Below are 144,179 nucleotides of genomic sequence, written 5' to 3'. Positions count from 1 at the left end.
TCTGGAATAAAACATTGGGTTTAATTTCAAACACCTAAGTATGATAGTAAGGAAACAAAAAAAGTTTAAAAACAGGGTTAGAGCCGTAACGTTGTAAATTCCAAAATTGTGCAAGTGCATAAAAGTGTAAATGCCAAAAACAATTGCAATCATAAAATTAATGTTTCTATAGCTGCAAAACAGTTTTGAATACCAAAAACTTACATTTAAATTATTAAACACAATTTACAAATTCAATATTAATTTTAACATTAAAAACTGGTAATAATCTAGTAGTGGCTGCTTCCTGGCTTCAACAATGTTGGGCCCACAGTTTTGGTACTTGAACTGGGCTGTAATCTTTATCAATTGTAATATAATTATGATAAATAAAGGAAAATATAAACAATAAGGTATTAATTTGATGTAATAACAGTGGCGTGCCATGACATTTGATGATAGGGAAGCTGTGTTTCTGTAAGAAGCCAACTTCCAGGGGCAATCAGTTAATTGCGCGTCAGTGATGACCTAGGGTCCATTCGTACGTGCGTGGTGGCAGAAGAGACGTATCTGACAAAAACCGACAAAAAAAGAAACATAAAATAAACATATACTATGTACAAAATAGTTTGCTTTAGGACAATCAGCCGTTCGGACATCCTGAGCGTCGATGTGGTCTTTGATGATCGATCAAAGGTGGTCCCGGGACAGTGGCGTTGACAAGTCTGTAGGGCACAGAGAAACCTACCTCTGTTGGCGTCGGGGACACGGTCTAAGTCCAAAGTGGCACGGGTTACAGGTTGGCACAACAGGCGAAAAACTGTTTTTTTATTTTTTCTGCGCGTTGACACACGGCGTTTTGGTTATTCGAAACATTAACCGAGTGCCAGGTGTCCTCGATTGTCAGAGATTATATCAATCTCCGTTCTTTCTTTCATCCATTTTGATTGGTCGTTCTCCCTCAATCACGCATCCCTATTGGTTGGTCCCTGGTTACTAAATGTAACGAGACTCTTACCTGGAGCCGGAGAAAGTCAAAATAGAAGATGAATTCGATCTTCCACCGATCATAGGACGACTTCCTTCCGCGATTTATGATTTCTGCCTGGCAGTTTGATATAAACAATGGGTGTCCGACTACAAACGACTTTTACCTATGTTTTTTTTAAACTAATAAATTTTTCTCTAAATTAATTACTTCATCATAAAGTCGCTGGTCGTCGACTCCATCAACGTATTCGAAAGCTTTTTTTCTATCGAAAGCAATGCTAGCGACCATGATTTTTCCTCCGACCGAGTGTTCCTGGCCAATGTATGAATTTACTCCGTGGTCGAAAAACTGCACTCAACAGACCCACCAGCAGATGGTACCGTAAATATTAATGATATTAAATCATATAATTCTTTTAGTATGTCTTTGTTTGGATCGACATTGATTATAGTATGTTTTATGTCTAAGAGTTACTTGTCAATATAGTCGGGACACGAATATAAATATTGCAATTCGCTGCGTAATTTAGATAAATCAAAAAATTTCCCATAAAATTTACTTAATTTAAAGAATTAAAACACTTAGAAAATTTGTTTTTCGTAATATTAAAATTATTAACATCTAAAAGTGATAAAAATTCTAAAGATTTTATGTCAATATAATTACAGTATAATTAAAAAAAAAATTATAATCAAATATAACTTTGCAAAAAAAGTACATAAAAATAACATTGAATACTCTTTACTTTTTAAATCTTAAACAATTCACTTAGTCAGATAGCTCCCTGCCAGTGGCTAAGGGATAGAATCGTTGGAAGCGTTACACGTGTGTAACTTCTACCAGCTAAACCGGGTGAGGTTGGTGCTCTGTAAAGCGCATGCGCCAATGCCCTCTGGCTGCTTTACACCATTCAGTTATTCTCGTCGTGAAAGCTGTCTCGTAAGCGTTTCCATTCCGCCACTGATATTCGAATATACAATGGTAATCTTATCGTTTTTTTCACATGTAGTATAGAAATTTGTAATAAGATACATAATGCAGTTATAATAAAATATTAATTTTAATTAATTCAAAGTACATTAAAATAAGAAACTTTATATTTTAGAAACTACAAGGGAAGGTGGAAGCGGCGCTTCCACCGCTTCCAATGACGGCACGCCACTGTGTAATAAAAGTTAAAATGTATTTAAAAACTTCAAATTTAAAAGATTAATGGAAGTCCAAATATCATTTTAAAATATCAAATAATAAGGTGATACAGGTTAACTATTAATAAACTGGCATTTTATTAGCAATATTTATTATCCGGTTCTCTGCATAAAAAACTCACTGCGTTACAAATTGGAATAACAAAATGATGTAAATGTAAACAGTAACATTTTATGCGCCAAAAGTCACGTGGCTTGCACTTTGTAACTTAAAATGTTATGGCTTGCACATAAATTCATCTTCAAAATATAGCCACTTAGAGCGCCACTATCGCCACAATATTTTTTTTGTAGGAAAAAACATTGCATTTAAAACTCATTTCTTCAATAAAACATATTTTGATAAAAATGGCATTTACAACCTTATGGCATTGCACACTTCAAGTATTAATGAATTACTATGAATTAAATTTTATTCTCTACATTTAATATCAGAATTATTCAATTAAATTCAACTTTATCTAATTCTTACTTGTTGAAGACGGTATTTAACCAACCCCATAATTTTCTGGCTTCAACATTTCTATTTTTACTCTGAAGAAGTTGAATGGCATTCTTTTGGAAGTTTATCTAAAGAAATATTAAATATTGATTTTTAAAATTTAAATACAATACAGAATATTTATAACATTATCTTTTAATTATAAATAAATATGAAAATAATTAACAAAAAATTAATAAGTCAATTCTTTTGAAAAGATCATATATTAAAAATTTCAAATTTTCTAATGCCATATGAAAGCATTAGAAATGTTCATATCTTTTGTATTTATATTATTCCAAGAAAGTATTCTAAAATTAAAGGTTAAACAGTTAGGTAATATAAAATAACATAAGTTTATATATTTACACTAAATGTATATTACAGCATATCAAATCAATCAAGAAAATGACCGACATAAAACAAAATTAAGGATACATATGTGATATCAGATGCAAAAAGGATATAACAAAAAAACAATTTTGAGATATTGATGCTGCAAGTCTGCACTTGTATTTGATAAAACGTGTGAAGTTTCTCATTTTGCAGATAGACTAAAATCTTAGACCTTTTCCAAAAAAATTTTTAAAGATGGAAATATAAATGCTCTTAAAAAACTATGTATGTAGGGTGGAATTAGAAGAATAAGATAAATTGGGTTTATCTGATAAATATCAACTAATAGAAGAGGATTACTATGGGGAATCAAATGCAAATAATGCAACAGCTGTAGGAGATGCTTTAGGAACCTTTCAAAAACAATCAAATCAATTTAAGAAAAATCAAGTCCTCTGAATCGCCAAACAGGTAAGTTTTGGAGAATGCATCTTGTAATAGGTCCTATCTGGACCAGTGGTTTCTTAGTCTTCTATATGTCTAATCTACAATGCCAATACAACGTGGATTAATTTATTGCTATATTTATATTATGATTATGAAGATTCAATATGTTACAACTTTGGCATTATTATAATCATCCTCATTTGATTCCCACAGCCACACAGTAATATTTGTGGAGGCTGCTTGTCTATTTCCTATTAGTACTGCAGTGATGAAGTATATTAATTAAACCAAAGTGCAATAGAATATATCAACTGATGTATATCTCGACATATTCAAGTATTACATCAATAGTTTGAGGAGGAGGGGATTAATTTGTTTCTGATGATTGTCGATAATGAGGGAAGAGGGGCGAGTCCTTAATAACGTAAGATTGCATCTGTTGTTTATTTTTGTCATTTAATCATCACAAAAGTGTCTGAAAGTAATTCTTGTATATTTATAAATGGTTTTAACTTCTGGCCTAATATAATCAGGGAAAGGGGATGCCTTGATTTCTGATGACTGGTGGTGATGGAGGAGGAGAGACTGAAAAAAGGCAAATTTTTGTTGATATAATACTAGAACAGCCCTTGAGTTCGACATTGGATAGTAGTATTATGTACTAATATAGTTTACAAGTATTATTTGATACTTGATGATGCTTAAGTGGGGCTTGAGCTGCTAGGCTATTCAGCCCCGGCAACCAAGTTGTACACACTAGTAGCAATAATACTTAGAAAAACAGTCAATACAATGACATCTCTGAATGAAATGGCTGAGACCTTATCAGAGCTATAGACCATACCCATAGGAACAGAAAAGTCAAAGGATCCACACCTCTATGTATCACCCTTTGTGAGATACGGCCCCACAAAATCAGCCTACTTCCAGGTCACAAGCAATCAGGAATTGCATCACTCTACTAAGACTATCACATTTAACTATTTAGCCCACGTGACTATGCCAGTTTTGAGTAGCCTACTTGGCTATTTGTGGAGTACTTGATTTTGTATAGTTATACAGGGTATGAGACTTGGCCCCAAAAGGGCACTGAGATGCAAATGATAGCAAGCACCGAAGCACACAACTATAGAGCTAGTGGAACTGAGTTGAGCACCACCTGTACGCAGACAAAGAAAATTGCTTCGGGAAAACACGTGCGTCTTTGGATTGGATATGTACTGAAAACACGGTGCTTGTTTTCTTCCTGTGATAATGATCCACAGGTTTCTCCCACACAAAACTTCAAAAAATAACTGTTGTGTAGTCAGTTGTAGTGTTACCAATATCACTGCACAGCCAGGTTCAAAAGTTAACCAGTAATGTGTGATAGTATTTTTTTTAAAATCGATATTAATATCGATAATACGACATACGTACGTACAGAATCAACACATTAAGTCAAAATAATCTACAGTCACTTCTTGAGTTACGACCACCTTGACTTACGAATTACATATTTTAAAAATGTATCAATTTTTTTATAGTTTTCATTAAATATACATCATATACATATATATCTTGCAATTGTTTGCGTCATCTTTAGTTTCGTCTGCAGTTAGTTACCCTTTGCGTGTGCTTGTATGAGATAGCTAACTGTTTTGTTGTTAAGTACAGTCACTTCTCGACTTACGACCATTTCGATTTACGTCCGAAGTTGCGGAACCGAACCCCGTTGTAAGTCGAGAAATGATTGTATTGACTAATGCAGGCATTACTTTGACCATAAACTGCTGAATGCATCTATACTGGTATATTATACATTATTTTTAAATATATACTTATAAATAATATATAAATATATAATTTATCAAATTTCTATTTATTAAAATATATATAGTGTTACATATAGCATATAAAATTCATACAGGATAAATTCATATATTGCAAGAATGCTATTATTCCTGAACAAGAATCAAATGAACAAAATGTTGAAACAAAAGTAATGAACATGAAGTACTAAACTTTAAAATTATCACATTGAAAAATCACTGGTAAGATCATCATCATCAGAATCTTCCATACTAGAATGTTTTTGTATGGTTGAAGCAGATGATGGTTTCCAAGTGTAACATTTATCATTGTTGCTTTTAAGTAGCTCCTTTGCTAATAACAGTGTTTCACAGGAATCAGTAAAAACTCGATTTTGTAGTTTAGTTTTTATTAGATTTAATTGCAAAAAAACATACGCTCAACTGCTGCACTCGAATGAGGAAGCAATAAAAACGTCTATTTACTGCCAAAGTAAAGTAAAAAAATATAGAAATACAGCACATATAGAATAAAAATGAATGTTTTGAAAGGTACTAAATTGAAAGGAAAGATATTAGAATTTCATGAATGGTACTGGGAAAATGGTGTTGGGTATCTTGGTACTGGAACAAGTACAAAAGTACTAGGTGGAACGACACTGGTGCTGCCTTTGTAGCCCCAATTCTGTTACCCGGCATCGTAGCTAGAGGCGCCTCAATCTAGTTTCGCCACTCCTTCCACTAGCTCTATATGCGAAGCATCAGTCAAGGCAAGCAATAGCAAGCCTAGACCAACACAGAGTATGGAGAATAGGCAATATACCAGTTCACAGAAAAAACTGATCTTTAGAGGTGAATATCTCGCAAAGGGTCACTCATATAGGTACAATTTCATCGACTCCTTTGCTCGTACGAGGGTCTATAACTCTAGGGTTGACAAATTCCTCATTCAGAGTTTACATCTTACTGTGAGAGATCATGTAATCATCAATACGGTATAAGGAACTATTTCACTAGTGCAGTACTTGCATCTGTCTGATTACGTTAAGTTGTGGTAATGTAGAAATTGATTAGTTAGGAGGGTATTAGTCTACAAGCATTATTTGTATATTTGTATTGTATCAGCTAGTTGGGCATGAGTTTCTAGGCTATATTACACCTTGGTATAGTGTGACATAACTGTCATGTAATAGTAGTTGTATGCACTTATGATGGTCATTATGCAAGGAATAATGTCTTCCAGGAGGTCTTTTAAGGGTAAGTGGGCATGGAGAAAACTAAGAAAACTCCACATAGCCAGCCCATCTGGCCAAGGTGCGAACCCAGAACTGAACTCCCAGTGTTCGAGAAACGGGACCACTTGGCCACTGGTGGACCTACAAGCATTTTTATTGTAGTCAATAGGAGTGACCTCTGAATATTTCTGTTTGCAGTAAATTCATGGATAATTTTATCCATTAAAATGAACTTACGTTTAAAATAAAAATTGCTTTACGTGGCTTGCGACAATGTTTACGTAATATCTTTTATTTTCAACATTTTCTTCGTTGAATCAAAAATAAATTTCATTTTGGTTTTCACTATTTAAAAATGGCGGTAGCGTTAATCTCGATCTGGCGTTATCCTCATTCCCATTTCGCGGCCATATTCCTATGGATGCGTAAAATCGAGAACTCGAGCGTCACGTGGATTAGAATCTTACCGAAAAATTCCTTAATAGAAACGGAATCGAGTTAAAATTTATGAACTTGCCAGTTTTCCTACAGATCGAATCATATCCGACGTCCTCTAAAAAAACAGAAAAGTTCGTCGCAGAAATTGACGCCCTCTTACGGAAGGATACGATAATGGAACCGTGATCAAATTAAAGTGTGCATCGTGTTTTATTTTCGTATATTTTGCGTAATAATTAAATTAACTAGCAGCGAATACATAACGGTTAGTTGTAAAATTCCCGTGAATCTTACAATATTAGTGCCTGAGAAGTGAATAGATACGATACTTAGTGCATTCCACATTTATTTTACATAAATCTCACATATATACAGAACAGGGTCTAACAAAGAAAGAGGTCACTGCCCTCGGTTACAGAGTTTATATATCGGGCGTCTCGCCCTCGGGCGCAGCGCTCGACGCGCCCTTTACATGTCGTAGTAAGACACGACATGACATCCCTTCCCTCCTAGAAAGATACATAATCTTTCCAATATTTCGGAGGTTCTCTCATGCGTGGCTGACGGTCCTCTCTGGGGTTGCTGGTAGGTGCACATAAACTCTGTTCCATTTCGTCTGGAACTTGCTCTTCCACGTCCGACTTGTCATTGGGAGAAGACTCTTCGTTTGTCGGTTTGAGTGTAGCTTCCTCTGGGAAACGTGGTCGAATTTGGTCTGTATGTCGCTTAATCATCTGACCATCCTCTGTACGGGCCGCATAAGTGACATTTCCTCTCACCTCCGTGATGTCAGCTGGGGTCCAGTTCTCGGCGGAATTGAAGCTTCGAACATAAACTGGATCACCCACTCGGAAGGCTCGATTTGGAGATATCATTTCCCCTTTCTCCCTGTTGCCTTCTTTCGTTGAGGGATAGCAATTATCTATGCAAGTCCGCAACTTCCGCCCCATCAGCAGTTCAGCTGGACTCACTCCCGTTGCCGACGACGGTGTCACATGCTGTGATATTAGCATTCTCGCTAACTTCAATCTTATGTCAGCTCCTTTCATTTTCTTCAGAGTCTGCTTTGTAAATTGCACCATCCTCTCCGCTTGTCCGTTAGACGATGGATGAAAGGGTGCCGTAGTGATATGTTGAATACCGTTGTTATTAAGAAAATTGCGAAACTCGCAAGATGTAAAGGCAGTGCCGTTATCTGATACGATCACTGTTGGTATTCCGTGCGTGGCGAACAGTTTCCGCAACACTTTAATCACTCCATTTGCAGATGTCGACGGCACTATATCCACTTCCAACCACTTGGACCTGGCATCCACCACTATGAAAAATATTTTGCCCTGAAAGGGGCCGGCAAAATCTATGTGGAGCCTATTCCACGGAGCTTCCTCCGGTTCCCAAGCGGACATTGTTTTGGGAGGGTTACGTTGGACTGCTTGACAGCTCGCACATGACCTAACTAATTTCTCAATGTCGCTGTCCAGGCCTGGCCACCAGATGTAACTCCTAGCCAGTGCCTTCATCTTAACAATACCCGGGTGTGCGACGTGCAACATATTGAGACATATTTTCCGTTGATGGGGAGGAATTACGATACGACTTCCCCATAGCAAACATCCTTTATGGATTGACAGTTCTACACTTCTGTTTTCGAATGGTTGAAAAAGGCCTGAAGTTTTCTGCTTGGGCCAGCCATTCACAACCCAAGTCTTCACCCTAGATAAGATTGGGTCTTTATCTGTTGCTAGAGCTATTTTTCTAGCTGACAGAGATGGACACTCCATGACGTCTATAAGGAAGATGTCTCTCTCGTTCTGTTGCTGCTCTAGGACTTCGGCCACCGGAAGACGACTCAACGCGTCCGCGTTTTGTATAGATTTTCCTTGTCTGTAGACGAGTGTGTAGTCATATGCTGACAGGAGGTTATTCCATCGGAGCATCCGGGGTGAAATGATGCTTGGAGTCGGTCTGGATGACGATAGTAAGGCAAGAAGAGGTTTGTGATCGGTCTGTATTTCCACTTGCCGTCCGTAGATATAGTCGTGAAATTTCTTAACTCCCGCCACGATTGCCAAGGCCTCTCTGTCTATCTGTGCGTAGTTACGTTCCGTTGCTGATAGCGTGCGTGAATAGTATGCAATGGGTGCCTCACTTCTGTCTGGCATGCGGTGGTTAAGGACAGCTCCAATACCGTAAGGTGACGCATCACATGTTAGCACTAACGGTTTTTTTGAGTCGAAGTGCGTTAGTACGGCGTCTGATGTCAACAATGATTTGACGGCCTTGAACGCTTTTTCATGTCTGGGCCCCCACTCCCACGGTGTGTTCGCATCCAGAAGACGATGCAAAGGTTCCGCAACCGTGGCTTTGTTTTTTAGAAAAACATGATAAAAATTAACTAGTCCCAGGAACCCTTGAAGCTCTCTTTTGTTAGATGGTACAGGACTGTGCCAAACTGCCCGGACATTCTCCTCCGAGGGATGAATTCCGTTTGCATCTATCTTAAACCCCAAAAATGTTACACTTGGAACGCCTATAACACATTTCTGTGTTTTAATGCGCAAGCCCGATGATTGGAATCTTTCTAGAACCTGCCTAACCTTATGTAGCAGATTTTCCTCGGATTTAGCCGCAATGAGAATATCATCGAAGTATGGGATTACCCCTTCTATTCCCCCTACAAGTTGTTCGATAAATGCTTGGAAAATCCCCGGCGCCGCGTTGATACCAAATTGTAATCTATTGACTTTAAAAGCCCCCTTGTGTGTAATAATCGTTTGAGCTCTGGCTGTATCATCATCTACCGCGAGCTGCTGATATGCCTGGGCCAGATCAAGTTTGGCAAATACTTTCGCATGTCCCAAATCTGCCAACAAGTGATTGATTGCTGGAATGGGATAAGCGGTGGGCCGCAGTGCTTTATTAAGTGTAATTTTATAATCCCCACAGATGCGTACCGATCCATCTTGCTTCAAAATCGGCACAATGGGTGTAGCCCACTCAGGATCTGTTATCGGCTCTAAAATTCCCTGCTTGACCCATTTCTCAAGTTCGTCGTCAACCTTTTGACGAATCCCCAATGGAACGCGCCTTGCCTTTAATCTGATGGGCGTTACGTTCGGGTCTAATTTAATTGAAATCGGTTGGCCCTTATATGTTCCTAACCCCTCTTTGAATACACTTGGAAACTCTTCCATCAACTCCTGGATTCGATCTCGGGAAATGCGATATACGCCTGAGACACATATCCCTAACTCTTTGAACCAGTTTCTCCCTAGCAAACTTATGTTGTTTCCCCTGGCCACGATTAGTGGAAGTTCTCGGGTGAAGTTGTTGTATGTGACCTTCACTTGGCATTGGCCGGCAATTCGAACTTGTTTCTTTGAGTACCCACGCAAAATGGTGCGGAAAGGGTATAACTTTGGGGAATTGTTACCAAAAATCTTGTTAAACGTGTCTTCTGACACGATAGTATACGGAGATCCCGAATCTACTTGGAACCGACTACTTTTCCCGTTAATTTTGACTAACGCGGTGATAGCTTCGGTCAACAAAGGATCAGCTACTTGATTCACGTGGACCCCTGATTTGACTACTTTTTCCGTTTGAGACGAAATGGAAAAAGAACGTTTCTCTGAACGGCATACCTTCTGAATATGACCCGATTTTTTACAAAGGAAACATTTGCTCTTTCGGTACGGGCATTCTTTGCGATTATGCTTCCCACCGCAGCCTTTACAGACTTTTATTGACTCGGGGTAGCTTGGTTGTCCCTTGCTCTTAAAATTGACCCTATTATATTCTTGATGCGTTCGCGAGCGTTCAATGCCCGGTTCCCCTTTGTTCCGGATTAGACCTACTTCAGTTTCAGTGCACGTGTTAGGCCTAACTTCTTTTGTGTAACGAACAGCGGCTTCAGCCGCTAAGGCCTCTTCCTGTGCCTCTAAAAACGATAGGTTTTTTCGAGCGAAAAGGCGACGTTGGAGCGTCTCGTCCAACAGACCACAAACGAATCTATCACATAACATTTCCTCTAAGTGAGGACCGAATTCGCAAAATTCTGCGAGTCTACGCAACTCCGCAATATAGACAGACAGAGATTCTCCCACCTTTTGATCACGTCTATAAAATTGATTCCTACGAACAATTCGTGAGGGTTGAGGGGCGAAATGTGACCTCAAGACGTCTTTCAGTTCTTGAAAGGATTTCGTGGCTGGCAAGTTGGGAGACAAAAGAGACCTCAATAGGTTGTACGTTTCTCGTCCACATGCCGTCAGCAGAATAGCTTTCTTCCTCTCTTCGTCTTCTATATTGTTAGCAGTTAGATATGCGTCGAGCCTCTCAGTATAAGAAATCCATTCACTTGGGTGTGTAGGGTCGAACTCTTCCAGACAGCCGAAGGTAGCCATTGATCTCGCTCCACGTGGTACCGGTGAAGATCGTGCTTATTCTGTTTCCTCAGGACTTATTCGCAATCCAATCCCATCCTCGTCGCCAGATGTAAAATTCCCGTGAATCTTACAATATTAGTGCCTGAGAAGTGAATAGATACGATACTTAGTGCATTCCACATTTATTTTACATAAATCTCACATATATACAGAACAGGGTCTAACAAAGAAAGAGGTCACTGCCCTCGGTTACAGAGTTTATATATCGGGCGTCTCGCCCTCGGGCGCAGCGCTCGACGCGCCCTTTACATGTCGTAGTAAGACACGACATGACAGTTAGATTTGTTGAAAATAAAGTATTATTGTTGATATCAATACTAATTGGCAAAAGTTGACCAGTTCGAGGAGTCCACTGGGCACTAAAAGGGCGTTTATTTATATACCCACGAGGATTAGGCCAGACTCACAATGGAGATGGCCGGTTGGTGAAGGGACCGCTCGTGAAAAATCTCCGAAGTTTCCGACCCAGACTCAAACATGACCTCTCCAGAGCGGCATATTGGCTGCGTTCAGCAGACTTAATTTAGCCGCTTGATTAAGTGGAGCTGTTCTTTAATAAAGTTAAGTAACGTTCGGCCGGATTGTCGTTAAAACGCGTTTTACAATGCGGCTGGCCACGTTTAACTGTATTGTGAAGCGGCGGAAGTCTCGGCCTCTTTACTAAATGTGAATTATGTACTGGGATTAGGAGCAAAGATATTAAAAAACACAAAAATCATACACTGTATAATCGAACTTATTTATTATAAACTATAATTATTACAATAGTGCAAATAAAAAAAAATTTATAGTACGGTATGTCAATTAATGAATTTAATTGTCCATTAAAAATTTTTAAAAATATGTACAGTATTGTTATTAAGTACTCTTAATGTTTACGTATTTTATTATGGTAAAAGTTTACATACCGAATATCTTTACAATTAAAATTATAGTTAATTCCTATTACGATTTCCTGTCTTCCCTAGCGGCGATTAAGCAAATTATACTAGTACGTTGCCAGATGTCGCAACTTTATCTGATACGTTTTTGTAACCAAGATCGAATTTCGTTACATATTATTTTTTTTATAAAAAATCAATTTTGAGTTATTTTTGTTGTCTAGTAATTATTTAAACATTCGTTAAAGTTTGATAACGATGCGAGATACGCAAATTTACATTTCGACCGTTAGGTAGCGCTGAGACTCTTCGACGATGATGTCACATCCGAAAGTGATTTAATTTACGTCACTTCCTGGTTCAAGATTCCAGAATTTTCTAGTATTCATCCGAGACTTACTCGTGCGGAAACGTGTTCTTCGAATTTATTAACGCTCTTGCGTCGATAACCAAAAAAGATGGCAAAGTGGGGCGAAGGAGATCCCAGATGGATAGTGGAGGAGAGACCCGATGCTACCAACGTCAACAATTGGCATTGGTAATTTCTTTTACGATATAATCGTCGTGCACGTTTTGAATGGAGTACGCGAAATAGCTCGTGCAGTCGGTAAACTCGACGAAGATGCGCGTTATAAGCGTGGACGCCGGTATTGCGAGTGACTTCAGAATGGACAAAGGGTTGTTTATAAGCCTAAAAATTGGCGAATGTTCTTTATTTTGGAACATTATATTACGGAATTCTGCTAAATTTTAGAATAGACGTGCTCTGCTCGGTTTTGAGTAGTTTCCAATCTCGTGTCCTCGCGTTAGAGCATGGCCCTCGAGGATTTTTCCCGGTCCCAAAGAAAATTTGGGGCCCGTAATGGTTCATATCACCATAAATTAATGTAGTTTTTTACGAAGAAAAATTAGTCTTAAAACTGCCTTTTAAATAGAGACACACAGAGTATTTTATTTATTAAAAAAAGATGTGGCAAAAGGGGTCTGGTCTATCTGCACCACATTCTGGCTCTCGTGAGGAGACTTGAGATTAGAACCTCTGCAAAAATAACATTTCCTCTGCATTATGTGATGTCGTTTTTAAATCCGACCGCTACTGTATGCCGTCGGGCTATATAACTGCAATAATATTAATAAATTACCAAATAATTTGACACTGATATAGCCCGATGGCATACGACAGTGGTTTGCTTTAGTAATTGGCAAGCGCCAAATTCGACAGAGGGCGCTCAGGATGGCTGCCGAAACAGGTAAGGAACTGACCATATGTTTGTTCAATGCCTGAGCCAATTCAGTTTCCATCAGTGATGACTACTGCGATGACCAAATGGAGAACAAATCATTGATGTCAAATTCTAGACTGTATCGGCGACAGGAAACGTTGTCTTGTAGAAGGTGAAGCCGTTTTGGATGCTGGACACATCGTATTTTGTGGATTAAACTCTAACAACAACACTGAAAGTTCATGTTGTTGCTTTAGTGTTGCAATCTCAGATATTGTCGTTTTAATACATCTCAATTACGGGGAGAATGCACGTGCAAAGCGGGGCTGTCTGGTTTTCGTAAACATGTGATAGCTGAGCATAATACTAAAATGAAAACAAAAAACTTAAGTTATATTTTCAATTAAGAATATTTTTAAAAATTTGACTGGAAAGTTATCTTAACATATGTATTTGAAGATAGAAAATTTACCTATTTTCTTTCCAATCTGTGTACAAAAACAATTTTTCGACAGGCATGTCCATTTACAAAAAAAAACTTAGACATTTTTTTTTATGTGGACGGCTTCAGATTTTCAAAAGAATAATTTTCAAACTTGAATTGGAATATTACCGCTATGTCATGACTACATAAGAATTATTATTTAAAAATAAAATAAAAGACTATTGTCTGTAGAATTAAAACACTTCTCACCTGTTACATGTTAACAGGTGAGAAGTGTTTAAATATTTTAAGCAGTATACACCATGTTCCAATATAAAAACATAACTATTATGATAAATAAAACTATATTCAGTTTTGTTGTTAGAGTTTAATCCACAAAATATGATGTGTCCAGCATCCAAAACTGTTTCACCTTCTACAAGACAACGTTTCCTGTCTGTTCCTTACCTGTTTCGGCAGCCATTTTGAGCGCCCTCTGTCGGATTTGGCGCTTGCCAATATATGTATTGGGTTTTTGTAGAGTTGTTTCATTTTTCACTATTTGAAGCAAGAGGAATCTGATATTTTTGAACATCATCATCAAATGAGAACTGCACATCAATCAGGAAACTGAATCATCTAGATGAGAAAACATTTGCATCCTTTTGCTTCAAATAATGACCAAATGTTTTAATATTTGAACTAAATTTACTAGCCTGTTCTTCGGTTTAATAAATTTTGTATCAAGTAGATTGCAGGTATTGGAATGTTGTGTTAATAAAAAAATATAATATAGTAATGTGATTATGATAGTTACTAGTTTCGGTTAATGTTGGTGCCAAGATGGTGGCTCGTCTCTGATTCCAGCAAGGAAACAGTGGGATGCACATTCTAACCTATTCTAATAAATTACCATAATTATTAGCAACCAAATTATTATAATAGGTTAGGTTAGAACATGCGTCCCACTGTTTCCTTGCTGGAATCAGAGACAAGCCGCCATCTTGGCACCAAGGGTAACATTAACCCTAGATTTTCTTCAGAATTTATCACTGTTATCAATGAGTTTAGTTTGATGTGTGTACGTTTTCAGAATTTCACTTTGAAGAAGTCTCACATCTTGGATTAAAGTGTATTAAAGTAAAGACAATATGTTTATGATGTTTAACGGTCTGTTCTTATGGTAAAAACTTTGTTTTGATTTGAATTATCTAACAGTAACGAATGAGTAAAGTTATTTAATATTTAAAATACTCATCTTAAATTTTTGAGTATTTGTTTTGGTCTATTTTACTTTTGTAATAAAAACTGAAGACATTTCTAGCAAGATTTTCTGAGTGTCATTGACATCCTATTTTAGTAATAAACTATCTCTAAGCAAAAAGCCAAAATTATTTTATAGATCCAAAAGTGATCTTTTGGTGTGTTGCTCTCTACAACTTCTTTCTTGCAGTGCCAAATAATTGTAAAAATTAAATTTTAAAAAAATTTGGAACGGTATCCTAAAACGATGTTTAAAATTAGCTTTTTCCTCTTTACTAAATGGGATTGAAAATTCTTGTGACACGAAGTGTATTGCTAATGTGTTATTATCTGCTGCCAGATATGCAGTGCAGAGTTGATGCCACGTGCGACTCAGCATAAGTAAACCTGTTTGTTAAATATATGTATATGTAGATTATAAAGTTCCTAGCAAACAGTTTAGAAGGAATCTTTCAAAAATATAGATCAATTATTGGGTGTGTCTGGCCAAATCAATAGGGATATAAGGAAAATTTTGGAACAGTGTTTTGCGAAGTCACTCCTAGACATTGTTTCTTTTTAATTTATTTGCTTATATAGGGATATTCAGTTATGTTTGAGTGCTGCTGATAGTGTAAAGCCTGCAAAAATGTAGTGGATATAGTGAAATCTGTTTCTGTAAATTAGTGATATTTATTACATGCATTAACTTATGGAACTGTTTTTGAAGCAATGAATAGCTTTATTCCTTATTCATATGTTGAAAATAGTTTTTGTATTTAACTGTTGGTTAAGTACAGATTATGTACAGTACTTATATATAACCTAGTCTATTCTTATCTGATAATTCTGTGAAATATTTTTATTAAATATAATGACATTTAAAAACAAACTACCATATATTATTGTTTATTATTTTGGCTTAAATTCTTCTGATGCATAGAAATACATAATCATTAATTTCTGAGATAAACATTTTTGTTTCATACTTGTTAGACTTACATTCTGAAAATGTTGAATGTGCAATAGATTATACTTTGGCAGTTGAATGCAGAGGTGATGCTTTATCTAAAGCTGGGGTAATTAAACTATGGCCCACGGGCCAGATCCGGCCTGCGAGGTCAGTTTGTCTAGCCCACTGCCGCATTGTGCCACAAACGAGCTAAAATATAATTATTTATGTGGAAATATCATAGATTGTAGATAAACTTGCTATGTAGAAAAAGTTTAAGTAAGTAAAAATGCCAAAATTGGTCCAATCTAATTTTTGCATCTGACAATAATATAATATTTAAGAAAATCAGTGAAATAAAAAATTCGGCAACTTTTTGCAACTTTGGATGTCAGAGCATTTTTGTATAAGTACTGTACCTGCAATGAAGTTTCTAAGAAAAGCAATTAAGAGCTCACTGCAGCAATCGTTTTTGTGTATTGGTAAATAAATATACTGGTTGTCTCTATTTTTTGTGTATTCAGTATACTGCATTGAACAAAATGGTTATGTGGCCCACACTTGTCATTCTTTCAGTTACCTGGCCCGCTGCAAAAAAAGTTTGGTGACCCCCGATCTAAAAGAACATGAATATTTTGGATGTTGACTAGAAGAATATTGAATTTAGACACACAATATATTTTTATAGGATGTCTTTTTGGTACTTAGATGATGATAATTTATAGCTTAACATAACTTCTAATATGAAATAAACATCTCTTCACTGTTGGTCAAAATTCTGGTATTAACTTGTGAGATGTACTGTACAGCACTTATTCTCGTACCTGCGACCAGCTTTCGATGTGATTTATCCAATGCTGTTTTTGTATGTTTTATTCACTTGTTCAGAACTTTATAAACATATTTCATTGTCTTCAGCATTTCTAAACAAATGATTTGTAATATATATATATATATATATACAAAATAAAGCAGTATCACTCAAAATAGTGGTGTGTGGACTGGTCCATACAAAATCCCTTAGAAACAAGGTATTGTATAATGCTTTCAGAAGCATAATTGGTGACTAAACTGGCCTTTCTTACATTTTCGACAGTGTCGATGATACAAGCAAAAAGCAAACATTTTTGGTCTCATTTGGGGATAAGAGTCGGGCTTCTATATATTTTCTTTTTTTAAATTTTTTTTTTAGCTTAACCTTTGGAATTTGAAATGATTTTTGAAAAAAACAAAGTTCTGGAAAAAATACTTGTACACCAACCAACCAAACAGTAATGGAAATAACCAGACGGTTTGATTGGTTTAAAATGATCTTGTTCCAGAACTTTGCTTTTCAAAAATCCAAATTTCAAAAGTTAGGGTAAAAAAGAACTAAAGAAAAATTATTTATAGAAGCCTGACACTGGGTTCTGAGTGAGGCCGAAAACGTTTGCTATTATCGATGGCATCGCTGGAAATGTACGAAAGGTCAGTTTGGTCACCAATTATACATTAGTTCTGGCTTTAAAGAATGCTTCTGAGAAAGGATATAAAAATTAATTTTACAATATTGATAGTTGTCATATGACTATGGTATTATATAATGCTTTCAGAAATGTATACAAGTATCTAAATGTGAAGATACCAAGCTGGCATTCTGGAACTAAAGTGCAGTAATATTGCAAAAATGTGCATACTAATTCCTGATAAATAAAGAAAAAAATGTCAGTCTTTTACATCAAATGACTTGAAGCGTCAAAATAATCAAATGTTATCAATTAATTCCAATTCAAATTTTATTTGCTTGCTAATAATAATTTACTGTGAAATCCTGTGTTTAAACTGTCCGTTTGATATAAAAACACTAAACACAGAAATCATTAAATCGTTTACAAACATATTAAGAGGTTGTTGTATTTATATACTGTAAGACTGTAAGATTATTTATAAACTATTGATTGATAAAATATATATACAGTAGACCTCCCCATAACATGGTACATACGTTCTGTGTTATATGAATTCCGTGTTGTACAAGTCACTTAAATAGGCTACGTGAGCCAATCACAACCCGGCACATGTGCAGTTTAGGGGCTATGGCTGTTTGAAAGGTTTTATTTCATAAAATTAACTGATTCTAGACTAATTTGACTCAACATTTCCAAAACACGTATAATTTTTTGGGAATAATCCATATAAATTATGCTATAAACAAAAAATTGTAGGATTACTTACCAAGTGCGCACTGTTCGACGACGCCATTGCTTAAGCTTGTTTTTGTCATGGAGTAGCTCATTGAATGGCGAGTGCGTGTTTCCTGATAAGTTATTTTTCTGCGAAAAATTCGCTGAACTTTGGAGACATCATAAATAAAAATATAATTTTTATGGCTGTTGAATAATAAATGTTTCTTAGTAGGTCAGCTGCTCATTTACACTCAACGGTTTGTACAATATCTGCTATTGGTTCAGATTCAACCAATCCTGTCGCGACATGAGTCAACAATGACGTTTTACCGTGTTATACGAACATGATCGCGATTTTTTCGCCGTATTATACGAATCCTTGTTATATGAACCTGTGTTATGAGGGGTCTACTGTATATAGGGTGGTCCATTTTAATCAGTTCACTGGAATAATCTTAAAACTATGCATCCTTTTGTTAAACTAAAATTGTTAAGCATTAAGGGGACTACGAGGTAGTGCTATTGATTTCATCATACATGGTGCTGTAATTGATGAAAATGGAGTCAATTATATTTTCTTAAATAGGAACACTTTATTCTATTGCATATTGTACATAAAATAGACACACTTTTTTTAATCTGAAATATTTTTTCCAAAAGATGCATTTATTAGAAATTACGGGTGAAGTTTTACATGGCCACCACAGCATGCATGTGCACATTTATGAATGTCTGTGAAGTACACTAAAAAGAAAGAAAAATTAAAAAAAAAAAAGGAGAACACTAATCATTTGATGGAATCAAGATCAATGTCTTCTCTTTAACACAAGCCTGATGGCTTTAACCAACTAGTTCATTTTACCATAACTTTGGACTACTGCCAAACTTAAGCAGCCTTTTAACATATTACTATAACATGTTATGCCTACCTTTGGACTATATTTTGTCGTGAATTAGTAGCGAGGTTGAGGCCGAAGTTTTAAACGTGAAAACGTGTATAGCCTTTGTCAAACTTCTAGGCTTACAGGAAAGTGGCACCGAACGTCCGATGTACACATTTTCGCGTTTAAAACTTTGGTTTCAACCTCGCTAGTGTTCAGTGGTCCAAAGTTAAGGTGACCTTTACTACAGTTATTACATATTAAAGGTGAAACACTTTCAAATTCTATTCATCTTCAGATTCCTTATAACCAAAAAAAGAATCCTCCTTTGCTTTTAAGGACTCCAGTTTAAGCAGAAAAATGATGAATTTATGGAATCAGATTATACACATTTAAAGATTTGATAGTTACTAAAATGGTTTACTATGTGCAATGATTTACACATTAAAATTTTATTATTCATTTTTATCAGATGATATTCTGTATATTTGATGTAATAAGCTTTTGACAAATTTTTGGCTTTTCATACTTTATTAAAAGTCATAATAATTGTAAAATTATGATCTTAAAACCAATTCATTTATTGTTATTAAGCAGCTTTTAAGATTTTGAATAAAACACTAAAAATTTGATTGAGGGTGACTCAAAGCTTCTTCTTAAAAATAACTTGGAATATCATTTTTCACATTACTAACGTTATAATGTGTTGGAAATATAGAACAAAAATAAGAACAGTGTGAGACAATGAAACCATAAAGTAAGTCAATTGTGGATGGTTTGTTCTAGAAAAATCAGTTTTAATTATATATCTCACTCGCAGACCCAGCCATGCATTGTTGTTGCTCAAAATGTATCTATTATAAATGTATAACACTTCCCCATGTGGGGGAATTTAAAAAAAAAATCCCTTCTTAGTATACATTCTGTACGTACCCTATTAAAGCGCAATCAAAAACACACAAAAAAAAAACGCATCTAAAATAGTTTAATAGAACCAGAGTTCTTCATGATAAGCCTTAATCTTGTCCTTCTCCCCCACGGGAGAATATCGAAAAATCCCTTTTTAGTGTATATTTGTGATGTACCTTATTGAAACGCAATCAAAAACACAAAAGATCGCATCTAAAATAGTATATATTAGTATAGATTACACATATAAAGATTTTGAGACTACTGTTACCTTACCTATAATTGCTTATTTGATGGTAATGGTTATTAGCAGAATATTCTTATTTTCAGTTTTACATAGTCTATTTTCAAATGATCTTATTCAAATTTGCTTTTTAAGTGTGTTCTTTATCATATTTAGTTGTAATTGTTAATGATTGACATACGTTGAAAAAGTTATATAAGTATTTTTAGTTTCGTTTGCTTTCAAAAGAAGTTCATACAATCTTAAGGGGTAAAACTCCACTTGTATCCAATGTAGTCTATTTGTAACAAAAAATTCATAACAATTCAACATCACAAAAGGCCAATCCCCTTGGACCAATCGTAACTTGCTTTTCTTCCCCTTCTCTTGCCTTTTTTTTTGCAGGAGATAGAGGGTTGGTCACACTATCTGTTGTGAGATAGGTGTCCAGTCCTGCTCACACTACAGGTATCTCTACCATCACAGGCATGTGCTGCTTTGCAGGCATTTGGGAATGACTGTGGAAGAAAAAAAAAAGATTCCTTGATACTATTGATAGTATTGTGATGGAGGATTTTAAAATGTGCATTTTTAGAGACAAAAGTTGAAGTAAAATTTAACCATGAAATGAATCATCTTGCCAGTAGAGCATTCAAAGTAACCAAGAAAAAATTAGAACATTGGCTGCCATAAAAAAAAACTGAGATGATACATTACCATGTGCACTAATGTGTGCTTTCACAACTTCTAAATTTTCATTCATAAAACTACATAATGGACACTGAAATAAATCAATTGAACCATGGAGGATGCCATGTTGCTTTTCACTTTAAACTGCTGCTGCTGCTGCTACAAGTGGTCGTTTTTGCCATCTGATTGCATTCACTTTGGCTAGCAATCTGCAGGAATTTTTAAGCAGATGCTGCTTGCACAGAGTTATGCGGAGGAATAAAAGAACATGCCCTTTGTTCAACCTAATCTCCTTATCCATTTGCTTTGCTCAATTCAATTCCTGCTTGCTTCGCTCTCCCGTTGAACCATCCGTTTACTGAACTCGACTCCTTGCTCGCTTTACTCACTTGTTCAAAAATTTTGTGGTGATTTGATTCCCAGTGCTGCCATTTCTGTTTTCTTTTGTGAGAGTCATGACAATCATAAGCTTATTATTTTATATATAGAGAGTAATTTAAATTAGCTTCTTTAATTGTATACTGATTGATTGATATTTATTGTAAAAGGAGTAAACAAAAGTCATAACTGTTATTTGAAATTTTATCTACTGGCACTGTCATTTTTGACTAGTAGAAACATTATAAATTGTCTTATTAGCACATAGTTTAAAAGTAGCTGTTAATTATTTTGTTTGATAATCTTCATTGACTTAAATTCTTCTGGGGGTGACATTTATCAGCTGTTTTGTAATTGATTATTTCTTCTAATTTGTCATCTTTGTAATCTCCAATTTCTTAACATTTCTTTCTAACAAACCTTTGCATCTTTCTAAATTCCTATGTATTCAACCAATTCTTTTGTCTTCACCTTAAAGTCTGTAGTTATCAAGTGACTGTATTCTATGCACGAGGAAGTCAATATTCTATTGAACTATTGATCACTCTTCGCAAACACAGTTTTGTTAATTTTAGCTATAACAAACTGTACTCTTCTAACATTCTTCACACATCTTGATTCCATTCTTAGTATATCTTATTAAAAACTCATTGCTGCCTTTTGATTACTTGTTTTTTATTCTCTTATTAAGATTGACCAATATCATCAGTCTTTTAAAGCTTATAAAGTCAATTTTTAATTGGTTTATCTATATTTTCTAAGCTTGTTGAATTTTTTTTGTTGTTGTTGCCATCATTTACTCTGTACCTATTAAATTTAATGGGGTCTTTCATACTCTTATGCTAGGAAGGTGGATATCGTAAGTCAATGATGACTTTACCTGTCATATTCAAAGTAAATAAATGAATTAAGCAAAAAGTTTGATCTTTATAAGATTCTTATTATAAAATATTAAAACTCAAAGATAAAAAAATAGTAATAGACTTGAATATTGTTAAAATTTAGTCTATATCTTGTATGTATTTTAATGAAAAATTAATTTTGTAAATGATTTTTTCAATCGTCTTTAAATTTTATTTAATGGACAGTTACTTTGAGGTAAATTTATATTAATTATCTCAAAGTAACTGTTTGTTATTTTGATAACAGTTAATTTCTTATAATAATATAACAGGAAATAAAATCTATTATTAATTTTATTCATAAGCTATTCTATGAAAGATACTTAGAGACCTAACAGCATCGGAATTATATTATTAAAAATTGTTTAATGTTAATCTGTAAATAAAAAGTTATTTTGGAACAAAAATGTCTTTAATTAAGCATTACCATTGTTTTCATGCATACTTCATAAAAAGTTTCAGAAGTGGAAAATTTTATACAAAACAGTGTATAGCAGAACCTCGCTTAATTAGTGAGCATATTCGTTCCAGAGGCTTACTCGTTAAGCGAAACAATTTTTCCCATATAAATTAATGTAAAATACGATAATGTGTCTCATGCCGAAAAAATACTGAAATATTTTATGTATAATATTTATTCTATGAAAATTATACAATAAACATTGTTGAGGAGTGTGAATTGTCATCGTCTTTTCTTCTACCGCGGAATGAACCAACCTGGAATGCAAATTCAATTTGCAGAAAACAAAAAAAAAATCAGATAATTTGTCCAATAAATGCACCAAACAATATTCGAAATTCTTGGGCCATACAAAGGCTATAATTAACTATTAGAAATTAATTAATTTGACTAGATGTGGGTAGTTATGCTTCCATCTTGTATTAAATTTAATAATTATAAATAATCTTTAATTTAGACATTTTTGGAATTTAATTTAGAATCAGTCACTAAATTTAATAAGAGATGGAAGCATAACTGCCTACCTTTAGTCAAATTACAATAGACCCCCCCCCCATAACATGGTTCATATAACACAGATTCGTATAACACGGCAAAAAAATTACGATTGTGTTCGTATAACATGCTAAAAGAGACTCATATAACACGGTAAAACAACATCGCCGACTCGTGTCGCGACAGGATTGGTCGAATCTGGACTAATAGCAGATACTGTACAAACAGCCATAAAAACTATATATCTTGACCAACAGGGGATATAACGGCCATAAAAATTATATTTTTATTTATGATGTCTCCAAAGTTCAGCAAATTTTTCGCAGGGAAAAAACTTATCAGGAAACACACCCACCGTTCGATGAGCCACTCTGCGACAAAAGCAAGCTTAAGCAATGGCGTCGTCAAACGGTGCACACTCGGTAAGTAATCCTACGATTTTTTGTTTATAGCATAGTTTATATGGATTATTCCCAAAAAATTATACGTGATTTGGAGATGTTGAGTCAAATTAGTCTAGAATCGATTAATTTTATGGAAGAAAACCTTTCAAACAGCCGTATCCTCTAAACTGCACAAATGCTGGGCTGTGATTAGCTCATGTATTTAAGTGACTCGTACAACATGGATTCATATAGGGGTCTACTGTAATTAATTTTTAGTATTTAATTATAGCCTTTACATATCCCAAGAATTTGGCATATTGTTTGGCATGTTTATTATATAATGGGCTATGGTTTTTGATGTTCATACATAATATGTGTGAACACAAGTTTGGAAAAATTGTGATTACAGGCTACACTAAGTTGCTAGATGAACGAGTTCTAAACACGGACTGATGGAGCGTGTGCACAATCTAGGACTTCCCCTCTCCTGACCACTCGCTATGCAAGGTTCCACTGTAATTCTGAAATTTAAACAATATAATTGCACGTTTCTTTTCTCGTACAGTTTTATATACATTAAACACGATCGTTAGAAATCAATGATGGCCTTTGTTTTGCTGACAAATTGGATAGCAATGACAAACTGACCTTTTGTTTGTTTCTAGTAGTGAAATCATTGTAAAAGAAAATGCAGACATGTTTTCTAATACAGTAGAGCATCGATTATCTGACCCTCGATTAACTGACTGCGTTCTAGTCGGCAAATTCAAATGTCCGCTAGTGATGTGGCGCTACAATATTTGGTTATGTCTTGGCTACTTTAATATTATTTCTGTTAAATTTTTGCATGTTTTAGCTGGCAGCACTGGCTCGACCATGAAAGAGAGGATAGTATTTAAACCAGGCCTAATACACTATACTAATAATGTATTTTTTCATACTTTTCGGTTATCTGACTTTTCAGTTATCCGACCAACTCCAGTCCCCAATTAAGTCGGATAATCGATGCTCTACTGTAAATTATTGTGGAATATTCTTTTACAATGCTGTCACTGCTGGAAATGTGTGAAAGATCAGTTTGTTGCCATTTATTCAATAGTTCCAGCTTTAAGAATTTTAAATTGTATAGTGTAATTATGTCTACATTTTTCTTTTGCATTTGATTTATTTTGGTTTGAGAAATCTTTAATAATTGTTTTATAGTAAGAATTCTGTTTTTATGTAAAAAACTTGAATCAGCTTTCAGTAATGTGTACTTTATTAAGTTACAAAACTCTATTGGTATTACAGAAAAATATTTATTTTACAAGTACTTTTGACAATACATAACTGTCCTCTTCAAATTACACATTAAAAAATACATAGAAGAGACTGAAATGTCTTTATTTTTTGTCATGTCCAAACACCAGGAACAACAGTTTTTAAAAGAAACTAATGTATTTTTAATTACTGGCTTGTTACTGGTAAAATTTTTAAACTGTTTTGCATATTTTTGTAGAGGTGGTAGCATCTAATGAATTGTTTTCTCTCCAGTGGAAGACTATTGTTCCTGGTGGTTAGATATGATGAAAAATAGACATTTTAGTCTCTTCTATGCATTTTTTAATGTGTGAAAATAGTCATTCATTTTTTATAATAGAAAATTACAATGTACTAAAAGAAATGTTATGTTATATATGTATAGTAACTTCTTTAGGATACTTTCCATTTTTTAAAATGGTTATCCTTGAAAAAATAGGTGATAAGATCATCATTCCTTAATTTCTCATTTTAGATTCTACATTATCTGTCAAGTTCTTTTTGGGTTTACTTTTCTCCATTTCATAAGAATCCAGTCTGAAGTGTGGTTTGTTACGCTATTGTTTGCCATTCTTGGCTCATGCCCATACCATTCTAATGTTTGTGTTTACTTCATTTAATGTAGTTTTTTTCCCATATCTTTGTGTTTCTAACAATTTCCAGCTTGATTTCCTTGCAGATCTCTGGAAATCCATCTTTACTGCTGGTAGTTTCTTTTGGTTTTTCTTGTCAAAACTTTGGATTTTGGTTCTGTATAACATTAGAATCGTGTTGCATATTAACTTTTAGTTATTTCTTGCTCCACAGCACCAAGTTTAATGTGCCTGTTTTTTTTTCCTTTGTCTTTGCTAAATCGAGCAATGCTGATATTTACTGTACACCCTGGCATGGAAAAGGTATCAGATATATAGAAGTCCTGGAAATTTAATGTCGACAGGCGGGGGATATGCATTAATTACAAGAAAGAAAAACAAATTTCACATGCCTGGCAAGCAATGTATCACACCATCCTAATTAAACTGAAGTGCCAAAAAAATTAGAGACAGCAGCATGTGCAATGTTCTTATCTTCTATCTACAGGAGAAATGCTTTGAGCTGGAATATTTGCATTTAACATCATAGGTACAATACTTATAAGTTATGTGAGACTTTGGTTAGAGTAGCAATGGGCTATGTAAAGGATTTATTGCCATTTGATCATGGACAGATTGTTTGAGCAAGAGGAATGGGTCATTCTATCGGAGAGGTGGCCAATGCTCTTGGATTTTCTCATGCAATAGTGTCAGTTATTTAACAGGAATACTTAAATTCCAGACAGACATCAGCAACACGTGCACAGTTTGGGTGCCCATGGCTAATACAAGAACATGACTGTTGGTGGCTAACCAGGTTAATAACCATGCAGTCAAGGGCAACTCAGTGCCAAATCAGATCAGACTTCAACAGGGTACTGCTAAACCCATCAGTCAATGCACTGCACAATATACACTGCATTCCTTTGGGTTTGGTAGTCTCCAACCCACTCTGGTATCAATATTAACATCCAGATGTCAGGCAATGTGCCTCACCTAGGACAAAGAACATTGAAATTGGACGGTGGATGATTGGTGTAGTGTTTGTTGTCAGACAAATTTTGTTTTTGGCTCTTTCGAGCTGATAGTTTTGTTCATATATGGAAAAACCATATGAAGCCATAAATTTATCAGGTCAGCAAGATGTAGCTAATTCTGGTTGTGGCTCTGTTCTGGTCTGGAGTGTTCTATTGGTATGAACAGGGACTAATGGTGAGATTGCAGTTGACTTTGACAGGTGTGATGTATACTAATTTTCTGACAGACATTCTGCACCCCTTTATGCTCGCTATGTTTCCCTCAACGGTAATGAGTTGTACCAGCAGGATAATGCTACTGCCCACAGGGTGGCACAACAATAGTTCAAGAACACTTGACAGATTTTCAGCTACTGCCTTGGTTGCCAGACTTTAACTCCATAGAGCATTTATGAGACTGTGCAAATGTTACACAATGCCTTGCAGAACTATTCAACAAATACAACTGAATTATAGAGAACCATTGAACATGTCCGCATTGTAACACCTGTGCAACAACTGACACCTCGTAGTTTGTCACGTCATGTAATCGCTGTTATTCGGGCTCAGGGATGAGCTACGCATTATTAGGTAGATGTGTCTAAATTTCTGGCACTTCAATTTATATAACGATGTACGTTTAACCTTATCACAGGTCTGTTGGCAATGTGGCAATTTGAATTTGACCAAAAGTCTGATAAGTGTTCCATTCATAGACTGCAGAAAACCTGAAGCAGTGCTCAGGAGCCTGAAAACGTTTGTAAACCTTTGAAATTTCTCACCGGACACAATGCGGTTTGCAGAGGCGTGTTTTAAAGTCCAGTATGAAGGTGAAAGAAGTTTCTCAAAAACTGAAAGCATTTGTGTCTAATATAGGTTTTGAAAATTCAGAAGCATTTTGCATTTGAGAAATATATAGCAATTAGAAATTAATAGTTGTCAAATTATCAGATGACAAACAAGTAATCATTTTGAGATTTCTGGACAATTAATTTATGATCAGGTAACTTTGTCATTACAAATAAAAATACTATGTTTATTACACTTCATATTGCTACTATTAATAATAATTAATTATTGAAGTTTGAATCCATGTTAATCTTTTGTATTGCTGATTACTTCATTCAAACACTCAAACTGTGATTTTAGATAATTATTGTAATACTTTTATTGTAGTTGATTATATAAATATGTGTCTTTATTTTAAATAAATTGTATACAGTTTTTTTTTGCAGCCATCTTAATATATTTTTTTATTTTAAAATATCAAGGACCGAAAAGAACGCTTCTCAGTGGTCTAAAGACAAAATATCGGAGCTTTTCTTAAATTTAAAGTTGGATGACGACATCGGTAAGTAAGACGGCACCGCCCTCATTTTAAATCTGGTAAAATTTGCCTAAGTTTTAATAGTATTTTCCCATTTCAGAAAGCTTAAACAAAATTCCTGCTGAATAATACAAGTGTGTGAATTTATTCAAGTAGAATTAAAATATCTTTCAAAATAAATTAATAAATCGATTTAAAGAAAACTATAGTCGATCTTTTAATACAGAGCCATTTTTATTTTCAGGTTGCTGCGAAATCACAGAAATCACTAGTTGCGAAGGTGAAGCCGTAGTTAATAACAGAAAAGCGAAATTAATATTTTTTTACGAGTGGGTTATTAAAATGAAATGGAAAGGTAAGTTTTTAGAAGTATTTTACAATCAAAAATGTATTTAACAACTAAACTAAAGATATAAACTTTAATTTCTTTAATAAACTTTGGAAAGAATGGCACCATTGCATCTTGGCTAGTGCTACATTAAATTTTTTTTATTTCAAGAATTTTTATAAAATATTTTCAATGATTACTGATATCAAATGCCAGTAAGAATTAAATAGTAAAATTTATTTAGATGTTATTTAAGTCTTGAAAAGATGGGTAAAGTTGCAGATATCAGAGGAGGAGAAGCTATTGTTTTGACAGTTCTGTTCTTTTGACGACTAATTTTTAAAATGGCTGAGCAACTTTTCTATAGTAAGGAGCCATGAGAGAATATTTTTATGTGAAATTATGCCAAAACACTAGAAATGTTGGATTTATTGTCAATTTTACATAGACACAGTCTATCTTACATAGACTTTTACATAGACACTATCTTACACAGTTAAATAACTGTGTAAGATAGTAACATAAAGGTTGGTTTACACAGTACCACTGTTGATGTCGCACTCAAAAATGACTGAGATTCCGATGTTTACATGTTATTTTGCATTGCAATTTGAACATGCATAAGATCATTTGTTTTTCTTGAAAACACTATCTTGGATAACATGTTATATTGAATAAGAATGCAATATAATACATGATTCCAATGCCATTATTGATTTAGTTTGACAATGAATGAAAAATCTGACCGATTAGATTTTCAATGACAGAGTCGTGACTGTAGACTAAGGTCTCCAATAAGAGTTCATTCAAATGCAATGAATTCATCCATGTCACAATTTCGAGTGACAGTATCAGCAGTTGTAGTATCATGCAGATTAGCCTTAAATAATTAAATTATATAATTTTTTAATTTTAAATTGTAGACAAAAATTTAAGAGAAACTATTGATGATTACTTAATTTCAGTGAGAAATTAAAGAAGCCGATTGAGAAAAGCACAATCATTATATTGAACTGAACTACGATAAAAAGACACATTGAAATTTATATAGCAAAAAAGTAACATTGTATGTTGTTTGCCAAATAATTTCTTTTGTCATGTCACTTTGGGCATATGTACTGTACACATATTTCAACTTACCAGTTTCCATTGAATGATAAAATGAATGTTTTTACACACTTGCTGACAAGATTACACTCAACAATCAACAAACATCAATAATGTTTCCAATTATAATTGGCAATATTATTGATGATATACTCTGATAAACTTTGTTGCCATTAGAAGTTGTAATATCAATATGTCTCTGACAGATGCTTGAACTTTATTAATTAACAAATACTTCTAATTATTTACGGAGACCAAATACATTAAAGAATGGAAACTGAATACAGCAGGACCACTACTGTATTCAGTTTCCATTTGGAGACCACTTGCAAAAGCAGAAATTTGAGTAAAATAGCCAACCCCATTATATTTTATACTAACACATCTATTATAATTTTTTCCTCTGTATAAATAAGGCAAACACTATATTAATAATAAATATGATACTGTAAATCATAAAAATAATATTTTAGAATTTTTGGGAGCAGACTTTCTCACTAAATCTAAAATTTTAATTTTCTCAGCTGTTATAAATATCAGAGAGGAAAGTGTGGCAAAAATATGACAGTTGGCAGCAGCACAATTTTAAATGTTTTTGCCAGGAAAGTTATGCAACTCATTGTTGAATTTTTCCTCTAAACTAGGCACTTTGCAGCTTTGGACTATCAGAGCTGCTGGCATCAATCAGTGCATTTTGGAGTTGTGTGTGAAAGTAATTAGAATAAATAAAACTAAGAGGAGATCTGTTATCACAGTCGTGACATGTTTCAAGTGAAGTCCATACTAAGACTGACAAGTCGCTGCATTTAGTGTGAAACAAAGAAATGAGACAGTAATGCTTTTCCGGAATGAGAATGAGCACGAGATGCCAGTGAAACTTTGCGCAACTTAAAAATTGGTGTGGAATTAGTGCACAATTAAGAATTTTTATTTTATTTTATGTATTTTTTCTGTTCTTTTTATTGTCAATAGAGTAAACCTGGAACTGTGTATGGCGAGTCTGATTATGGCAGCGTACTACTGTATATAAAATTTAATAATTTTGACTGAGGATTAAAAAAAAAGAACCATATATTGGCTGATGTTTATAGACTGAATTAATTGATAGGATATATAGTAGACTTGAACACAGAAGTGAGCTATTACTGAAAAGCAATTTAGTATGTTAGGTGATACATCGTTATAAGAACTTCATTTGCTACTACAGTAGAGCATCGACTTTCCGAACAACCCCAGTCCCTAATTGATTCGGTAATCTATGCTCTAGTGTATTTACTATATGGGAAACTAAAGTAGCAAATTAAATGTTGTTAGATGCTAATTTTTGAAAAATATATTTATTCAAGTATAGAATTAAATAAAAACTAGTAACCAAATATAATAATCTAAATCTAATTTATAATTGATCAATATACAGCAACATAGCTGACTAGACCTGGCACCTTTTGGCCTACCTAGGCCTGTGTATCACAAATCCCCAAATATAATCAACCAATCGATTAATGAAATTTTTTGGTTTTGTTGATATCTTTATAATTAAAAAAATGTGCACGCTTTTATACAATTATTTACTTTTTGTAAATATTGATATTTTAATTTTGGCCGGATGAATGATGGTTAAGGTGACTGCCCACCACTCTGGATGACCCCAGGATCAAATCCAGATGGGTCAAAAAAAACCCCGAGAATTTTTCACGGGATGATCTGTCCCAGATGTGTTGGGTCCCATTCTTTGCCACCCGACCATCCCGTCAGTGAGATTGATTAAACAGGTCCTCTTACTACTCGCAGTGTGAAAAAGAGTTCCAGAAATTTCTTTTGTTCAGATGATATTTGGTCTGATCAAATCTCTTATATCCTTTGGTTTGAATTTCTTTCAGGTATACCTACACAATACTTTAGAAACTTCTTTGTTGTTATAATTTTCAACCTTTAAATTAAATAGGTAATTCAAATAGTTAAAAAAATTTATCAAAATACTTGAATTAAGCATAAGAATAATTTGATATGACCTTAGATCTGTATATGAAATAAAGATGTTATAAGAAGTATTTAATCCTAGAAATATTTTGTATGAAAAAGTTTTCGATATTTGATGATACGGTAATTTTAAAAACACGTGTTTGCTGCCAGTTGATGCAATTTTTCAGCATTTGCCCTTCATGCAACACAATTATTTAATGTTACTTTTGTCTTAATTAGAATTGGCTGGTATAAATAAAATTATGTTGAGTGTCAAATGAATGCAGACAAGCTGACGTGAAAATGTTGTTTTGATATCTAAATTTTTGACTGACTGACTAATTATCCATTAATTGGCGATTGTTTTGACTTTTAGTATTAGAAATAATTAGCCGATTTCAGTTATTTTTGCATCTCTGTTTCATATACATTAAAATTTTGTTTTTTACCACCACAAAACTTGTTACTTTAGATATTATTTGATTAATACAGAGTTGGTGGAAAATAACCGGGTATTGAGTATTGATGTACCATATTAAATGGAAATATGGATGGATGCATACCTTAAAATTCAATGTAGACACTGGTGCCAACATAGTTTCCTCAGATCATGATGTGGATAGAAAGCCACTTCTCCGTTCATCTGCAACTAAACTTGTGTTCATTGGCTTTGAATGACAATTCTCAATTTCTGGGTGGATTGTGGATTGACATCTCTTCACTATGCTACTGTCTCTGCAAAGCAACCATTTCGTAGCATGTAGCATCTGTGCTTGCTCCCCAACATACAAACTGTTGGTTGTTTTCTTGTCATTGTGCATGGAGCCTGTCACTACCCACACCACTGATGTGGGAATTATAGAATTCTTTTGATTGGTGTACACAAACACAAATTTTATTATAATTGCTATACTTTTTGTAGTAGTAATGCAATTTCTCAATTCCTAGTTACTTTTCATCTATCCTGTATTACTAATTGAATGAAAGAATAAAGACTTTTAGTATTTTAGTATAAAAGATACATATTCAATTGAAATAAATTTTGTTTTTTAGGATACGTAAGTGGAAGTTCGGAAGAAGTGAAGGGAAAAATTGAAATTCCTAATCTTAGTGAAGAACATGATCCTAAGGATGTTGATGTATGTCTTGCATTCAATTATTATATTGAAAATTTACATGATATGTATTATTTTAGAATTACTTGGCATTATTTACACTCAAATTTTAAATCCAATTATTATAATATTTAAATAGTAACCAATTACAATAATACTTTTCTCATTCTCACTTTTCTCATTAATCCAAATAATTTAATATTAAATCTATAAACCAAAGTTGATTAAAGTCAAACCTCTGTTTACAAACTTAATTCATTCCTAAAAGTTGTTTGGAAACTGATTTGTTGTAAAGCCAAAACAAATTTTTCCGTAAGAAACAATGTAAAATGTATTAATCCATTCCCGACCCCCTGAAAAGTTGCATGTACAGAAAGCCATTATTCTACTGTATATTGTGCTCTATTATTCTAGTTGTTGTTTGTGGAATGTTTATTTTTAAAAATTCTTTTAACAGATAAATATATCGATAAAAACCAATAACCCAGAATCTGAAATTCTAAAAGAATACATGAGATCGAAGGGAGCAGAAATAATTAGAGAAAAATTAGCAATATATATTTCCTCGTTGAAAGAAGGTACATTTGCATTTATTTAATGAAAGTCGCTTCTAAGAAATAACAAGGTATTAATTGATATTTTTTAAATAGAATTTTCTCAAGGAATGATATTACCAACTAAAGACAATGCTGCTCAGTTAAACGTGAAGCCAACGGTAAAAAAACCCACTATGCCCGTAAGTTTATACTAGACTATCAAGTGATTTCTCAAATATAAAATTTAATGCTTGTTTTAATTAACAAAATTTTAAACAGCAAAACAATCAGATATCGGCCAAACCGGCGAGTGAAGTTGGCGTTCCAATGGAAATGACCAAACTTTCGAGTACAGAAAGTTTCAAGTGCACTGCTGAAGAATTTTTTAATGCAATGACCATTAAAGAGGTATGGCTTTAATTTTTATAATTTATTTTTATTTTAGAGGAAATAGATGTGTTATTGTGTAAGATGTAATGTCCAACAATCCCCATGGGATTAAGAAATGAATAAAATCATAAACACTGGATATGCACTTGTACTTTAAATTGAATCTCCACCCACGGTTGTTATATAGCACTGAAGAGGGGTTGAGAGTTCATGTCAACCTGAAATGCATATGTAGAAGAAAGAATTGAATAAACTGTATGTTTTAACCTTCGGATATTTTACTTGCTGAACAAAATACTATACCTATAAATATAGTATTTTATTAGTTAAAACACACAAGAATACAGAAAGCCTGTAATTAAGAATATTAAGGATAAGTTAAAACTAGAGATAGCATCACCAATTTTGATTTATTTGCTTCATTTTAAAAACTATGGTATAAAAATCCCCCATTCAGTGATTTTTTTTTTCTTGTTTTTGTTTAAAGATTGGATATTTTATCCTATAAATTTAAATGAATAAATATTTAACTTTTTTATCCATGCACTAAAATGTATAAATTTTTAGATGGTGCAGGCCTTCACTCAAGGACCTGTTGTACTGCAGCCCGAAAAGGGAGGAAGATTCGAATTCTTTGGAGGAAATGTGTATGGTACCTTTATTGAGCTGGTGAGTTATGGTTGTTTGCTTTTGTAAAACTGTGTAATTTGGCTTACTAAACTTTAGTCGGGCAACACTTCCTTTATATATTGTAACAATTGTTTTATTTGTCATAACCTGTTTGGTTACGTAAGCAATTTCTGATGGATGGCATTAAAAATGTAATGCTTTTTCTATAGGAAAATCTTTTTCCAAAAATTCTCGAAAATGGATGTACAGTAGCTGGCTTTTTTTTTTTTTTCATTAGAATTCTATCATCCTCCACTTTTTGAGTGTTTTTGGAAAGGGATAATAAACAGGATTGAAAAATTCTTGCTGGTTTTTAGTGAATTTTAACCCCCTCTTGTCACATGTTAACATATTTTTCAAACCCTTCTGATTATTGTACTTTTTTAAAAAGAAGTGGAATTTGGTTTTAGAAGTTTTATTTACAGGGTACATATCAAGTAGCTTACTCCAAAACTTGCACTTGTCAAGTGTTGTTTTATTGAAACAATACCAAGAGGTGCTACTTTGGTTTCTGTGCAAACACTTTTGGGGAGATTTTCTGCATCTATAAATACTTTGTCAATCCATTCAATGTTTTCATCAGAGCCACATACAATCTTCATCATGAGCTCCCTCTGCTTTCTGGCTGCAACTTGCACCAGTTGTTCTTTTCAATCTACTACAGCAGTGTTTCCCAAACCGTTTTTGAGCCACTGACCCATTAGTTCTACAAACTTATACCCAATACCCTAACCCACTTTCCCTTGTGTGAGAAAGGCTTAGAAATATTCTTAGAAAAGCTTTTTATGAACTTCGTACTTTGTGTCCTTGCCATACATTCTCTGCATCTGGAAATCATTAAACAGTGTTTTTCTTACCCATTTTAACAGAAGAAAGGGAAAGGCTGTCAGTGACCTGAACTCTTGCATATGGTCACTGTTTGGTCAGGACCCTGCCTCCAGTGCCCTCCTGCCACCCCCTTGCTTCTTTTCACCCTTAGATTTACTCACCACCTCTTGGAGTAAGTGGTAGTGCCCTTTTGGAAACCACTGGACTAGAGCTTGGCCTTGAATTTGCAGAACACAGAGTGGTTGTGAATGCTTTCCATTCAGACATGATATAATTCATAATTGTCAAATGTCCAGTTCTGGGCAACACATGGTAAATAATAATATGACATACTATTGGGCCATCACAACCCAACCAACAGTTCTACAACTTTGGTTTTTTTATTCACATGCAAATTCCCATAGTCGGTGGTGCCTCTAGAGAGTTTTGAAATATTAATACTGAGTTGCAGAATAAAAGAGCAATGTACGTGTAATTTTATTATACAAATTTTCACCCAAAACCCAATTTGTATATTTAGTAAGCAGTGTAATCACACTGCCCCTCTCCCTCTCTTGACATGGATTGTCACATTTCTTAAATTCCTCCCTCTTGGGGCATGACACCATTTATGGACGGCTCCCATGGAAAAAGTATTAAATTTTTAATGCCATATGCGGGAGATAGCAGGTGTAACCAAAGAGGTTGCAATTGACCTTAATAAGATTTTCATCTGTAAATCTGTGCATGACTGTGGAATAATGTTGAATGTTTATTTCAAAAGATTAATTTAGATCTAGAAACTTGGTTTATAAAATGTGTGTAAAAGTTTAATAAATTTACATATTGTAACATTTTTATTTAACATTACTTAAAAAATAAAATTTGTTTTTTTGCCAAAAAAACTAATGTCAAAATTACAAAATTTTAATATCAGATGATGATGAGAGTGAGGGAGGGAATAATGAATATAAATCTTCAAATTCCTTCTTTTCTTAACTTCAGCAGTTCTTTGGAAAATAAATTTCAGTCAGATGTGTAATAATTTGTGACTGGGTCAGATTATGAAACAGGATTGTCCTGGGTAATCTTTGTTACAAATAAGGACCACAAGTTACCTTTTAAACCACAGAATAGAGCAGAGCTTAGAGTTGTTGGATAGTTATCTTACTGCATGGTTAAGTGTAATGGCAAACAAAATAGAGAAACAAAAAAGTAAGTGAATCCATGGGATCGACTGGAGTGTAGATAAAAATATATGTCGGATAATAATTAATCATTTCTCATTATGAACTATTAGATAAAATAAGAGTCACCTACAGTATTGGCCATGGAAATTGCATCACCTTGGTAACTTCCAAACTTTTAAAATGTGTAGGGACCTCATCAGAAATTTGTCAATTTGTTCCCTTTGCTAAGTAAAGATGCTGTGCATTTTTATGGCCCTGCAAAGATTTGTGAAACCAACTGTAAAAAAAGTGTCATTACATGGCCTTGCCAATACCATTGACAAATATTGACACAAAACAGTGCAGTTCAGTTTTGCTGTGAACTAATTTCTTGTTTTTGTAAGTAGGCTTGAAAAATGCTAGAAATAACTGTTTGTGGAAACAAAAAAATCCTAATATATCATTGAATCTAACAGCTCTGCAGTACTTTTGCATAGAGTAGGCTAGTTTCTTCTTTATACCAAGCTTTTTTAGATGCTGTTTATTTTCAAGCCTTTTCTCTGCAATTTTTATCTGTAATATGGCAATAGCGCTTGATAGGTTTGATGAGGACTGTTACCAGGTCAGCTTAGGTATTGATAGGGAATTTGTAAGAATTCTTTTACTTAAACAATAAGTTCTATATTATTTTACAATTTTTTATCATCATTGTTACTTAGAGAAAGAACGCAGTGTACTTGCTGTCTTGGTGTGGTAATGTAGAAATTGTTCTGGAATGTGTAAGATATCACAGGTATTGTTCCTTTATATTTTTTAATTCTCTGTCTTGTGTGCACTAAGCGGGCTTCTTTGCTCCTTCATTGTTAGAATTAGCTCGAAGATAAGATGTTTTTGTAGCATTCTACATTTGTACACTCATTTACTTATAGTCTAACATCTTTACTAGCTTTGCATCCCTGTGTCATTTGACTTGCCGGACTCTACTGTTTGTTAAGTGATCTACTGTAGGCCTCACCTTTTTTTTAATGACTAATGTAGGGGTTGTTGTTGGATCCTTGCCCATTAAATTTGGATTTGTCCAAAAAATGATGGAATTTGGTGTGTTATTGTTCTAGTTAGTTCACGTGCTATCTAGAACAAATAAGCCACCATCTGTGCATTTTATTTGTCTATAATGGCTTCTTATATGGATGGTAGACATTTTAAATCTAGGTTGCAAAGACGATGATGATGATGTAATTTGTGCACATGCTTAGTCGGTCTGTTCTTTCTACTTTTCGAACCGAAATAGTTTGGAAGAAATAGCATGTTTTCAAGGGCAGAGATGCTTCTACATTCTATCCCAGTGACACAGCTTTCAAAGTTTCCATTTTCAAGCATGCTTTATAACAAATGCATAATTGTTGACACACACTGTCTACAGTGTGGTATTTAACAAGAGGATAAACCTTAGGCATTCAAACAACAATAATGGACTTTACGCAGTGCTAACTTTCATAACCTCCATCTTTTCATTTTTCTTCACAAAATTGCAGTCCTCTGCATGAGTGTGTATAACCAACAGGGTTTTGAATAGTGAAATTTCCATGGCTGCTACTGTAACTCTGACAATTTACATAAAACTGTAATTTCTGTAAATTAAAAGAATATTTTGATTTAAATAACTGGTACTAGATTTGGATTTTAATATAAAATAACTTGGTACTCATGCTAAATATTGTATAGCAGGACGGAGAGTTCACCGAGTTCGGCGTTATTAATAGTTTTGGTGTTTACCACTAGTGCTATTTGACAAACTTGTTTGAACAAAGGAAAAAATACCGACACAGTTTCAAAAATGTTAAACTTATATCTGTTGTTGTCAGGTGAATAAAGATTAAACAGAAATGTTCTAAGGAGAACAGAATGCATATTATTCAAATTAAATGTTTGTCGAAAGTGTTAGTGGTAAAAACTATTAATAACACCAAACTCAGTGATTTGGATCTTTTTCGAGATATCCCCAAGATCAGGATAAATTTAATTTAAAGGTTATCCAGATCACAATCGAATCTGGTCGGCCATCTTGCTTTTTACCTAATCACAGAATCAGTTTTAACCACCCAAAATTAGCTAGTTAACCGTTCAACAGTTTATCCCAAACATTTAACATTTACTGCATTTTACTTCAGGGTTAAACTCTTAGGTCCTGTTGCATAAGTAGTGTTTAACAAAAAATATTTATCACATCTGTAGTAAGTATGTTTTCAACAGTAATGATAAGAGACCATTTATTTGTATTGATACCATTGGTTTGATTTTTCTTTTCTATCCGTCGTCTGGCAACAATAATCGAAAATTTGTTCGACAGATTCCCAACGAGAAGATAAAACAGCACTGGAGATTCAAAACATGGCCGGAGGGACACTACTCCGAAGTGAACATAGAGATTGATCAGAAAGACGACTGCACCGAAGTTAGGCTGACCCAGACAGGAATTCCCAAGAACGACCTGGACAGGACAAAGGAAGGATGGAAGAACTATTACTGGCAAAACATGAAGAGAGCTTTCGGATTCGGAGCCATTTTGGTTTGACCCCAGCACCCCGAATAGACAGTGGGGCCCATCTCCTTTCCGGGTCGGGTCGACCCCTTTAGGCTTAGCCATTTTTGTACATTTGCCGTAACAATATTTAATTGGACCGAACCACACCTAGATTCCGGTTTACGTAAATCTCTCATTTATTTATGTACTTAGTCTGCGTTGCTCCCACACTTCATTCTCTCTAATGAGTATCTGCTTCTTGAAAATCGTCACAATTCCTTTGTAAAAAAAAAAAGACAAATGAAATTATGGATGTATATCATCATTTGAAAAATAAAATTTAGTGGGAAATTCTAAGTGATAATTATACTGTTATCATTAAAAAAATACCAGGCACACGTGATACTCAAAATGGTAACAGAAGTGGGATCAAGTTTGGAGAAGTGGAAATTGGAAGGCTTGGGTCACATATGGGGGAAATTGATTCTTCGGTAGGCTTTCTTTACTCCAAAGATTGTTATAGATACTTCTAAATACAGGAGAAATCATCAAGCCTCCTGGGGTTTCTCAAAACTGTATTTTGAGACTTGGTGCGTCCAAGTTCGTGTTTGAGTACTAGATATCCACATCCATTTATCAAACTGTGGTATCTACTACTACTACTACTACTGTTAAGTAAATTAATGATACGGTATAAATATAGCAAAATATGCACCTAACACCTGCCCGAAGTGCCAAATTACTTAGCATTTAATTCGTAGTATAGTCTGTGTAATTTGGCAATCGTTTGGCTTTAATATCTCCTAATTCCACAATTCAATAGTTAATAGTTTTAATTAGAGGTGAGGTATTGACGATTACCAAATCATTGTTTTTGACATTTTTTATGACGTGCACAGAATGAACCACTATTACACAAAGTAAGATGCTTTAAATTTTCTAAATCTTTCACTTCATTATAAATACGTGATGTATTTCTATTTTAATCATTTTTACTCTTCTCCATTACATTAACTTTTGGAGAAAACCTGGAAAACTCCACATCTTTAATTGTTTTGGCTGGTGCACAGTCAAGCTTCTCTCTTGAAGACTGCTTCAAAGAAGTTCCAAACTTCCTTCTGCATTTTAAATCTCTATAAAATGAACGAAGATGACGAACATACTCATATTTTGCCGACAGAGTTGCCAGATTTGTGATCGATTATTTGACCATTTTCTGAAACTCCAAGATGATTTGGACTATTGACTTTGCAATGCAGAAAGTAGAATTAAAAATTCTATTGTGCGAGCTACAATGTCAGGTACGGTACCACCTTTAGGGCCTGGCAACTGGAGCACCTGTCCTTAAGAAGTTTAACTTCTGATATTTTTTATGCTATCCCTTTTTTAAATGGTAATTAAGCCTTAGCATTTCATAGGAAATATATTGAGCCACATTAATCCTCTTTACCATACATTTAGTCACTTATAGCACAGAAAATGGTAATACAGTAGAGCAGCGCTGTCCAACTTATCATAGCCCGCGGGCCATATTTTCTTCACCAAACATTTCGGGGGCCAAGAAGGTTGATAAATGAAAAGTCAGTTTATGTTAATTAAAAAAATATTTTATTTATACTAAAAAGAAAACTTTAAAATATTCGTAATATATTAATGAGAACATTGTGGCCGTAATTTTCACGTAGTAAAAATAATTTTAATATTAATAATAATAATTTAGTAACATAAATTTATTCAAAGTAAAATGTACTCGCGGGCCATAAAAATAATTTGGTGGGCCGTATACGGCCCGTGGGCCGCCAGTTGGACAGCCCTGCAGTAGAGCATCGATTATCCGACCCCCGATCAACCGTCACATTGGATAACCGACCGTGTTCTAGTCGGCAAATTCAAATGTCCGCTAGTGATGTGGCGCTACAATATTTGGCTATGTCTTGGCCACTTTAATATTTTTGTTAAATTTTTGCGTGTTTTAGCTGGCAACACTGGCTTGACCATGAAAGGGAGGCCAGTATTTAAACCATGCTTAATTTTTTATTTTGTCTTTATTTTCCACAAAATAAATACAAAAATAAAGAAATAATTTTTAACGATACAATAGCAATGATTATTTTTTTAAAAAATTTTGTTAGGCTTAACGTCGATAAAAATTCAACGCGAAGTAGGTTAATAGTGCGATATACTAATATACTAAAAATGTATTTTTTCATACTTTTCGGTTATCCGACAAACCCCAGTCCCCAATTGAGTCGGATAATCAATGCTCTACTGTACTTTATCATAAAATAATTTTTCTTTTAAATGATTAATGTTAATAGCTTTTGTGCCATCTAGTCACAGCTATTTGTAGTGTTAAAATTGTATTTGAAATTACTGTAATTTCAAATTTGTGCTATCGGCAGTTATTTAGTATGATAAATAGTAAAAATGTACAAAAATTGACACTGATTTAAGTTTTGTAGCATCACTATTAAAAGGGATTGGTAGATTATTTAAAAGACTTTAGAGAAAATAGTTTCTTTAAAATCAAAATTAATAGCAATTAAATGAGGATGGCCTTATGAATCTCTGTATCATGGATTTAGTCTATTTATAAAAAGAATCAACTCTGGTATTAACCAATGAGCATCAGCCACCAATCGCTTAGTTGTGGTGACTTCCTGTTTCTTAGTTTAACAGGTCATATCCATTATAAACAGTCTTATGGAAACTTCACGTTCTGGTATCGGGATACAAAGGAGTTTGCCGTAATATTTGTTAAATGCGTGATTCTTTACTGTTTATGTATATAATAAAACTAACGTAACAGATAAGTTGCCATATATTGCCTGATTATATTAAGCGAAAAGTGCCAATGTCATTAGGGAATGGCCAATTGGTTTAACTGAAGCAACATCACGCGTGGCATTGCTCTCAAGTTGATTCTTTCCATAGACAGACTATAACACTGAAGAATGGTGATAATCCGGATTTATGTTTAATACTTTATTTTTTCTCTGAATTTTTTTGTATGCATAGATAAAAGAAATATCTTAATTTTATTTAAAAATTATATAAAATGCCAGGTCCTTGAAAAATGTACAATATGATGGACCCGGTCGTGTTTTATCTGTAGTAATTACAGTAAACTTCTCTAAGTCAAACGTCTGTAACTTGAATTTTCTCCAAAGTCTTCAGTCCCCAACACTGCTTTATGACTCAAATTTTAATAAAATAAATATCAGATTTCCACGAAATTTTCAGACGGGTGTTGGACAGTAGATACAACTATTTGCAGACAATCTTCCAGTGTAAAGCAAAATGACCTCTCACTTTATCTCGACAAGATGTAGGTGCAAAACTGTTTAAATCCATTAGTTACATTGAACATTTTGCCAAAAGGGCATTACGTGGGCTGTTATAAAATAAAAAGCTATCAAAGATTCTTTATATAATGCAAGAGATGAAAGTACAAATTCAGAATTGGCATTTTTCACTCTATTGTTGTCTAACTCAAGTTTTTTCCTGTCCTTGTGGAGCTTAGAGTTAGAGAAGTTTTACTGTAAGTGTCGTTTTCCTTACATCTTTACTAATAATGCAACAATTTGTATTTATTGTGTCTAAAATATATGAACTTGAGTACTTTTATTTTCGAAGTCGAATTCCTAAACTTTCCCTTTTATCGAGCGATTTCTTAGTCATTTTGGTTGACAGTAGAGAAATATCCTAAGAGATTCTGACCGAAAGCTTAAAAAAGAGAATGGCGGACATTAAAAATGAACCAGTGGCCAAGCAGCCTTCGGTACCCTGAACACTGGGAGTTCGGTCGTGGGTTTTCACCTTGCTCCTCGCTAGGACGGGCTGGTCATGTGGAGTTTTCTGGGTTTTCTCCACATCTGTAATGCCTAAATAGGGGCCAGTTTCCCTTAAAAGGCATCTCCCTAGGCAGATCACCCAAGGGTTGCATTTCCATAATTTAACAAACAAACATAAAAATGAACACAGACCCTTCACTTCCCGTCGGTTAGAGCTTGAGCTTGAAACTATCCTTATCTAATATATAGTTGGGAAAAGCGATTTTTTTGTAAGCCATTAACTTTTCAATTTCTGGGTCGGGTCAAATGTAAAATTCAAAATGGTGTCTACAAACGGCCACAGCAAATTTGTGGCATTTTTCTCTGGCAGACTGGTTTTAAGTTGCCGTAACACAACTCTCGACGTTTGAGGATCTGAGAATATTCAGAGTCAGAGTTTTTCGTCAATTCTGAAATTTATCAATTTATCACTTGCATAGAGGTGCATAGTTTGTTTCAGATGGATCGATCTGTAAGATCGGATTGGCCCTTGTTTTGTGATACAGATCAATTCTGTCACGTGTGTTAGTTGGCGGGCAGTTGGACCAAATGGCATTTACTCTGCCAATAAAATTGTTCACAAAATGTACCAATAATGAAAATGTTGATTCTAATGGATTATTGTAAAATAAAGTGCTAAACAGAGTTTTCGGCAAGCCACTACAAATTTGAGGTGGCTTGCCTTGTACAGTACACATCAATACTTTAACTGGCACGACTCCATTGTTGTTTGTATATAATTAATCAAGGTCTCCTGTCCCTAACTTTCCTGATGATTTTGTTCATCCTGTTTGAAGTTTAATAACTCCCGCGCATTTTGTCGGAAACATCCGAGATTTTACAGGGAGGTTTGTTTATTAGAGTGATCGATGCTGTTAACTTTTGGTGGCTAAAGGTAAACGGGGTTGGGGAGATAATGTAGAAAAGTTTTTCATAATAAAAATATCATAAATGTTGTCAGGAAAGTTAAGCAACTCGATGCTGAATTTTTTAAAAATGCTTTTCAAGATGAGGTAGTGTAGGTCTTCACCCACCATATATATCCCCTATCATTACATGCATTTCTGCACCCACATCACTTAAATTCTACATTTTATGTTTATGGGATTTTGGGTAAAGAGAATGGTGGTAAACATTAAAATGCATTGTCGTAGCACTTGGGTAGGTATGTCTTTAAAGTGTTATTACTTAGAGGTAGGAGTCTGCTCATTCTACCAACTCCACAGCCCCATCTCTCTCTAGGTTCCTTGTGAATATAAAATATTTAATCCATTCAACCATAATACAAATTGCATTGCAGCAAATATCAAATAATTGATGATGGTGGCGCACTCAGGAGTTAATCTGGACTCCTTAAGACTACTAAAGATAAGAATAAAAATACGATAAGGTTTTTTGTAATTACCATAGCATATAAGCCTAGAAAATTACGATAATCACCAAAGCAAGCATGTGGTGCACACCATAATTCTCAACAAAGTAAAGCCACTTGTGCTCCTATTTTGGCCATGTTTTATTAATTACTTCAAGCTTCTCACAACGGATTTTGCATATTGCTATTTTGACAAACGACATTTAATTAATTAAGACTCATAACTCACTTGTAATTTTTACTTGTCTTAATTAATATCGTCAGTGGCTGCCTGATGCAAGTGAATCTTGTTGGATAGCCAATGTAGTAATCTGTAAGTTTGTTAGTCTTTCATTTACTAAAACTGTAATAGAGAATTGAATTACACATTGATCTCCTAGATAACATACATTTGATTGCTTACATAATTGGTCACAAATGGTTATCAATTTTAAGTTCTGGTCTCTTATTAATCTAAAGGGCCTGGTTTGGTAAAGATTAAGTCAGTGTTTACTTAATTTTAACAAAACCAGCTCCTGTAATCTCCAAAAATAAGCAGTATCTATTTATCTGTTAAATAACTTCACTAGCATGATGAATTATGATCAATTTTACACGAATTATTCTTATGTAATAAAATTTGTTAGTATATTGCATATTTAACAGTTATTGTCTTAAAAGAAACACAAGTATTATGCTCAAATTCAAATGTCATTTTAGGTACAGTAGAGCGTTGTTTATCCGAATCAATTGGGGACTGGGGTTGTTCGGATAACCGATTATGTACGAAAAAATATATTAACCTATCTGATGTTGAAATTTTTCTGTCGCGTGTCTCTTCGTTTTGAATTTTCGTCGATTTTAAGCCTAACAAAAATTTTTATAATAATTTTTAACGATACAATAACCTCGATTATTATTTCTTTATTTTGTACAAACAAAATAAATATATGAAAAATCTAAAGTATAATTTTTTTGTTTTTATAAGTTAATCTAGTATCAAAAACGTTTGATTCAGCACGACACAGTCCGACTGGAAAGCTTTTGGATAACCGGCTTTCAGATAAACAATGCTCTACTGTACTTAGGAATTCACCTTTGTCTTTTCAAGTTTTGATAAGGAAATTGCTGTCATAGAAGTTAATAAAGATGTGGAATTTATTGAAAAGTTAATCAACCTGCCTCACATGTTTTGCTTTCAATATTATTTATCTGCAATTATAAAAAAATGTAAAAAACTTGCTCAAATAAAAGTAACATTCCTTGCAGTGGGTGCCTTGCCACGGTTGGCCCTGCTCTATATGTTCAAAATAAACAGTTACATCAAAGCCATTGCAATTACTGTTTACAGTATAATTAACAGTGGTAGTTGAGAAATTAAGTTTGTCTTTCTGATTGGTGCATCTGTTTCATTCTCATCATTATTGGTCTTAATCCTGAAATACGTATTAGAGACAGACTTCTTGTTTTGTAAATTGTTACCAATAACCTGGATTGATTAAGTAAAACCTTCAGACAAATTAGATTTGGAATAAATATGCACTCATTCCATGTGTGCATATTTGCATTGCCATTTTATTTACGAAAATTTAACTTGTACCATGCATTCTTCCAAAAACAGCATTCAAATTCAATTTGTAGGCAGAATGACGACAAAGTAATATATTGTGACAAATGGAAGGCCTCATCTTAAAAATTTTACGATGAGGATAACTTTATGCAAATTTTCTTTATTTGTATTTAAATCGATCTGTAATTAAATCTTTTTTTTACAGAATGTGTCAATTTGACTTTCTTCCCCATCATTTTTATTCTGCAGTTTAAGAAAATAGATTTACAGTAAATGATCTTTATAATGACGATTAAATTTCTAGTGTGCAATTATATTTAAAATTATTTTTCTTCTTACGAAGTTAATCCTAAAACAATCAATTCAGAATTTAGTACAATTGCTAAATCTTCAAAATCACAGTAACCAAGTAAAGTTACGATAGTGTTTGTGTAGACTAATGAAAAATGAATTGTGCGCAAATTCTCAACTTCCTTCTGACATCAAACAAAAATATTCTATACAAGATTTATTAAAGCAAAAAGTATTGAAAATATTTTACAATTTTAAATTCACTTATAGTGGTTCTGTTGGATACGTGATGCAAGGTTTAAACCATGATATTCTTTAGTTACCAAACGAAGTCGGAAAGAGAGATGCTTTAAAAATTTTTTTAACCTCGACTTAATGATTACCTCGTTGTTTTCCATTCAGATTTTTCTTCATACAGTTCTTTTAACTTCTCCAACACTCGCTCCTTTTCCTTCTCTAAATGTTTGGCCCTCTCTGCGTTCTGTCTCAGGCGACTTTCCAGGGTCTGTAGCAGAGGTCCACTCACCACTTCCGCGATGTGACACAGGGATTTCGTATACACTGAAAAAGAAAAATGGGTAAGATTCCTACAAAGTGACAGTCAAACAAACTTTTGAAAAAGATGCATTACCTGCATTGTTGTGTAGCCGAGTCAGCAGGTCCAACTCTGGTATCTGACAAGTCAAACTGTAGGCATCCTGCTCCTCCTGACACAAGATTCTGGGTAACTGAACCAGTGCATCTAGACAGGGACTGGTGACATGTGAAGAAGGAATGACATGCAGAGGAATTTCCAGTCTCATATACCTATTTTAAAAAATTTGGTTGTTTGAAAGAAACCATACAATTCCTAATGCAAACAAGTAAAAGAAAAATGTGACAAAGTTTACTATTATTTCATTTTAATTTTACTTGTGAATTCCTAATATGGAAAACAAATATGCTCTTAATTCTTTCTCTCAAAAATTTGAGATGCATGTAATTTTACTGTTTGAGTATGAAAAAAATCCATCTTTCCTAATTGAGTGATGTTCTCTTAACCGTTGTTAACTCCTCCGAAACCATTTAACCAATTTAAATAGATTCTACTTGTACACAAAAAATTATCTTGGTCTAACAAGGAGAGCATTGTATGTTCGGGTCTCTAGTTCCAACAAAACTTGGTGATTATATAGTTTTAAACACAAACAGTTCCTAGTCCAAATAAATAGGATCCACTTCTTAAATGTTTCCAAAAAACTATCTCCTGAAAATTGTGTGTTTAGCTTATAAGTCTGGAAGTTCTAAGTCTCTTCGGAATGACAATAGCCCAGTGAATAAGGTGCTAGGCCCCATATCTACAGGATATGTTCGATCCTTTGTAATTTTAGTTTTTTTCTCTCTATTATTATTATTATGTTAAAAGTATAAAAAAAAATGCCAGTAATAGGTAAAACAAAATAATTATTATTATTATTCTCATTTGAAGCTTATGAAATGATTTTTTTAATCTTGTTCTATATCTTTTCATTCTTGGTTAGATGCTATGTTATAACAAGCAAATAAGCTTCCGACATTACTGCTCATAGATTGAAAAAAAAAAAAGCCTGATATGAAAATGAGTAGCATTGTTTTTAATTGTTAATGTTATGAACAATTTCCTCATGTTCATTACACTTCTGATAGTTTTGTTAAATTTGATCTTTAAATATGAAGAAATAAAAAGTTTATTTAACAACTTTTTATTTCTTGGTGATTATATAGTTTCCAGAGTCTGTAGCAGCGGTCCACTCACCACTTCCGCAAAAGTCACGACAAGTTAAATCTACAAAGACTTTTTTCACTAAACGGAAGATAATGTTGTGACTTTTTAATCTCTTGTTCTATAAGTTTTAAACTTGAGGAATAATAATAGTAATAGTAATGCTAGTGATACGGTAAAATAATAAAATAATTATGTTACACAAAAACACAAGGAAAAAAAAAAATTAAAATAAAGGATCAAACCAATATCCTGTAGGTGTGATGCCTAGCACCTTACCCACTGGGCTATTGCCATTCTGAAGAGATGTGGAACTTCCAGACTAATAAGTTAAACAATCAATTTTCAGAGGCAGGTTTCTTGGAAATGCTTGAAAAGTGGGCCCTATTATTTGAACAAGATGATGTTTGTGTTTAGGGTTACATGCTCACCAAGTTTTATTTGAATAGGAGGCCCAAACAATTGTCCCTCTCCTTGTAAATTGTGACACAAACAGCAAATTTAAAATTTGACCTCATGTATCTCCAGTCACAGGTCTAAGTTCACAATGTTAACTCTATGGACAAGTGAAGTGAGATGTCCAGCCACATGGGCAGACCTAATATTATTTTCTATCAGGTTAGAACTTAAGAAATATAAATTTTTTACTAAATTCGTTATTTTTTTGATTCTTCTGGAATTTCTTCATTAATAGTAGCAACAAAAGTAACCAAAAAGAAAAAAAAACTAACTGGGCTGCAATTTGAAAAAATTGTAACCTATAAATTCTCACTGTTGTCCATCCCATTTGTCTGTTTGTGTTTCCTTAATCTTGAGAATGGAGATAGATAGATAGATAGATGAGATGAGACAAGACCAGATATGGAAAGATTAGGGACAGGAGGCCCTAATTGACTATATACAAACTTCTGATGCAAACCAGAAGTCATGTTATTTCAATTCAAAAATTTCCCCCCGAAAGGTGTTAGATAGATGATTGGCACGACTCTCTTGTTAAAGGAAAAGTACGACGTACAAGGGTAAGTCTCTTGTAATTTGAGTGGAGAGCCTATATTTTAAATTAATTAATTAAAAAATGATTTCTTTTATCTACATTCAGACTGATCATAATTTGGCCAGTAGAGCAAAATTTGTTACCGTGGCTCACTTAATTTTCGACATTCCTTAATTTTCCAGTGTAATTTACTTTGTTAATAAAAGAATAAAATAATTTTAATTGTAAATTTTTAATGCTAAAATGGAAACATTTTAGATTAAAAATTTACAATTAAAATATTTTTTGAAATACAAAAAAAATATCATTCCATAGCATTGTAAGAATTTTTAATAAAAATCTCCTCTTACTGGCAAAATATTTGTTATGCTCTCTTTCCTTTATTAACTGAATATTTATATTTGTTGTAAGAAAACTCTTCCGTACATAATTATTAAAATTAGAATAGTCTTTTTACTTTAGTTACATGTTTTAGTTTTTCCAACATTTTTGGGTTAGCAGTGTCTTGTATTCCATCTGTTTCGTGTTAAAGCTACTTGACTGAAAATGTCATCAAAAAAGTCAAAGTATTTAATAAAAATACTTAACAATCTTCAAATTCTGCAAGTTATGGAGAAGTGTAATAACAAATGAAAAACAAAAATGTAAATTTAACTGAGCTGCTTTGTCACTCAAAATACAAACAGTATAAGTATCACTTAAACTGTTTGTATTTTTATAACATCAGTATACAAATAGTAATACTAGTAATACTTACTGAGGTGGTTCACCTTCCGGACTTTGATTTATTGATTGAAAACAAGTAACTTGAATTCTTCCGTGCTGTAAAATAGTTACAATAATAAAATTGGCATTTAACAAAAGTAATGTAATCATTTAGAATTTATTACATTACTTTAGTAGACGATTCTTCACTAAAAACTGAAAATATGAGGCCCACGAATCCTTCATCCATCATTTGATACATGGCTTGAGTCTGTACATCTACGAATATATTTTACAAATTAATTCATTTGCATACCAAGAATTTAGTAATTAGATAAACTTACCCACGTGAGATGGCCACACAGTGATGTGAGGATGTGAATGATACCAACCCAAGACTCTCATGGGGCGGCGTAAAGCCTGTGCCAATCTCTAAATTTTATAAGAAAATTTTCAAATAAAAGCTTCTAATTCAATTTTACATACATAACAAATATCTTTTAACTAACTTACTTCTGCCTGAGTGGAAGCATCAGACAACTGTTCTGGTGATATTTCCACTCTGTCTTTCCTTTTATCTGATCTCCGAAGCATGATGACGGCCGATATGTGAGAGATTCTTTTCTCGTCAATCTAAAATTTTAAATTAAAAAGTGAAGTTTTTCAAATGATTAAAATAATTTTTAAAAATCAGAAATATTTTCTAATTAAATGTTCTGTTACTGGTTTTGTTGTGAATTTTAAAGAATTAAAAGCTATTGGCTTTTTTTTTCAGTAACATATACAAGGAGCAGTTGTCGTACAGAAATATTTTCATTGATAAATTCTATTTTTTATAATAATTATGTCTCAATAAAATCTTAAAGTTTAAAGTATTAAATTTATTCAACACGTGCAAAATAAACAAATGTTTTCTCTCTTGAAAGCCTTTATCAAATATCAAAAAAACATTTTCTTGTTGCCATAGAGATTGAATCGATCTCCTTGAAGTTAATCACTGTTTTCCTTTCTAAAGGCCTTCTAGATCTGAATCCTTTATATATATTTCAATAGGTAGGTCTGCTTTTACTGGTCTATTCTGTGCAATTAAACCTGAAGATGTCCAACAAATAAAATAAAACATTAGAATACAATAAAATTTTTCTGTTTTGCCAGATTTTGGTGTCAGTGAGTACAGTGGAACCTCGCTTAACGAGCACCTCGCACAAGTATTTTGCATAATGAGCAAAACAAATTGTAAAAATTTGCCTCACATAATGAGTGATGAGGAGAGGGGAAGTCCCAAATTGTGCGCATGCGGCATGCTCCGTCAGTCTGTGTTTAGCACTCCTTCCGCTAGCATCTTAATGTCGCTTGTGATCACATATTTTTCCAAACTTATGTTCACACACATTACTTATAAACATCAACAACCAAAGCCCGTTATATAATAAATACGCCAAACAATATGACATATTCTTGGGTCATTAAATTAAATGACCGATTCCAAATTAAATTTTAGAAATGTCTGAATTAAAAATTAACTATTTATAATTATTCAATTTAATACGAGATGGAAACATAACTGCCTACCTCTAGTCAAATTAATTAATTTCTAATCTTTAATAATAGCCTTTACATAACCCAAGAATTTGGAATATCGTTTGAAGTGTTAATCAAACTTAGCTGTGATTTTTGTTTTGTATCTGCAAATCAAATTCTCATTCCAGGATGGCTCATTCCACACTAGAAGAAAAGATGATGTTGATTTGCGCTCCTTAACAGTGAATATTGTACAATTTTTTTTGAATAAACCTTACACACAAAACATTTGAGCATTTTTTCGGTATGGAACACATTATTTTACATTAATTTCTATGGGAAAAATTGTTTCGCATTATGAGTAAGACTCTGGAATGAATTATGCTCGTTAAGCGAAGTTCCTCTGTATTATCTTTAATGCAAAGAAAATTTATTTGACTAAACTTTAATTATCAAGCATCAAATCAAACAGTAATTAAGCAAAATAATTTTGAAAAAACTATAGAAAGTTAATTTTTAATTTACCACTCAAAATATTAATGAATAATTAACAAAATTTTATATTTTCTTTTAAATTTATACTCAATTCTGCGCCATTCATTTGTTTGAATTTTAGCTTTTGGGGCCAACAATTGTTCTATTATCAGCCAAAACAAATACAGTATTAAAAATGTATGATTTATTCAATATTCACTTTTCTTACAACTTCCTAATTGCTTATCTTGCCTCTTTTTAGTCAGATATTCCTTTGCATTTTATTCCTAAATAATTCAAGGTTACTGCAACAAGTCGAGAAAACAGGAAAAGACACCCTTTGTTATTTCTATATTTTTTTTATTTTGTAAGTTTACTTTACATTCTATAACTTTCCTAAAATCGGTTCAATCATGCAGCTCTCATTTCAGATACAAGCAAATTAATTTATTTATTTTTCATAATCAGAACATTGGAAATTTTATTACACCTGCAAATAACCGCATGTAATATTTGTTATATTCTGAAGGATTGTTATAAATTTGCTAATATGCTACAATGAGAACTTTCATTAAAGTTGTATGAGAGAAAGCAAAGAATTTGATAAATAGAGAGATTTTTCTTTTTCTTCTTTTCCAAATAAACAAAAGTTACTATCTTAACAGAGTTATGAAATGATTTTAGATTTTTTTATGAATTCTGTCCAAATATTGTCCATCTGTATTTTTTGCTTCCGATATTTTAATATTTTATTCGTTCACTTTCAAAATTAAGAATTTGCAAATAGTTCCCGTAATCTATGGTTGAACAATATTTTTTTACAGAAAAAAATACATTATGAGGATAAATACATGCAAGCTGACTATTTTTCAAAGTTCTCTTTACAGACATTGCTTAGATTGTTTAAACCATTTATCTGTTAATCATAGTGGTTTATCAGTTCCAATTCTTTTAAAAATTTATTGCAGTCATTATCATAAATCTTCACCTAAGTACCTACAAGTGATTACATAAGGCACCATTGTTTTGAATGCAATTTTTATCAGAAAATATTTCACTTACTCACAAGGAATTAAGTGAGCAATGAGTGATTATGTGGAAATCCACCATTATTTTTGAACAGAAAATATTTTCTATTGGCTGTCGGTTGACGATAGTTATCTACAAGTGTCCATATCGGTCAAAAAGTAGGAACGAAGTGTACTCGATCCTTTCCTACTTTAAATGTAATTTTTATCGGAAAATATCTTACTTAACCACTCACGGGAAAGTAAGCAATGAGTGATTACGTGCAAGTTTCATCCACATTTATGAAAGTCCGTAAATGGGTCGTTGCTAGATCTACATGGATCCATTCTACTGGACAAAACAGTATAGCAAAAACTAACCTTTACAGCCCTAAATGAAAAACATTTCACTAAGGATGATTAAGTGAGACAGTTTACATGGACAATTATGGAAGGATTTATAGTATTTATTATTATTTTACCTTTTAATTTTTTACTCTCAGTGACAAAAAATAAAATTTTCTTAGTTCAATTATTTTAATTTTTCATAGATTAACTCATTGAATTGCTTCTTTCAATAGAACAAGAAACTATCGAACAATAAATGGTAGCAATTTCTGTCAATGTAGGATCTGAAAGACTGATAAAAAGTAACAGTTCTTATTTTTCAAACAAAACCCAAATTAGGTGGAAATGTAGTAGTAGTATTAGTAGTAGTAGTATAGTTTCTATAATCTGTGCAACAAATGAACTTTATTAAAACAAAAAATGGGAAAAGCTCAAGCACTTTCAAGTACCATAAACTCATCGTCGGGAACCAAAGAATTCTAAGTAGAATATAGTTATTTAAAGAATCAAACGGTTTCAAGTCCATTACTATGCTAAAAAATATTCAATACAAATAGATGTGAAAACCTTCACATAACCAACCACCCACCACTTGTGTCTACATAGACACAAGCGTAATTACAATATAAAATTGGATTAAACCTACTTTCATTTCGTGATCATATTTGTATAGATTTGTCATTTTGTCTTTTCATGCAGGTTAAATGCATGAAAATATGGTAATTATCATTTAAGATTTTTTGGACATTATTCATTTCAATACGGGAGAAAGATTCTTTTTTATATTTTTGCTTCAATAAAGCATTTTTATTGTTGCTTTTTCACATTTTTTGAATATTAAGAAAGAATTACTAATGTCAGATGTCAAAAAAACTGTTTTTAAAAACTTTTATATATATTTTCAAAAATAAACAGCCTGTCTCATTTTGATTCCTTCCTTAGAAAGTTTATTTAAGGCTGCTTCTTATATATATAAAAACACAGAATAGATTGGAATAGAACTCAAATTTCTTAATTAACTAAAAAATCTGCTTTATTGAAGTTCATTAACAATAAATTCATTGAGAATACTTTTGGGCAGTAGTGCAGTTGGGCGCAAAGGAGCAACTGAACCCTCTATTACTAATATCCATTTTTTTTTTAACAATTGAAAATTGTTTATATGAAAATTTTAAAATAAACTAAAACCATTTAACTATATAAGTACAAATTTAAATTTAAACCATAGAGCTTATAGTTTTCAAATATTTAATAATGTTATAAAACGTGATTTTTTCCTTTCACATTCATACAAAAGTAATGACTGTAATTTGCCTGTGTGTGTGTGATTTGTTCAATGATTTCCTGTGGTACATAATAGGTTCAACTGCTTTAAACAAATCATACACAACAACACATATAACACAATCTGTGTTTTTGTTTTGTAGTTTTATTTAAACAACATTTGATACCTCTTAATTTATTTTTAGTTGCATCCCCTTGCTAAATCTCTGGCTGCGTTTTTGGACAACCGAACCCATTGTGGGGAAGTACAAAAGTGAACTAGTTTGGCAGCTCAATCAACCATGTTCATTCAAAATATCTAGACACTGACCCATATAAAACAATTTACATCCCATTCTCTCACAACAGACATTTACTAAATTTAGAAAATACTAGCTTATTGCATCATGTAACAATGCAGTTTATCAGTATAAAACACCAAAGAAACACTTTATTCTCAATGCACTTTATTAATTAAAGCAGTAATAAAAAATTACTTAGTGTACACATAGTACTGTTTGGAAGTATTCAATTAATTAAGAGTTAGTCACAATTGTTCTTGGAGAAAGAATTCTTCCGACTGTTTTGATTACGATCATATCAATAGGACCATTTATACAGATACCAAATTAACATTCAACGTCATTTATGCACCTAAAATAGAGGATGGAAAGGCATCAACAAAATTACAATAAATGAAAATTTAAAATATTTTTTTGTGTCAAAATAAATGTTCAAAGTTGAAGAAAAATTTCTAATGCATTACTTAAGCAATTAGGAGTGTTTTCACTGGAAACCTTTCAAGCCTAAGAAACAAATCAAAGCAATAATATTCTGACACATTTCTTAATACTTTTACATCCAAATGATGCAGAAATTACCATACCTGTATTCGTTAACTTAAGAGATATAAATATATTAGTATGTGTATGTATGTAAACACATATATAGACGAGTAGAGATTATTTTATAAGTTAATTTTAACCTATATATATAAAGCTTATGTATATAAAACTTATATATATATAAAGCTATATATATAAAACTTATATATAATAAAAGGTTTATTTTGACGAAATACAACAATGCCAGGCTCAGGCACTTTGCGAAGAAGACTTTCTACTGAAAACCGGCCCCTATTTAGACATCAAAAAACCCCAGGAAACTCAATATCAGGCCATCAATCAAGTACAAACCAACCACCCAGATCTGACCATCTTAATTGTCTGTCTATCAACTTAAAGGCCACACTACTACACACAATTCTTTGGATGGGTAGCTCGTTGACCCAGAAATTGATCAAACTGTTCTTTTCTTATTGGCAAAATACTCTTGACAATTTTTACGCAATAAGATGAAGATTTAATTGGATCCACAGAACATGCAGGAAAACCAGAATCCAAAACAGATTGCAATATATGCATAATAATAATATAAGCACAGCAGACTCATCCCTCACAGAAGGTAGTACCCGAGAGAACCATTGAGAAATAAATAGCACAAGAGCAGTCTGTAAGATCTTTTGTCTTGCAACATGCCAAAGAGCAATGCAAGCATAAAACTAAGTCTGCAATATGTGTCACACAACAGACATTACTGAGCGGCAAAAGGAAACCGTCATGGTTAACCACAACGGTTCCTCTTTGCCATTTCGGTAACTTTTTGTGTACACACCCACAGACAAAGCAAACAATGTCCGTCCAGTCTGTCGATCAGTCAAAGCATACTGTCCGGCGGGTACACAAACGGTGGTACAGTATGCAATCAACCGAAAATCATCCAAAGGTTCAAGAACGGTACAATTCAAGCTCCAAACGAGACAGCCACAGAGCATACCCATAGGAGCAAAAGAGTCAAAGGAACCACACTTCCACAAGTGATCTTTTGCAAGATACAGTCTCCGAAATCAAGTCGAGCAATATGGTGAGTTACGTCGCTCCACAAAACCATCGCATTTAACTACTTAGTCCATGCAACTATGTCAGCTTTGAGTAGTCCATTTGACTGTTTGTGGAGTACTCAACGTCATATATCAGGTCAGTCCATAAGTCCATGGGCATTTTTATGACCTTGAGAAAAATCTTGTTTTGCTGTTAAAAATGCCAGTCTAATGTGATAATTTTTACACTGAAGTGTTAAATTGGATCTCATTCATATAATACTGTTCAGAATTGTGAACATTTCAGTTGTTTATTTTTGTTAAAATGGAAGTAACCGACGAATACAAAAGACATGTTTTATACTTTTTATTTTTAAGTGGTGAGAATGCTACAAATGCAGCCAAAAAAATAAATACTGTACATAATCAAATCGTAATTAGTGCAAGGACTGCGCAGAAGTGGTTTGAAAGATTTAGAAACAATGATTTTAGTGTGGAAAATAAGGCTCGTACTGGAAGACCCGTTGACTTCGATGATGATGCTCTCTCTGCACTAGTTGAAGCAGAACCATCTTTAACAGTTGATGAAATTGTGAAATGTTTAAATTCATCCCACGGAACTGTTCATAGACACCTACAACAAATCGGAAAAGTTTCAAAGCTAGGAAAATGGATACCACACGAACTGTCAATAGCTAATCAACAACGTGTAAACATTTGCACGTCTCTTTTATCCCGTATTGTTTTAGAACCTTTTCTTGGTAGGCTGGTTACTGGAGACGAAAAATGGATCCTCTATAATAATGTGACGAGAAAAAGACAATGGATGGATCGCGACAAGCAGCCAAAACCGACTGCAAAAGGTGGGTTGCATCCAAAAAAAATTCTTTTGTCTGTTTGGTGGGATATGTCAGGTGTAATTCACTTTGAGCTGTTAGAACCTAATCAAACAATTACAGCTCAAATGTATTGTGAGCAATTAGAGCGTTTAAATGAAAAATTGAAAAAAAATCGACAGTCGTTAGTGAACAGAAAGCAGGTTCTCATGCAACATAACAATGCCAGATTACACGCTGCAAAAATAACTGTACAGAAACTTGAAAGCTACAACTGGGAAATTTTACCTCATCCACCATATTTGCCAGATATTGCTTTCAATAATTATCATCTTTTTCGCAGTTTGCAGAATTTTTTAAAAGGGAAAACTTTTGAGGATGAGAACAATGTAAAAAAGGCTATTTCTGAATATTTTGATTCAAAACCGAAATCATTTTACGAAGACGGGATTAAAAAGCTACCATCAAGATGGCAAGAAATTGTACAAAATAATGGTGAATACATTATAGATTGAAATAAAATTTAATTAAAATTTTTTGCTGCTTTTTTTGTAGATAAAAATACGCATGAACTTATGGACTGACCTGATAGTTTAAGAAGGTGTGAGGGCTCACCTCCTAAATCTTTATCAGCACCGAGGTGCAAACAATAGCAAGCACCAAAATACACGACTACGTGAAGTGTGTCAAACAAGGCTCGCCATTGCTCATCTTGACGATACGGAAAATAGGCAATCTACCGATACATTAAAAACAGACCTTTAGAGGCGAATATCTGGCGAAGGATCGCACATTTGGTACAGTTCCTTTGGCTTTTTTGCTTGTATAGGGGGTCTACAATTCTGGGGTTTCTCACCCCTCATTCAGAGCTTTAATCTTACCCCACGGGGCATTATTAGGTACGGTACATTCAGACGAGGGTGACTAATTTTTTGTCCGGTGCACGTTTCAAATCAGTCTCTTCGGCGACTAAAACCTTTGCTCCAAAGAGTTGCTCACGTGCGACCAACTTATTTTGTCGTCTGCGAGTCCTAGCGACTCCACAAATCTTTTTATGTAAGAGGTAATTGAATTAATTACACTAACGATATTAAAATGACGTCGTTAAACATCGACAAATTTAGTCTTAAAAGGAGTTTACCTCGCCTATTAACAATCCCATGACCTCTTCCCTTTCGGTGGACAAGGAGTGGTTGAGACAGACCATGTACACGTCCGAAGGCAAATAAACGCAAGCAGTGGCCATTTTTTATCCGAAAGTCAAAGCAAAATTAAAACACCGAAAAAGCGTCCCGTTTCCGCTCCCAGCGCCCTCTACAAATTTTGGTCGATTACAAATTTTTACGAAATATTTTTAAAAAATAAATTTTCTCGATTCGTTTCGAAATATTATTTCTCTCAAATGAATACGCGAAAAACTAATTTCGTTTCGTGCCAATTTAATTTTCGTGTATAAAAATTCCTTTTTGTACTCTCTCCTCTTAATTCTTTAATTAAAAACGCTTTTGCCCTGTGGGCACTAAAAGGGCCCCTTTTAGCAAGCCCATTGTGGGTTCGGCCAGGTTCACAATGGCTCACAGACTCACCCGCACCAGGCTCACCTCATTGTGGGCTTGGTGCGGGTGGTGAGGACGAGGCACATCCAGACGGACCACCACCGGAAAAATTCGTGGGGCTTTTCCGACCCGTCAGGATCGATCCCCGATCCCCCAGTTCAGTAGGGTACCACCTTGACTGTTTGGCCATCCGGCCGTCTATACTCTCCCCTCTGTGGGCAGAGGGAAGGTTTGGTTTGGTTTATTTCTTTAGGGCAACGCGACACGTAGATGATCTTTCGAGCGAAATGTCTTCCGGGAGGACTTTCTATGGGAAACCGGTCCCTATTTAGATGTTACGAACGCGAAGAAAACCCAGAAAACTCCACGTGGCTAGTCCGTTGACCAAGCGCGAATCCGCCACCAACTATTAATGTTCGGTGGTTTTTAACTACTGAGGCACTGTAAGATGGGCCTGGCACTAAGGGGAATTTTTTTTTCACATCCATCATGGGTTTGGCCGAGCCTACAATGGGGATAGGTGCAATCGAATATTGAGGGACGGGGTCCGATGCATTCTGAACCCACCGCTGGCAAAAACTTCCTGGAGAGTTGCCAGCCGGAATTCGATTTCGGGTCCTCCGGAGCAGTTGGCCAATGCCTAACCTCCTCGGTAGAGCTGCGCTAGACCAAAATTGTGTTATGGATGACGACATTGAGTTTGATACCGAGATTACTTCGATAATGGATAAATTACCGGCACGGCACTATTACTCGCTCATTCGTCTGGCATCTCCCGCAGCGCCGTAACTAGCCTTTTATGCGCTCGGTGAGCGAGCGTCTGTAACTACGCCCTTGAAAAATGCCCTAATCTTACTCAGCTCTGACAATAAAATGGAAAATATCTATAAAAATAAATCTAAAAACTAAATTTTTATTTATAGGTACCTACTTAGTAGAATTTAGAATATATTTAGTAAAAAAAAAAAAAAGTTTATTTGAAAATATTTGCTAAAATACACAATAATACAATACAAAAATTACACCAGACACTCGTTAGTAGAGACAGTAAAGGCCCAAGGCTAAGGCAAACTGTAAATGCAAAAAAAAAAAAAAAAAAAAAAAAAAAAAAAAAACAACTACCTAGGTACAGTACTTATAGATTTACTTTCCGCACTTTCCTCATTGCGAAGTCTTTTGATGACATTGTCATACGACAGAAGCCGTGCTGTGTCGCGTTCAATCGACAAAATTGCTAGCCCAGACAATCTTTCTTGGCCCATCATCGAGCGCAGGTACGTCTTTATCAATTTGAGCTTGCTAAATGACCTCTCGCAGCAGGAAGCTACAGTCACTGGCATCGTTAAAAAAAATCTTTATAGCGACTACGAAGTTGGGAAACATTTCTTTTAAATCCAGTTCTACTATAGCTTTAAGAAGACCCAGACTTGACTGACATTCACATTTATCAAATAATGCGGTTGTTTCAACTTGACTCTTCAAAGTTTCTAATTCGGCCCAAAATTCTGTGGCATTTATATCTGTAGAATATTTGATACTCAAGTCAGCAGCACGTTTTTTTTAGTTCTTCAACTGAATATGTAGTTATATGTAGTGGACGTTTTTGTGACATGGTGTTTGTTATGACGTGTGTGCTTGGCTTAGGGTAGCCGGCAGGTAATATTTCTGAAAGAAGAATCGCGAATCAGGTCTAGTCTAGTATGTATAGGTTACGTACAGTACTTGTGTGCCGAACATGAGCATAGAAATGGTCACCATAAAAATGCCATCTAAAAATAAATATACTTAGGAAAGTACCTAATCCAAAGTCTAAAGTAATAACTGATAACATTTACAAGATAGTATTATTTATTAATATTAAATAATAAAACTTTTCAGTACAACTTATAAATACAATTTTTCAACTTACCCAAACGAGTTCATCAACAAACATCAAATCAACAAAAAGCTTATTCACTCTCACACACGGTTTTACTTTTAATTAAATTTTAAATATATAACGACCATAAAATAACGACGAGACAATAACCTCCGATTGCCCCCGATGTTAACAATATGACAATGATCAAAACGAACGCGGCTGACAGCGTGAACTGTATGTAAATCTCAGCTAGTTTGACGGAGTTGCTTAGTGGTGGCACCCTCCTTCAAATTAATTTAGATTCTTGTTTCACGGTATACTTTTGTGTGTAATGTTGCGAGACTTGCGAGTGTTGTAGTTTCAAGATCGCGCGACAAATGTCATATAGTAGGGCGCGTCTACACTCGTATACGCGATACAAAATATTGTATGTGTGCTATTAACTACGGTTCGGCCAAGATAGTTATTGTTTCTTTGGATTGGCAGCAACGTGTCTTTCTTTTGTTAAACACAAGGACCAATTTTTGGGGCATGCGTGACATGCATGACCCAAAACTTAGTCCAGGTCATTTCTGCGCGCTGTGCCTGGGCACCGCTTTAGTTACGACACCGATCTCTCGATTCGCATCAACACGAATACGAGTTAACTTTCAATGCTAAAAAACAATTTTACGAATTGCCATCTTTTGTTTAGTTTTGTTTAATGAAAGCTAAAACAAACGAAATATACAAATACTTTAGGGAAACGACGAGAAATTCGAGCGAAAGCGCTCCGCTCGAGATTCGTAGTTTAAATCTGAATTAAAAATAATCAAAGAATAAAATTAATTCGAGAGTTAAGGCTTTTCTCTCTACGAACATAGAAAGTTTATTTTTTATTTTTTTAATTTAATTTAATTTAATATTTTTTGGCTATTTTTTTGGATGCGTAAGGACGTAGTCGGGCATGCGGCGATCCAGCTGGGATTATCGAACACGTGAGTAGTAGCGCTGTTTATTTCGATTCGTAGTAAAGCCCTAAACACTCGTATTTATATTCGTGACAAATTTAGGTTCGTATTATTGCTTTAATTATTTAACGTTTTTCAAAGGTCAATAGATATTCGATGTTTCATAAATTCATATGAAGATAAAATATATTTTTGTGTGGAGGCCTTGTATGATTTTAGTTTTGAAAGAGACCGTATCGACCCGGGATGTGTTCACTCCTGTAGAGGTCCAGTTTCGCCGATCTTAACGTACACAGATAGTGTAAAAAAGAAAGATGAATGTTCAGAATGATTCAAAAAAGGACTTTACAACTTTGAAAGCATGTAGAATTTCAAATAGAAGACTTACAGAATCGGTTGAGGCACCGATTTATAACAAAACGCATCGACTTTTACCTCAAACAGTCATTTTGGTTCGATTTAAATACATTAGTTCACAAACTCTCAGAGTAACAAATTCCAAACTTAGTGTGAAAGAAACAATTGAAAGTGATGAGCAAAAGATAATATACAAACAAACTTGGAAATGTTTTCTCTTTCACTGGATGATTATGTTGTTGATGATGAGGTGGCTGAATGGCTGAGATAGTATTTGCGTGCTGCTCCAAAGATGACGAAACAAATCTAGGCAAGCAGCCCCAGTAATTTTTCGTGGGGATCTGCTCCGGATATGTCTGGCATCCATCCTTTATCACCCTGCCGCCCTGTTGTGCCTGGCCATACATGTGTTTGGCTTAAAAAAGAGCCTTCTTAGTGTCCATGGGACGGAAAGATACAAAAATAAAATATATATATATATATAAGCTAGCAGGAATGAAAATAATTTAGATTCTAATTAGGGACACCAACTTTTGTGAGGAAATGGCAACAAGCTGGAAAACAAAAACACACATACAAAAAAATTTCATTCATTCTTCAGCAGTGGTGTAGCGAACATAACTGGCGTCTGGGCATAACTGGTGCCTGACACTTTATTGGCACCCCTCTTTCCTTTCCAGAAACACATACAGTTTATCTTGGAGACGATTTGGGCACCACTCTCAGAGGGGCGCCCAGTGCATGATGCACCCCCCTTGCTACGCTACTGTTCTTCGGAACATTTTCAGTTTTTGTTCTCCAAACAGTTTCTAAAAAATAACTGAAATTCTACACAGTTAACAACCCTATTGGTGATGTAGCAGAACTGCTACATCACCAATAGGGTTTTCACTCAATAGACATTCCACTCAAATTCAAGTTTTTGCCAAACTCAAAGCAATATATCTGTTGTCACTTCATTAACTGCAATGGTGATTTCAATTTTCAGCTCAGCAAGATTTGCAGGCAAAGGTGGATAAATGGTCTTCTAATTCTTTAGAAAAACTTGATGAAACGTCAGAAGAAAAAGTTGAGAGGTGTCAAATTGAAGGAATAATGTGGTCATGCTTTTGGGCTGCTTGACCAATCCACCAACCCAAGAATTATTTATTGAGGAAATCCTGACTGTCGGTAACATAGTCAAGTATGAAATGGCTTTTAGAACATTTTTAAATGAACAAAGGTGCTCACATTGAACCAAGTTGTTCATGGTAAAATTTGATGCATTTTTCTTTAAATTAATGTCTGAGTTGATTCTGTAAGTCTCAATTAAAGTTCTATATGCTTTCAAAGTCGTAAAATCCATTTTTTGGATCTCCCTTTAATACAATTTATGACGAAGTGATTGGATGCCTTGGATGTTATCCTGCAGTACAAAATAAAATTTATAATCATAGTGAACATAGAAAACTCTTCTTTTTAATATAATCATGCTTCAAAAACACATATATAGTAAATTTAAAAGAGTTGCTAGCAACAAAAAAAGTTGGTATCAAATGAAAAGTCACTTGAAAACTTTTATATATCTTAAAACCAGCACAAGTGTTTAATAAATTAATGTTTTCAACCTTTTTGAAAGATCTTCATAGAGTGAAGAACACCAAATCTCAATGGAAAGAAAATTCCAGCTCTGAATCTTACAAAATTACTGAGTTGTGGAGTGTTCTGCTTGGAGCTCTTAAAAAACATTACTTGGTTTTAATATAACTATATTAACAAACATTATTAAAAGGTGACTAAGCCTGTTGTACTGCATGCATCATTTTCAGACCAGCTTTCTTGTGTCATTATATCTGTGGAACTTTAAACCATAATTTCCATTCATTTCAAAGACCGAGGGACCTTCACCAATGCATAGGTATTGTGGTATGAGAAAATTATCATAAATTTTGTTGTAGTCAAGTATCCTTGCCTATTGCTTGGGGATCTGGTGTTAGATTCCAAGAATCTAATAGTTAAATTGGTTATGAAATTAACCATCGGATCACATCAGGCTACATTTCAGAGATTATATTTAATCAATTACTAAATAATTAGGCACCATCTCTTATTAAATTTAATAATTATAATTAAATTAAGTAATTTAGAATATTCTGTAATAAAAGAATCAACCAAGAATGGGACTTGAACCTGTAACTCTCACTTACTTTGCAGATGCATTGCCAGTTATGCTACCTGAGCCTCCAGTCTGATCTCTCCTTCCACACAAATTTAAATATGATATAACCATCCTTGGTTGATTACAGTGCCAATTGGGATGTCTTCGGTGCTCTCGTCCTATAAACTCCTACTCATATACAGAGATACATCCAATATAAATTAATAGTTAGATTAGTCCTGTTAGTAAGCAGTTATTTATAATTTAAAATATCAATATATATTTAATTTTGTACACAGAGTGAGACAGAAAATTTTTTTTTTGTTTTGCAGTGTACCGTGATCCAAAACAGTTGGAGAACCATTGGCTCTATGCCAATGGTTCTCCAACTGTTAATAGGGCATATGATCATGCATTGCAAATAAACTGTAGTGAAGAAATGATTGTTATTTATAAAAAAGATAAATACATGGTGTCCTGTAAGTTTGAAATCATATGTGTTATGTCAATCTTTGTTTATTCTTTTACAGGAAAGCATGATATTAAATAAGCAGGAATAAATCTGAGTTATTTTAATGGTGGGATCATCCACATTTGCCGAGAAGTTGCCAAAGAGTTTAATGGGCTACATCCTACTGCCGTATGTGACCAGTAGAATGTCTGAATGTTCCATTAAACTCTTTGGCAACTTCTTGCCAACTATGGGTCCCTGCCGTCAAAATAACTGAAATTCATTTCTCTTTATTTAATGCCATGCTTTAACTTGTAAAAAAATAAACAAAGCTTAATGGTTACAGACTTATGGGATATTCTGTACATGTGCATATAGGTTATTTATTGGTAATTACAATAACATTACATTATTTTAATAATTTTTTTTGTTTTTTAAATAGCTATATAAAGAAAAACAAGAATGACTATTTAAACGTTAGATGGGAAATCATGCAACAGTTTGAAATTCTTTGGGGTATGTATGTAAATCATTGTTACTATTGTTGTTAAACAATATATGTTGACAAGAAAACAATTTTATATTAGTTAAACACACTTTTACGTATTTAAGTACTATACATATCAAGTCTTAAGTTTTCAATGAAAAACGGATTAATTCAGTTAGGAAAATTTATTACAGTCGTCTTTAATTCAATGCACTTTTATTGGATCCATTATTTATTAAACACAATGACGAATGTTTGAAATGTTTTTCAAATTGTATAAATGAACCTTTGCTAGATATAACCCAGTGCTAACAAATTAAAAATTGCAAACATTCATATAAAATAATTCAATACAATTTTATGTAGTTCTCGGGTAATTAAGTATAGACTTATTTTTGCTCAAACTTTTCAACTTAAATGAACAAATTTGCAGTTATTAGTAAGATTAGTCTTTAGAAAGATGCCTTAAACCTGAGTTTTTATTTATTTATTTTATGCTATGGATAAATTGTATAGACTAGTGTATAAAAAATCAAAACAATGTAAAATCTCTTCATTGAATTTTCGTCCGATGGAGAAAAATTTTTTAAAAATTAGAATAAAGACTAAGTCTGCCCAAAATGGGATCACCTTTTTTATTTTGTGTTCCAAGACAAACACTTTTCGGCGACTGACCTTCCTTTTTAGGTTACTTGTCGCCGGAAGGTTATTAAAAAGTCCTTTTAAAACACATAAACGTCCAATTAAAATTACAAAAAATTTCTTAAAAAGGAACTGGTGACATAAAACAGACGTCTTGCTTACATCCATCTTGCCTTTTTCTGGGTGTCTTGGCTGCTTTTATCCACTGGGAACAGGCGCTGGAAAATGTAGATGAGACAGCTGACCCCTGGCGACGATATTTGTAGAGTTTTCGTCATTGAATTGAATTATAAAAATTTTTAAATAATGTAAAATCTGTCATTTTATTTACTACATATTGCAAAAAGACAAAATTTTTATTTGTTAGAGGAAGACTCCCACATTCACGCTATAATACTACGTTCGCACATAATCCACGACTGTTGATCTCGATTTACCTACAATCTGGATTGTGACTGTCACCAGTCGAATGTTGTGCTGTTTGCACAGGCAGTCTGCTTGAGAAGAACCTGGCTATTACACGCGATGATAAAACTGACATAACTACGCGGTAAGTCACGAAACCTACAAACAAATGGAAGTTTTAGTTAGAAATAAATACAGTACTTTTTCGACAGATGTCGTCGTCTTTCCAAATACGGTATCTTTTTTATTTCTCTGTCATTAGCCCGACATGTGTTCTGCAGCCATCTTGTATTTTCTTGCATGCGTGGGATTGTGGGATCTCTCTTATCACTGGATCTAGTTTCAAGAGCTCTCTCGAGTCAATCTTGATTGAACCTCATTTCAGTCGAGATTGAAACGGTCGAGGGTGGTCGCACCAAGGCATAGTCGCCGACCTTGGTCACAATCTAGATTGAAATGCTCGGTGCAAACAGGGTATAAGCATAGTTTTAAGATATGCAAAAGTTTTTATGTTGATCAGTTTGAGGATAATTTTGCAGTTGCCATTGTCCGCATCCTAATCTGTCATTTTATTTGACAAATCTAATAGTGCCAATTTTACATTTTTATGATATTACATGCAATATTGAAAATTATCACAATAGAATGTAAATTTGAATGAAAAATAAAGTAATCTGATTTGAAGAGCAGATATTTAAGTTAAACAACAGTAAGAGATTTTTGGTGTCATTTGAAATATTTATTATCTCTTACTGTACTGAGTTGTATCACCTTTGATCATCCTATATCCAAAAGCAGAATCCTGATCGAGTGTTATTTGTTCTATGGCTTTGTGAAAGCAGTATAAGTTTCCATTGCCCAGAAGCCGACTGCCATTTTTGTGCTGATAAATCAATTGGTAATATGGAAACAAATAATGGCAAAGATTTGTACTTTCACAAGTTTAAAAATGCAAAAATTGAAATATAAATCTACGTAAAATCAAAGAACAAACTTTCTTTTACTCAACTTTACATTTTTGGAGCTGTCACTGTTATATTTGTTGTTTTCCAGGAACAAGAAGTAAAGTAACAATAGTTCCATATATTTTGGTTGCATTATATTGCAAAGAGAGAGTTAAAGTCTGGTTATAGGTGACCTTAATGGATTCAGTATAGTTGTACCTTAGGTAGCATCATCACTGTCCAAATCATCAGGCACCTTCAGATTGTCCTTTTGGATAGACTTACTGGCACCTTCCATTATCTATTGGCTTTTTCCTTGTGCCCAGTTCTTTCAAACTGCCTCTAAAAATGAACTGTTCAGCAGATTTTGACTAATGGAGCAGCAAGACTTGTCGGTTCTCTCAAGGGAAAATGTCCTTTGTGTTTGTAGTTTTTGTTTGTTATTGATACTCTTGGGTATAATCTCTAGCAGTAAAGTTAAAACTCTGTGGTGTCAATGGTCAAGACTGGGATCTCACAACTCTTTAGTATATAACAGATTAGGGAATTGTTATTTTAAGTGTTGTTTCCAAGGTTTCAGAGTGAATGAAAGAGAATTTGATTTTATATAGTTTTATTTTTATACAGATTTTTATAACAGATAGAGAACAGTAGATTCTTTACTTAAAAATATTAGCTGTTGCAAAATTTTTAAAATTTTCTGTTCAAGAGTTGAAAAGATTATTTTTTCTAGTATATTGTTTGTTTCTGTTTAAAAAACATAATACATTAAAGATCGAGGCCAGCTCGAGGCATATGGAGTGCATGAATTCACCCAGGTGCCAACAAGAAAAAGTACTGAAGAAAGACAGATCCCTTTGTACTTTTTAATGTTTTGTTGCATTAAACCAATTTTAAATTACTTTTTTTTAAAAAAAAGGAAAATAAAATGAAGAGACGAGCTCGAAAAAAGGCCTAAAAGTAGAATTTGCTCAATGAAAAGCTAGAAAGATGCCATTTAATATTTAATTTGTGTGTTTCTTTTAGTTAAAAAAATTTTAATAAAAAGCACTAGACTTGTTTCCGCACCCCAAATTTTCACTGAGCAGAATCAGCTCGACGAGAATTGAACTGTGCTCAATTGCTGTGATTTATATTGAAGTATTTCAAATCTTTTTGCTTGTCAACATCAAGATACAAATTACTTGAATGTTAATATTTGCCCGGTTTATAACGTGGGGTTTTCAACCTAGTCTATATCATAGGAACGTGTTTATAACATAAACATGTATTTTCTAATGTACAAATTTTATAAAAATCTTCCATGTTTTGCTATTTTAATGTGAAAATATTTTATAATTAAGATTTTCAAAAGCGTGGAAAATCCCTATTAAAATTTTATGTAGAAAGGGTTTTAATATTTTATAATTTGACATTTGCAACATTTTTTCCAGAGAATCTTTCAATTATAGATAATAAGGTTTAAATATTATTTAAGTAATTATGCATATTATTTAGAAATTTGAATAAAATGTCTTTTTAAAGTAATAGAACGAGAAGACAATTCCTCATTTCAACGAGAATTCCAGATATTTCTACGGTCGTCAATTTTTTCACCCAATCTTCTGAGGCTTTTTAAAAAATCCACAGAAACTAGTAATGGAAGCAATCAATTTATTGGATTGGTTTATTTGTTTACAGCAATGCAACACAGGCGATTTGCCAAGAGGAATGCCTCATGGGAGGACTTCCTTCGGGATACTGGCCCCTATTTAGGTGTTACAAATATGGAGAAAACTCGAGAAAGTCCATGCGGCCAGCATGCCGGCAAGATGCGAATCCACGATCAGCTATCTGTGTTTGGTGGTTTTATCCACTTGGCCACCGGTGGGCATATTTATAGGAAAGTAGAGTATATTCTTGCTTCTTTATGTCTTCAAACAATTATGTGATGATCTTTAATGTAATTGAAAAGACAGTTACATCCAAGTGATGTAGACAATTGGTTAATGCAATCAATAATAAACAACAAGTATATGGAAAAATAATCCTATTAGAAATTAACATTTAGAAAGTTTGAGAAGAATTTGTGGACAAAAACAGAAATTATTACAATGACGTGATTTTCTCAAAAATCTTATTCTTTGGTTAAAAAATGAAAGATATAATATGAGAACTTTGTTTAAAAGTAGTAATTTCTAACCAAGAGAGAGTGCTAAAATGACAACATTATACGTACAGTTTAGACCCATTAAGATTTATAGGGTGAGTCGGAAACACCTGACGGTTTTTAAATTTTATCTCTGCAAAGCAATAAATATTTACCTTTTCCCTTGAAATGTTATCTTATTTTAAAAACTGTCAGGGTTTCTGGTGCACCTTGTATATCTGTTGTATCAGCAAATTGCTTAAAGTATTCATATGACTTAGGATGGACCTTTGTACTCAACTTTGACTTAGGATGGACCTTCGTTCCTCTGCACATAGGTTTGACATGCTGTACACAAACAAAAACATGATGCTGGATGGCAAAAGAGGGTCACTCCATTTTCACAAAAGTATGATGCTGCCAGACATTTTTATGTTAAGATGACCATAAACAGTAAGTGGCATCAATAATGTTTAATAAAACCATTTGTTGTAGCTATTAGGAAGTATATTATAGAGTAATACATGGCTATGTGTATATACTTACACGGCTAGCACTATGGTTGTGTTCTATTGTTTTGACACATGAACCTGGCATTTGCCAATGTGACTATAAATGCTTGACAAGACGATTGTCATAACTTCAATGGTCATCAGTCAAAGTATATCCATATTAGAATGCATTTTTCTATTTTATTATAATAGTTACAGGAAATAATATATATATTGTTTTCATGTACAATTTATAAATTTTTACAGTCTTTTCCAAGTAATCTTGAAAATCAGAAAAGACATTACTTTATTGGGTGAGTTGAATTTTTTAATAATTTTATATAATTACTTAAGGATTATATATAATTTAAATGTAATAATTACACACACAAAATATACAACTGTATATTGTTTTCCTCAGAAATCATAGCTTAATCCTTAAATATACATATTATAATAGATTAAATGTTATGATTATTAAATCTCATATTTATAATTTCCTAAATTGTACTTTTTAGGTCTTTTGTTTTGTAAAATGTTTAAAATATTAACACATGTATACACAGGGTGGTCATAAAGTAACAGCATTAACTAGCAGTGATCTCGGGAGCATGGAAAGCAAGGAATCCATTGAAACTTTTGCAGGATAAATATAGAGTGACACATGCTTGTGATACACAAAAATAGGGCTGGAACTCAAAAATTTTGAATACAAACACCAGGAATTCATAATGTCACAAGATTCTTCATGACAGAGAACAGCATAAGGCATTGGAACAGTTTGTGTACAATTGAAAACAACAGAGATATTGGTATTCGAACAATGGGAAGTGGGCAAGCCAGTACAATGACAGACGACCCATACACATATGCAGATGAGGGAGAAAGTGGGAGAATGTATGCTTTGTTGAATTTCACTTGACGAAATCTTTTATACCCTGCAGCTGATGTCACGATAAGCTTTGACTATTATGCTGCCACCTCACTTGCAAACATATACAAGTCTGTTGTAGGTATTGGCTCATCCACTTCCCATTGCTCAAACACCAATATATCTGTTGATTTTTGTTCTACACATAATCTTGTACATCATGAATTATTGGTGTTTGTATTGGAAATTTTTGAACTACAGTTACAGTAAATTTTTGAACTGTACAGTTACAGTTACAGTAAATTTTTGAACTGTACAGTTACAGTTACAGTAAATTTTTGAACTGTACAGTTACAGTTACAGTAAATTTTTGAACTGTACAGTTACAGTTACAGTAAATTTTTGAACTGTACAGTTACAGTACAGTTACAGTAAAGGTACATTAACCATAATCATGAAACATGTTCTACCCCTTGCAATACATGTTTTCATGTATTGCAAATGCATGCCACCCTGTACTTATCCTGCAAAAGTTTCAATCAATTCCTCACTTCCTGTTCTCCCAAGATTGCCATTAGTTGGTCAAGTTACTTCTGACCATCCCTGTATATATACTTTCACAATATAGATATAACATGTGACTGAGCACAAAATCAAGAGAAATCCAGCCACTTGTAAGATAGTTATGGACCTCTAAAGATTTGTATGCTTTCATTTGTGAAAAGTGTAGTAACTTGTCGTCAAAACCAAATAGTTTATGATGACACCAGATTCTACTTTAGACCATAACTCTTGATCTACAACAAAGATGCTGGCTTCGTATGGATTGACACCTTAACATAATGAAACTTTCTCTTCGTATAAAACAGCATCTCGTCCTGTCAGACTGTGAGAATAGTCCATCAGAAAAGCATCTTTTTTAGCTTTGTCTGTGCAGTTCTATTAAGTTTAAGCAGAAAAAAAGCACTGTCAACCTGTCAAATAATAAATCACGGAGAAGCTAAGCAAGCAGTAGCTAGACCATAAACATGGCAAAGGGGCGAAGAAAACATGCGTTTTATCATGTGACATGCAGCCTTGAAACCTCTCTATTCACACAATGTGTGCTTGAACTTTTTAATTTTAGATGCACAGGCTATGGCACCAAATGTAACAGAATGGTCATTTTTGGGTAGAAATGCTTTGACTTTTATCTGGAGCTCTGCATTGGCATTGATCATTTACATAATTTAAAAAATTTTTTCTGTCTGTTAAAACAATTGTTACAGAAAACTGTGTAGTATTGTCAGTCAGTTAGACACTTAACAGATATTTCATTTTTGATAAATTTTGTTAATATCTGTATGCATAATCTATGCTTAATATCTAAAATTAACCAATTAGTATTAATTCTATTGTATATATACAAATGGTTACCTATTTATCTCCCTACTGTAACTCTCAATCATAGATTTTGGACACAAATGTTTACCCATCATTCTCAGAGACTTATAGCCTAACGTGAAAATATTTTGTCTTTCAGATCAAAAATAAAATGCTACCCGTGATTCTGACCGTTCTGCGAACTTACGCACCCTATGTGACTTTTCCCTTCGCTCTCATCATAGGTGTGGTGGGTTACAATCTAGAAGGACTGATCAGTGACCGTCAGACGCCTTTTAAGAAACTCAGCGTGGAGGAAGAGAGGTCGGAAAGAAGACTCCGCGAACAGGAGGAGAAGGATTCCACTTCCGTCGACAGTCTAAAAGAAAAGAAGTTTGTTCCCAAGACTCTCTTCGAGAAGAACATTTCTCCCTCTCTAAAGTAGTTTAAAATAGTCGGAATTAGAAGTAATGCACTCCAAAATGGGGTGACCTGTATATAGCATGTGAGAAAACTTATTTTTAAATTGTAATCAATAAAATATGAATATTTAATGTCTATTTTTTGTTATTTTGTTTTTTAGAATATCATTTGCTTTAATAGAGTTGGCTTAATTTTATTTTTAAAAGTAAACTGATCTAGATTCATTTCTACAATTTTATTTTTACTTTAAATATAAATCTCTTACTAATTTGATTGTTAAATTTTAACTAGCAGGTAGGCCCGGCGTTGCTTGAGCAAAAGTAACAATAGCGAAGATTCAGATTATTACGTTATAGTCACAAAAGAAAAAGAGTAATTTCATCAACAAACTAAGTATTTCTAAAGAAAGGTTGAATTTGAAAATTGAATGTTCTGATATTGTTCGATTTTCACGTGTTCTGATTTTATTGTTCGATTTTCGTCGAATGTTCTAAAGAAAAACCAATCTGTTTAAATTTGAAAACCAAATGTGTTCTAACATATTACTCTTTCACTTTTTTTTTTTTTTTTCCAGAGCCCATAAATCTTGCACGTCGCTTTCTCTTGTTCTCCATTGTTACTTAACACTTTGGTACTTAAATCTGGTACCCTAACTGTGTACCAAATTTCAACTTTCAACTCCTAACCGTTTTAGCAAATATTAAGATTATTGCGTTATAGTCAACCTTACCCATTTTCACAGAATGCAAGAATTGGGTCCTCCCTGTTTCCAGACTAATTACAGAATTTTTAGATAGGTCTAAAAATATGTTCGATTTCCCACAAAAACGAAAAATACTGCATCTGCATCTTGCACGTCGCTTTCTCTTAACACTTCCATTGTTACGTATGGAAGTGTTAAGACTTAATCCTGTCCCTCTCCCCGTGGGGAGGAATTTCGAAAAATCTCTTCTTAGTGTGCGTTCTCGTGATGTACCCTAACTGTGTACCAAATTTCAACTTTCAACTCCTAACCGTTTGGGCTCTGCGCTGATTATTATTATTATCAACTCGTCTCGATTATATCTATAGATTACCTTATAAATGAGAATCTCAAACCAAAGTTTTGCATGGAATACATTTTAAATCTTAAATCCTAAGGCAATAAGTTTGAAAATTATCAAGCATTTATTTGACTTTAGAGCCATTAGAGTGTATTTCCTTTTGATTTTGACAATACAAAATTACAAATTGTATCAAAATTAGAGAAAATTAAAAAATGTTCTCATTCAAAAATAGGCAAAATTATTAAACACTTAAGCTAGATAAAGACTTTTTGCATCGTCGATTAATTTGCTCATCAACATAAAAAAATACTAATTTTTTAATAAAATGTAGGAAATGAAAGGAAAGGTCTGTTTCTTCATCTGGTGCTACAATCTTGCACCACACATCAATGTCAGTGATCTGACTACGATGTTACAAATATATAGCTACCAAGACGAAAAGTACACTTGTGGTTTTTATACCATAAAAAACAAATTCTCAATTGTTATGCTATTGTTTACATTTCCATCTACAGTAGAGCATCGATTATCCGACCCCCGATTAACCGACCGCGTTCTAGTCGGCAAATTCAAATGTCCGCTAGTGATGTGGCGCTACAATATTTGGTTATATCTTGGCTACTTTAATATTATTTTTGTTAAATTTTTGCATGTTTTAGCTGGCAGCACTGGCTCGACCATGAAAGGGAGGCTAGTATTTAAACCAGACCTAATACACTATACTAATAATGTATTTTTTTCATACTTTTCGGTTATCCGACTTTTCAGTTATCCGACCAACCCCAGTCCCCAATTGAGTCGGATAATCGATGCTCTACTGTATTTCTATTTTGAATGTTTTTCCCCTGACCTTAGTAATACTCATACCGAGTAAAATATTTGCTCAAAAAATAATTTAAAACTCTGTACTACATTTTGGTGAGAAACTACCACAACTTACCTGTTGGAATAAAATGACTATTATTAGAAATTCTGGAGAAGTGATCTTTACATGGGGTAATGTTACAAGAGAGAGTACATTTGGAATTATTACAATATATCTTCTTAATATGCCTTATCCAGTCCCCGGATGTTGGCGATCACTATGGAGAATGCTTCACGATCTTTCGCTAGCCTAAATCTCCAACTCTATACCAGTCCATTCGTTGATGTTCTTTAGCCATGACATCTGTCTTCTACTGGCACCCCGTTTCCCTTCAATCTTTCCTTTCAGTATCAGCTGGAGAAAGTGGTATTCTTCTCCACGTAACATGTGGCCGAGATAGGCAATTTTTCGACACTTTATGTTAGTGATTAGCGATCTCTTACAATTAACTTGTCGTAAGACTTCATTGTTTCTTATCAAGGAGGTCCATCGTATTCGAAGGATCCACATTTCAAAAGCCTCCAGCCGGTTTATTATGTTCTTTTTTAGAGTCCAACTTTCAACTCCATATAACAGAATCGACCAGATGTAGCATTTCACCATCTGTTGTCTTAGTCTGAGATTTGGGTTGTCATTGCAAAAGAGAGTGCTCATTTTTTTTAAAGTAAGCATGAGCTGTTTCAATTCTGCATTTTATTTCAGTATCAGGGTCCATATTGGATGTGATCATACTTCCTAGATGTTTAAAGTGGTTAACCCTTTCTATTGGTTGGTTGGGCCGCATTTCTTTATGCAGCGCTCGAGAAGCGCTTTACAGCAAACACACTGAAACCAGTTTCTAAATGCAGCACTGCAATGTAGTGAACTGTTTCTAAATGTTTGCTGCAGCGAAGATAAAGCAACTTTTACGTCCACTACACGTGTAAAGCAAAATGTACGCTTGTGTGTATAATACGATATTATGCTGCGAAAATAAAAAAGTCAAAGTGACTGTTGATAAAAATATTATGGAAACATTAAGAAGGATTAAATTTCACAAAATGACTCTGAAAGTTGTCTAAAGAATAAGAAAATACTATATTTTAAATATAATTATACATCTCCAATCTCTTTACTTTGTTCACGTTTTTGGAAAGAGAAATGCTCAATTCTTTATATCTCTTTATTTAAATATTGTACTTCTTTAACTAAAGCGCTACTTTCAGCTGTAACTGTGGAATCAAAGGATTGATTACGGCAACCATGTTTAGCTCTAGTGGAAAGCTAGAGCTAAACATGATACAGCGACATGTAGTGATAGCTGCTCGTGATGTCATTTTCGCTACACTCTTGCTGCATAAAGAAATGCAGCCTTGTTAAGTGTCAAGTGGGCATCCTGACTAAACACCATAAATTTGGTCTTGCTGACATTAATGTGAAGATCTAAGTCTTTTCCAGTTTCATTGCTTCTGTTCACTATCTGTTGTAGCCCATCTATGGTGTCACTCATGATAAGCATATCATCTGCATATCTTATTGTATTTAAAACAACTCCATTAACTTAAATGCTCAGCTCTACTCCTTCAAGTGCCTCTTTAAAGTTAAATAAGTTAAATAAAAGGGGGAGAGGACACATTCCTGTCAGACTTCATGCTGTATGTTGGTACTCCTCGTTTTCAGATTGTCTATGCGGACTTCGGCTGTTTGGTCCCAGTATAAGTTTTTGATAATTCAGATGTCTTTGCTGTCCAGCTGCAGCTGCTGAAGCATTTTGATCAGTTTGTCATGCTGCACTCTGTCAAATGCTTTCTCAAAATCGATAAAGCAGGTTTTTGCAGTAGCACATTTGTACAGAACAAAGCTTCTTGTGTTCCAAATGCCTTTCTAAATCCCATCTGGCTACTATCAAGATCAAATTCACACTTTTAAGTGGATTCTGGAGTGAATTACTCTTAGAAAGACCTTTAAGAGATAACTCATTAAACGGTAATTGCTGCAATTTTTGGGATGAGTCTTTTTAGGGCTTGTGATTAATGTTGATGTTAGCCAATCCTCTGGTATTGTGCCTGTTATAGATGAGATTAAATAGCTTTATAACTCACCCTATGTTATCCTCTGTTATAAGCTTAATGATTTCAATGGAAATTCATCTGGCCCTGTGGCTTTTTTATTTTGAGTACAGGTACTCCTCACTTTACGTCCGAGTTCCGTTCCGACGACTACATCGTTAAGCAAATTGGTCGATAAGCGAGGAGCTTGCACCGGGAATATAGGATCGTTGTAAAATTATCCAAATTATGCAACAAACTTCAAATTTATTCATAAAAAGACTATTATAGTACGTGCAAGCCTGTTATAGTATGCTTAGTGCACATGTCACCATTCGCCACTGACCGACACTCAAGCTGAGAAAGGGTATTCCCCGAATTGCAGGTCAAAACTGGATTGGTCGTAAGTGCAAGTGGTCGTTAAGCAGATAGGTCATAAAGTGAGGAGTACCTGTAATAGAGATTGCATGTAAGACTTCTTCTTTTAGTATTTCAAGACCATTGTGACAGTTGTCATCACTTGCTTTGGATGCTCTATTGTCATGAAAAAGCTCATTTATATATGTTTCCCATATTTTCTTGATTTTTTCTTCTTGTGTAATAGGTTAATTTGTTGAGCTAAATAATGTATGAGATGGTTTCTTTCTGTATATACCAGCTATTTCTTACTTTTTTGTGTATTTGGAAGCTAGCTTGTTTCTTTTCAAGTTCCTCCATTTATTCACATTTATCTTTCATCCATCTTTCTTTTGCCAGTTTTATTAAGCTTTTGGTATTCTTCTTTATTATTTTTCATTTCTCCATCAAGTCTAAGATGTTTGTGGTCATCCATCTTTTCTGGCTTTTTCTCGTTTCAGATTTCAGGTATTTAGTAGCTACTTTTAGCTCTTTCCGTAAAGATAGAAGGTGCTAACGATAATGTTCTATTACAGCAAGTTCTTGGTTAATGTCCTGTTGCACTTGTTGCTTTATTTGCTCATTCTCTAATTTTGAGATGTCCCATTTTTTTGTTTTGTTGTTTTTCTTTTTGCTGCTTTAAGTTTTAGCTTCAGATTAGCTATTAGTGGGACATGATCAGAACTGACGTCAGCTCTGGGATGGGTTGTTGCCCGTTTTATAATGTTCCTGAAATGCTTATTGATCAGGACATAGTCAATTTGATTTCTTATGGAAATACTATTATTGTCTTCGAGGGGAGATATCCATGTGTATAGCTGTCTCTTGGGAAGTTTGAACCAAGTGTATGCGATTACCATTTCTTCTTCTTGACAGAACTCATAGAGCTTATCTCCTCTTTGGTTACTTAGTCCAAGACCGTGCTCTCCAACGAGGTCTGATCGCTTTCCTTCTCCGATCTTATCATTGTAGTCTCCCATAACTAGCATTATTCATTGGATTTTGTTATGCTTATGATCTTACTGATCGTATCATAAAGAGCTTCTACCTGTTCGTCGTATTTTTTTGTCAGCTGTTGGGGCATATAACTGGATGATGTTGATTTTGAAGGAGTGACTTTGAAGCTGTATGAGCATTATACGGTCTGTTATTGGTACGAAATTAGTGACATTTATTATATTCAGGTGAAACAAATATTCCAACCCCATTAAGGTGATGTCGGCCATGGGGATCATTTCCAGAATAGTAGAGGATGCCATGTTTGTTTTGGCACTTTCTGGAGTCTGGCCAACGTAATTTGCTCATGCTGAGTATATTTACTTTGAGCCTTTGTCCTTCTTAAATGATGATTGCAAATTTTCCACTTGCGTAGAGACTCCTGACATTCCATGTTGCGATACGAAGTTTAGATTTTACTATGTTGAACCGGGAGATTCTTCTCACCCCTGCCCATTCAAGGGCTGCCTGGGACTAGGGGCCGTTTTTTTGTTTTTTTTTTCTCCATAGTAATAATTCACTGGGGTGGTTTTCCGTTGCCTTCCCCTGTATAGTATCAGCCACTCCTCACATGGAGTACAGACACTGTTGGTCACTGCTCATTCTGAGAAAGACATGACTATTGTTAGTTTTGGTCTGCCCCGAGTATTTCATTTCCTCGGTACCACCCATATCTAGGAGGCCCTTCCTATCTGCCACCTGGGGAGGCACCTGATGGAGGACCGACAACCTCACACAGGATTACAATATATGTTATCTATTAACTAAAGTGATAATTCTGTTTTAAGAAACAACCCAAGGAGATTGTTTCACCATTAGTAATTGAACAGAGTGGAGCTGGGAAAATTTAACTGTCATAAAAATAGATTTGTTTTCAATAAAACTGAAATATTAGCTTTCCACCGGATAGAGTGGCATAAATGGCATAAGGAAGAAGTCCAAATCTGATAATGGGGAGAAATCAAAATGACACTAACTATTTAAAAAGGTGTGTTGCACAAGACCGGTCATGAAAACAAATTTGCCAAAAACTCTAAATTTTTCCTTATAAAGTAATTAGAAATTTAGAATACATTTTTTGACAAAATTGGCATATTTCAAAATGCAAATTTTGTTTCAAAAAGTAGCTTAATTCTGAATACTGGCTTTTTTTTTTTTTTTTTTTTTTGTCAAGTTCCAAAACCAAATTTTTTTTTTCTTCATTTAAATATCCAATTAGAATTTTCTGACATTTCATTAATAATCATGATACTTTGAAATGTTCTCTCTCCAAAATTTTATAATTAGAATTATATTTACTTCTCTTCTTGCATAGAAAAACTTAATTATATTTGATAAATCTCTTTCTATTCTTCAGTATTATCTGTAAAATATTGCGATGCCATTTTCTAAATCCAAATCTGAAGAAACTCTTATTGAAAACTATACGTAAATAAACGGTTGCATCTGTTTGACACTCAAATAAAGCAATGATGGCAATAACCATCTACTGGAAGAAAATAAAAGTTTGCATCCAAAATGTATTTTTTTTTCCTTTTAAAATTATGGTCTAGTCATAAAATGTCAAATTTCTAAAAGAATAATATGATGACTGAGATAAGCGCATTACATTAATTTGGAAAATTTGTGTACACATTCGGTTAATTCGGTTCATTAATGATAAATGATAATTTAAATGTGGGCGAGACCGATATTATTATCTGTTATAAAATCATTTCAGTTCTGTTTTAATTATTTGAATATTCTTACAATATACGAATCATTGTTATTTCTGAATTCGGTAGCTTCACTAATTGCTAAATAATCAGTCATAAATTCCAATAAACTGTTGGAATGTATTCAATTTTTATTGCAAACAATTTTATAATGTAATAATAAAAAATTAACATCTTATTTTGTGCAAAAATATAAATAAAAACAATTATTTAAGCAATCACGAGATCATCTTTTTCAGTTTTCTCTTCGGAATCTACGGTCAGTTCAGAAGATATGTCGGCAAATATGATGTCCCACGTGCAGGCAACAACTTCCTATGTCAAATTATTAATTTTTATTCAATTCATTGTCTATTATGTCCACACTCTTAATCATAATTAGTAAAATGTAAAAAATTACCTCTTTGATGTCGTTTTCCGGTGCCAAACATTTGGTTAAAAGCCTAAGATCAATTCCGTCCTGAAATTTTTTAACTTTCGTAAATTGTCTGAAACAACCGAGTGAGGAGAAAAATTTCTTATACCCACCAGAGTATTAAATGCCGCATGTTTTAAGAGATCATTATCTAGTTCCTGATATGTGGCCACTCTATTTACCGCAACGCTATCGAAAAAGAAAAAAAAATTATAATTACAGAATGTAAAGATTGGTTAATTGTAATAAATCTCAGAATTACCTCGGTGCTTGCGCAATCTGAGATACGAAATCTTCGTCTTTTACTTCGTCCAAATCCGGAATGACTGGTATTTCTGAAACATTCAAAAAACATTAATTTTTCTTATAGAATCTGCTTTGTGTAACATTCATTTATAAGATACCTGAATCCGAATCGTCTATTTCGGTTTTTGTTTCTTGTTTTGTATTATTACTACAAAAAATAACAAAATGAGTAATGGTACACGTGATTTAATTATATTACAAGATAAATTACCAAAATAAAACTATTCTCTAACAAATTAAGAGAACTAGATCTTTTACTTCAGTTTATAAGTTTCCATTATTATTAAATTATATTATTAGGTTGTCTGTAAAGCTTTCATAAGGGTTTGTCTATGTTTTCTTTCACAATTTAGAAATATGCCAAGACCAAGTTTCAATCAAATTTTTTATAACAATTCCACAGTTTGATACTGTTTTATTTGACTTATTGTTCTTTTTATGTTGTTACATTGTAAGAGATGATCCAAACTTGCTAGAGACGAGATAATATGGATCTTTATTCTTACAATGAATAAGTTCCATAGTTGTTGAGGAGATCTAACAATGATAATAGTGTGGAGGCAAAAATAAAATTGTATTTTATGTTCTGTATACAGACTGTCATTAACATAATAGCATCTACGTTGCAAGTGATTAGACTATCTCGTACTCACTTATTTAACTTTTATCACTGGTACTGCTTAAACTTCGGAAAACAAATGTTTTCGGCCTCACCCCAGGTTAAAAGAAAAGAAAAAACCAGTTTCCAATCTTAGAAAAATTCTTGAAGGAATGTTGAGTTTTTAAAATAAATTTGAACATATGTGTGCACTACGTAGCGTCGTCTATTTCTTGTTCTTTGCATACATAGCGCCAAGCGTATGAAAGCGTGTTGCCGTCTTTAGAGTTTATACATCTCCCTGTCCTGCTGGCCCTGTATATTTCAAGGACTTTGAGGCCCTGATGTGGTCAGTATGAAAGGCTCTATTTATCAATCTGGCATTGGATAGTTCTGTATGAACATCTGGGTTGGTGGCATAGGTGGATAGGGCAGTGGTGTAACGAGCATGGTCTATGTCATATTTGTGCTCCCTAATTCTCTGTTGGATGGAACATTTAGTAGAGCCAATGTACACCATTTCTTGTCTAAATCTGTCATCTCTCACCGGAATACTGTATACCCCGGAGCCCTAAGATCATCTCGTTTGTCTTTTGCATTGCACAATAATTTATATATATTGGGGGACCTTAGGTATGTTAATCTGGTACCAGTTTTGGTTGCAATTTCTTTATATAAAGCTTGAAATCATTGATTATATTCAACTGTGGTGCGTCTGCTGGCTGGGTCTTGATTCCGTTCTTCATTGCTAGTCTTTTGAGTAATGGGTGTATCTTGCATATCACATGGCCTGGAATAGGCATGTGCTAACTCTCTTATTAATTCTTTTTAGTAATCATGTGCCATCACGATGTGCTCTATATTTTGTAGTTCAATTACAGTGTTATTCCAGCTGGAATACTCAAACGGCTAGCAATGAAGATCGGAATCAAGATCTGCGCCACCAACCCAGATATTCACGCAGAACTATCCAATGCCAGATTGATAAATAGAGCCTTTCATACTGACCACATCAGGACCCTCGAAGCCCTTGAAATATACAGGGCTGGCCAGACAGGGAGATGTATAAACTTTAAAGACGGCAACACGCTTTCATACGCTTGGTGCTACATATGCAAAGAACAAGAAATAGCCAAAGCTACGTAGAGCACGCATATGTTCAAATTTATTTTAAAAGCTAAACATTCCTTCAAGAATCGTTTTAAGATTGGAAACTGGTTTTTTCTTTTAACCTGAAGCAGACCTCGGGTGAGGCCAAAAATGTTTGTTTTTCGAAGTTTAAGCAGTACTGGTGATAAAGGTTAAACGAGTGAGTACGAGATTGTTTATAATACTATTCAGACTAGAAGATATTGTGATTAGACTGTTTACCAAAATTACAATATTTTAACACTAACGCTAGGCACCAGCATGCAATTTCTAGTTGACCAACTGTTTAGTTGCACAAATAACACGGATTCTAATGTGACTACATTTGCACACAACAATTCTGTCAGCCAATTAATTAGTCTGTATCATGGCTCAAATTAAACGATTGCACAAATATGACATGAAGTGCATGTTTAAACATGTCTAGATTTACTTCCAATTAAACGGTCGGACAACTCAGTTAAGTTTTGCTGTTTGCTGTAGTAGTGTGTTGGGATGTCTTCCGGAGGAGGTAAGAAGCAAATTTATAATATTCAATATATTTTTTTGTTATTAAATTATGTTGTAAGATAGTTTATTAATGAGTCATGTTTTGTAAATGCATACTGTATGCTTTTACTAACTGAGGTTGGAAAGTATTATTATTTAATAATGTACATGTTTGTGTACTTTTTAGGAATTTTTTTCCCCATTTTATTTTTCTTCAAATCTCTAAAGTGCACACACGAGCCACCTCTTCAAAATCTACAGTGAGACCAAGTTAAAATGTGTGATAGTTTGGTTGCATAACTGCATGTGTTGAATTGGCTGACTATTTGATTGCAGTAGCGAGTGTGTAATGACGACTGGCTGGTTGCTCGATTAAGAATTGCATATCATGTCTAGCCTAAAGGTTAATTAATAATTTATGATAATAGATGACATAAAGCCAGACAAAGAATATGGAATGTTAGTGACAAAAGTACATTATTAACAAAAAATGTTAACAAAGACAAGATACATTTGCAAAATAAAAAAAAAAAAAGACTGATTATAACTAATGGTAAAAAATTGTGAAATATACAAATTAGAAAATTTTATACTATAAATAATCTAGGTTATCACAAAAACAATTTCCTTGTTTTCATCCTGTCGTAAAAGCAAACGTCAATCCTCTGGAGAACAAAATTCTTTACGAAAAATTGTACTAAAAATAAATACAAATCTCTTATACTATTAAATAAATATTAGATATTTCATCATCAAACCAAATAACCGATTTTCTGTTAAGGCGCAAAATAATTTTCATAATTAGGAATATACAAAGATCTAAATTTTATACTGTGAAGGAAGTTAACTCAATTATTATTAAAATAAAATTTAAAAATTTGAAAGACTCATTATCTTCTACATCAACTAAATGGTACCATAAAACATAACCATAAACCTTAATGGTTATCAATGAAAAAGTTTTGACTTAACCTACAGAAGAAACTTTTTAATCTATCAAAAATATTAACAAATAAACATTGTTGGCCATCTTAAAAAATTTACAGATAACATACTTCAATTGCTTTCTGCTAAAAACAAGGTTTAGAATAATTAAATACGAACTACTTTTGAATAAACAAACAAAATTTTAAAAAATTTTTCAGAAAGTAAGAAATTAATATGTTATTTATTATGAAGTAGCTTTCTTGGATGTATTGAAATGTCCTAAAATTTCATACAAACATTAGATTCGATATTGTAATGTAACTATAAAAGAAATTTTGCCATAAAATTTATATATGTCTAATCTATACAGACTAGTAATATTTTATGTTATATAGATGAATAGATATAATTATTACTTGTAATGATATATGTCTGAAACATTTTTTCACTGTCAGTACAATCAATAACACAGAAAATTCTAATACTCTGATAAAAAGAGTTAAAATAAAACTTACTATTCAGGTTTTGGATTATATGCTAGAGTTGGGCAATTTTTTATACGACAAAACTTTCGTATTGTATAAAATTTTTATGAATATTTACAACATTAAAATATAACAGAAAAATTTTACAATATAAACACAGAAATAAGACATAGCAATCATTAAAATAAATAGAAAATCACACAGATGAAATAGGAATTATGTGTTTATAAAGTGACAAAGTCTATCCATGAAATAATAGATCAAGAACATTATTTTTTGCACAACTGCCTGAGGAGTGTTTTTCACCGAGTTTTACACATCGAGACAGAGAAAAGCCTCGAAATAAGTCACTTCTGCCGTATGACTTTGTCGTGTACTAAGTAACCAGAGCCGTAACTAGGGTATGGCCAATGTGGCCCCCGCCATAGGTGCCGATTTAATAAAGGCGCCAACGAGAAGGTTTCGGAATAATATGTATTCGAAATTAATAACACAAAAAATTTTTTATATTTATATTTATATAGTATTTTGAATGTCATTAGATAATTTTTTTACAATAGTTTTTTTTAGAATAAAATAATTATATTTTTAATAATAAAAATTAAAAAGGCGCCATTTTTATTCTTGGCCATAGGCATCCAAAACCCTAGTTACGGCTCTGTAAGTAACTATCATAGATAAAAATTCAACAAAATTATGTTTTTTGTAGTATTTCTAAAAACTCTATCATTGTTTCAACTAAACAACAACAAAATTACTCTTTGTTTTCTTTTGTATGATGGTGTTTATTTGCAAATGCAAAATTTTTCCACTTGTAAAAAATGTTTTCATAAATTTATTAATCTTAATACAGTAGAGCATCGATTATCCGACTCAATTGGGGACTGGGGTTGGTCAGATAACTGAAAAGTATGAAAAATACATTATTAGTATATTAGTATACCCCATGTAATTTATATAGGTCTATTAGTATATCGCTATTAACCTATTTCGCGTTGAATTTTCATCGATGTTAAGCCTAACAAAATTTTTATAAAATAATAATCGTCGCTATTGTATCGTTAAAAATGGTTTCTTTATTTTCCACAAAATAAAAAATTAAGCATGGTTTAAATACTGGCCTTCCTTTCATGGTCGAGCCAGTGTTGCCAGCTAAAACATGCAAAAATTTAAAAATAATATTAAAGTAGCCAAGACATAGCCAAATATTGTAGCGCCACATCACTAGCGGACATTTGAATTTGCCAACTAGAACGCGGTCGGTTAACCGATGTGACGGTTAATCGGGGGTCGGATAATCGATGCTCTACTGTACTAATAAATGATATTAACATTTCTTCTTTGTTTTAATTTAGTATTAATTTTTATTTGGATTGTTTTATGGAGATTATAATACATATTTTAAAATAAATACTAAGGTATAAGTTTATTTAAAATAAAAGAAATTAAAATTATAATTCTACAATTAAAATGTCTTTTAAAATATAATAATTCTATAAAATTTAAAAGTAAATTTCATGCAATAAAATAGTGCAATCTTTTATCTATATTATGGAAATATTGCAACAAATTTAATTATTTCAGAATTACACTCACGCATTTGTGTTTGGTCGTGCACTTCTTCTTAGCCAACTGTGAAGGCAAAACTACTGATTCATATCACATAAAAAAAAGACGAAAATTAAAAATAGTGCGCATCAACATGCATGTCTACTAGTGCCGAATGGCAGGTACCCATTTTTTTACCCGGGCATCGAAGTATCCGTCTGAGTCACAACGCTGTTACCATAATAACATCTAAAGATTATCCACAGCATAACAATAAATTAATTAATTAAAAAATTGTAAATAAAAATGATTAGTAGATACTTGCATTATTATTATCAAGATTCATCAATAAAGCAACGAGTTTGAATTTATTAAAATGTCGATAATACTGAAATCAAAGCTGAAAAGTAATAAACCGTATCCTTGAAATTATAATTACTTTTAAATTAATTTATTAACACCTGCACTCAAATTAGGGAAGTGAAGGGCAACTAAAAAAGTTCATAAAAAACAATTGTATAGAATTCCCAAGAATTAAGACATTTTGTACTCTGAAAAGAAAAAGAAAATTAATGAATCAACACTGCTGAAGCTTTTAGTGATTTCAGTTTTTCAACGTTTGTATGGATTATTTTTAAAATTTTTTTAAAGAATTTACATATGTGGAAATTTAATTTTTAGAAATTTTTATAAATAATGGTTGCCAAATTTAATCAAAAATAAGATTGCATCAGCTCACAGAATAAAGAAAGAGAAAGCAAATAAAGCATAATTTTCAAAAAATTAAATGAAAAAGATGTACAGTACAAATGAAGAACATGACACAACAGTTACAGAAAATTTGCATGACAGCAAAGACAAATGAGATGAACGGGAAAAAACTGCTAAAGCCGACAATGACAGCTTCCAAGCTTTCAAAAATGTACAACTATTGATAATTTGTGCAAGGATTTGCAAGAATCAGACCCTATTACCGAGTAAAATCTCAAGCTTACGTGAGCTTTGGAAGCAGCCTGGCTAACCTATGCCAACGTATTGAAAGAACACGAATAAAAACATCTGTAAAACTGTTGTAACTCCCCCAAGGTCATCTCAAAATGCACAACTAATGTTTGAATATAATAAACATTAGTTATTACTTGCTTAAGACCAAACGATTGCAGGATTAAATCAAGCTATATGACCACTACTGTTAATAATTAAATACCCAAGTAATATGGCACCAGAGGTAAGCGTTAAGTGCCATCTCTTATTAAATTTAATAAATATAATTAAGTTAATATTTATTGAATAATTTAGAAAATTCTGGAAGAAAAGAATGGGACTCGAACCTGCAACAACAGTATAGCTAATATAATCTATCAATCTTCTGACTTTAATATAATTTTTGGGCTTAGAGATGCTTATATATGTTTTAACTGGTTATTGAATCATCTGCAAAAGTTTAAATATTCCTAAGACAGCAATGTACTTTAGCTTGGCCACGTTGGCTTGACCCACAGGAGATTTTCAATTTTTCCCAAGAGCTTTCTTATTTGGTAGCTACAAGATTTCAAAGGAATCTAACCCCTGCAAACACCGAGAGTGACCTGTAAATAGTAATTTGGTTACTAGGATAAATTTTTTTGTATAGTTTAATATTTTACCTTTAACTACCACTATCATTTTAAGTAAAGAAATGAACATTTTAAGTTAGTAAAGAGTTTTTTGAAAAATAAGTATTAAAATCTGGATAATGTTCAATACCTAGGTAAAACATTTCCCTACCATTCGGCAATAATATTTAGTGTTATATAATCTGCTAATTAAAAAACTCAATTTATTTTATTAAGTGTCCAAATAATTATATTCTTACCGCATGGCACTGGACGGAGGATCTTCGGCCCAACCTCCCGTTTTCCTCGATCTAGGCGGAACTTTGGGTGGTCCACTTTTCTATCGTTTAAAAAATACAATTATAATTTGGTAATTTAAATTAATTTAATAACGTCGATTCGTAACTGCAATAATTTTATGCACACATAATTAATAAATTAGCTCATATTATTTTAGTTTTTAGGTGAAAACTACTTTAGCTTAAAAAAAAAAATTGAACATGCAGAATGCTAAACAGACAATAAATTCTATTTGTTAGTTACAATAGAAATATTCAGAACAACAGATGCAAGATTTGTTCACCAGAATTTTACCTACACTGTATATATGAATGAGGATGTTTGTTTGTTTGTTCGCTATGCATACCTAGGCTGTTCAACCAATTGCTACGAAACTCAGCAGTTATGTTCAATTACTTCTAAATTAGATAATGTCGTACATCCCACCCCAAAATATCAATTGTATTTCTACATATCACTTAATTTCTAAGTACATTTGACTTTCTGGCTTTATATAATATGTAATGCCAGAAAGTCAAAGTGTATAATTTTTAAAAACATATATTATATTCACTTAATTACTGTGACAATGATATAGTGCAAAATAGATGTGCTATTACATACCATTATGCCATTGCTGCAACATGTAGCACATAGCACTTGCCTGCATGGAGTGGTGTTTTGCCGTGTACATCATGCTTTTCCTGTTAGCAGTAGAGTTGTCCTGGTTACATATTCCGTTCAGGGAAAAACTTTTGAATTGAAATAACATGACTTATGATGCAAACTAGACATTTGTCTATAGTTAATCTGAGCCTCCTGCTCTTAAGATTTCCATATCTGGTCTCAATGTACACCTATCTAACTCAATTCTCGAGATTAAGGAAAGACAGACAGACAACAGTGGGAATTTATAGGTCTACAATTTGAAAAAGTTGTAGTCCAATAAACTGCAGCCCAATAAGTATCCTCCAATAACTGAGTCTATAAAATCATTGAACACTGGCAGTCAGTTGTGGGTTCATGCACGGCAAATGGACTGGAGTTTTCTGGGTTTCTTTCACATTAGTAACACTTAAATTGGAACCAGCTTTATATAAAAGTCTTTCCAGGATATATTCTCTTTGGCAGATCACCCATGTGTTGTGTTGGTGTAACCAAATAAACCAAACCAATTCTAATAATTTTTCTATAAACACAATATTTACAAAGAGAAACTTAACTACCACAAAACCTGGACACCTCGCCCCCTCCCGATTTCACCCCCCCTTATTAACTCATAAACCCATTGCCCCAAACTCCCTGCTGACACTGCTGAAAGACATTCTAACATTCAGCCAAATTAATATATGTACAATGATTTTATGGAACAAAGTAGAACTGGAAGTCTTTTTCTATGCCAATGTTTATTTTTCATGTTTATTATCACGATGACATTGCTTCATTCAAAATTTCCTGTAGTTATAGTCTGTGTAATGTGCACTTTATTCACATGTTGACTCTTACTGTCTGCTTCCAATAAGCTTATGCCATAACTTTCAAAAGTTTCCTTTACTTAGATGTTTTTGCTGAGCTTTACTTTTTCAACCTGGTTTCACCAGTTTCTTTTTATGGGATCACATAAAAGCAATTATTCTCATATTTTTAGAGGATTTTTTTTATTTAAACAAGTTTAATATGAAGTATTTCAGATGTTGTTAGCAGCTTTGATCACATGCTTAATAGTAGATCAGTATTAATTAGTAGTTGTTGACCATCCTCTCTTTCAGAAGGAAGTCAGCTATTACTTTCGATCAAATTTATTTCAACTCTTCTGTAACAGTCCCTTCTACTTATTGGACCTAGCAGTAGGATGGCATTCAAATAGGAAAATTACATAGTTACTGGCAATCACAAAATATGATTTAAGTGGTTTTCGAGTGTGCTGAGTATATTTGCTCTGTTTATCACAAAATTTGATTCATTGGCAAATCACCATTTGATATTCGGCTTTGAATGGAACTGTTTGTTAGGCCGCGACTCCACTAGCCGTAAAACAGCCGTAAAACCCCTCGCCGTAAAAGCTTTTAATCACGTGACCTATTTGTGTTTGCGTTCGGATTGCGGCGGAGGTCTGGCTAGCGAAGCTTTTTACGGCGACAGTACTATTACGGTGTATACGTGATATATCAATATAAAGACAATAATTATATTCTACAAGTTTTTTCTGTACTATAATTACAAATGTAGTAAAAGTAATATCTTTACTTTCATATATTGACTTTTATTATTATATTATTAAGATAATATACAGCATTTATAAGCTTAGCTTTTTTATTATATACTCCTCTAAATTGAAGGATTTTCCTTTGGCCGTTCATATCGCGTGTTTTAGGCATCCATTATTATAATCGGGATACCTCTTGTCATAGATACATGAATACCTTTGGATGTTTTCGATAAATCTTTCCAGATCTTCTAGAGTAGCCACGAGAGAACGTACACAAAAGCTCGTTTTCTGCCATTTTCACACTGTGTCACGGTGACCTAGATTTAACTGACTTCTGATTGGTGGATGGTACCGGTTTACGGTCGTATTCACTTCGAAAGTTGAACACTGCCCAACTCGCTTTTACATTGGTTTTACGACCTGCTCAGGCGTAAAATATCATGGTCACGTGATTAAAAGCTTTTACGGCGAGGGGTTTTACGGCCCTTTTACGGCTAGTGGAGTCGTGGCCTTAGAGCTAACATTAGAAATAAAAAATGATACCTTAAAAAATTCATATTTTCAAATCATATTTTCAATTGCTGTCAACTTGACCAATGAAACTGTGCCATTTTGTACCATCCAAGTATAACGATAAATATGACAGGTTAGCTAAAATAACCAAACTCTTTACATGGTTTTCATTTTAATGTTTCTTATATTATAATATTTGATTTATATAACTACAAAGGTTATCATATGTAAGGGTTTATCACACCAAGTGACCAATCTAATACATTTTAAAAATTCTTTATTCCTGATTCCTGTACTGTACCGGTACAGAATTTAAAGAATGTTTAAAAATGCATTAGATTGGTCACTTGGTTTGATGAACTCTTATGTAAAATAACCTTTTTGTTATATAAATCAAATACTATAATGCAATAAAATAGAAGGGTTAGAAGTATGAAATAATCTAATAGCCTAATCTTAATGTTTGTTCTTATTTTTTGTCTGGATAATGCTGGGCTTACCTGCTAGTAATGTAATTAAACAGGACTGGCCAAACCTTGTCACAAGAGTCATATATCATCCATCAGAAATATGCAAGACACATTCGAACGGTATTTTATATTACATATAGTTAGAATGCTATAGTTATTGCTGTTCTATAGTAAATACCATTGTTAGATTAAGACTAACTAGACAAATATTTGTTTACAGAAACTTGAACAAAACTGGGACAATGGGGGAAGGGGGAGTAAAAGTTTCAAGAAAAATGCAAACATAATTCATGGACAGTCCCTAATGAGCAAAAATTGTAACCAACTGTAGTCTTTAAAATGTTGTTGTCTTGTGTTGATAAATCAATTAATCTTAACTCATAAGCAAGTGTATATAATTTGTATAGTGAAAATTTATTTCAATATAAATACCACAATTATATAAATTTAATTTTCAATGATTAACTTCATTAGTTATGAAATGTAAGTTTTAGAAACTGCAAAAAAGAAATGATTTTTATCATTTCTTTTTTACAGTTATGAATATTACAAGATCTTGTAATATTCCTGCATTTTTTTCAGAACTTATCAGTAAAATACGATAGTTACTTACATTTGGTGAAAGTTTTCCTGATGGAGGACTTTCTAAATCAAATGATGAGGCACGAAGAGGACTCTGATTATTTGTATTTTCGGAACGCCGACCCAATCTTGGCGGAGCCTATTTTTTTAAAAACAAAAACCAAACCATTTTTAAATATTTTCTTGCAATATCGAGACGAAATTTCATCTATAGAAAAAATTTACAAGATATACTTTATTTTTATATAAAATTGAATAATACAGAGTGGTCCGAAAGATGGAAACACCCATATAAAACAAAAACAGATTAGTAAACAGTGATCCAATGTTCCTATATGTAGGAAAGTAGAAACGTGTCAGATCATGCCACCAACCTGATAGCCATCTTGAAATCAACTCATAGTTTTTAAATGGGAAGGTGGACATATGTCATATCAAACTGGTGGAGGATTTCATCAAAAAAAACAATGGTATGCTTAATTTTAATATAACTCATTCTGAAGATTTAAATAAATTTTCTTCTACATGGATAACCTGAATGAGAAAGAATGATTTCAGCAAGAGCTAATGATGGAGCCAGCATACTGAGCATGCTGTTGCATAACCACACAATGTAGTGTGCATCTTAAGTTTTTAGACATTTTAATAATCCAATATAGTGTTCCAGTGCCATTTACACGCTATTGGACATTTACATAACTAATTTTTTTTGCTTCAAATAAATTCCGTCATCACAGAAGTCTCCGTGCGAAAGATGATATTCTGCCAATTAGTTTCCAAGACATATTTTTGAAATGTGAACTTTATTTACAAACACCCTATTCATAAGTTATATGACACAACGAAAGCAAAATGCATCACAGCACTCCACATTTTAAAGCAGCAAAGGTTTTCTAGAGCAACTAGAAAACCAAACCACAGGTAGAACTGTACAAAAGTTAACAAAATAAAGGCATGCCAGAATCAAACAAACAGCAATAAAAAAGACATAGTGTCTTTCATCTGTGTGGAAGTACATCCTTTGAGATACACTGATTATTATCTGTACATTTTTTAGCTGAGTTAATTCTAGATAACTTAAGCTCATTTGTGCCAAACAAAATACTCATCTTATTAAATCATTCTCCTTTGAGGAATAACAAAAATTTCTTTTATATATTTGAATGAATTGATGCTTTCCCATAAGTTCTAAACAATTAAATTTTAGTTCAATTTATCAAAAATGTCTTAGGAAACATCAGTTTCTTATTACACACTTAATAATATAGATGCTAACACACTTAATTGCATCCAAGACAGTAATTAAGAGTACATTGTACTTTGTTAACAAGTTCACATTGCTATTAACTGTATTTGCAATTATCATATTTTGTAACAAAGTCTTTAGTTGTTAATTCTGTAGAGAAAGTTAAATCACTATGAACATGAATGTGGTTATCCAAAGTAATTTTGGAAACTTCCAATTGCTTTACAGATAAGTTGGTCCAGGCAGGATACCATATTATTTTTTGTATTGTATTTACACTGTTTGTATTTTTATTTCTTATTTTATTATGTATGTTTTTTGTCATATTTTAAATTACTTTATTGTGTTCTGCTCAGACTCATCTTCTTAATGAATACAGTAGAAACATACAATACACCTTATCGCTGAGAACAAACAATTTATTACCTAAAACTAACGTTTTCGGCCCAATTTATGGGCCATCTTCAGGTTACAGCTGTTCGATTCCGATACAAAATCGAACACATTCAAAATTAAACCAAAATAGAACATACGTTTAAACCAATAGAACAAGCATAGTACAAAATAATAAATAACAAAAAAAAGATGAATGAGCTGGGTAGAATCAAAAAAATAGCAAAGGAGTTAGGGTTTGGAACAAGAACTATAGAACGTTTAATAGCGGCGTACATAAAGCCTAGGAGCAGTTCTAAGAAGAAACCGGAGTCTGGGGGTAACTTCACAAAGTTTACATATAATAATAAATGTCTCTTCCCAATTATGAAGCAAATAGCGAGGCACAAAAACGCCAGTTTAATATGCAAAAGGTCCCCCACAGTGTATAGGTTGATTAGAAATGACAAAGAAAGAATTGGTGTTAAAGAACAGGCGGGAGTATATGCAATTCCCTACAAAAATGACCAGTTGGGAATCGATAGGGACTACGTAGGTGTCACTAATAGAAACCTTGGAGTGAGGATAAAGGAGCATCGGTACGATGTCACAAAAAACAGGTGCACAACAGCGTTATCCAAAATGGCGCAAGCAGATGGTTCAGTGGTAGAATGGGAAAATGCCAAAATTCTTGTAAAAGTACACTCGCCAACGCTGTCGTCCATAACTGAGAAATGTGAAATCTACAGAGCGAGTTTGGCTGGCAGATGTTTAAATTATAAGGATGCGACGGTGTTACCGTCATCCTGGAAATACATAGTAAGACGTAACACACGTGATAATGAGTCTGCCGTCACTCAGTAGGCTTCTGGGTTAATGCAAAACGAATGGTTCCTTAAGATTGACGGCCAGTCACAGTATTTTATTTGTATTTTAATTTCATTTTCATTTTTCGTGTTATTTTAATTTTTGTTATTTATTATTTTGTACTATGCTTGTTCTATTGGTTTAATTTAAACGTATGTTCTATTTTGGTTTAATTTTGAATGTGTTCGATTTTGTATCGGAATCGAACAGCTGTAACTTGAAGATGGCCCATAAATTGGGCCGAAAACGTTAGTTTTAGGTAATAAATTGTTTGTTCTCGGCGATAAGGTGTATTGTATGTTTTTACTTTATTGTGTTTATAATTGTTTTTTATTTCTTTATTGAATTATTTATTTTCTTGTCTATTACTACATACTTGTTTTAAATTGTTCTTATTCAACATGTTTAATTTAATTTTTAAATTGGGCTTTATGTTTTGTATTCTCTTTGATGGAACATGATAATGCCTGCTCAAATAGTTGAAAATCAGGGGTGAATCCTAACCAAAATTTTTGGGCATGCTGAAAGTTATAATAAGAATAATAGGCACTAAGCAATATCTACACATCAAATATATTATAATGAAAAAGTATTAAAAATTTATGATGATAATTCAAGTTTTGTGGGCCCTCGACACTGGGGGCCCAGAGCTTAAGCCCTATTAATCTCTATGTAGATCCGCCCCTGTACACAATACATATATGCCGACTAGGTACCGCAAGCTTTCGATACAATCTGGTCGTGTTAAATGCTTCAAATGACATCATGCACGTGCACTTATTTGCTGTGACAAACCTCCACACGAGCAAGTGATCGAGTTCCCGGAAGCATCGCACTGACTTAAAATTGCTAGCCACTAGCTGCCAGTGTAAAAGCAAATATAAATGATAAAAAAGAGTTTACGCATTAGAATAAATTATTATTGGCATTTTTCTTCTCGTATAAAAAGTATATTGACGGTCAAAACTTTCTCTTAAGCATGTGGTGCACGCTAAGCAAACCCAGAGAATTGCACCCTGCTGAAAATGTTTAAAAAATAAAGAATACTGTGGTAAAGGCTTATTTGGAGAGTTTTGTACAAATCTCATAAACCAGTTTATGAATTGTATTATTATTAAAATATTTTGATGTGATCTTGTTTTCAGTTTTGTGTAATATTTCTTGCACAGACTTAAAGATAGCTACAATTGAATTTACATTTTGTAGTTATGACCTGTGTCTGTAGTTATAATAAAGTATTATTTTAGTGTATGCACATATTTTTATCTTTCTCTTTATATCTCAATGCAAATTTCTTAATTTTTATAATTTTTCAAAACTGGGTGTACAGCAAAAGGGCAAAGAAATTTAAAATATTTGTTTAAATCTCTTTAAATTTGATTTAAAGTTGCATTGTGTAATCAAAATTGAAAATAGCATTGTAGCATCTGTGTTTCTCCTCCGTACATTTTAAAAATGATCTAAGATGCATTCTGTACCGTAATATTATAACATTGGAAATAGATCAAATCAATTAATGTTGTAAGAGAAATGAAGGGACATTTTCACGCTTTGGTCAAAACTTAAGATTAAAAGATAAGTTTTTCTTACTTATTTTTGAATGGAACATTTGATAAACAGTACTTTCTTGCATGTTCCTTGAAACCAAGCATAAAATTGCCATTGAGCAATACTTTCTTCCTTCTAATTTTTCCTTATTCTTCATCCTTCAATTGCATGCAAATATCATATATAATTAAAAATGACAATAGTCCTAGTTTATGAAATATATTATGTAATATTCTGTATTTGCCATTATTCGATTATAAACTAGAAGTGTAATGCATTTAAGAACTACGAAACAATTGTCAAATGTTTCAAAATATATCCAATCTTTAATCATACACAAATATAATAATTTCTGCATTCAACGCAACAATAACAGAATGTTCTTTTCGACAATTAACATCAAATGTTAATTTTAAAAATTGTCTGTTAATGTACTGTACATGTTTAAAATTTGTTTACTTTATGATTATAATCTGATAACAGCCGTTGAAAGAGATATACTGTTATTAAAATCATTCAAAATTACTAGTTTAAAGAAAATAATATATATAGAATTTGTGTAATTTTTTGCAAATGCAATTCTTAATTGTATGTAATTTCCTTGTATGAATTTTTTTTTAAAACTTTAGAAATAATAAGCTGGAGATGAAGTTCAAATAAAATGTAACTGTAGATATAGTTTGGATCTAAAAATACAGCAGAACCCCGATTATCTGAGGTATGTGGACCGACGCTATCTCAGATAGCCAAAAACTTGAATAAAACAAAGGCCACAGCCATTTTGGATTAAAAATTACAAAAATTTATAAAGTATATAACTTTTAATCCTCTTCTTATACCTTATTGAATTTATAATCATATATAAGAACATTTGTTACACCATTTATTATACATCTAATTAAATCCAACAGTTTTAAGAATAATTTTGTTGTCACATTTTAATGTGAATGGTTTGTCTTGCATTGAAATTAAATGATAAAAGGTAACAGAAACATATCATCTTGTAATACATGTTATCATTTTAAATTTTCTTTTACAAATTATGGTATAAGAAAATCACAATATCTTCTAGTCTGAATACTAGTATTATAAACAAGTAAGTATGAGAGGTATAAGAAAAGTAGTGTTGCCTGTCTCATATAATGCAGTACCTCAGTTAATCAGGGCTTGGATAACTGGGTTCTACTGCACTGCGAATAAGCAATCTCTCATTTAATGAGTTTATGTAACAGAAAGAAGAAATACTAAGAAAATACACATACTTCATTTTGAAAACTTTTGATAATATAAATAATCTCAAACTTGCAGAATGGATAAATAAAAATTATACAAAAGAAATGAAAAATGTATATACTTAAAATTATGAAGTACCTGAATATAAATTTATAAAAAGTTTTTATGTAAAGAAGTTACCTACAGAATTTTTTTAAAAAGTATTATAGTTATAACAGAAATAATTTTCAGCATAAACAACAAACATGACAATCTGCTGAAAGAAATGTCAAACAGCAATAAAATACGTATATATGTTACCGGCAAAACCTGATTTTACGCCAAACTAGTTTTGCCTAGGCCAAACTAGTTTGGCATAAGCATGTCAGGCCAGACTAGTTTAGAATTATTATTTAAGTATATTAATGGTTAAAATAAAATCAATTAGATGAACAATATTTATTCAAACATAGTCTACTTAATTATAAAAAACGGGGTTAATGTTACCCTAGATATCGAAGGTGGCGGCTCATCTCCGATTCCAGCAATCAGAAGACAGGGAACAGTGGGGACGCCCGTTCTAACATAACCTAACCTATTCTAATAAATTACCATAATTATTAGCAACCAAATTATTGGAATAGGTTAGATTAGAACGTGCGTCCTCACTGTTCCCTGTCTTCTGATTGCTGGAATTGGAGACGAGCCGCCATTTTCGATACCTAGAGTAACATTAACCAAAAACGGTATTGATTAGAAGTGACACAATACTTGTACAAAACTGTAAAATAAAAATAAGCTAATCAGTACTTATCAGTTTGTATTTTTTTTTTTTATTAAGCCATGCACTTTTAAAGGTAATTAACTTTCAAAAATATTTTCAAAAATTCAAACGAAATAATAAAAATAACTTTTAAAATCAAACTAAAATTAAAAATGAACTTATTTGTATTTTATGGTAAACTTAAATTAATCATTAATATATTTAACCATTAATAGACTTGAATAATAATTCTAAACTAATTTGGCCTGACATGCTTACGCCAAACTAGTTTGGCGTAAAATCGGGTTTTGCCGGTAACATATATATAAATGGCATTGTACAGTGAACTAAAATTCTGAAGCTCTAAATGTGAACAAAAGACTATTCTTTATTAAAAGTCCCACAGGATGGAGATAACTGCCCCCAAATTAATAATGAATGCCTGTTAAAATTTGTCTCGGGATTAATATCAAAAAGATGCGATTTGTAGATTTAAAAAATACCTGTCAGATAATCCAAGAGTAAATTTTGAAGAAAAAGAAATAGACAAATGAACAAATTCTACTATCTTGGAATTTTATAAAAAGTATGTGATGCAGAAATACTGTATAAGTAAATCGGTTAATGTTACCTATGGTTCCAAAATGGTGGATTGTCTCTGATTCCAACAAATAGAAGAAAGGAAACAGTGGAGGGACACGTTCTAACCTAACTTAACCTATTCTAATATATTACCATAATGATTACCAACAAAATTATTAGAATAGGTTAGGTTAGGTTAGAATGTGTCCCCACTGTTTCCTTTCTTCTACTTGCTGGAATCAGAGACGAGCCGCCATTTTGGAACCATAGGTAACACTAACCAGTAAATATTTACTCTTGTTTCTGTGTCATGTACTTAACACTAGTAAAAACAAAAACATTTGTAACTACAAAAAGTCTCTCTTGTATTAATAGTTATGTTTTTATAAATATAAAACTACTCAAATGAAATTAGTCTTACTTTCACAAAAAAGCTTTTATTTTATATGATGTGAACCACTTTCTAATGCTATTGTGAAAACTTACTTTAACTGAAAATATAAAGAAAAAAAATTAAATGTGGTACAATATTAACAGCAAGATCAATGACTAGGAGAAAATCTGCCAGAAATAACTGATATCATCATCATATGGAAGATCTGAATATAAAAAGGAATAAGGACAAGACTAAAAACAGGGATCAGAAAATGCAACTTGCTGGATCTCATTTACTTACTATTAAAAATAAATTATTATAGACATCAAGGTAAGATGGTATTCCATATGCTTGGAAACGGGATATAATAATGATGATAGATATTTCCACAGTCGTTTAATGAGTACATGAACACATATATGAGGACGGAGTATCTGAGAGTGGATTGAGAGTACATACTGATTGATGTATGAGTGCTGTTAGTGGAGAGTGAAAAATAATCGCAGATCCTCATCTGCAGTTCTTTCTCCATCCGATGGCTGAAGCAAGTGAGGAATTTTTGCTGCATGTGAGTGCCAGTAAAACAAAGGTGGTTGTGTTTGAGTGTGGGGAGAGAAAACAGAATGTACAATTCAGATAAATGGTTGTGTTTGAGTGTGGGGAGAGCAAACAGAATGTACAATTCAGATAAATGGGGAACAAGTGAACAAGTTTGTATCTGGAAAGCAGGATTTAGAGGAATAACAATATAGCAGGTGAGATCGAAAGAAGAGCAAATGATGGCGCAGAGGTAGTATAAAAATAAATCTGCAAGGAATAAATGTCAGGAAAGGCCAGAATGTAATGTACAGTACAGACGTATTGTGATTTCTGTGCTGCTATATGATAGTGAAAATGGGTATCACAGAGGCTCATCATTGCAAGTGAAATGAGATATTTGAGGGGAGGAGTGTGTGAAGAGAAGAGACTGCACTAGGAATGAAGATATCACAGAAGAGATGTCCTACAAAAGATGATTTGGCCATGTTAAGAGGATGAGCAAGGATAAATCATTGAAAAGAGTATACGTGGGAAGAGTGAAAGGAAAAGTAAACAAGGTATGACCAGAGAATCCTTAATGGAGTAAGTAAAGTGAAAGAATATAAGCATGAAAGGTGTGAGAAAACAGAAGAGAGCAATGAAGATGACATGGGTATGCAGATAAGAGGTATGCAGAAGTAGAAATGTCTTGAAAGAGCTGATAATTGGATGGTTGTGTGTGTGATCTCTCTTACCAGCTACCTACCCCTTCTGGGAAATGGGCATGAAGACAATGTTTTCATAGAAACATATTTCATTTGTTATAATTCTAAATATTTTAAACATTTAAAAATTTCTATTGCTAGACTGTCTTTCTTTCTTCGTGGCACAACAGTTTCCAAAGGACCTCGTCTTCCCAAAGGATACTTTATATGTCTTTTTCATCTTGTATTCTCTATCAGTTTCAAAATTTATAATAATGTGTAGAAAAATTAAGCACCAATAATCTTTAATAATTGAGCATAAGTCTAAAACTGTAATACATAAAGAAAATAACAGAAAATTTAATTAGAGCATCCAAAAAATAATAGATATCACATCTAAATTGCTTTCTTACACTGAATGTAAACCTATAGATGTCATTAAAAAGAAGTTTATCTTAATTAAACTAATAAATAATTTATATTTATGCCGCATAATAAAAATTAACCAATCTGATCCGAGAGCACTCGAATACAATGTTTCTATGATTAATGTCATAATAAAGCATTTATATTAAAGTTTAGATTGGTAGGATCAAAGGTAAAATTTATGTAGTTTCATCACATCATTTTAAATTATTAAAAAACAAATATTTCTGGCAAATCATTCTCACTTTCTTTGAGATAAAGGGAAGAACGAGATCAGAGTGGTTCTGTTAAGCAACTCGAAATGCTGCAATCAGTCCCACACAATTAGACGCCAAAACAACGGAGAGGTGCAGTTCCCAATTCTAAAAAATACCGCAAAGGCAATATAATCGGATCAAATACAGTTTAAGTGTTACAGTTTACGATAGAATGGGTAATGGCTGCGACCGGAGCCAAGGGCAGATTGCACGTCCGTCTTTTAAACTACAATTTATTCAAATTGTATCAAATAAGTCGATGACGGCATTTTACGGTGCAAACATTTACAGACACCAGAATGAACGCACCGACGACAGATCAAGTAATTCTCGAGAACAAACACCAAACTCCCAAACCGTCGCAGACACACAATGCAGATTTTGGCACAGGTTGGAAAGTATTGGTATTGTATTAATATATTTGGTGCTAATTAACGTTTACTACAATTTATCATCTTGAAAAGGTGACTACGGCGGGTATTACTTATCGTTTTTAATCGCTATTTTTCCACATTCGATCGATCTAAGTGCAGCAGTTTATCTGATCGACGAACTTTGTTCTGCACGAGGCAAAACAATTGCCGAGACAAAATGGCCGCCGCATTCCGGTAAAACGGGAGGAGGTAAGTGCAATTTCTTTTTTTTTTTTTCTTTTTTATATATGTATACAAATTATATCCGCTTTTTTGCGCGCGACGGGGTTATCCATCGAAGACAAAAGAACTAGACGTTGGCTTCATCCATTTTATTACTCTCATAACTTCTTTTGCACGTGTAATGTCTTCATCCCTGGAACTCCACGTGAAGAATTTGGAAAAAATTTCTGAAATCGATAGCAGAAACGTGGGATTAACGCCACTCACTTTTTTGGGCGGAGAATCCAGATCGAAGTCGAGCCCCAGATCGTCGTCCTCCATTTTATTTAATTACGCAAAAGAAAGGGCAAAATATCCGATTCGTCCGGAAAATCAAGATGGCGAGGAGTTTACTATTGTTGCTACGCAACAAGAAAGGAACAAGTAAAGTGTGACGCCACAGAATACGTAAGGACCGGACCAATGGCAGACGGCGAAAGCGCGTAAGCCACGATCCACCAATGGGAATCGACGATAGACGATGACAAGTTGTTGTAGACGGTCAGATGATGGAGAGAATGTAGTAAAAAAAAGTTCAAATTCTGCCAGTATAAAGTTGTTTTCGTCGTATTATGATTTGATTTAAACGTCCGGGAGTGGTCCGTTGCCGTTATTAAGACGATATCAGTTATGGTAAGCCCGAAAAATGCACGCGATTTAGCGCTAACCCCGTTTTAATGTCGAAAGGACGGAGAGGAAGATGATGGAGGCTGTTCTCTTTTTTTTTTTTTTTCTCTCGTTTGACGCAGAAATCAAAATTGCATTTCGGTTCCGTCCACGCCACATCTGCCTTTCCTCGAAGTAACGTCTTCGATTCTCCTTCTCGTTTATAATGTCCGTCGTTTTCTAATGGACGTACAGTACGTCGTCCGATGTTTATTACAAAAAAAGAAGAAAGTAAACGGGATTTTCGTCTTGAAACGCACGAGAATTTGCGCTGTGTTTTTCCACTTTTCTTTCGCAATTGTCTTGGTGTAGGTGTGGAACACTACAAAACACCACTCTGCCTGCCAGATGAATTCGTTTAGTGTGAAACTTTATATTTTATACACACAAACACACACACCAGAAATTGCTAGATAAGCCTAATTTGGCACTAGGTAATTTGTGTGTGTGTGTTACATCTGTGACTAAAAGTAACCCCAACCGAATATACCCGAGTTGGATGTTCTCGGATTTATGGTAATTTGCCTCTGTATATTCTGTTAATTCTTCCTTCCCGAAGTATGCAGTGTGTCTATATAAAAAATGGTATCTAAATGCGATTTCCAGCAAACGATAGACAACAGATTTACCGCTCGGAAGTTTCTGGCCGTCGTTTACGGGCCTTTGTTGGAAATGAATATATAAAAACAGTTCTGTCATTTGAACTTTGCTGTGTTTTGATCTTTTAAATGTTTAAAAAGATGTTCGTGTATCTATATTTATACCGTCGGAGTTCCTGCTGGTGTTTTGCGTTTTGTTTACGAGCGTTTACTATCCGATGCTTTATAAATTGCATCTTTTCTTATTTCTGTAATAAATTAGTAAATTTTTAGTTTCCTTAGGTTTTTTAGTAGAAGACTGGTGTCTTGTCTGTTGTCTGTTATATTATGATTTTTAAGTTTAATGTTAAAAGGTGGTGTGTGTGTTTGTAAGCATGCATGCATGTTTATGTGCTGTACCTTTCTTCAAAGATGTTCATTTTATACACTTAGTTTTATCGGATGTTCTTTCGGTTTTGATGGTGTTTATTAAGTTACAAAATTTAACATATTGGAACCAGATATGAGCATTTATGTTGTTTCAAATTTGAAATTTGTAGTAGTATTAAGTTATTGTTTCTGCTTGTATGAAATTCAATTAATGGTTTGAGTCTTGTGCATCGAATGGGAGTGCATGATGGTTGACTTCCAATTTGGTTTTAGACGTGAAAAGAAATCTCTCTTTTGCGTGTCATATTGCTTACTATTACCAGTTTTTTTGGTTTTGGGAAAGTGGACGACACCATAACGTTACATGGTTGTAGTCTAGCAGAATATTGTCGAGTGCTTACATTCGTATGCCTTATAAATAACATCTGTGATCAATAAATAAATAACTATTGGATCTTGATTAATAAGTTGACTGTCATATTCGATGTCTTGTTTGTTTTACAGTTGGAGAATTGTTCGAAAAGTAAGTACAAAATAAATAAACGACTTCTAAAAGATGATGTTTGTGCATTTAAGAGTATTAATAACGAATCTATGTTGTCGGCATTAGTTATTTGATTTTCATATTGGAATATGATGATGATTATGGGAAATTCTTGAGAGGGTGTTTTAGAAATATGGTATATTAACGGGACACCTCACAAAATTTAATTATTATAAGAATACTTGTGGAGCATGTCCAATTAAAATAATGGTAGTTGTTAGTTGCTTTTCAATTGGATGTATTTCTTGATTCTGTGAACGAAGTCTTCCATTTTATCTTTTAATACCAGTACCGTGTTGATTATTTTCTAGAACAGTCTCCAATTCTGTTCATCCATTTTAATTAATTTTTTCTCTTTTTCTGTTTTTCTTGATTTTATCAAGTGTAAATAGTTTCTAATTCTATTGTTGCATCAGTTACTTTTCCTATATATATATATACTCCACAGTTAAATTTACCATACAGTAAGTGTTAGATATAATAACAAAACATAACTAATTTACTACGAAAAATTAATAAAAAGCTAATTACATCAATAACGAGAAGTATATATTGTTCTTATACAGATTTTTGTATGTAAAGTAATCGTTTATTCAATTAGTAATGACATCTTAGATTTGGAGAATCAAATTTAGTGATTTCATAATAAAATATTCATTATCAAAGGACTGTTTTTATATTACAATAGACAATTGTTTTTCTTGTGGACCTTTATGTATAAAATGAAATTTCTGAATAATTTCACTGTTTATTTTTTAATCTTAACATTCACTTAACTTGTTAAACCCTTTGTAATACAGTTAAGCATAGTTTATTGTTAAAAATATATTTATAAAAGACAGGTCGTGATAATTATTTGGGACCGGAAAAACTCTTACTGTCTGACTATCGAATATTGTCGTCGTCCACAGTTTTGTTTTTTAATCATAATTTATTATAGTTCCATGATATTTGGGAAATGATTCTGTTCTTTTGTAAAACTATTGTTTTGTTGGATAAAATTGTAAATGTCTACTATCCATATTCGTATTCTTACAATTTTAGTAGATTTTTTTGATGGTGAGACCAAATCTGTTGTTAATAATTGAATGCCATTCATCTCAAATGTTTCTTTTCCCTGTCTTCTTTACGACATTGTGCTTTTATCTTTCCTGTCCTGTTCTATTTGCATAAGTAAATGTCTTCAATATGAAATTTAATTTTGTTATTCAGAACTATGAGCATCTTAATCTACAAATAATCAATAGAAATGAACTAGAAGTGCTGATATAAATTATAAATTAAGTAAAAGAGCATGGCTTTTCACAGAAATGTAAATTTAACCCATTATAAACATTTTCAGACATTTATAAGACTCCAACTTCATACACAGTTGAATAAAATTATAATTGAAAATGGTTAATACATAATTGTAAGAATAAAATTGTTAAAATTACATGCTTTTGATCTAAATACGGATCTTTGTTAAGTCTACATAGCTTAAAATGATACGTAGATTTGCATACGTTGGAGTAAATTTAAATATTTAAACAACAATGTTGAAAGATAATGGTATACAAGTATCGTTAAATAAACATTAATAAAGTAGTCAAGTAAAATAATTTACTACTGGTTTAAAACAAAATGTTTTTTAAATGTTTGTGTAATAATCTTGATATTTAGTTAACAATATTGAATGCATACGGTCACAAACTGTGCATCTGTGTATGTGTTAGTCAAAATGTGAGATAATTAATAGTTTACAATAGAACAGGGACATAGACCGCAGTAAAACAATCAAAAAGATGGATAGACTGTGTTAGATGAGATTTGGAGTAACTGGGAATAGAGGATGACAGAAAAAAGATTATGGGATACAGTGGCATACCAATGTAACAGGGTCAAATTATCTTGATGATCTCTAAAGCCATACGATGCTAAGTAGAATATTTAATGCGTACGTTTGTTAGCACTGCGATATTATTCATTTTTCTCGTTTGATCATTTTTTATCAAATGTCGTCTGCACTAGGTAGATCTTTCTGTCTGTTATATGTTGTACATATTGTTACCTTAAAATGTAATTGTTTTAAATTTCACCTGTCAATTTTAATTATAATTGTTCTCTGTAATTGACGTAAATGTTTTATTAATTATGCATTGTTTTGAAAGAATGTAAGTATCGTCGATAAAACATTTTCATTTTGATTGATGTTTGTTTATTTTCGTGAGTAAAAATAAAATAGTAAGCTCTCGTGCCAAAAGACGGCAATCGTAGGCCGAACTATGCTGCATACAACATAGTAAAGTTCAAGAAAATTTCCGAATTAACCTAACAAACAAAATCTGAAGTGTTGATTTATAATTAGATTTGTCTTTGAATGTAAAATCTTTTATTTTTGATCGATCAGTTAAATTTGGGTTATTAAACGTATCTGTCGATAGCATTAAATAAACAATTACTTATTTAAATACTTATTAATATAATATGTTTAGGAATGATGGAAAAATAACATCTTTGGATAGAATCTGAATCTGTCGTTCTGCTGACCGAGCGGAAAAGTTGGCTCCGAACGGTACAGTCAGCAAGTCGGAACTTTTAACCTACATGAATTTTGGTTTATCATTCGAGTTATGGGGTTAATGGTTACATGAATTTTATCGTACTTATCATAGATAAATATAGCACCAATATTATTTTACTTTCAAAATTTAATAAACTTTAGAAGACTATAAAGTTAAAAACTAATTAATAATACAGTATAAATGGTATGTTTAATCAATTAAAATTGAAATCAATTTGTAAATTTATTTCAAACTTATTGAAATTTGATAACTTATATATAATTAGAGTAAATGTAGATTTTGAAAATTTAACTATTAAATGCCATTGAGATCTGCGGTGCCAAGTTCATCTCACTTAACCTAAATGAGTTAAAGTTACACTAACATGTCCATTTAAAAGAGGTTAGGATAACAGATGTGGAAAGATTTGGTTCTTACACAATGGTGTGTATATACACTGTGTAAAATCTATCTAACATGTTTTATTTACATAATTCTGATTAATTCTTGCATATCTAATTAGCTAATATAATTTAAATTCTGAATTTTCAGATACCAAAAATGTTAAAGACATTTAATTCTTGTTGAATAATCTGGGAATTCTTTTTAAGATTTCCAAATTGCGTATTCGACAACATATCAGAATGCACAGATCTTATTAATTTTAATTAAATAATTTAAGATGAGTGGAAAATTTAATAATGCAATGTAACTTAATCCCTTCTGCTACATAACTAATCTTTTGTGTGTATATCTACAGTTTATCTTATGAATTGTGTTTGTTGACTACCAAATATTTAATTTTCTTTATTTTTAGTAGCCGTAATAAGCGGAATTTATAGATACATATAAATTTTGTCAAGTTTTGCTAATTATAATATGTATGGCACTTAAAATGTCTCAGTTTTTCAATTAATGTGAAAAATTTGTGTAAATTTTACAGGCGGTGAACGAACCTCCTTACCTCACGGTTGGAACCGATGTCAGTGCCAGATATAAAGGTGCCTTTTGTGAAGCAAAAGTGAAAAAAGTTAACCGCTCTGTTAAATGCAAAGTAAGAGTTTTTTTTTATTCAAAAGCTTGCTTTATAATGACATAATAATCATATATTTCGAAGGATTGGAATTTTAAATGATATAAATTTAGTTAATAAAGATATTTGATATTAACTACAAAGTAAGAGTAAGAAATAACATTTTTATACTTTAGGTAATATTTGCAAACAATTTGGGCACTTTAGTCCTACCGGACGATCAGATACGAGGCACTCTTAGAGTAAGTGCAATTTAAAGTAATAACGAAACTTTTATGCCATACGAAATTTTAAGGAATAAGTCACGGCTTATGTTATAATTTGTTAATAGGTAAATATGCATGTGGAAGCTAAGCATCCAGAGAAAAATCAATATGCTCCTGCAATCATAGCAAAAATATTTGATTATAGTCAGTATACTGTGGGTAAGTTAAAGTTTAATCCTGTTATTATAAATAAGTACTATATTTATTATTTAATGATAGTGGAGATTGAGTAAATTTGTGAGGCTGGCTTATAATTTTGGAATTCCTATGAAAAAATATGAATTATAAATTAAATTGATGTCTTTTGAAGTGTGGTCCATGAGTGCATGCCAGTTCTATCCACAGACTGATCTTGATCTAGTTCTAGTTTTTCTAAAATGCAATTCTATGCTGTTTAGCCAGAAAAAAGAATATTTTTATGCATCACATATAATGTCTGTTATCTTAAGTTACCAGATACACAGAATATTTTGGTAATTATCATCATCTGAGTTATGTTCCAACAACATTTGTGTAATGTATTTTTTTGTATATCTACTTAAACTGTAAATATCAATATCTGTCTCACTAGTGAATACAATCCTCTGTCTAATCTTTTCATAACTAAATTATGTTCTTTCCCCGTTATTAGGGAAAAAGAGAGTTTCCTGCAGATATTGTTGCTTCTGTTTTGTGGTTAATTCATACAAGTTAAAATTTGCAGTCAATGAATATGTGGCATATGAAAATAATCGTACTAAATACATTTTATATAGTATTTATTCTTTGCCTATTTTCCTTTATTAACTAATATCATTTAATTATAATACCAATGCATCAGTTACTCTTAAATAGGAAGAGTATTACGTAGCTTGGGTTTCTCCTCTAAAAAAAAATTACATACATACATATATTAAATATATACAGGGTGATTCACTGGTGGCATTCAGTAGTTTTTTTTCTTGGAAACCATTAGAGATGGGAAGGTGGGATTAATAACCGATTTTATAGAACAAATGGGACAATTTTTGGTGATCTTAGATGACCCCTAAAATCATTGTTTTTGAGATATTAATAGGGTTTTTTAAATTATAAGGGACACTTTTGAGTTGTTATACAGATTTTGTCAAGTACAATTCATATCATAGCTCAAAAGCCATAATTAAAGTTATAATTTAAGAAATCTTATGTTGTTCTGTATCTCAAAAACCATTGATTTTCAAGGTCATACAAGGTCACCAAAAATTGTCTCCCATCTGTTCTATAAACTTGGTTATTAATACCATCTTCCTATTTCTAGTGGTTTCTAAGAAAAAAAACTACTGAATGCCACCAGTGAATCATCCTGTATAATGTATGTGTGTATATAGTATATAATACAAGTATATTGGGAGCTGCTGTTAGATAGCACCAAGTTAAGGGAGCTGCAGATCATAAAAATTTGGGAACCATTTGATCTAAGATGGTGATTACAGGATAGAAAGTACATGGACATAGGTAATCTGCAGTTTATCCTTGACTCAGTTCAAGTGGTCCACGAATTTATGATTTTGAGACCGGTTGAACTAAATATTATAAAGTTGCTTCATTTTACACCATTCTAAGTGTCCCAAAGCCAAACACATATGTTCATCAAAATGTCATAAATGATTCACTGTAAGGTTTTATTTTATAATCTAAGAAACAAATTATTTATTTATTTGTTATTGATACAAGTACAAGTACTTCCATACAAGGGGGAAAATAAAACAAAATTAATAAATAAGCAGTCACACAATGGTTTCTTAATTGTGCTTAAATAATACATTTAACACAAATAGTACAAAGATTTAATGAAAAAATTATACAATTTATACAACATTATCTTTGACATATTTTTATCATATAAATAATTCTTTGAAAAATCATCAATGAGAATTTCTTTCTCTAACAAATATAAAACTGGACATGACGCAAAAATATGCATTAATATACAATTGTGATTGGTAATACAATATTGGCAATAATGCCCTCTTATAAATATCTGTATGCTGACCACTCAGCATAATCCAGTATTTATTAAGACATAATTGCATTAGCAAACTTTTCATAGGAAATTCAATATTATAATTTAAGTAATTGGCGGTCTGCCACTCTGTACTTCTTTCATAAATATTACATCACTGAAGTGAAGCATAATTTATATCTTGTTGCCATAATTGATCACATCTAGTTTGTATTATATCACACAAGAATGGCCTAAATTATCAAAAATGTTTTTAATTTATAACACCCAATTTCTCTTGCTTGAATTTCCTTTCTTCGATAGAGATTCATAAACACAATAACAAAGATCCTGATGAGGAAGATCAATAATCTTAGACCAAAACAACAAAATATTTTTTAAAATATTAATTTCAAGCGGAGGTCTCCCTAATTCCAATCTTACAACAGAATTGAGCACTGAATGTTCAAGCTTAAATAATCTTTTGAAATATCTTAATTGAATCTTCTCAACTTTTTCAATAAGATCTAAACCCAAAACTGGAATCAAATATGTCAGTTTAGACTTTAACATAGCATTGAAAAGTTTACACATCGCTTTAATGGAGTTCATTTTCATTTTTGTCTGTAGTGCCAAAAGACAACCTGTCTTCTGTATTTCTTTCTCTATTTTATCCAAATGATAATTAAAAACTCCAGAGGAGGAAAAATTAAATCCTTAATATTTAAAATGAGAAACGAAATTAATTTCCACATTGTTAAAAAAAATTTTATCAGTTTTATGAAGTCTTCCTCCATTATGAAACACCAATCCCTTTGTTTTCTGAAAACTAATAGAAAGATCATTTTTCAACATATAATCAGATAATAAAATCAGTTTTTTCTGTAAAGATGACTTCAAGTCTGCTAGTAATAATACATCATTTGCATATAGAAGACAATGCAGCTCATCTGTGACATTTAGGTAAAAACCCGAAAAATCAGAATGATGAAATATCTCTGGAAGATTATTTATAAACAGATTAAACAACAAAGGGCTTAGTGGTTCTCCCTGGGGTAAACCTCTAGTAGATGTTATGCAAGTAGAATTAACAGTATCTCCTTTTATTTGATAACTAGTAGTAGTAAACAAATTCCTAAGCAAAATAATGAAGGATCTGGAGAGTCCTTATATAATAATATATAAAGACTTAATTTATTGTGGAGGAATATATAATTTCCTCCACAATAAATTAAGTTTAACATTATCAAATGTCTTTTTTAAGTGAATAAATTTTCCTCCTTTTCCTCAATAACACATATTGAATTAAACCATTAAAAATAAAAGTATTATAAATTGTTCCTCTGCCCTGAACAAAGGCACCTTGAAATATTGAGATGACATTATGCTCATGTAACCATTTTATTAATCGATTTGATAAATAAACTGGTAAATAGTTTTCTAAATGTGTTCAACAATGCTATTGGGCGATAATTACTTGGATTAGATCTTTCATCTTTCTTGTAAATCATTTTTAATTAAACTTTCTTCCATATCGCTTGAAAAGCTGTCGCCTCTTTAATTTTATTGAATAAACTAAGAATTTCTAAATAGACAATTTTCGGCAGTGGTTGAATAAATTCATTTTTCATTCCATCCAAACCAAGAAATGAACCTTTTTTTAGCCTTTAGATTGCCATGTTTAGTTCATCAAATGAGAAAAGATCATCCAAAAGAGGATAAAAATTATCATAATCCATAGTCGGCAAAACACCGAGACCACCGCTATTAATATTGAATTTCAAAAATCTTATCCATTTGTCAGTAGAAATCTGACTAACTCTGCAGTCCGCTTACCTCTGCAGTCCAATTTGTGATTTATAATTTTCGAAAAGTCTCTTTACAACCTTGTAGTTTGCAATCGTTTACTTATATTAGTCCAATATATTTTCTTCTTGGATCTACATTATGAAGGAAACTAATTTTATAATTAATATATTTAACCAAATTCTCATTTGAGCGAGATCTGCAAAACTCCCGCAATGCCATATTTTTCTTTTTTGTAATTTTAGTCTCTATCAAATCATACAAGACCAATTCTGCCTCTTATCTGAAATTTTGTTACTAATCCACATTGCCTAGTAGATTTCCAAATTAAAGTAATGATTAATGGATTAGTTAATTCTACAGTCCATAAAGAAATTATAAACTCGAGAAATTTTTCTGTGTTTTAATTTCTTTTCATCCACAGTCAATTGTTGCTGTATGAGATGATTTTAATTGGTCTTAAGAATATATAATGAAATAAACAAGTCTTTGTATTGTATCATTTTAATAAACAATCAAAAATTTGAATTGTTACAATTTTTTGTTGTAAACAATTTATAAACTCAAGGGTGATTTAGTAGGTTTTTAATACTTTGCGGAACCTCCCTTGTTTTCAATTACCTCCACAACTCGTTTAGGCATTGAATCAAGCAGGTTTTGAATGTCACTTAGTTTAATTTTGTCCCAGGCATTATACAATGCAACTTTAAGCTCATCGGATGTGTTGTATTGTTTTCCTCGGTGTTAAACTAATGCCACAAATTGACTCCAAAGGTTTTCAATGGGATTAAGGTCTGAACTATGTGCTGGCCAAACCATCACTTCAATTTTTCATGTGAAAACCACTTTGTAGTACTGGCTGACTTGTGAACAGATGTATTGTCCTGTTGATAGATCCAGTCTTGACCACCAATGAGAGGACCAAATGGGATTAATGTTCATATAACATAGCTTGGTACATCTCAGAATTCATTTGCCCATTAATAAATGCCAAATCTGTTTTCCCTTCATATCCGATTGCTGCTCAGATCTTTACTGAACCTCCATCTTGTTGTCTACTGAATTTGACCCTGGGATTCTTTCTTGTATCATGCCTATAATATGCTTGGCCATCCGGGCCATCCAGGTTAAACTTTTTCTCATCTGAGAAAACTATTTTTCTCCATTCAGTTGTCCAGGTAACATGATCTTTTGCCTATTGCAGCCTTGTTGACCGATGTAACTCTGTTAGCTTTGGTTTGGACTTCACTTTCATAAAGTTTATTGTTTTATTCTTTCTCAAGCTTTTCCACACAGTTTGGTGGGACACTGAAGTTGGGAAAACTGCAGCTATCTCACGTGTAGACAATGATTCATTTGTTGCAAGACTAGCAATGCGGCGATGGTCACAAGGCTGCAGACTTGGTTTTCGTCCTGTACATTTAATTTTGCTATAATTGTCACCCTTTTTTAGTACTGTACATTCTGTACTGCAGTTTGAGATCTTCCAAGTTTTGAAGCAATTTTACGAGTTGGCCATCCTTTTCCCTTAAAGAAATAGATTTTTCATATTTCACTTTCAGTTAAGGTTACTCCCCTTGGCATTTTTGTCACTTTTTTAGTTTGAATTCTTAGACTCACCCAAAATGTTACCCATACTAATTTACATAAATACATGCATGGTGGATTGTTCCATTCAATGGTAATAATCAGTTTTCACCCTTGAGATTATAAATTGTTTACAACAAAAAATTGTAACAATTCAAATTTTTGATTTTTTATTAAAATGATACAATACAAAGACTTGTTTATTTCATTATATATTCTTAAGACTGATTAAAATCATCGCAGACAGCAACAATTGACTGTGGATGAAAAGAAATTAAAACACAGAAATATTTCTTTTGAGTTTATAATTTCTTTACGGACTGTATATTGTCAATAGGCTCTACAGTTGTGTACAAGTTACTAACTGCTTGAGTAAACAAGTTTACTTTTTCTTCTTTCCATGTCAACCTTTCCTGTTGTTCTCTTTGAATAGCATCACTTTTTCATGTGTTATCAAATGATAATTCTAATAGTACCAAAAAATAGTTCAATGATCTGACATATAGTCCTCAAAAACATAAAAATCCTCAAGGTACTCGATCAGTCCCTCACTCAATAGTAATAAGTCTATTACTGATGCTTCCAATTTGGATACGTATGTAAAATTAGCTGGGGAATTATGAGGGTGACGACCATTTATTATACAAGGTGTGTCTGAAAAGTTCAGTGAATGGTCTCATGAAATAAAGGAAACGAGATACAAACAAAATACTTTTACTGGCATTCAAAGTAATCGCCATTAGCGACAACACACATTTGACATCGGTTGTACAGTTGCTGGAAGCTGTGAGCAAACACTTCTTTCGGTATTGCACAAAGCACCGTTGTCACACGTTGGATCTGCACAATGTTGGAAAAACGTAGGCCTTTCAGGCGGGGAACAAGAAGAAATCTGCAGGTGCCAGATCTGAAGAATATGGAGAGTGTTGAAGAACCTGGTGTGTAGTGAGGAAGTGCTGTAATGTTCACGCGTTGCTCCATTTTGCAGTGACATTCCTCACACTTCTGTTTAACTGTTGCGATTTCGGTGCTAGGGTGCACTAGTTGGCAAGACTCTCACTACGTCTGCGTGAGCGCAACATTCTAACCAGCACGGTTATTCAACTATGTGACCATTCATCAAACTTTTCAGATGCACCTTGTGTATAAATTATAGTCTTTAACCAACTCAATAAACTGGTCACCCCACTTATTGTTTATCAAATCTTTTGATAATCTGAATTCAAAATAATATTCCCATGTAAAATATTGTCCATTTTCTTACCAATCCTGGCATTTGAATCACCTAATGGTAGAAGATCATGATCAACAGAATAACTAGAAATCAAATCAAATCTTCCAGATCAGCCAATATGTTATTTTACCTGTTTAAATTTGGAATCAAGTTTATTCTAGGAAAATGTTGTTTATTGATATTGGGGATTTTTTCATTATTTATTATAGGAAAAATCCTAAGCCATTTCCATTTGTTTTATAAATTTCTCTGACACCAAAACACTGCAAAATACTTATTTACCTATTAATTGATCATTTTAATATGATATTAAACATTAAAAACTCCCTTTTTTTACTAACGCTAAGATCTTTAAAAGATATTCGTAAGTTATAATACAATAAATAAGTCTCTTCAATACTCTTAATAGGATTGTATATAAGCCGTTTTTTCTTTAATTTGCAGTAGACAACAATAAAAATGTTGTAGTTATACTATACATTTTATATTAAAATATTGCTGTGTTAAAACAAAACAATAAATAAAATTAAAAAATGAGATAATGAACCTATTGTAATGAGTTGTTAAGAATAAGTTCATAAGATTACACTAGAATCTTGTAATGTAAATGAGCACTATGCCATTAAAACTAACAAAACACACACCAGAAATGGAATTACTTCCTCCTTCAAACTTTTATTAGTGTGATCTTCAAACTTTTCATAAATTCTCTTCAATTAAATTTGTAATCCTTGGATTTTTTGATTTGAATGTTGCAATGGATACTAAAGAACATTCATTATAACAGGAATTTGGATATTCGGATATGGTTTTATTAGCTGTTGTTTGATGATTCGATCAAGAGTATAGCGAGAAAGTATTAAAAAATATTGACTGTTTAGATTCAAACATTAAAGTTTTTTTTAAATACATACATAATTTTTCAGTAAATTTGATTTACTTCCTTACACCTATCAATGTATTTTATTAATTGGCTTTATATTTAAATCACTAATATTATTTAAAGTTTACAAAATATTTACATTAAATATTTCACTGAACTTGATAAATGGAGTTTTTTTATGATTAAAAAAAGTCCTTTCACACTGCTTGTTAGGCTAACCAACTATTTTATTTACAAAAGCATTTTTGGCTTCTTTTGAGCTATCTTTAGTTTTACTTACAACTTGTTCTGACAAATATTTGAAGTGTTAGAATTTAAAACTTTATCACTTCGAATATTTCAATGATATATGATACAAGCTATTATAATAAGTTACTTTATATAAGATTATCTCACTACATGTTGATTGTTAATGTAAAATGGAGTTGTGTACTTTGAGAGAGAGCTTGTATAATAAATAGTTTTATGAAACTTATATAATTATATATTTTTCATATTTGAATTTCATATTTTTTTTAATTAAAAACAAGTTTTGTTTCAGTGTTTGACGATGGTGATGAAACGACACTGAGGAGAACATCACTGTGCTTAAAAAGCGGGCGACATTTTGCTGAAAGTGAGGTAATAATATCACTTCAGTTGGTTTTTAATTTGATGAAAAATAATAATCAAATATATATGATTAAAAATACCGTATTTCCATGCACATAAGCATACAGATGCACCAAAATTGGCACTATATTCTGCAAAATGCCTTTAAAAACTCTCATTATTTTTAAAAAACTGTAATGATATTGAAAATATCTTATTGCATCGGCATCAGACTTCTATTTTTAATAATGGTTACCGCAGAGATATATCGTTGAATTATCAATTCATTTATATGTAATTTACATTGACACAACAGTACAGTGCTCTTGTCAAGTTGACACATCTGGGCATGCTGCTATATGTGGGGTCTTATAATTTTATTATCTAAATCAGAGACTTTGGCATAAAAGTATACAAATTATTGAATGCTATAATTACTGTTGAGGATTCGGATGTACATCTGTTAAGCAAATAATTTAAATTTTTAAAATTAAGAGAAGAAAATATTTGTTCTTGTATAATTTATTTAAAATATTATAAGTAAAATTTACGTATTATTATTATATAAAGTTAATCATATATAATTAAGAATATTATGTGATTCTTGAGCTATAATGTTCAATATTTTTATTATTATTCTAATATTTTGAAATACTGACACGAATAACTATTCAGATTAATTGCATGCAAACATGGATTTACAATGAATTGATTGATTTAATATATTATTTCATATAATTCAATAAAAATGTTGGATGTAGCAAAGATTATACTTCAGAGCAATAGATTATAAATAAAAATTAATTTGTTAATTGCTTGTTGCAGTCTTTCAAATTTTGTTTAATTTTTTTTATTAGACTTTGGATCAGTTGCCATTAACAAATCCAGAACATTTTGGTATTCCAGTAATAGGATCAAAAAATAAAAGAAAAAGACGATCGATCGCAAGTTGTTCCTCAATGTAAAGTATCATTTTTATATTACTTAATTTTAAAACTTTAATGTGAATACGTGAAGGTAAATTGATGTTTAGATTTAGCAGAATTCTACTTCAATTAAATTATAAATCTTTTTTTAAGACATTAGAATGCTATTAATGTCATTAAAACACTTTACTAATACTTTATAATGTAGTGATTGAAATGATTTCCTAATTAGAAATTAATGATATCATTTTAGTTTTCAAATGATAAATTTTTATAAAAATGATTGCTGTATAATAAATTTCTTTACTATTAATTTATCTCAATTTGTATTTGTTAGAAAACACTCTTCCTTGTAAATAGTTATTTATTAATTTCTAATTACAAGGAAGGAAAAGATTTGAAAAATCTGTTCATATTCTTCTATCAAAGAAAAATAACTTCACCAGACGAATAAAACTAAAGGCAAATACTATTTACTGAAATTGTGTATTATTTTAGAATTATGTTTAACATTTCTACATATAGATATAAATGTTTTAAATATTAAATTAATAACTTTATTTAAAATGATTTATTAATAATTTTTAAAACAGAAATATTGAATTGATGCTGTTAGCAAATAAAACATTTAAAAGGATTAGTAGATGAATGGCTAAAATGATTAAATTGGAAGTTTATTTCATAATTTGGTAGTAAATTGCAAAATTGAATAAAAATACTTAAGGTTAAGTATTATATAAACTGTTTAGATATGAGAGGAAAGTTTGAAATAGCATTTTAAATTTTATTACCATATTTGACAATTAAAACACCTGAATGTAAATTAATGGATGATTAAAACTTTACTGTAAAAATGATTTACAGTAGAATTTTAATTGTCCAGGTTGAACAAGAACAACAACAGACCAAATATTTTGGAGTCCTAAGAGTTGTTATTCATACAGAATTCATATGAGTTGTGTTTGAGAATAAATTATTAGCTAAGTTTGGTAATTTATCTATTTATTTTCAACCTAAAAGCAGTAACTATTATTTAAACGTTTTCAAAATAAATTTTTAAAACAAAGCAAAATTAAAGCAGAATTAATATCTTTAAAAAGAAAATGATTCATTTTGAAGAAAATAAGTTTTACCAAAGTTTTTCTTAGACAACTTAACTTAATTCTTTGGACAAATGTCTTAACAAAGTTTTTAATTTGGATTCTACAATTATTTAGGAAAATTATTTTAAAATTAGCTGTAATTTTTAACTCTGGAATGTGTGTACTTTTTGTGAAGTTATCTTTCAGTTATAAGGAGATGTAAATATGAATATCACAACATTGTTGCAACCATCGAAAGTATTCAAAAAGTATAAAGGGAGTATTTTCAAATTTATGATTTCTTTTTTCAAATAACAGCAACATTTAAACAAATATAAATGCTAAATAATCAGTTTCTCAAATCTAAGACACACGTTCATTTCTGAATGCAAACTTGTGGGTTTTTTTTTTTTTTTTTAATAGGCAGCTGGAGACAAATTTGTGTCAACAGAATTGGTTCTGTTGATATAAATTTGTTTAGTTTTACACAGTAAAGCAAGTTATATATCAATGTCTTTTGTAGTATCAAAGTTTGAAACCTCTCACTTTTCACATTAGGCTCTTTTGAATCGATTTTTACGTCTAACCACATGCAGTTGTCTTTGGTATCATTTAAAACATTAGGAATGCAACAATTCTGGAAAGAGTACCACAAAGTTTCCTGGGATTTTCATTCAATTACTTAAAACATTATTATAACAGACTAACAATATTGAGCTAGGTTGACCTCTTAAATATTGGTCTAACAAAATTATTAAAATGATACAAAGGAATTAGTGACAAAGAAGCAAGATGCGTATCTCGAGAGGTTACTAATTACATAGTATTACGTCATGTCTAAGACCTACCCTTCAGAGATACTAAAACCAGAAAAGCCAAATCTTGAGTAAGTATGATGATTAAACATTGAAATATTGCATTTGTGTTGTGCTTGCTACCAAATATTGTTAACAGTATTTTTCCATAATTGCCAATGTTAGTATTCTCAGTTACACAAACTAGTTATAACTCACAAATTTTAGTATTACTTGTGAATATTAATGTTGCACTTTTTCCATGTTCATACAAATACTATGTTCATACATAATATAGAATAATAATCTTGCACTCAACCGATATATATTGAATATATTCTATTAAGCATCTCAAAAATATTATACAATGCTTCTGACACAACAAATCATCATGTTATTATACAAATGTCATTAATATTGTTTAATTAAATTAATTATTTATTTATCAGAGGAAGTTAAGAAAATGTAATGATACTCCTTCATTTTGATTACTTTGAAAGATTCGAACTGATATCATCCCAACTTCAGTTATGTATATTTAGAAATTGTTGTTTCATTATACATAGCATAATTTTTATTCATAGCTGTTTGCAAATCATTGCAGAGTTTACTAATTATATTATTACTGAAATTAAGAATGACATCAAATTGCTTTATTTCATTAATTTGAATTCTTATTTTTTAACACACAAAATGTCAATGTAAGAATTTAAAACTTTTTATTCAAGAAGAAAAGTTCAGAATAATTATAGATTAAATGACTTAACAGTTTTGATAGTTACATTGTGATGCATTATGAAGATGGATTAATTATATTTCAGGGATGGAGACAGTAGCAGCGAAGAACTTCATTCTAAAAGGAAAAAAGATACAAAGAAAGATTACGAATCTGACATTGCTAAAGTCGTGTGCGTCGACATGGGAGACAAAAGAAAGAAAGACAATTGGTTTCCAGCTTTAATAGTGTCTCCGACTTCTCAAGACATCAAAATCAATTCTAAAGATTATTATCTTGTGAGATCCTTCAAAGATGGCAAATAGTAAGTTACTCAATTGTTTTGAATTGTATATTAAATCGACATTTCTTTGAATGCATTTTATCACTTTTCAATTTTACTTTTAATTTTAATAGAAAAACAATGATAAAATATTAAGCTTGCTTACACACTGATTGAAATTTTTACATTAATGAAACACTTTTATGAAATTCGTAATTTATTATATTACAGTAGAGTGTTGTTTATCTGAGAGCCGGTTATCCGAAAGCTTTCCAGTCGGACTGTGTCGTGCTGAATCGAACGTTTTTGATACTAGATTAACTTCTAAAGTATAATTTTTTTTGTTTTTATATTTTTCAATATATTTATTTTGTTTGTACAAAATAAAGAAATAATTTTTAATGATACAATAGCCTCTATTATTATTATAAAAATTTTCGTTTGGCTTAAAATCAATGAAAATTCAACACGAAGTGACAGGCAACGGAGAAAAATTTCAACGTCGGATTTTTTCGTACGTAATCGGTTATACGAAAAAATCAATTGGGGACTGGGGTTATCTGAACAACCCCAGTCCCCAATTGATTCGGATAAACGACGCTCTACTGTATCATCATAAATTTATTCTCTCACATTTCTCATTTTCTTTACTTTACACTGAAAAAAATAGCTTCTGTCTCCAAAATAATATATATGAATGTATTTCACTTTTGTTTTGTTAAAATATGTCAACTCTTCCAACAATTTTATACAAAGGCTAATTACATTCATGTATAGCCATTCATGTTCAAAATGTAAGTGTAACCATTAATTTGGTTTGTGTCTCAGGAACTACTGATCAGAACAATATACAAGTATAACATTGTATTTTTTATTCAACAAAATATAATTGACAGGTAAAAATTAAATATAAATTATATCAAACAAAAAATGAGTTTAAGTACTAAGCATTGTTGTAAATCTTTTTGCATAGAAAATTATTAATATGATGGGGTTAGCCTCCTACCTACTTGCACAGCAGTTGCTCACACTTAGTTATAATGTTTATTGGCTGTCAGAAGCAAAGTCCATTCTTGAACAGGAGCATCTTGAAGCTGCCAGTGTTTTTGGTAGTGGGGATACAACTTGTCTCCCTAGGGTATCCCATATGTTGACTTAGATCTGGAGATCTTATCAGTCATTCCACATAATGAAAATCTTCACGTTAAGAAAATTATTGACAAGTGCAGCCCTATGTCTGTAAACATTATTGTCTATAAAAATGAAATCTGCATCTATAGCATCTTTGTATGGTCTCATGTCATCTCTACCTTCTTTGAGTAGACATCCCTTGCAAAAACATGGAGCTTGGCATAGCCATTAAGCATAATGCTGCTTGGACCATGAATGCCACAACTTGAAAACTGATCTCTTTCCATGGTTTTCATGAGACTGTACAGTTTTCCACTCTCTCAGGATTCTACTTTGATCATAACTAGGGTTGTCATGCATCTTACTTTTGGTAGGACAACCTTACAATTACAATAGATGTCCTACATCCTACTTCAAAGCTTAATTGTCTTACTTTTCATTTGTAAACAAAAAAACTGCTTAGAAATTACGTCATTTTAAAAAATTAAAAAGAGACATAAAGAACATTTAATTAATTTCTGAACACAATAAAAATTTTTGTTGACAATAATATTTTCCTCCAACAATGAAAAGTTTCATTTTAGTATAAACTTCCATTTTTGGCCATGGTGGGAAGCATTGTAATTACTATTGGACTTTGCTGAACTTATGTTAAAGCAGAAATTGCTAATGTGCATCAATTATGAAAGCAGTTGTGTACATTTGTTTGAAAAGGTACACAATGATGTAGCACTATTGAAATATGTGAAGAATGATAAAAAATATAAGTTTAGACACAATGAATGAACAGTATATATCTGTATATAAGACATTATATTCAATTATTGAGGAAAATTCTCTAAATTATGTAGCGTTATATTAAATTATTGTTAATTGTCACCTAAGTGTTTATTCAAAATATATTGATTTGTTCTACATTGAGCATCTCAACATGTGGCAAACCTACTCATAATCATTTTGTAGATTGTACCTGGACACTTATCTATTATCTATCACTAATTATGCTTATCTTTTGGGCATGAATGTAGATTGAAAATTATCATAAATATTTTACATATAAACACAAATATACATTAATAATTTGTTATCACTACTAGGTGCATATACGGACACTTGGCAATTTTATCAGTTTTTATTTGGGAATTTCTTATTCACCGAGACTAGTTTCAGGCATTACCCTCTTTGGTTGGCGGGATATCTTGTCATAGTACAAGATTCGTCAAATAAGAAATTCCCGAATAAAAGTTGATGATAAAATTGCCAAGTGTCTGTATATGCACCTAGTACTGATAACAAATTAATCAAAGAAAAGAAGACATGGTTTTGAATTATACAACAAATATACATGTATTATACATTTTATTATTTTTATTATAATTTGAATATTGTTTGAAATCTGTGTGTAAATTTAAAATATTCTTATTTCTTTTTAAAATAATTTATTATGTAGAATGTTAATAAATCAGTCATAAAAATTATAAATTAAAAAATAATAATAAAATAAAATACAAGATAAAAATCAAATATTAAAAAAAAAATTTTTTTAAACAAGTTATCAGGTTAAGAAGAAAGAAACAAAGATGTTTACTAAGGAAATTGGATCCAAGGTTGAAAATAATTTACTTAAAACTGGTAATCAATTAATTTATGAATTTTTATTTTTAAAATGTGAATGGCTTTCTTATTAATAAATATGGTAAAACTCCAATAATCCTATTAATTGGGATCTCAAGCTGTCCGGATATGCAGAATAATCAGATTTTTGCTTAAAATAGTCATTTTTTTTCCTGTCCAAACTCCCATAATTATGTGCAAATGAAATTGTAGATGTGGAAGTGTATCTAGACATTAATTTAGTTTATCGTCTGCATTTAGAAAAATATTTTCTGTGCATATACAGTACATATACTTATATGTATAATCAAGGTTTTACTATAATATTAAGCTTAAACTACAGTACTTTACTTAAAAGTATGAATAACATTAGATGTACAGTAGCTAATATAGTTTAATTGTTTATTGATTTGAATTTAAAATTATACTTAAAACTAGTTTTTTTTAATCTTTTAACAAACTTGGTTAAATTATAATCTAATAAATATAAAGTTACATATATTTTTTATTATGTAGATGGAGAATTCTTAATTTAAACAAATATCTGTTCATGAAATGTATCCAAAGTTTTGATTCATTATTAAGTTTTATATTTACAGTTCAAGTGATTTAATAATATTACAACTAGAAACTTTTCTCATAAAATTATAAGTTGTTTTATTTTTATGTTTTATATCTTATAGTAAAGAAATTTTATTTATGATTGTTTAGATTAAAAAAAAATTACTTTTATAACATAAAAAGTTATTACTAAATACATTACACAATTGATACATGGTCCATTATTTACAAATTTCTTCCATTTTATGCAATAAATATCCACGTATTGAATGGAAATGTTATTACCGAAAGCAGATTTTTAATTAAATTGTACTTTTTTGTTGTTTTATTTAATACCAATTCAAAAATTAAACTGATTTGCATATTAAAATGTTTCTAAAAATTTATTTTATTTAAAAAAATACAATTATAATTTATATTTTTTTCTGCTTTGTAATCATTATATTACAAATCGTTAAGATAACTACTTCTAATTAAGTTTAAAAAAAAAAAGAGAGAGATTTTTATGATTTAAATTAATTTACTTACTTTAAAATATTAAGTATGAATTTTCTTGTGAGATAATTCATATTTTAATTTTAGACCAGTCGATTTAATTTTACTGAAAACCCAGTTAGATGTTTTAATTAGAACAAATATTAGCGAGGTTGAGGCCGAAGTTTTAAACGCGAAAACGTGTACGTCGGACATTCAGTGCCACTTTCCTGTAAGCCTAGAAGTTTGACAATGGCGTTTGGAATGTCGAGCATGATTCCATTGACTTTCCAAACGCCATTGTCAAACTTCTAGGCTTACAGGAAAGCGGTGCTAAATGTCCGACGTACACGTTTAAAACTTCAGCCTCAACCTCGCCATTAGTGGGTTTTGAGATCTTTAATGATTATATTCATGCAAAATTTAGCATTATTGTATTGTCTCTCTTCTAATTGTATCTTGTTTGTGAGAAACATCTCAAAAAAAAACATGAAAAATAAACTATTTGAATGAAAGTTTGTATGTAATCTCCAAATATCAAATTTTTCAATTTTAATGATTTTAAATGACACATATTTAACATACAAAATGACAAGTTTATGGTTAGCCATTTATTCACACATTGCTGTTATACATATCAATGGCAGTACACTATATTTTTGTAGTCTTGTTATTAAATTCTTTTGTCAGGTTATATATAAAAATTTATTTCTGTAAAATGAATACATATTTGTGCTATAAATATTCTTAATCAATCAACGTTTATAGTAGAAACTCAATTATACTACACTGATTTAACAATTCTTTGAAAATGAACAGTTAAGTTTCAAGCAATTTTTATAATTTCCTTGGATCTTCCAAAATTTGGTCTTCAAATATTTTAATACATAATATACTTCATATATCATTCTCAAAAACATTAACAAAGTGGATAGTAAATATTCTTTGAAGATAAATCAAAAAGTTATTTTGCAATTAAAATCTTTGACTCTGATTCTCTTCAGAAATATTTAACTTTTACATTAATTAAAACGCTTAAATATCCAAACTATTTATTTCAGAATTTTAATATTTTAATATTAAAAAGATCTCTTTCTAAGAGATTTTTTAGGAAATAAGCAATTATATTACAAGAGTTTTTGTTTGAAAATATCAAGTGAAATCTTTTAAGAATTAGTTGATTTATTGCACTTTTTCTTTAGCGGTCGAGAAGGCAAATCTGTATTTGAGCAAAGACGAAATTCCCCCGCACTGGGATTGGGACCTGATGATGGGTCGTGATGACGAGGACAACGACGACCAGAATTCTGACATTGAGGTAATTATATTGCTCATCTCGTGAATTATTTTATATTTTTTTTATCTTAAACTTTCACTGTAAAATTTACTTAGACTTCCGACGACGAACCAAGTGAAGAAAAAGATCGTTTTGTTGCACAGCTGTATAAATTTATGGACGAAAGAGGTAAGCCATATATTTGATAGAACAAGAGAGGTTTTTCTAAATTAAACACTAATTGTCAATAATTTTATTATAGGAACACCGATTAACAGAGCGCCAACAGTTAGTGGCAGGGATCTTAATTTATATAAACTTTTTAACATTGTTCAGCAAATGGGTGGATATAATAGGGTAATGCATTAAATATTTTTGTACTAAACAATAATTTGTTCTTTATTTTCTTATTTTGTTTTTTGATTTAAGGTGACAAATCAGAATAAATGGCGGACCATATATACTAAAATGGGATTAGTAATGACTAATCCTGCGTGTTCAATTCAGATTAAAAAAGCATACAAAAGGTAATTGTTTTGTTCTTATATATTTAACTCTGATGAGTATGCCTGTAAATATACTCAATATACATGGTGGGCTCTACAAAGTAAATGCACACAATAAACACACACATTCTTGTTGTAGTACACTCTTCTTATATTTACAGGCAAATGTGAAACATTACAAACAGAAATATCTGTCGACAGGTCTAGAAAATTCTTTAAATTTGTTTTTATAACTTTTGCAAGATTTAATATAAAATTTTCTAGCATAAAGACAAACATTCATATATCACCAACTGCTGTAAATAGTCGGGCTAATTTTTTGGATATATACAATTAAAGATTATAAATAAATATGGCACTTAAGGTAGGCGTTAGCCTGATTATTTACAGCAATTGGCTTAATGCTATCGAGTTTAGTGAGTGTTTATTTGTAAACATTCATATAGTAATTCATATTTGTTGTCTCCTGAATAAGTGCAGTTTTTCAACACAGTTGAATCAGAGAAAGAAAATATTGCCTAGTTTATTAAGAAATATGAATTAGATAGTAATTTTTTTTATAATTGTTAATTTTTAAAAACTAACTAACTCTGGGAGGAGAAGGAATCATCAGTAAACCCACTCATCAAAAGGTTGTTATTGCATACATTTGTAATTTAAATTAACTAGTATTTTTATTTTCATTATTCTTCAAAATTTTGTGTTTTTCTATTTCTATTTAAGAGAGATTTTATTGTTATTTTTTTAATAAGAATTGTTAGCAATACATAAAATAATTTACATGAAATCAGTTATAAAATTGTATATCATATTAAAATATCTAATATGGTTATCTTTATATGCCAGAACATAATTTTTGATATAATAAAATGATTATCACAGAGAGAAGCATCAAAGATTTCAGGAGGAAAATATATATAGAACTATAAATAGTACAGAGGCAGTCAAAAAGTTTCCAGGATTACCCTTCAGATGGTGAAAGAGAGAGAAAATTGTGCACACGTTGTCATGGAGGAAAGATTACAATGTCTGCTCGTGGCTACAACTAGTCTGGGCATGTTTCAGTGCATGATGGTTCACTATTCTGTTTCATTTCAACATGAATGTTTGTCTTTCAGTGCCATATTGCAGTTTGAACAATGTGCAAATTCTTAAAATTTTCTTTGGAGATGCTGTCATTGCTGCAGCAAGTTTTGGTGATACTGCATTAAAGAAATCCACAGTTTATTACTAGTTTTTGTGGTTTAAGAAACAGGAGGCATTGGAGGATAACAAGTGCAGTGAGAGGTTGTCCACATTCAGAATCAAATAAATGATTGCCAAAGTGTGAAAACTGATCTGTTCTGATCCATGAATGATTATCATGGAGTTGAAACAAGAAGTTATCATCTCTTAAAGATCCATTCAGTTCCATTGGATGATTTGATATTGAGCCACGTCAGTACAAAGTGCATTCTTAAGCACCTAAGCACAGATCAGATGGAATGTCACATGCTGATTGCTGAAAATCTGGTTGAAAAAATATGCAGGACCCAACATTTTTCATGAAGATCATCACTGGTGTTTGCCTACAATCAGATGATGTGCAGTAATTGGAGTGGCACACAGCATTGTTTCCCAACCCAAGAAATTGTACTTTGTTAAATTGAAGGAAAGAGTGATGCTCATTGCATTTTTTGACATGGATTATGTGGTGCACTGTAAGTTTGTATTACTTGAAAGAGTGTTACTGGTCATTTCTACATGCAAGTTATGCATAGGTTGTGAAATGCAGTTTGGAAGAAATGGCATGACGAGTGGTTAAAAGAGTGGTTTCTGCATCACAATAATGCACTGACTCACTCATTGCTTGTTGTACAGCAATTCCTATTCCTACAGCAATACAGCAACTCATCAGATCTTGTTTCTAGTGACTTTTGACTATTCCCTACACTGAAAATGGGTCTCAAGGGGATGACTTTCAGAACTGTCGAAGTCATCAAATTAATTGTGATGGCCAAATTCCTGAATATAATAAAAGAAGCCTTCCATTGTTTTCAACAATGGCAGGATCGATGGGGCAAGTATGTGCTGAAAGGTTTTACTTTGAAGATGATTAGGTAAATATTTTCATATCTTCTCCCTTTACAGTGCTCTACCACAATTCTGGGAACTTAAATCTGTGGGAGTGGAATTGATCGATTCCACTCCCACAGATTCATCTGCTTCTATAATGCCACACGTGGTTTCTTAGTGCCCATTTGCTACTATTTGCAGTAACAAAAAATTTTGAAAAGACTATTGCACAATGCTAACACAAGCTCCACCAACAGAAGCAGTAGTCTTGTTCTCACAGCTTCTGTTGTGTTAACAAGTTTCCATATCATTCTGATAACATTCCACATTTTAAATGTCTTACACTGTTATAATGATTAATTTATTAAATATCAATAAAGGTAGCAAAATATAATGCTAATGAAAATGTTTTACTAGGTGATCCTTAACACAATCGTGATGAGTTAGTTAATAAGATTTACATGCTTTACTTATTTTATTCTGGGGATTTGGTAGCATCCATAAGCGGATAATTCAGTATAAATGAATCAGCCAATCAACTGTCTGCACGGTGCACAGAAAGGAAGACAATATTATAAATCTCTGTATTCGTGTGTCTGTGATTCTAAAGTGTTTTCATTGGTTTGTAATGAAGTGACAGAAAAAATGAAAATACTCCTTGTATATGGATAAATGAGATGGTTGACTGCAAGGGAAATTGGACAACACTAGTGTAAGGCTCAATGCCAAACAAATTTACAACCATTTTACTGAAAACTTGAAAAATGTGGATCCATTCTCTGCTAGTGCTGTCTGGTTTACTTGTTTTAAAAATACATACAAGGTTAAAATTGCAAAACTTCATACTCAGATGGGTTTAGCATATGTGGAAGCAGTTGAAGAATTTGTAAATTCCTGCTTAAATTTATTGAGGAGAAAGAGTGCCAATCTGAATGAGTATTTAACATTGGTGAAACAAGTTTCTTTTACAAACAAATAGGAAAATACATTTACGTATAAAAATATCAACAACTCTTGGATTTAAAACATTCCTGCATGAATCCTAGAGGTAACTTTAAATGGAAACATTTGATAGTGTATGAAGTCCAAAATATATATACTCTAAAAGGAAAAAAATTGAATCACCTTTTAGTCATTTGGAAATGGAACTGCAATGATTTTATAATTGCTGAATTTTTTAGGATTGGTTCAACAACTGCTTCATCTGTTTAATAAAACAATAAATTGCAAAAAAGAATCTTGCATTCAGAGTTCTAATAATTAGACAATGTACAGTACCTGTATACATTTGTCAAGACCTTGAAACTACCCATTCAAGTGTCAGTCCTTTTTGTTCCCAAAATACCGCTTCTGTACTCCAGCCACTCAACTAAGATGATGATAAGATTTTCAGAATTAATTATATCTGGAAGCTCTACATAATGCTTTGCAACATTTGGATGTAAGTGCCAACTCCAAAATGATAGACTTTTAAAAGTCTGTCCCCTTCTTTGATGTAATTATTTGAAAGTAGCCTGGGAGAAAGTTTTTCCGGATACAGTAAACAATCATTGGGAAAAACCTGAGCACAATGTGTCACCAATTTTGAAGATTTTAAAAGTGTCTGTGCACAAATAAAAAAAACAATATGCAAGCTACCATGTGCTTAGCAGAAAGAATTGATTGCAATGGCTTTGACATGCAAGTCACATGCTTACGATGAGAAGTTGGATGCTGTCACCAAGGAGAATCATAAACATGGTGGAAATGATGACAATGACATGGAAGTTCCTCTGATTCTCTTGGTTTGCACAGAAAAACTTCAGACGTGAGGCTTCATTATACAGCCAGGCTTCCAAGGATATTCAGGAGTCAAAGTTCATTCATCAAAGTCTCGCACTTAAAAGCTAATTTGGGCATATGCTGAGCTATTAAAAGAATTATAATGGAAATTATGGTAACAAATGCCAACTCAGTTCTTTAAGACAGTTGAAGAAATCACCATTGCCACAACCTTTAATAGATTGAGGAATAACCAGTGCAGAGAAGGAAACAGCTGATGTTGAAAATATCAAGCTAACCTTGCTGTCATTTAGTCTATAGTAACAAAAATCTCCCTCTTAGTTTTTTGAGGATAGCCAGGGTAGACAGTTAAACAGTATTACAGTATCCCCTAATACCATCATTAACTATTCAAGGTAAGATTCATGTCCAGAAATTTCCATTTATTACATTTTGCTGGTACAGCTTGTATTCACATGTTTATGCATGAATTTTTGTTAAAAACAAGCATAAAATATCTTTATAAAATATATACTGTAATACATAAAGAGTTCTTTACGAGAATGGTACGTATAATAATGAGTTTATAACAAGTATTCAAAGTGTATAATGAAAACAAACTGTTTTTCCTATCGGGTCAGTGCTTCAATAACTAAACTAGTTATTATTCCATTACCATGGGGTTTTCTAGGAATGTAATTCCTGCAGTAAAAATTAGAAGTAAATACTTTATACAGCAGAATTTTTCAGACTATATGAATTTTAAATAGAATCAAACAGATACAAATGTAGATTACTGTTTGAAAACATTTTTCATTCATGTAATTCCAAAATTAATCTATTTGTGGAAACATTTTTTCTAGGTATTTACACAGTTTTGAAGATTTCAATCGGAAACTTGGATGCACGATGGTATCTAACACCAGGTCCGGACACACACGATATCGATCTGACAGAAATATTATTATGACAAGGAAAAGAGAACAAAACCTACCTCTCATTAGATCAAGACTATCTAGAGGTGCAAAAGTAAGTATGTGTATGTGTGTGTGTATAATATAATAATAATAATGAATAATGACACAGTTGTTTATGGTACTTGCTGTTGGAATGTATTTTTATTTGGATATTCTTTAACAATTTAGTAATATTGTTGATCTTTCTTGTGATATCTAATTCTTTACATTAGACTAATGGCATTTTTTAAAATTTTTTATGGAAATAAAGAGTTTGAGAAAGATCAAATGTAATTAAATAACATTAAGGTAAAACCTCAATTTAACAGACTAATTCAGGCAAGTGGTGTCTGTTAAAGTCGAAAGTCTGTTATATAATAATGAAGAATTTCCAAATGTATGTGTTAAACTAAATAATTTGTCAATTTTTTATCTGTTTTTGCTTTTATAGGTATGTTTGTGTAATTAAAATTATGAGTGTATGAGAAGTTTAATTTCACAGAAAAGTTTTCTATATCTATTATTGCTTATATACTCACCATAGTTCCTAGACTGTAATAAACAAGTATACGATATAAACAAGTAAACATTTTTGGAAAATACACTTTATGAGCAGTGACTCTTGGATTTGAAAAAATAACCTGTAAATTTAATTACATATAAAAAGCATTTTAAAATTAACAATGGTTCACATATGGATCAGAAATTTTGCCCATTAAATCAAGGTTTTACTGTATAAATATTCTACATTAATAGTTTTAAGTGTGTGAAAATAATTTCTTTTATGCAAGGGAAATATTATTGCCTTCACAACAGCTATGACTTTGGGATTCTTATTTATAATTTATATGAGAAATATGTTAAGATGATGAGAAAGTTAATAAATTTGTTATACAGTAATATTATTGTGAAATTGATATTTTTTTTATTTTAATTATGTATTAATTTATATCAGACGGAAAAATTAACAAATGATAAAAGTCGTTTTTTAAAATTTAGACTAGTTGAGTAAGCCATTTCTAATACTGTGTGATGAAATTTACTTTACACAAACCTGTTCTAATGGCACATCTTTTAACACTCTTATTAAAGCATTCTCTAAAAGTAAGTTTGGAACAAAAAATAATTTCCAAATCAATAACCATTTTGCATATATGAAATATCAATGTCATTTAAACAAAAGAAACATTTGATGGATTGTAAGATTTAAACTGTACTGTTTTTTAAATATTAAAAGTTAGACTAACCTTGTTAAAGTTAGGGTTTAAGAATTAAAGTCATTGTTTTAGACACACAAGATAAAAATTTAATTATTTTATAGCATCCACATGAGCGATTAAGAAAGATCTGACACTGAATTTACAAGAGTTAATGTGTGTGCTGAAAATAAACAACTTAAGACGGAATCTTTCTTCACTTGGCTTGTTAACTTGGCTTGTAATTAATTTTTTAGGAAATTGGGACCTTGAAAGTCACAATCAAAAGAAGAAAGGTAATTGAAGATCTGGTGCTAGTATCAGATCAAAAGGAAACTGAAGTTTGTTAACGTTAGGAGTACAAACTGCCAGTTCAGTACAGATTGCTAAACGTTAGGATTTAAAAACAAATTATTATGAGTCAAAAAGTGAATGTGCCAGTAGAATTTGGAAAAAAATGAAAATTTTACATAAAATAAAGTTTTGGCCAACTCTAGTTTGGTGGCGGCGGCAGCTGAGGCATCGATCTACCAATCTGGAGGACCCAAGATCAAATGTGGGCAGGCAAAACCCCAAGGGATTTTTATGGGCAGTTTGACCTGGATACATTCGGCTAACCTTCACTGTCCAGCTGCTCCATTGTTGACCTGGTCGAATCTACAATGAGTATGAGGGAAAAAATCATCTTAGTGTTTACAGGACAGAAGGAGTTTAAAAAAGTCTCAGTTGCAGGAATCAGAGTACCAAGATACATTCAACAAGTGAAATTGTACAAAAGTATGATAAAAAGATAGTTATGGTATAAAGATAAAAATGCAAATACAATGTAGAAAAAACTCATATTTAGGGTGAGGTATGTAAAGTACAACAAAACATTATCTGTAATTTAGGAATCTCTACCACCAAAATAGAATTTGAGTTATTGAAAATGTTTCTAGCTCATAAGGAATAGAACACTTTCTCTAATATTATATGATGATAATTTTTAAATACTTTTTCATTGAGACTTTAAAAGTAATCGATTTTATTATACAATTTTATCGATATTTTCACATTTAGCTATTTAGTATTACGTGGCATGTTCCTTTATGATTTGAAAATACTATTAGTGATGCAGTTGGTTCTGCATTTGCTTTAATTGGCTATCGTCCAAGTGACTAAACTTCCATTCGAAAGAAATTAATAAATGTGTAAATAAACTAAATTCAGAAAATATATCTTAGATTTTTCTTTTTTTATTAAAGAAAACATTACTAAGAGTCCATTCTAAATTATTTTGCATTTTTATTCAAACAAATATAGTTGAGATTTCTAATTTGTAAATAAGAATGTGTATTATTTTTTTTTTTTTCTTTTAAACTTGATATTTTGCTATTTTAGATAAAAAGCAAGCAAAAGAGTGACGAGAGTGCAGAGCGTCGTTCTCGTCCATCAAAGTCCGACGACGGCGAAAGTGCGAGGCAGAAGGAGGAGTCGAAATCTCCCAATAATGCCGAACCGAAGAGAGAGAAAATTGAAACCAGGGGAAGTTTAAAAAATGAACAGGAAAAGATAAAATGCAATCTAATTAAAGATAAGAAAAAAGAGAAATCAGTTAATAGTAAAACTAAAGAAGAAAAGAACAATAAGGAAAAACCTAAAGTTACTACGAAAGAAGTTGCTAAAGACAAAAGCGTTCCAGTGAAGGTTAAGGTCGAAGAAGACAAAGAACCGGTAAGTATTTGATATAAATTTTGTAATTTAAAAAGAAAATACTTTAATTTGTTTTAGATTTTTCTACATTGTTTTACATTATATTTCGGCTAATTTTTTAAAATACCATCAGAAACATTTGTTACCATTATAAAAAAAAAAAATTTTCAAAATAAGTTTTTTTCCCCCAAGTTAGTTTTTAGTTAACAAAATAATTTTCTAGTTTTCTTTTGTATAAATAAACAATTATACGTTTTGAAGAAGAATGCCACTTACTAGGTTCTTGTACGTGATATTTAAAAGATTGAAGTTTAAGAAAAAATTTACTTTTTCATAACATATTTTATTAATTTTTTCAAAGTAAGCATTTATTTATTTGAAGTTTTCAAGGTACTAAAAATGTCTTATTCAGGGTAATAGTCCCAGAATGGCTGTTCTTGACTAGTGATATGCCAATTGGCATAGAACACTTTTTTTAATAAATGTATAAATGTCCTAATTTAATCTGGTGACATTAAGCGGAAGGCCCAACACTAACCGGTAAGATTTTATGTGGAAATATACAACAGATTTGAGAAAACTGTTTTGATTATATTAAGTGATCACAGTATATACAATATTTTCTACTTTAGGATTTCAATTATTTTATTTTATGTAAAATTTATTTTGAAAAGTTACTTTGCATCTTAAGAAGAATTTCAAGAATGTTAATATTATTTTGTAACATCTCGAGCGGGTAATGAGAAGAATTTGTTATTGTCTATAAAAATTAAAAATACAAGCTATTTGGAATTTAATACTAATAAATTACAAATATTTTTGATGTGTTAATATTTATTTATTTTCTTTTTTAATGTAGTTGAAAAAGAAAAATGGTAAAAGTGAAGATAAAGATTCTGGAGAAAAAGTTGCTACAAATGACAGGTGAGGTTAAAATATTATATATATGTAAAACTGTGTGATTTGGAAAATGTCAACACTTGCATGAAGAGGGGGTGAAGCTGCGCTATCACCAGAGCTGGGGTAGTAGGGCCCAACTTTTTTGAGAACTTCGCGGTCAGTTAGGACTAAATGCACAAGATGGAAAATCTATGTAGAGGGTGGCTCATCTCTACCAATTTGGAATAATGTGTTATTTCCGTATTAATGTTAACAATAATTGGAAGCGTCCTGCAATACACAATTTATATTTTAGAAAAAAAATTTTTTTTTTAAATTTTTCATAATAGTTAATATACTTCAGCATTGAATATTTTATCTTTTAGCTTTTGGATTCTTTTCATTGTAGATTTATTTTTGATAACTGTTTAACATACAGTTTTACTTTCCTGGCTATCATAGAATATAACATAGGGAAAGTATGGTGAGGGTAGAATTTTGACCTTCCCATTTTTGCATTTCTTGACATTTTGACACTGAGAGACCAGAAATGTGCAAAAAAAAAAACCTATAAAATTGTGTGTGTGTCAATGTCTATTTTGCATTATATCTTTGGACTGGACAAACCAAAACTTTGAAATTTAGCAGGGTTATTTCTGTATATGGGCATCTGTGCTATTAAATTTTGGTGGTTAAAGGTCAAGAGGGTAGGAAGATAGAAGGGAGTAGTGTGTCATATCTCGAGTGGGGTCAGACTTAACAAAACTAATATTTGTTATTAGCCTTTACTGTTTTTAAAAACACAACTCTACCCTCAAAATTAAGTGTTTTCCTTTTTAAAATAAATAATAAAATAAAAGTTGTTTTCTTTTTAGTAAAATCTCGTAACAGATGGCACTACATGCAATTTTAACTTTGAGCTAGTATTTTAGTGGTTTTTTTAAAATAGAGATTTTTTTTATGATTTGATGAAATTATTCCTTTTAAGCATTTATTATTTAAATTTTGTCCTAGTATAATTGAAAATTACCATACTTTCTAATGGTCCCCTTAACCTCCCATTTCAGTGCCAGGAAAGTCAAGGGAGAGCCTTTGCCTTTCCTGGCCCATATAGAAATCCAAAAGAGATTCTTGAAATTCGTTATAATTTTAGGGCCGACTTCACCAGAATTAGTAGATAATACAATAATAATGCACAATTATACTTTTAAACTTGCATAAAAGTTTAATATTAGATGAAGATAAACTTTTTTGTAATATTAAAGGCATTGTCGTTCATTATTATTACATCGCGATTTGTTAGATGGAGAGATTAATTCTTATTTACTTATTTTCTATTAAAATTTGTAATGAAATCTAATAACTTTTATATCTTTGTTAACCAAATTCTTATTTTAGATAGTCAGGTTGAGTTTTAAGTACTTTTATTAGCTATTGAATTCCAGAGAATATATTTTTGTCATACTGTCATTTCTTAATTTTCAGTTTCTTACAATATTAGACATTTGTATTCTTACAAACGCAATCATATTCTTTAATAATTTCTGGAGTATTATTGACAAGTACGTTTTACAATTTTTATCAGGAATTTTCTTCCTGATATTATTTTAAAATTTTAGTTACAGAAGATATTTTTAAAAAATATCTATGTTTAACTTTTAATTTGCTTTCTCCTGCTGCTATTGGTTTCTTGTATTGTAGTGTTTTCTTTTAGGTGGTGGTGATAATAGCTTACATATATTAATGATCTGTAATAGATACTAAAACTAAAAATTTCATACATTTAATGTTGTTATATTGTTAAGTTGTACAGTGTAAAAAAAAGGTTTGTAATTTTATCAATCCTGACTCCTGACGTATCTATATATCTGACCAGTTAAGTATTAAATTACCATATTGAACATTTTATGGTAAAACTTTGTACTGCAGTCATACAGTTGTTGCAATCATAGGAATGACTTTTCATATTTCAATACTATGAAATGAGTTTTCAACAGTTTTGTGTCCTCACTGATCAAAAATTAAATAATGAAACGTGGCTTAACGGAGTTATAAGTTTGAAATGAACTGTCACAATATCAGAAATGTGTTTTCAAATTCATCTTCTGACACACTTTTAATCCATGTGAACAGTTTCCATTGTTTACAGCCTTCAGAAGTTGTAATAATGTATTTTCAAGGTTTTTGTTTGACCTATTGTCTTATACATATGTGCACATATGTTAATAAATGTTTGTACGTAATTGTTAAATGTACACTTCTACTCACTTCTGTATTTATGCAACTTTCAATTTTAAAATTATTTTTATTAGCGAGATGAAACCGAAGCGCAACGAAGCCATTGTGAGGATAGGAGATCGAATAAGAGTAAAATATGGAAATGGCAAACAGCATAAGAAATACGAAGCTAAAGTTTTAAAGATAGAAAGAGAAAGCGGTGAAAGAAAATTTTTTGTACATTACACTGGATGGAATGTAAGGTATGTGTATTTTTAAGTTATCAATTTGTAATAAGAAGTCATTTAAAACTTTATTTTCTCAATTTCAAAAATTATTTTTCTGTAATATGTTTTCATGTATTTGTCTTCTTCCAATAAGCAACAAATATTCAAAATGTTGGGTTGTCTAAAAACTCTTCAGTTGTTAAGTTTTATTTAAAAAAAAAATTACATTTTATTACCTGAAACGGTATTTTGATTAATTAATGACTTTCCCATCTTGAAATGAATTTCTGGATGCCTTCCTTGTAGAAACTGGTGATGAGTTTAAATGATTTATGTAGATGTATTTCAGTATCATTGTTGTTTTAAAGATTTCTTATTGCAGCTATTGGTTTCTTGTTTTTGTAATGTTTATTTTGAGGTAGTGACAAAAACACTACAGACCTTTTGAGATGACCCAATATAAACCTTAATATATATAATTTATCCATGCAGAGTAAGAAACTAAGATCTATAAAGAGAAAAAAAAAGTTTTGACTATTCAATTACAGTAGAGCATCGATTATCCGACCCCCGATCAACCTTCACATCATTTAACCGACCGCGTTCTAGTCGGCAAATTCAAATGTCCTCTAGTGATGTAGCGCTACAATATTTGACTATGTCATGGCTACTTTCATATTTTTGTTAAATTTTTGCATGTTTTAGCCGGCAACACTGGCTCGACCATGAAAGGGAAGCCAGTATTTAAACCATGCTTAATTTTTTATTTCGTTTTTATTTTTGTATTTATTTTGTGGGGAAAATAAAGAAATAATTTTTAATGATACAATAGCTATGATTATTATTTTTAAAAAAATTTTGTTAGGCTTAACATTGATGAAAATTCAGCGCTAAGTAGGTTAATAGCAATATACTAATATACGAATTACATGGGATATACTAATATACTAATAATGTATTTTTTCATACTTTTCGGTTCCGTTTTTTTCAGTTATCCGACCAACCCCAGTCCCCAATTGAGTTGGATAATCGATGCTCTACTGTAGTACTTAAATAACTTATATGACACATTTAAAAGTGAATGTTTCCTGGATCGATTAGAATATCATTGGAAAATGGGATGATCGTGTCTCAGTAAAAGTAATTAATATGTTGGCGTGTATGATAAAGTGCTTAATTGTCTTATAATGTTAAAAACTATTAAATAAATCTAATGAAAAGTTGTAAAATTATAAAGATTAATTGTAAATATTTTTGATAGCATTTACATTATCTTTTAGCAGTTGCAGACTATTAATTTTTGTTTTAATTAAGCAAGCTTCAACACCTTGATATTAAAAATAATTAGTGTTTTTTTAATATATTTTCTTTTTCCTATCCTGTGGGCACTGAGAAGGTGTTTTTCATGCTCATTACGAGTTTGGCCAAGTGGCAAGAGATGGGCCCGACTCATCGGGGACAGACAATGCATGCAAATTTCTTATAGCTGCTTGGCCTGATCCCATTCTGGATCATCCAGAGTGGTGGGCTGATGCCTCGGCCATCTGGCCATAATTTGTATTATTTGAAATACTTTGTTTTAGCACCACACTCAATTTGTTACCAATTTTACTGTCAAAAAATAGTGGCACAAAATCAAAGTTTAACTTTGTACTCAAATTTGTAACTAATGTGACATTTCACCAACTTTGTTTGATGTTAAAAATAATAAATTTTAATGCTATTTAATCTGTATGTAACTGTTTAAAACAACTAAACTCTAATAGTTAAAATAAATTATTTAAAATATATTTTTAATCTTTTAAGGATGCATTTATATTGTAACAATTTTATTTTATAGATATGATGAATGGATTAAAAAAAATAAAATAGTAGAAGTTATTGAAAACAAGAGTGGAAATGACAGAAAGAAGAAAGGAGTTCTGTGGCCTGTAATATTTTTATTTGATTTGTATATTTTACATTAATAACACATAGAAAACCAAACCCAAATCGTGTATTAAGAAGCCGATTTATTATCCAGCTATAACTTGGCAAAAATACAGGCCACCACAAAACCCAGGCACTCCATTCCTTCTAACAGTTTTATCCCGTCAACACTTTGCAACAAACATGACAGCAGCAGGCTAAAATTTTTAATGCCATTCTTGTTAATCTTGCCTGAAGCACCGTCAGGTACATTCAATAGTTATGAGTACATCACAAGTAAAATTTGTTTGCAAGTCAAACAATATTTTACAGACATTTAATACCAAAGGACCGGTTGGTCATAATTAAAGTTGTCGTGTTTGGGGAATCTGTAGTTCCAACCAATAAGTCAATCGACACCAAAATTCGTGTACATTCTATTCAAAGGAGACACAAAAGGATTTTGCAAGGAAAATCTCTAGTTACCCAGCATCGCAGCAAAGAAACACTGTATGCATAGCCACACAGAATACATCCGAGACAGGCATAAAAATGCCTACAACTAGCAAATGCTATTCTTCGGCTACAGTAGAAATGGCCATTGCTCTGCCAGAGTACATGCATTTCTTTAAACTGCTACGGGGCCATTTAAAGAACAGTTTATTAGAATAACGATGCTACAGTGGCAGACAGACAAGAACATCGTGTCCCATGTGCAAAGCACTGCGGCGGAATGGTCAAAGTCGGCCATCCAACATACTGCATCGTCAAATTTTGCACCCGAACAAAAGATTGAGAAACAAAATTTGGCATGGTGGCTTGTATACGAGGGGCATTGACACTATTAATTTTTCGTATTGAAAGGTCAAAAGGGTGGGGAGATAGAAGGGATGATGGATCCCAAGAGGGATGGGACTTAATGAATATTCTATTCGTTATTAATATTTCACTCTTTTATAAAACTCATCTCTCCTCTCAATTAAGCTTTTTGCCATTTTACTGTAATTAAAAATATAAAAAGTTTTTATAACAAAATCAGATAACAGATGGTGTCACACGCAATTTTAGTTTTGTATAATTAATAATATAAAAGTTATTTTTTTAAATAAAAACTCATAACAGCCGGGAAAGATACGCAACTGTGTTGCTAGAAAAGTCTAAAATTATCATTTTAATAATTCATTAGATTTTAAATCTACGATGCATTGTTAATTTCGAATGTGATTTCAGGGTTCGAAAAGTAAAGAATTGGTGAAAAGAAGTAAATTGTTCAAGCTGTCGTTGAGGAAATCAAAGGCATCGTCCCTGGCCACTTCGAAAATCTCCAAAAGTGCGTCGGTGATTTGCAGAACGCGAAGACAGGACAGCACTTCGGATTCTTCCAGCAACGGGGGTTCGCAGACCAGGAAGTCCAGAAGAAAGCCCCCCAACTCAGACAACGAAGCGGACACGTCACACAACACGAACGACGCGGAATTGGGCCAAGAGTCGCAGAGTCAGTCGGATCCCAACACTTCCGACGAGACCATCAAGGTGGAATTTTTGTCCGATGCAGAAGAGTCCAACGAAGAAAAGAACCGGGAAGAAACTGAGAAGGAGGAAGAGTGCTCGTGGGAGGATGGCGATGCACCCGACGACAAAGAATTGCCAAAGTTGGAAGAGGAAACTGTGGAAGATACCAAAATCGGGGTGTTTGCCAATTTATCGCCGGTCCTCCCGCCCAAAGAAGGGCCGAATTCCGCCGAGTGTAGAATGGACGATTCTGTGGATCTGCCCAACCCGGGTTTTGACATCACTTCCGATGGCTTTATTCCTTGCCAGAATATAAAAGTGGAGAAGGACTGGGAATTAGAAACCCCGGAAGAATGCGAGAAAATCCCGGAAGCGGCTCTCTCCAAGGATTCGGAGGGATTGGAGATGCCTGATATTTCCACCGACCAGAATGCCATTGGGCCGAAACCGGAAATGGCTGCGGCCAAAACGGAAGAAGAAGAAAAGACGGAAACAGAATTGGAAGAAGCACCGGAACCGGTAAATTTGGACGACCTGCATCCTCCGGAAATAGCGTGGAAGATGGAAAGTCTCCCGGATTCGGCGTCGTTGTCCAACGACGATCATCCTCCTCCTCTGGAGAAGAAGCCGGATTTCAGTCCCGACGCGGGAGAGGAGAGGTACGAGACTCGACCCCTCCTGGAACGCGCCGTCAGCGAAACCGAAGAACTGTCCTGCAAAATTCCCAACATCACTCTACGGGACTATTTAGGAGGGGAGAACTCTGCCGATGAGGAAGGCAGCGCGGGAAAATCATCTTCGGAGTCCAACCCCCGCTCCGAACCCACCAACGGCGATGGTTTGGAAGTGGAAGACAACACACGCCGTTCCTGTCATCCCAAGACGGAGGAGTGGACCCGCCCCCGGGGGGAGGCGGCCACCGCCAAGAAGGACAAGAAGAAAAAGCGAAAACTGTTTAAGGCAGATGGCGGCGACATAAACGCCAACCTTTCCGGGAAGAGCGACGCCGAAAAACCGGGATCGGAAAGAAGGAGAATCAAAGAAGAAGGCCAAGAAGGAGAAGAGGAAAAAGGCCAAGAGACCGGGCGAGAGCAATCGAGAAACGGAAAAAGAATCGTCGGAAGGATCCAGTTTCTTCAAGAAAGAACAGAAGAGGGAGGAAGAGCAGGCGACTTCCGCTTCCGTCTGTCCCGGCGGGAAGAACGAGGAATGCAAGAAGACGAAGAAGAGCAAAAAGAAGAGTGAGGCGTCTGAGAGGAAGGCCAAGAGGAAGAAGAAAAAAAAGGAAGCCGGCTCTCTAGAAGAGGGGAACAGCTCGGACAGCGACAAAGGCTCCAAGGCCAAGAAGTGCAAGAAGGACAGGAAAAAGTCAAAGAAGAAGAGAAGGGCCTCGGCCTCGGAGTCGGATCCCTCGGAAAACGATGGAGCCGAATCGGCGGACAAGAAGTCCGAGGACTCGGAGGACTCTGCCTCGGACTCCGGCAGATCGGGTCCTTTTCCGCCGCGCCTGGAGGCGGTGTTGGGCCTCTCTTCTGACCCGTGTTCCGAGACGGAGCCGAGCGACGCCTCGCTGGATCCGGCATCCGAATCGTCGGTGGACTTTTCGGCCAACGGTTCTTCCGCCGGGCCCGAAGGCCCCGGGGAGGCGGTTCGGGCGGCGGAGGCCTCGACGGTGCTGGACAACACGCCTCCCACCACGCCCGACAGTGCCCCCTCCTATTTGTCCAACTCACCCGTCTACGATGGCGACGTCCCCCCCAAGGAGGGTCTGGCCGAAGATGTGGACGGGACCGAGGCCACGGAGAGCGAAGACTCCCTCTCGCGGACGGAAAGCGCCATCCTGTTTCTGGCCAATCGGGCGGCGTCCGGCAAGAACGACTCCCGCGCCAAGAGCGCCAATGCCCCCAAGCGCCAGTCGGCCGAAATCGAAGAGGCGCGTCTCTCCAAGAAAAAAAGAACTTCCAAAGGATTTTCTTCGGCGGGAAAGAGGAGCCACCCTAAAAATGCCAAAGGTCAGTCTCTTTTACAAAAAATTCCCGGCCGATGTCCGATAGAGCGCTTCGAAGGAGGAAAACCGGAGTTTTCCCGGTGTTTCTCGCACTCGCGACGTCCGAATGGCGGTGTTTCCGTTTCTGGCAAGAGTTCAAAAACTTGCCGGTAAAAATCCGCGGCATCGATCTTCCGTTTTTTCTCTAGGAAATCGTTTACGAATGACTTTCTTCGTCCGTTTTTTAAATCGCTCGACTTTCTCCGGGCCGACGTCGCCTCTTCAATTACGCAAGTGATCTCCAGCAGATGGCGTTAAAACACCAATGGTTTTTCTATGGAGAAAGTTCCAAAAATTCTCGGAAACCTCAGGTTTTGTTTTAGAATCCCGTTTAATTGTATTAACGTGCGGTTCAGAATTTTGAAAGTCGTTCGTTAGTTTTTGAAAATTTCCTAAAGTCGAACGAAGAAGGGAATTTTGGCGCGGTAGGAAATTACGGAGGAGTTAAAATTTCCAAAATATACTGGAAATTGAGTAATTTCCCGCACTCGGTGACTGCCCAATAGGGAGCCGGTTTTCGGCACGCGGTCTTTCAGTTTCCGGAAGTGGGAAAGGTCATAATGCAGATACTAGAAACTTTTCTGCGTTCTGTTTACAGGCGAGCAGAAGGAATGCGCCTCCGACAACACTTCCGGTTCGCATCGCTGCGGTCTTTCGGCCTCCGCTTCCAACGCCGCCTCCGGCACCCGAACGTCCAAGTTCAACTTTTACGTTCCTTTAGGTACGAACCCTTTTTGTTTTGTTTTGTAGGGGAGTGTCTCCAGGAGGAGAAACTAACCGAAATTCCACTTTCAGACGCTTACACCGATCCGGACAAGAGAATCGCCATTTTGCAGGAGAGTCTGTCGGAACTGAAGAAGACCTACATGGCGCTGAAAGCCGAGGTGGCGTTGATCGACCGGCATCGAAAGAAGGCCAAGAAGAAGGAGAAGGAAGGAGGTGCGTCCGCAGCGCCCGCTTCTCTGACGTCGTAGTCGCCGATTTAATTAAACTTTGGTTTGTCGTTCTAGCGGCGGCCGCCATCTCTCGGCTCGGCATTCCCGCGGAAAAGCAAGCCGCCGAATCCTAACGAGCGGCACTTCCGGGACCGGCACCGTCCATTATTTTCTGTACAGTCGACTCGCCGTTTTTTTAACTCGCGCCTCCATCCGTATTTATATATAAATCTCGCCGCTCCTATTTTGTAAGGGATGATCCCCACGTATTTTGTTTTCCAGCGGGCCGAGCTCGTCCGCCGGGAAATTTGTAGGGGGAGAAGTCGTCCGTCGGAGCCGATCCCGCCGATATTCGGGGGGAGGACCCCGGTGGGAGGCGGGACCGGTCTACGTCACGCCCGTCCCTCGGCGGGGGGCAAAAGTGATGGTCTTCCGTGCCGAGGAACATTTTATACTGTGGTCGGCGACTTTTTTTAGTTACGTTTTCTATGACGGCGCCCACGCCCATCTATATATATATAAATATATAAATATACTATTTATTAGATTGTTTTCATTTGTATATGACGTGAGATTTTATTCGGTTGTGGAATCGCTCGTCCGCGTCTTCTGAAATTTTAAATAAATATATTCTTTCAGTATTCGTTGCTTCTATCCTTCCGACCGACGACAGCGCGCCCTTTCGGCCATTCTTTACGGGCGGAAGTCGCCGGAACCGGAAACGAAAAGTCGGAAAGTTCCGGATGTCTCTATCCGTGGACTAAGTGTAACTAGTCTGGATTTTTTTTAGAATCTTCGGGGTGGACGGGCAAATAAATCTGTCTGAAAGACGGGAGAGAACGTTTCGATAAAAAGAAAATGTGGGGTAAAACGAACTACACCGTTCGTCCCGTGTCCGAATGTATAACTTAAAGACTCGTTTCGCAGCTTTAGAAGTATAGGAGAGTGCAACTACGCAGATGCGAGAGGTGATGACGTTTCTCGCTCTCGTTAACTACGACCGCGTGCGTCGACGCGAACGGACGGAGAAAGTGGCATAGAGACGACGACGTCATACGTTCGCGATCGGGAAGACGTTTGCCCTGTATTTTCGGGTGAGAATAAATAGTACTAATTCATTTTCCTTTTACAGCGATTCACAGTATTTGGGCGAGAAGAGGCGAGCCGCGATAAATATCAAACTGGAGATATTTGCGAGACCAGAAATTTGCTGTCGTCAGCGGGATTTGTCGTTTCTCGCTGGCTACTAGATTCGCATCCGCATAGTCGCGCTCTAAATTTTCTTCGGTGCTTTACGTCCGATTCGGGGAACCCCTACGAATATCCGGAAGTGCCCGGCCAGAGCGCACAATTATTCTTTCCGCTTTCTTTCGGAGCGGGAGAACGTCTTCGACGCTCGTCTGGTGTCGGAATTTAAAACGGTTACGGCTCGTTTCACCAATCATGGTCGGGTTGTAAAACTAAATAGACCGGTCTCTATCACTGTATTTAGTGGAAGGATTGAGGAATCTTTAAGTCACCACGCGTTACTGTAAGGGGTAAACTTATTAAAACTTAAAACCGAATGTCTTATCGTCTGGCCGAGATACCAGTGTTGCCAACCTGTCGTGAAAACCCATAAACGTGAAATTGCGCCTAAAACTAGGGAAAATTGTTTTCTTATATCAAATATATATACTAGTTTTGACAATCCAGAGAAAAACAAATTTTCAATATAGGACGCGGGCGTAGTTGAGCAAAAGCATTGTGTGACAGAGCGACCCGCGCCACATTCTGGCGCGATTGTCGCGCGGGTCGCCTAGATTCGATATAGATTTACATTTTTCCACTAAACTTCCTCCAGCCAGCTAATTTTCCCCTAAGTTGGCATCCGCACGAGTTTTAATGTGCTCGATCGATTGTATTTGAAGAAGTATATTCGACTGGGTCCGGAATTTTTGCAATTATTTAAAATTTGTTCGTCCGTAGAATCGGTCGCAATTTTGCCCGTTAGGGTGCGACTATGCAGACGCGAGCGAGCGAGAAGAGGCGAGACGCGATAAATATCAAAGCCTGTTAGATATGTGCGAGAACCAGAAATTCACTCCTTTCAGCGTTATTTCTCGCTTCTCGCTTGTGCATGGTTTTCCTTTACGAAAACTAAATCGCTCGCTCTAAATTCGCGTCTGCATAGTCGCACCCTTAGTGTGCGGTCCATTCTGCGATGGGAATAGTGCCGGATATTACCAGTGGCGGCGTTTATCGGCTCTATGAGGTCTACGGCCGGTCACGTGATATTCGAGAGCCATTTTTCCATCGTTGCTTATATCGAAGTCGAGTTGTACGGAATAAGGCACATTAGCTAGGCGTTTTTGTCATTTTATAATAATATATGAAAAGTTTTTAAAATAAAATGTAACAGACCACCGCGACCCAGTATCGTATTTCGAATTAGAATTAAAATTTCTCTTGGAATATTGTAGTTAGACTCGTTTCTGCCGAAAAGTTATACGGCGACGGATCCGGTTTAGTTCTAATTCCGTTACGTCGTTCCCGTTTTCGATTATCTTTTGCATAAGATACACCTGAATCCCGATTATCCGTGCCAAAAAGGAAGTAAAACACGGATAATCCGAAATAGCTTTTCAAACCATAATAAAGAAAAATATTCGGAGGTTTTAAAGGAATTACACTATACATAGTAGTGTTATAACGCGATACGTGTCCCAGTTTCACAGGTCGAAATGTATACAATGGTTTCTTCTATTTTCAGAAATGTCGCGTGGAAATTTAAATTTGTAAAAATTATGCATAGAAACATCAATCTGCAAACCCTTCAAATAGGACTGTAGTGTCTTACACCCGTACATCATACTTTTCCTTTAACAAGAGTTGTGCCCGTCTTCCATTGTTTTTAAATGCTTTCGGGGGAAAGTTTAGGATTGAAATAATGTGACTTTCGGTTTGCATCGCGGGTTCGTAGTATATAGTTATATTGCATTTTTATGCATAAAATGCTGCTAAAAAGGTATTTAAAAAGGTTTTGTTGTGTAAGTCGGGAACAGATTAATTCATTTTACATCGCTTCTTGCGGGAAAATCTGTTTGGGTTTGAGAACAACTTTTAGGAACGAATTAAGTTCGTACACCGAGGTTTAACTGTATCTTTAAAAATATTCGTCTTTTTTAATTTCAAGTTTATTTTAAACACATTTTAATATTCAATATGACCTATGTCCGACGTATACAATAATAACGACATCCTATGCAACTATGGTACTGCTTTAAAAATATTAGAAAAACATTATCATTTGTGGTATTTTGGTGTTATAGAATAAGCCCAGTTGGCTTACTCTATAACACCAAAATACCATAAATAAGACATCCACACACTATTGTCGGAAACTATATTGATATCTTAGAAATCAAAAGGGAGAAAATATTCTTTAAAAAGAAAAAATGATATCCTTAACTGATAGAAATGGATAGGAAATCAATAGTTAGTGTTATGTTTTTAAGCAAATATCTTGTTTCTCCACCTTGCAGAAAAGTGCAATCTGCGAGTAATGTTTTTTGTTACAAAATCCCGTAACAGATGGCGCCACACGTAATTTTATTTATGATATAAGATTTTATTTAAAGAATAACTTTCATAACAGCCAGAAAAGTTACGCTACTTTTTAAATTTATTGTAGTACTGGATATGAGAGATTCAAAACAATCGTGCTACAATTTTTCCAGCCCACGCCCGCTAATTTTCCGATTCCAGGGAATCTTACTTAACAAAAACCCTTGGCGCTGTAATAAGATTTTTTATTTTGTATTGGCAGAGTCTTCTAAAATTACCATAAAAGAACTTTAATCGATGCATCAAAGCATATCTTTTATATACCGTATTTCCACGCTTATAAGACGAGGTGTGACTTTAAAGATCAAAATAAATAAAATTAGATTGCATTAATAAATCACAAATACAATGCCGTGCAAATA

At 33.0% G+C, this 144,179-nt stretch overlaps 5 protein-coding genes and 1 long non-coding RNA gene across 7 annotated transcripts in view; 3 read left to right on the top strand and 3 right to left on the bottom strand.

Moving 5' to 3' along the window:
• LOC136984616 (ATP synthase subunit s, mitochondrial) overlaps positions 1-7,065 on the bottom strand; it is a 20,970-nt gene extending 13,905 nt beyond the window's left edge. Inside the window, exons 1-2 of the mRNA XM_067281679.1 lie at positions 6,985-7,065; positions 2,651-2,748 (exon numbers count right to left, since the gene is read on the bottom strand). Of these exons, the coding sequence (XP_067137780.1) occupies positions 2,651-2,748; positions 6,985-7,008 (122 nt within the window). The 5' untranslated portion in view covers positions 7,009-7,065. The remainder of the gene's footprint in view (positions 1-2,650; positions 2,749-6,984) is intronic.
• A 5,477-nt stretch (positions 7,066-12,542) lies between these two features.
• LOC136984605 (activator of 90 kDa heat shock protein ATPase homolog 1) lies at positions 12,543-38,749 on the top strand. Its single transcript, XM_067281665.1, has 9 exons — positions 12,543-12,772; positions 27,723-27,802; positions 28,023-28,133; positions 32,229-32,314; positions 32,748-32,868; positions 32,941-33,026; positions 33,106-33,234; positions 33,784-33,885; positions 38,212-38,749. Exons 1-9 carry the CDS (start codon positions 12,693-12,695, stop codon positions 38,434-38,436), a joined length of 1,020 nt encoding a protein of 339 aa, XP_067137766.1. The 5' UTR covers positions 12,543-12,692; the 3' UTR covers positions 38,437-38,749.
• A 6,883-nt stretch (positions 38,750-45,632) lies between these two features.
• Positions 45,633-57,521, bottom strand: LOC136984600 (lys-63-specific deubiquitinase BRCC36-like). Its single transcript, XM_067281659.1, has 7 exons — positions 57,340-57,521; positions 49,384-49,503; positions 49,215-49,302; positions 49,061-49,149; positions 48,923-48,987; positions 46,062-46,237; positions 45,633-45,991 (listed from the first exon to the last, which is right to left on the bottom strand). The coding sequence occupies exons 1-7, from the start codon at positions 57,442-57,444 to the stop codon at positions 45,810-45,812; spliced, it is 825 nt and encodes a 274-aa protein (XP_067137760.1). The 5' UTR covers positions 57,445-57,521; the 3' UTR covers positions 45,633-45,809.
• Positions 57,522-60,578: 3,057 nt separating this feature from the next.
• Positions 60,579-71,016, top strand: LOC136984594 (uncharacterized). Its single transcript, XR_010882212.1, has 4 exons — positions 60,579-60,667; positions 63,953-64,026; positions 68,875-68,921; positions 71,001-71,016. It is a non-coding gene; the product is annotated as an uncharacterized lncRNA (long non-coding RNA).
• Positions 71,017-78,416: 7,400 nt separating this feature from the next.
• On the bottom strand, positions 78,417-99,790 carry IFT43 (intraflagellar transport 43). Its single transcript, XM_067281671.1, has 9 exons — positions 99,609-99,790; positions 89,905-90,012; positions 86,081-86,160; positions 84,274-84,309; positions 79,128-79,177; positions 78,986-79,058; positions 78,837-78,912; positions 78,709-78,768; positions 78,417-78,623 (listed from the first exon to the last, which is right to left on the bottom strand). The coding sequence occupies exons 1-9, from the start codon at positions 99,660-99,662 to the stop codon at positions 78,519-78,521; spliced, it is 642 nt and encodes a 213-aa protein (XP_067137772.1). The 5' UTR covers positions 99,663-99,790; the 3' UTR covers positions 78,417-78,518.
• Positions 99,125-138,606, top strand: LOC136984609 (AT-rich interactive domain-containing protein 4B-like). 2 transcript variants are annotated; one of them, XM_067281670.1, is made up of 18 exons: positions 99,125-99,368; positions 105,045-105,155; positions 105,311-105,376; positions 105,466-105,559; positions 113,415-113,494; positions 114,322-114,425; positions 117,088-117,306; positions 119,948-120,027; positions 122,247-122,362; positions 122,437-122,509; positions 122,583-122,677; positions 122,750-122,847; positions 127,506-127,671; positions 130,175-130,507; positions 131,346-131,410; positions 133,678-133,845; positions 135,650-135,740; positions 136,948-138,606. In XM_067281670.1, exons 4-18 carry the CDS (start codon positions 105,472-105,474, stop codon positions 138,472-138,474), a joined length of 3,303 nt encoding a protein of 1,100 aa, XP_067137771.1. In that variant the 5' UTR covers positions 99,125-99,368; positions 105,045-105,155; positions 105,311-105,376; positions 105,466-105,471; the 3' UTR covers positions 138,475-138,606. The 2 variants fall into 2 exon arrangements, with proteins under 2 accessions (XP_067137771.1, XP_067137770.1); XM_067281669.1 differs by lacking the exon at positions 99,125-99,368 and adding an exon at positions 99,854-100,013.
• Positions 138,607-144,179: the final 5,573 nt, after the last annotated feature.

The sequence above is a fragment of the Centruroides vittatus genome, unplaced genomic scaffold (genome assembly GCF_030686945.1).
Source record: "Centruroides vittatus isolate TY-2023 unplaced genomic scaffold, ASM3068694v2 contig_925, whole genome shotgun sequence".
Taxonomy (NCBI): domain Eukaryota; kingdom Metazoa; phylum Arthropoda; class Arachnida; order Scorpiones; family Buthidae; genus Centruroides; species Centruroides vittatus.
This window is presented reverse-complemented; position numbering and strand designations above follow the sequence as displayed.

Bases quoted from the DNA above. Each gene is read 5' to 3' on its own strand.
- LOC136984609 (XM_067281669.1), top strand. The intron at 114,426-117,087 runs GTAAAGTATCAT...ATTATATTTCAG, and splicing joins ATCGCAAGTTGTTCCTCAAT to GGATGGAGACAGTAGCAGCG. The intron at 122,848-127,505 runs GTAATTGTTTTG...CATTTTTTCTAG, and splicing joins ATTAAAAAAGCATACAAAAG to GTATTTACACAGTTTTGAAG.
- LOC136984600 (XM_067281659.1), bottom strand. From the start codon at position 57,444: ATGGCCACTGCTTGCGTTTATTTGCCTTCGGACGTGTACATGGTCTGT. The intron at 49,303-49,383 runs GTAAGTTAGTTA...TATAAAATTTAG, and splicing joins ATGCTTCCACTCAGGCAGAA to AGATTGGCACAGGCTTTACG. The intron at 46,238-48,922 runs GTAAGTATTACT...TTTTTAAAATAG, and splicing joins CCGGAAGGTGAACCACCTCA to GTATATGAGACTGGAAATTC.
- LOC136984605 (XM_067281665.1), top strand. From the start codon at position 12,693: ATGGCAAAGTGGGGCGAAGGAGATCCCAGATGGATAGTGGAGGAGAGA. The intron at 32,869-32,940 runs GTACATTTGCAT...TTTTTTAAATAG, and splicing joins TATTTCCTCGTTGAAAGAAG to AATTTTCTCAAGGAATGATA. The intron at 33,235-33,783 runs GTATGGCTTTAA...ATAAATTTTTAG, and splicing joins ATGCAATGACCATTAAAGAG to ATGGTGCAGGCCTTCACTCA.
- IFT43 (XM_067281671.1), bottom strand. From the start codon at position 99,662: ATGGAGGACGACGATCTGGGGCTCGACTTCGATCTGGATTCTCCGCCC. The intron at 86,161-89,904 runs GTAAGTAACTAT...TTTAAACGATAG, and splicing joins CAGGAAAACTTTCACCAAAT to AAAAGTGGACCACCCAAAGT. The intron at 78,913-78,985 runs GTAATTCTGAGA...CTTTTTCGATAG, and splicing joins CAGATTGCGCAAGCACCGAG to CGTTGCGGTAAATAGAGTGG.